Raw genomic sequence first — 144,179 nt, 5'->3', positions numbered from 1 at the left:
TTCTTAAAAAGCCTATCTTTAATGGCTGACATCCTTGATGAAAAAAGTCTGAGATTGTTGGGCCATGTACTCAGAATAGAACAAGACCAGCTTCCACATCAACTGTTATACTCGCAACTATGTGATGGTAAGCGAAATCAAGGATGGCCTAGGCTCCACTATAAAGTTATAGCTAAGAAAAATGTAGAATGGAGGCAGATCAATACATGGCAGATGACTGCATGTAATCGAACTGGTTGGAGATCTGCTATCATACATAAGCCACACTTATAGACAGTCTTAGCCTCTTCGATATCGTCGATACATTTTATTTTTGGGTGTGTCTTCCTGGGCTTGAGCACATTGATGACAGTCTTTGCACATACATGGTAAACTCTTAGTTACTATAAACTCTCCCCTTTAGTTATTTTATTTTCAAATAATACTGGGATAGTGCATCCATCTATTCACAACGATTCCTAGTTTGTTCCGGCCACAAACTCCTGACCATACATGTATTCTGGTTTCATGGTGGGTTGTTCTTTCTGTTATAGCGATCAGCTCGTGTTGAGTTATGCAATAGTTTCAGTTTCTTAGAAAATGGTAGTAAAAATAGGCCACACTTTTTAACTTGTGATAGCATAGCCTCGGAATTGGTTTGAAATAATCCAAGCGCGCATATTGGTTTGTGCAGTAGCATTTTTGTAAAAACCAAAGACCCTTTTATACCCTTTATCCAATATGAGAGGCGTATTTTTGGGAAATGGATTGTTCGATGGATGAACCATTTCAAATAGGTCTCACATGAATCTTCAATAACACGGTAGTTACAGATACTGAGATGAGCACAAACATCGTCGTCGATAATTAGAGATTTTAGAAAAAAAATTCCTGGAGAGCACTGACCAGGATGGTATGCTTTTATGACCCGTTTTTTTAGTTTCAACTGTGAGGACTTTTATTAGCATTTTTTAGTAATATACATTTAAACAGATCAGCACATACAATTGAGTGAGTTCAACCAATGGGGAGGAAGCTCATATGGTCTTGTTAGCTTATTTGACTTCATCTACAATATATGGATGTTAATTCATCTGCTTCCACTCTATTGATACTTAGATGAATTGCTAAGCTTGTTAGGTTTGGGCTGATTATTATCAATGGGGCCTTACAAAACTGCAATATGTCCATATTTTTATCATCGTCAGCATCACAATGACATGAATTGTCTTGGCCAAGCAACTGGTGGAGCAGTCTTTTTCTGGATCGCCATCTGTGACTAGCTCTTACTACTTCAAGCGTTGTCAAGTTTGAATAAGTCCAGTTTGCAATAAGGTTGTCTTTAACTTTCTCAGACTCCCAAAGATTTCATGGTTTTCTGGATCAAATGTTGAATCAATATTTCTTTGCAAATCTGTCACCATGAGTTTAGAAGTTTCATTTTAAATGCTTACCTTGTTGGATTTGAGTGCAATTAGCCTCATGAATTCTTGCAGTGCCCTTTCTTCCCATTGTGTCATAAATAAGCTGAGACGAGCAATTTGTATTAACTTTTGCAACTTAGATATGAACGACTATAAGCCATATCATTGTCAGTATTTTACATTTTTGCAGTTGGTATGCATCTTCTTTGGTATTTGCTCTCTTCGCTCGCTATACGTAGTATCCAATAAGCTATTGATGGTATCCTTTCTCAGGTTCACGTCAAGTCTGAAAATAGCTCATCTCTCCTCTATCTGTTGGTGGTTGCAATGTTCTCAAGTTCTTAACAGAAAATAGAAAGTTCACAAGGTAAAGCGTTTATCGCTAGCCCTCAAGTGTTTTGGCTTAGGAGGCTTATAGGCAGCTCTACTTTGTCTTTCATTATGTTGGCTAGTATGCTTGCCAGTCTTGTGGACTGTGAGAGATCGTCATAAATAGTCAGTATGATTATCATGTGAACTGGTACAGCGACCGACTAGTGTAGCAATAACACGCTTACCCTTGAATTTGATGCCCCAGATTGGATTCTCGTGCGAGGCAATTTTCTTTCTAACGTTCTTAGTGTGGCTTCGTACGGGTACGGACACGGGTCTTATTATAGTGAATATTTGTTTGAATGAATTTTCTCGCCAATCATTTATTATTTCATTAGCGCTGGTCTTAGGTGTCCTCACCATGATTCCTAGTGTTTATAGTTGCTACAGATGATATTTTGGAATTTAAACTCTCACTCTCATCTCAAATATCTTACTGCTGACACTGATATAGGCGAATTGTGGGTAATGGTTAGTGTGACCTAGTCAGAGAGAGTGAGGGTACATATAATTGTTCAAGTTCTACCTTTATTTAATCAGGATAAAAGAAATACAAAGAATATGATGGCTGTAACCAAGTAGTAACTTCTAACTATGAATGAACATACTTTGACATCATATTCCATAAATCATATGAATTATATAATATACCATAATACCTCTAATTGAATGCAACTTCTGTTTGAACGCCATATCTATTTGACCCACACCCCGAGAGAAGGGTTAAAAAATAGAGCACCACTCTCTAATTGAACGTCACCTCTATTTGACTGCCACTTTGACATTATTTGATCTTTACAAGCCCATAATATCAATTGGTCAGTAGAAAAGTGTCCACATAGTTGTATTAGTAATGAATCGTTAACATCAATTACAATTAATTCTCTCGTCCAATTCCAAAGCTTTTCGTTGGTTTTTTGTGTAAACTTTGAAAGCAACACCATAGAAATAATTAATCACTGTCCCAGGCTAATAGTAGTTCCTTGTTTAACGTGGTCTTGATACTTTAAAGTACATGTATATAAAAACAGCTTGTATTTACAATGATGGATAAACGACTAGTTTCAGAGGGAAGGTTGCGTTTTGCGAACAAAACTTTAACGCATTGCATTTGTGCTAAATGCAACGCGTAAAAGTTTTGCTCAGCCAAAAAGTTGTTTGAATGCTAATATCAACTAGTTCAGCAATGCAAAAGAAGAGTTGAGGCCAGAAGATATTGTGGAAGGTGTTGGACAATTAGAAGAAGCTCGTTCCATCAAAAGCAACAATCAAAAAGCAGCTATCCATGCAAACGATGCAAATATTTTTGTTTAAAAATGTAAATTTTTGCTTCTACATGTAATACAAGTATGATTCGCTTATGTTACTTGTTTATGAATATATATATTTGTAGCATTTGATCGATTATCATTATATAACTTATAAATTGGCAGATTTATAGCATATTATTTGATAGCAAACTTGCGGTTATCTTAACACGACCTACAATGTATTGACGCTCATAATTCCTCTTCTTCTATTGCACATAAAAAGCTATTTTTGGCTGCGAATTGTAGCAAACATATCAACGAGTGCAATGAGCTTTTATTCAGCATTGTTAAACATAGATGTAAAATAAAAAAGTGCCTTCAAATTTGGAATGAAATGAAAAATTGAAAGCTCTAACAAATTGTAAAGCAAGGCACAGGCTATAATATCATCACAAATTAATTGCAAGCAATAAATAACAACTGGTAGAGATATTTCTCGGCTTCCCAATGCATATTTTATTTAGAGATCTTTGACAAGTTAGAGGTAAGTTAGCAAATTTATTGCATCCAAAAAGTTTAACATCGCTCCACCGGAAGAAGAGGGCAAAATATAGGCGACATTAAATTCGCCCTTAAAAGGCTAAGTTTATCTTCCAAAAATTCTGATGAGCCATTTGAAAAATATAACGCCAGCCTCTATTTGAACACCACCTCCAATTGACCGCCACTAGAGAGGAAGGGTTGAGAAATAGAGCGCCATGGCCTTCAATTAAAGATTTGACGGTATCTTTAATATGTATAATAAAGAAAAAATAGATAAGTCTCCCTTTTCTCAAGTAACTGTTTGAAATGACTCACAGGTTAGTAAATCTGAATGAAGCTGATCTATTCAGCGTCTCATGGAACAAATTTTTTTTCTCAGAATGTATTTTCATAACCTGCATGCGGAAAAAGGGTAAAACCAAACCACTTACCTATTAGTTCCGTCACAGCTTTCATGTTCACATGACTTCACCTTAATCACATAGCTCTAGTCTACACTTGCGCTAAAATCTTTAGATGTTATGATGAACGCATTGAAGAGTTATCTAATTAATTTGGTATTGCAGTGATTTGTTATAAAACTGCAAGTTTTTCCTTTTTCTCTTGGATATGTGAAGTTGCTAGTTGAAATTTTCTTGTAGCGCCATGCATCACAAAAATGTCTTGCTGCTCTATTTTAGCCTGCGTAGTTTCAACTGAAGAATGGTATATGATTGGTTACAGCACTAGCCTTCCTTACTCAGTTGTGAATGGCTGATAAGCAGAGCTATTCTAAAAGAGTCAGTCTACAGATATTAACATTCACTTAGAGCAATGATACAATCCTTTGGATGAACTGGGCTTTACGAGTTGCAGCTCTGCTTAGCTGAGATTTTAATAGCATTGTCTTTTTCATATTTGGTGGCTCAACTAAAGAGGCACATTCTACTGTTCTGCACCAAATACCGTATTATCTCCACCTTAGGTCGCACCGTATCATAGGGTGCATTCTCAATTCCATAGTCTATTTCTGTACTTAACCATATTATAAAACACATTTTAAAACAAATAAACAACAACAAAGGAAAACTGAGTTTTGTCAACATTATTGGATAAAGTAATTAATTAACTCTTTTTTCACAAAACCCTGAAAGTTTTTGTTTTCGATATCCGCATTAGACAGTGGAGCTATTTTACTATCCAACATTCCAGGTTCCTCTTCATCATTGTCTTAGTCGGCCTCACCTACCAGTTGCAGTTCAACAATGATGTCGACTTTCCTAGAAGCTCTAACAGTAGAGGCTGAGTTTATCTTAGCCCATTGGTCCAAATCCCCCCATACGTGGCTGCATAACTTGCCCGGCGCTGCTCTCGGTTAACACTGGGCCTCAGAAGTGCGTATGTCATTTTACCGATGCAATTTTGAGGGTTTCTTAAACAAGTAAATAGCAATTACTGCTTTATAATTATCAGGAGTTTTTGCTGTTTTAGCAAAAAATGTCTGTGAAGCAGTGACTGTAGATCACTTAGCAACGACACACAATAGAGTTTAGAACTCAGTCCACACCATATTAAAAAATGTACAGTCAATTTTTTTCGAAAACTTTAGGCTTTTAATTGCGCCTTGCGGCTTGAAAAATATGGGGATTAGCTTATGAAATGCGAAGTTCAGGATGGGTGCACATCTAAGTGAAGTATGTCAGCAATGAAGCTCACCTTTTTATTTTTTGCTCTACCTAAGCAATTCAACCATATGTTAGTGCAGAAGGTGAGCGCATGCTCGTTTTCAACATAAATATGCTGTTTCGTATTTGTTTGTGCTGCCAATCAAAATTCATCATCTCATACAGGAATATTCACTTCAAACAGCATACTTGATACCATAGTTGATGGTCTTAAATGCTCACTACTGTAATAGTATGATTGATGTGAAAAGTACTTCATCGTGTCTCAAAAGGAAGAGTATACTATTACAGACTAAGTTGTATGCAAATGTACATCTGTCTCAACACGTCTTTTTATCTGAAATAGTTGTCCTCCCTTTTTTGTTTGCACATGTACATCTGTCTAAACACCTATTTTCATCTGAAGTAATTGTCTTCCCTTTTTGCAGCACCTTCACCCATAACTTATGGACATGGTAACAGGAGATTAAGTTTTGCACCACAAACTCAGTGTGGCTACATATTTCCTATCTTCTTTTTGGTCAAAAGCAGTTGGGGAACTCAAGTAATGCTAATATTTCCATGTACTGTAATTATATGTGTTGTGTAAGATTCTAATACCATTTTCATGTACTGTAGAAACCATTTTGTAACTTTATAGAGGAAGAATGGAGCGGCCTAGTCGGAATACTGATGCGAGACTTGTTTCTGTTGGTCGTGTTTATTGGGCAGCACACCTTCATGGCTTGTCGATATTGGAAATCTCTTCTTGCCGGCATTGGATTACACGTGATTGAACGTGCTGTGTATGTCATCTGCACGTCTCTGGCTCTTCAGGTAGTAATACGGTAAATTCTTTATCCATGCATGGCTTCGGATTTAGAAGTGTTCATTTTTCGTTTCTTATTAGTACACAGGTTCTCTGGTTTTGATATTGTTAGTAAGTGATAGGCTGTTGCAAACTATCTCTAGAGCATCTGCGTTAAAATAAACCAATTGAGATAGATTGATGACTGGTATTGTCTTGAAGAGGTTATTTACTCTGCCGCTTTTCAACACGGTTGTCATTTCAAATTGACGATTTGGCTATGCATTACTTTAAGGTCATGATTGACAACTGGATGGCTACACATTCTACTCAACTTTGGTGGATTGATATCGAAGGATGGAATACACTCTGGCTGCTCTTTACTGTTGTGCATGTGATTGGCTGGACCCTTATTTTGGGCTCAGTTCTGCTTATGGACGTCTGCGAACTTGTCGGTGTCAAACAGGTTTGTTAATTCAGAACCTCTTGTCAGCTGTTCCATTTTGAATCTATTCAGGCTACATTTAATTAATACTAGCTACAATTTGCTCACTTTTAAGTAACATATAGTTGACTATAGGCCACTATATATAATGTAAGTAATTGTGAATTGCTTATCTATGAATATGAACGGGTTTAAGGCATTGTTTACACTGCTCATGTCATGCTCATTTGTTAAAGCCATAGAGTTACCCGAGCTCTATGAGCATTATGAGTTTGCTTTTTAACATTTACTCGCATGTAATGAGGATTATTATCACAGGTTTCTCTGTTAATTATTGAGTTAACACTTTCCTTCATATTAGTTTTTGATAATTGACTTGTAACGACTCTCTAATAGTCTGTAACAATGGTTGTCATACCCAGGCTCTATTTTCTTAAAAACTACTGTCTTTTTTCAAGTCTACAATAATTTTGATACAATTGGATGTGTTCAAGTAAATCTATTTTTATATACATGTATCTATATATCAAAATTGCAGGTTACTTTTTGCGACCTTTTGTGAAGTTCGCGTAGTTGCAGGGGTAATAATCCCTCAGCCCGCACATCGATATTAGCGTGGAACTGTAGTATTGGGAAGTCGATCTCTCTATGTTATGGTGTAGACAACTCCGACTTTTAATGTTGTACATTCAATGATAATAACGTTATTTGGAATGCATGACTTAGGTTTACTACTCGGTTTTGGGACTAGCGTCACCCATTTCAATGAAGTCTTCAGGACTTCAGAGGCTCTACACAGACATGAGGCATCCCGGTTCAGTGTCTCTGACTCTCATGCTGCTCGCCCATCCTCATATGACAGCAAGTCGTGCCCTGCTCTTTTTTGTCATGCTACTCTACTGTCTGTGCAGGTCAGTGGCTTAGCCTTACTTTTGCATAGTCTGTGGTGTTGTACTTTGTGCAAATTGGTAACATTCTATTGCATTTTGCATAAAGCGATATGTCCCAAAATATTGCATCAATCGGTCTTTTTTAAAGCAGGAATGTGAAGTGACATACGAGACAACTTCGAACTTTCATGAATTTTGATATTTATGCATATTCAAGCTTTTGAATTGATCACAAGAAGAAATTTTTGTGAAAACAAATGTATTTTTCCTGTAAACTACCTTAACAAAGTGTCAGTTCGGAATAAATAGTATTACATGCAAATCGTGAAATGGCAAAGCATTTTTGCTACAACAAAATAATTCCAACTACAAAAGCATCTTCATTCTTATCCCTTCATTTGATAAGTTTTTAAAATGCTTGTTTAGCAATTATTTAAAGTTTAAGCAATTAACGCCATGTTTGGCAAAGCGAGAATTTATTTTCTATGTTCCTAAAAAAATCATCAGTTGCATGTTTATGTCGAAAAGTTGTTGCGTGATCAGAAATTAAGATGATCACATTTGGCCAGCTAAACTCATTTCCACATTTTTGAACTAGTTTTCGGTAATGGCTGTGAGTGGATAATGCCTACGGTAGTGTACTGCAATATACAGTGGACAGTAGACACTACTATAACCTAAACCTCCCCTTTCACATAAATTCCACTTTACGTAAATAATTTATGTAAAGTTTTCAAATTTTTTGTTTCGTATTATGTAAGAAATTCCATATAACGAAAAGCGTCGAGTCAATGCAAGTTGTCAAATTTGATTTGAATAACAAGAGTCACTTACACTCTAGTTAGCCTTAAAAGTATCATTTCCTTTCTTGTCGCACTTAGAGAGAGAATGATGTATGGGAGTATCTCTACTAAATATACTAGTACCCTGGCAGTCTAGTGTGCCATGAGAGATCTCTATTATATATACTAGTACCCTGGCAGTCTAGTGTGCCATGAGAGATATCTATTACATATACTAGTACCCTGACAGTCTAGTGTGCCATGAGAGATATCTATTATATATACTAGTACCCTGGCAGTCTAGTGTGCCATGAGAGATCTCTATTATATATACTAGTACTCTGGCAGTCTAGTGTGCCATGAGAGATCTCTGTTATATATACTAGTATTCTGGCAGTCTAGTGTGCCATGAGAGATCTCTATTATATATACAGTCAAACATGGATAACTCGTCCACGGATAGCGCGAACACATGGTTAATTCGAACATTTCCTTTGGTCCGTTCCCACGTAATGATAAATTGCTATAGATAACTCGAACTCAACACTGTTAATTCGAACTGTTTTTTTGCCCAACGGCTACCGAAACGGTTGTTATCGCTTTAGAAAATCACTTTATTCAAAGCCATAGAGGTAAACTTCATCTTTTCGTAATTCATAAGCGTCGTTATTACCACCATCGGCAAAATATTTTTGTCAACGACTTTTCTAAAAGTTTGGTGAAATTTGATTTATACTGCGATACGATGAATAGCACGGGCTAGCCGGGTCACGCGCGCAAGTATTTTCCCCACGCACATACAAAACAAAAATCGCATGTTGTTTTGTATGTGCGTGGCGAAAATCTTTGAGCGCGTGACCCGGCTAGCCCGTGATGAATAGTTTTCCGACGTTGATTCCGTGTTGAATCAACGTCGGATTGTTGAATGTTTAAAACGTCTTAAAAAATGTTGTAATTAAACGTATACGTTGTCTGAGCTACAAAAAACTATTCATCGTTTGACCTAAACACAGAATACGTGTGTACATTCAATAAGTATCTATTAAAAAAGCGTGAGTGATATAGAATGTACCGTAAAACCTCGTAAAACTTCTAATTGAACTGCCTCGGAGTGTTGCTCTTAACGAATCCCAGGTAAAGTAAGGTAATCTGCATAAACTTCAAGAAAAAACGGCAAAATTGATCGTGGGTAAAACCCCAAAAGAAAAAAATGTCTTTTCTTTTGAGCATTTCAACAACGATCAAGTTTTGCCAATGTCAATCTGAAAAACGTCCTGGCAATAACATCACCTCAAACAACAAACCAATCTCAAGTGATAGAAAAATCTATACTTTTTCATGAAAACGTTTTAAACTTTACATTAGAAGCATTTAATTTGAAACAAGCCATTTGTGCTTTTGATTTATATTATAGTTTGTATATGTACATGTATCTACTAATAAATAAGTAAATATATGGACTTGTGACAGTGCTCTGATAACTTGAACGCTCTGATAATTCGAACACTTTTGCTCGGTCCCTTGAAGTTCGAGTTATCCATGTTTGACTGTACTAGTATTCTGGCAGTCTAGTGTGCCATGAGAGATCTCTGTTATATATACTAGTACCCTGGCAGTCTAGTGTGCCATGAGAGATCTCTGTTATATATACTAGTACTCTGGCAGTCTAGTGTGTCATGATAGATCTCTATTATATATACTAGTACCCTGGCAGTCTAGTGTGTCACGAGAGATCTCTATTATATATACTAGTACCCTGGTAGTCTAGTGTGTCATGAGAGATCTCTGTTATATATACTAGTACTTTGGCAGTCTAGTGTGTCATAATAGATCTCTATTATATATACTAGTACTCTGGCAGTCGAGTGTGTCATGAGGTATCTCTATTATATATACTAGTACTCTGGCAGTCTAGTGTGTCATGAGATATCTCTGTTATATATACTAGTACTCTGGCAGTCTAGTGTGTCATGAGATATCTCTATTATATATACTAGTACCCTGGCAGTCTAGTGTGTTCATGAGAGCTTTCTATTATATATACTAGTACCCTGGCAGTCTAGTGTGTCATGAGAGATCTCTGTTATATATACTAGTACTCTGGCAGTCTAGTGTGTCATGAGATATCTCTATTATATACAGATAAAGCACAGAGAATAAGTAGCTGCGCAAATATTCAGAAATAGCTAAGGGCAGTCGATTGGTGCAGCTGTTAGTGACGGTCTACCAATATGAATTTTAGGAGTTGAAGTCTCATTGAAAGCAGTCGTTTATCTTCACTTCTAACTCTGGCTTCAGGGAGACATACACCGCTCTTATTACAATAGATATATTTTTGTTTTATGTTATTTTAGACGTATACAATATTTGTTCCTTGTTTTCCTTACAGCATAGACATTCCTACATAGAAAAAAAGTGAAAAAATCCATTTAAAGTAACATTGAAGGTGTGCGCTCCCGTTAACCTAATGTAAAATTAGCGCAATCATGACGCTAAGTCTGATGAAGGCGATCAGCAAAAATAGGAACGTTGTCGATACAAACAGCAATACCACAGTTACAGTCATTAAATTAAAAAGTAAAGTTTGGTTTTCTTTTTTTGAAAGGCCAAAGGAGTGTGTTTGGGAAGATCTTAAAACATTTTGGGCAATTTACACATGTTTTACACTTTATATAACGTTAAAATCCCTATAAGGTAAATGTTCTCGGCACAAATTATTTATTTTTCGTACAAATCTCTCTTATATGTATTATATTAGAATGGAGTTATTTAACCTTGTAATTTAACCATGCACGTGGAGGCAACTGCTATATTAAAATTTTGAACAATTCGCTTTGTTTGAAGTTGTTATCTATTTTTCGGCACTTATCCTATCTGATTGATAACAGTTTTCTCTCAAAGTTTTTTGTTGTTTTTTCAGAGCCAGTTTCCTTAGGCTTTTTCTTACTTATCAGTGTCATTTCTCTCGTATCGCATAGCTTGCTATTCTTGATTTGATGTCAGGTGTTACATGTCTTCTCTTTAACCACACCTCATCTTTCCTTCTAGCATCAAATTGTCTTCAGCTATGACTCATCGGCTTATCTCTTTTCATGCCAACTTAATGCATTTTATACTTTGGCCTCCCTCACATTTGCTTGTGCACATTTGCCAATGACCTTCAACTAATGTACAGGCCAGACATCAAATATATGTAACTGATATCACAGCATACCTACCCTGGCTGTCATTTGACAACAATAAGACCTACCCTGTTACACAAGTTCATAACAAACTTTTCAAAACTTATTGAAACAAAATTTGGAGTGGCAGCTGCTGAGACTGAAGAGCAAAAGATGGGATAGGAACTCACACTTGACTAAGGACGATTAGAGCTCTTTTTATAAATTAATCTGCCATCTGGTCATACATTGCTCCTTGTTTTTGCTCGCTGCAGCTGTTCCACTCCCATAGCTGCCTCGCTGCAGCATTCCTATTTCTACCCTCTGCATATTTTAGCAAAGTTGGCAGCGCCTCAAACTAAATGTCACTATTTTGACTTTCACTTACTCATAATTGAAAAATTAGATTTTGTAGCCAATGAAGTCAGAGCTTTGTAGCAGTTGCCAGATGCTCAGCGGTTATATGTTTTTTCATAGCACAATCTCACAATTTTCTTCTTCCTAATATCAAGATTTGATTTCGAAAACTAATCATGAATTTGTCAGCTTCTCATAATCACCCAAGGTCAGTGTGTCATCGAAAAATGACAGCGTGTCAGACGTATATAATACTCCCAGTGTAGCAACTGAGAAAGTATTTAGGCTTATCAGAAAATGGTTGCGTATGATGGGAATCTGGTATCTTATCTTGAATATAACTAAGCCATATCTTCCTGTATCTTATGGCACCATGCACGGCTAATTATAGTCTTTCAGGAAAACAGCTTGTGTTGCTTCAGCGAAATGCAAACAGCCCCTACATGGTGCACAATGTGCTAAGCTGGATAAGGTTTCACCGCTATCTAATCTCAGAGACCTCAATTGTTTTACGGAGCTAGTCTCTCCTTATTATCTTCTGGCGCCATGATCTGTCCTGAGAGCTTTGTTCAGGGCACTAGAGTGCCATTGTGTAACACTAAGGCAACTGCCGGGACTGTTATTTTTAATAGCATAATTCCTATGTGTTGCTATGTGTAGGCAGCAAAGTGTAGGTTGCTGCCATCAATAGTAGGAAAATGTCAGAAGCTCAGGATTTGATGGTGTTGGCTAGGCATGATGTTTGTCTTTGCAACTTTTTGGCATTGTTATAGAAAATAACTCTTGTATGCACTTGCATACATTTGCTATTCATGTTTGGGTTTGCTGACTCTATCGGTGTAAAACATCAGGGATTTCTTGTTAGCGTTTTAGCGCGAAGTGAGCACATTTGGCATGACGAAAAATTACTGCTTTAAACACACATGAGGCAAGTTACCAGGGAGTTTGACCTATATCCATCGGTAACCAATATGAAGTGGTCGGCCTGCGCTCGCGGGTAATGGAGCAGTTTCTTTTGCTTTTTGCTTTAACCCATGTTTTAAAAAGTGAACACAAAAGGTATGAAATACAAAACTAAATGAACGATTAAAAAATTCATTTATAAAATATAATAAAATGAATTGTGATTTTTTTTTTTGAATTTTATTGAATTTTCAATATTGCAGTAAAGCAAAACTAGCAATTTACCATTGTCCAACTTTGAACTTCCTTGTCCATCGTTCAGGGTTCCACAAACTGTCCAGTTGTTAAATTTTGCCCAAGCTGTTTTGTAGTCAAATTTAATTATACTATAAAAACCTGTCTCTTCCTTACCATTTTGATAAACCTTTTAATATAAATTTTTTGTAGTTACTGCGAAGTCGTTCAGGTTTTTTCCTAGACTAACCATAATATATCGGACAGTCAACTCATAACTTATCGGCTGCAATGGTGCATCAGACATTCGACCGTAATTGACTTTTCTTGATTTCTGAATTGACATTACTGAAACATGTGTGAAGCTGATAATGGGATGATGCAATGTTTCATAAATTAATTGTTCCATTCATTTTATTTGACAGAGAACAACACCTCTGCAGCAAAACCAAAGCTTGTCATTGCTCTCTTCAGGTACTATAGATGATTTATTGTTAACATTTTTGAAGAGAGCGTTTTTAGTCACTATTCAATTGTTGTTTTGCGAATCTTTGAGTCACAAAAAGTAACGTACAGTATCCTACTCGAAGAGTTCAATTTACATATCTACTCCTCCCGCATTCTTTGTCTCCAATTTTCTAGTTTAATTCAGTCGCATGATATTTCAATTATCTTTCAGCCAGTATTGACCAATCATTTGAAAGATTCTGAGATGGTGTCACTATGAGGAAATACTTTAATTGCTAACACGTTGGCCAGATTGTTGCCTTTGCTATTTCATTATGGCTGCCCTACAGAAGTGTCCATAGGGTCTCTCTGCATGCTAGAATGAAAACAATCACTTGCTGCGGGTTAAGGTATACTGATTTTGTACACGAATGACGAATTGTCATCTGTTTTCACTCAGATGTGTTGTAAGACATGACACTCTCAAGCAGGTTTTTATGTAGTAATTCATATCTGCTCTACCACTAAAAATGGTGCAGAATTCTTCTGTTTCGTATTTTCCTTGTGTTTACATTTTGATAATCATGGACATTTATGGAGTATTCTAGATAAATTTTTATTGCTATGCTATTGCGGTCATCCATTTTACTTATCACAAAATTAAAGAATAACAAATATTTACCAATATTGAATAGAAAATGATCACATTAGGAGACTTACACTAGTGGATACAACCCACCAATTTGTGATGCTCGCTGTTATGCTTTGAGAATTTTATGATGTTTTTGTATTTATGACAGCTTTAGCAGTATATAATTTTTCTGGACTTCATTGTAGAAACATCATTAAAAAAATATATCTGGACACTGACTTAGAGACAGTGTAATCGGGAATGTTTAAGTTGAGACATTTGAAATGCTATAAATATAAGGATGATGCTATGCGAGGCAGATCTATAATTGAGTGAAGGCCCATTAAAATTTGGTCTGAAAAGATAGGTTTATTACATGCCCCCCCCCCCCTGTTCTGAACTAAGATAATGCTTCAGACAGATCAGAGGGTTGAGGAACAAATTTACCAGCTGGATGACAATTATAGTTGAGATTCAGATATGCGATTGTTCGTTTTGAAATTATATGTTATAGCGTATTGCTAGGTTATAAATATGTGACCTTAGCGAAGGATGACATGAAGTTATTTTTATTCGAGTTTATTTTGACTCACAGCGTGACCATTTACGTATGTTGCGATAGGTCATATGATAGGTCATATGATAGGTCATATGATAGGTCATATGATAGGTCATATGATAGGGTATTATTATAAGAATGAGATGAAAATTACATTGAATTATCTTTTGTAAGAAATCATTTAATGGAATAGCGAAGACCTCCAACTGAAGTTGTATGTGTCAGCCTCCAGTACTTGCGGCTATACCGTAATTGCGAGCATCGTTCTTCACCTTTAGTAAGCCGCTCTTATTGAAGTCAGTTTGTATGCTTGGAACTTGGTTTATGTATAGGTGTTGTTCTATTGATTATGGAATAAAACATTCATTTAAGGTTGTATAAAGCTTAGTCAAAATAATATGTGAGATAAATACAGCATGAGGATACATGTATTACAGTCTTGCTTATACAGTTTTAACACCAATTTAATCTAGACGTTTAAATATATGGTGTTTAGGAGATATATGTATATATGGTAGGCCTACATAAAAAAATGATGAAGTATTACGAAACACTGCGAAAGAGTAATTAATTCTATCAAAAATATCAATATATTTGTTTTGCAAATTTATCTCTGTCGACTTTCTGTGAACCAGAGCTAAAATATTCTTATTGTGTGTCTAAAAGCATTCTTTTTGTTTCCTAGCAATGTTGAGCCCTTGTATCAAGATGCAGCTTCACATACGCAACAATTGCTCCTAACTTCTGGTGACAACTTGGAAAAACATGCCTAGTATCATTGTTGATCAACAAAAGTTAGCTGAAAGGTTTGCTCTTCAGGGATTCTACAAAAACCAATTGATTGATATTCTGATTAAAACATAATTCAGTACTCAATTAGCTTGTGAACTGTTTCTTTCCCAAAAATATCCAGTTAAGTTGAAAAATATACTATATATTATATTATAGTAATCATTAACTATATCTGTAATACAAGTATATGATATACATTGAGCCACAGACAATATTTACTATAATAAGAGCCGTGTCTGTCTGTTTGTCCGAAGCCACGGTTGGAGGTTGGAAAAAGATTGCATCGTGTGGAATTCGAACCCGGGACTCTACCACCCGCGTCAATCATTCGCCTTCGTGCATTGTAAAATGATTGTGCTTATACTGTACTTATTCTCTGCGCTTTATTGTGCTTATACTGTACTTATTCTCTGTGCTTCATATTATTGTGCTTATACTGTACTTATTCTCTGCGCTTTATTGTGCTTATACTGTACTTATTCTCTGCGCTTTATTGTGCTTATACTGTACTTATTCTCTGCGCTTTATTTGTACACCTGATGATATCTCATGGCACTTGAGACCGCCAGGGTACAAGTATTATTAGTAACAATAGTACTTCAACAAGTTGAAAAGTAAAGTTATCGGTTTGTAGCAACACAAATAGCAATGCAATTCTTTAATCAACCGTAAAAACATTAGAATTTGTAGTTCTCAAAATTTAAAAAGTTGGCTATTTAGCTGTTGTAAAAAGGTTCATCAGAATAACGCTTGGTTTTTGGTAGTTGCAAGCAATATTTTCATCAGCTAATCTATATATAAATCTCAATGTTTGTGACTTACTTAAAAGCTAGTAATTTAAGCTAGTCTAAATGTTTATTACAGCAAGAGCGATGTCAGAAGCCAGCTTAATAAATGTTACATTATACGCAATGCAATGATCGAGTCGGCTAGTATATTCCCAAGCGTGCGTATTTTAACCGATGTAATGATTAGGTGCACTATTGTTAATAGCTACAGCCAGTTGGACGCATAGTCTAATTGGTTGGCTCGCCTCTCTGCAGACCTGCATGTTCCAAGTTCAAATCCTCTGCGAAATGGATTTTTCGTAACTAAACCTTATTCGCTATAACTGGACAAACAAATGACAGATGACAGACAAAAACTTAGTTTTATATATATATAGATAATATTATTATTATGTCTTGGTTTCAAATAGTCTCCACCTGGTTGTATAGGTAGTTTTATAAGCATAATATTATTTGATGACATATTAGACTAATTTGATCATAAGTTTGAATTTCTCACATAGCATTATGTTGCAGGATCTATTGTTTACAGCAGCTTTACTATATAGTTTGACTAAATAGGCTCCTTTTTAAGTGCGAACATATCTGTAATGTTAGAATATACCTAATTATTTTCTTATCAATGTTTAACATAATAATTGGCTTCATAATCCCATTGCCAAGAATAATAAATGGAATAAGATGGTAGGGTAAATATAGCTCTTCAGACAGCTCATGCTCGTCGCTAGTATAATTCGAGCCTAGCTTCATAGCCACAGTATCTCGGAATTATTCCTTAATTATTTGTTTTTCACGATATCAGTGACGTGTTATAGATACCGATATTTGGTTAATTAAATTCTCTGCAAATACTCTGGATAAGATAGATAGAGTTACAAATGTTTCAGACAGCATACCTGGTTGTGTAAGCCAGAGTTTTATGGTTGTGTCGATTTGTAGTAATGTACACATTTGGGTAGCAAGCTGACAACAGGAACCTAACTGAGGTAAAAGTCAGTAGAGTGGAAATAACCTAACCGAAAAAAACTTGTCTGTGCCAAATTCAGAGTCATTTCGCAATCGTTTGTCCTTATTGCTTTAGGCAGTTTAGTCTGTTGAAATTGCCAGATATAATAGTTGATTGTTGAAATTGCTTATTCCTATTTCTATTTATTCTTCAAGTGCATTCGCTGTAATGTCGGTGAACATTGCCACTTTTGCCTCTCATATTCTACCAATAGGAATATGACCCAGCTGCAGATTTCAGAGCCGATCATTCTTGCGGAGTTATCTGTTCGCTTAGTCTGCCTCATTTACTTCGATAGTAATAATTATAAAGATGATGTAGTACAAATAACCGCACCTTTCCTTTGTACAGTCAAAAACATTTTCTCCGATAGTTGCCTTAGCATGCAAATTTTTCAGCGCATGGTGTGTACTACAATCTAATACTTGGTTTGACACCCGAAGTAATTTCATCTCCCGCATGTGTTCTATAACTCTCAAGTCATCTCAAAGTATGCAGTTTCATAAGCAAAACTCTGGTAAAGCTAAATTTAAATCGTAAAAATAGTAAATTATTTAATGATATATTAGGCTAGTTAATTTAACTTCAGCTAGAGTAGGCTAGTAAATTAAAGTAAGTTGGACTGCTATCTCTATCACCACCTCTAACTTCATCCAGTCTAAATTAGAGTTAGTTGGACTGCTATCTCTATCACCACCTCTAACTTCACCCAGCCTCAATCAGAGTTAGTTGGACTGCTATCTCTATCACCACCTCTAACTTCATTCAGTCTAAATTAGAGTAAGTTTGACTGCTATCTCTATCACCACCTCTAACTTCACCCAGTCTAAATTAGAGTAAGTTTGACTGCTATCTCTATCACGTTCTCCATGGTAAAGTAAGAATGGGAACCTCATTTTATTGATTATCACTTCATTAATTTTGGTTTTATATCTAACTTGTTTGAAATTCAGTTTTTTTACATGTTTTGTTGGATACATTTGTTATCATACATTTGTGGGATACACATGTTGTTTCAAAATACCTGTAGTATTTATTAAGGAATTATCGTATATCTTTGACCGGTTGAACGGTGGAATTATTGTCATGATATTTGCTCCAAAATGTGCCAACTTTAGCATACAAAGTAGATCTCAGAACTCATTGTTTTACATCTGCTAAAGGTTTGACTATAGGTGTATCATAGGAAGATCTTATCTTGTTCCACTTGTTTTCATCCTGTTACATGTCTTCTAGAAATATGAAGTTATTGTCTTCTGGTTTTTAATGCAGTTGACAACATCAGCAACATCGAAAACATTTGCATATCACTAATCACTAAATTCAGGTAAAACGTCCATTCTAAAAATAGATCGACACAATTATTACACATAATCATTACAAGCTGTTGCAGAGGTGTGCGAACTAAACTAGACCTTTTTAGTCGAATTTAAAATTCTCATTTGCAATGTTGTTGTTCATTGTGAATTTAGTTAACAGCCATAAATTATATCGTATTAAACTTGCATTGGTTCTCGGCGTCACCCGAAGTGTGGATGTAGTTACAACCATATATTCAAATCATATATTGCAATCACGTATTGCAATGACATTACTTACACGCTGAAATTTGAAAAATTATAGCTAATTATTCTCACAAAAATTGAAAGTCATTGAAACATAACCACACAAATATCACTCAATGATATTAATTGAGGATTGTGCTGTCACAAAAGTATTTCTTTCATTTGTGATGAGATGTATATTTCCATGTAGCATGTATTAGCATGTACATTTCCATTGTGAATACATTACATTTGCTGTGAAAGCAGAGTAGTCGGTACACCGCTTTCACAGCAACAATCCATAAACATGTTCATTGAGTTTCTCATCAAATAGAACGTGGAGCATTTATTTGAAAATTTTGCATGCTAAGATTGTCAATAGAGTCCGGAATTGCTTGAAGTAGGCGGCTTTTTCACACGAAATAAGCCATAGATAACGTGTGGAGCTCTGGCAGTCTGCTCTTATCACTCCTCCTTGTGAGAATTGTTTAATATCTTAGAATTTATAGTAAAGACTATTCTACCACTTTTAAAGGCGCAGTTGGTAGAATGTCAGTCTACCAAGCTGAATGGTGTGTGTTCGAGACCCATGCAAAGCAATCTTTTATGATGCACTCTAATTACTGCCTATATCATTTCTTCAGTGTGATGCTTTCAAGATTACAAGATCAGAGTTTTATAATATGGTAGATCAATCCACGTTTTGTCCTGATCTCAAATATGTAAACCAAACAACTGTAAGATTGTGTTTCTGAATAATTACTTAGGCTAGATTCTGAACATTGCATTTGTAATGGTTGAAGATATCACTCTATACAGATACATCACACTACATACATTTCTATTCGCTGATTTCGAGTCGTGCGGTTGGAACAACTATTTGAACAGACTTTGGGCATCCCTGAAAAGGGCCAATTGAGGTACTATGAAGGTAAACTCTTGGTTAATATTTGGTTGGCCAGCTTCTGTTCTTGAGAACGGCTGACACCTTCCGGGCATGCTCGCAAGGAGTTACTTTATCTCTGCGGTTATTTAAGTGAGGCCAAGTGGCAATAAAAGTGGTGATGAGTGCTGTTTAGTTTTTGGCTTGCTTCTGCTTATTTGTCGACCCACTCTATGCCAAAGCTTCTCAATTAGGTTCAGGTATGAGTTCTGAGTTGGCCACTCAAGCATTGTGATGTTGTGATCAGCAACAAATTTCTTCACTTTGGTAGCATGATGGCAAGGTGTGTATTCAAACCATAGATATATATACCTAGATTGGCCAATAATTGCTATTCCCATCGGTTGCCTTGTCAGACCTAAATGGCACGACGTAACGTCACTGTATTGTACCTCATGCTTGACTGCACTGCTGTTTACAATGAATCTAATGGGAAGAAGGTAACAAAATTACATTTATTTTCACATAAAAACCTTCTTGGATACATAATCCAGTAAACTAAAGCAATTCTGTGATAATATCTGATAACCACCATAGATTAAAACTATAAAAGCTATGAATTGTTGCACACTAATCATGAGCCATTATGGCTTTATTTGCAACCCTCTCTTATCCCCATTCTCTCTTTTCCCCTTCTCCAAAGAATAAGTTAGAAGGGGAAAAGAGAGAAGGGGAATGGAGAGGGGGGGCAAATAGCCAACCCACCCAAAGAGCCAGACCCTGGCTAGGTAAAAGACTAATATCATGTTGAACTAAACATTACTAAGTACAGTAATACTTCAACTTACGAGTGCTCCATTGTACGAGAAACTTGAGATGCGAGCCAGCTTTTATGCAAGTTTCAGTGCTAACATACGAGCCATGTTTGAGATACGAGCACATGAGTCAGTTGCCAAGTATGCCGAAGGTGTTTTATGAGAACGGCATCACTCTGTATTTTTCAACTACTCAGGTTTATACTTTGGTAGTGCGTCTTTGTGCGCGATTTTCAGTGCAGAATTACACTGTATGTGAATTAAAAGTACTCTGCGTTGACTGAAAGTTTGCCAGTAAAATTAAAGATGGTGCAAAAAAAATCAAATGATAACAGTTGATATTAAACAGAAAATTATTGAAAAATATGCGAAATGTGTATGCGTGATTGAGCTAGCTCAGCAATATGACAGAAATACATCCACAATTATCAAACAGAAGGATTATATTCAGGGCATTTAGTTCGCAAAAGGACTAACCATAGTTTCTAAACGGCGCAGCGATCTTCACAACCGCTGATGGAGAGACTGTTCAGGCATTTAATTGGATAAAAGATAAACAATTTTCCGGTGACAGCGTAACTGAAACGATGCTACGTGAAAAGGCCGGTGCTATCTATCAAAACTATAACAATAGACATTCAGGCAAGTTGGCTAGTGGTCGTGCATGAATCCTTTGTGACGACACCTGTGTTCGTCCTAATCGCAACATGTTGAAAGGGCGACAAAGGCGAACGTATTTAGATAGATTTATTTTAAGACGGCCGGCTAGTCGTGAAAGCGAAACAAAGGAAAAATTAGCTAACCAGCGAGAAACTTTAAACTACGAACGCCGAAGAAACTTTAATTACGTCAAGTTAAAAATGAAAGTTTGCTTTTAGGTTTGCTTCTGAGTTTGTCTTTTAAGACATTAATAAAATTCAAATTTATTAAAGACAACTGTTGTAATGAAGGATAACTTATATCTCCCTCCCTCGCAAATGCTAGCATTAGCTGCTATTGTATGTATTGTGGAGGACCGGGACATGCCTGTGTACTAATTACTGCACTCACATATATATCCGCACTGTCGTTTAACCGAACCTCTCGAACTTCCCTTATTGCATGCTTGAACTGCCTTTTATTATTATATAACTGTATCACTGAACTGCCCTTGTATTACTGAACTGCCCTTTTATTATATAACTGAACTGCCCTTGTATTACTGAACTGCCTTTTTATTATATAACTGAACTGCCCTTGTATTACTGAACTGCCTTTTTGTTACATAACCATCATGTTGTATCTGGCAATTCCTTTGTGCTATAAATAGATCAGTAGGCGGAGTTAAACGATAGGCGCTGGCTATATAAGCCAGCGCGGTAGGCAGGCAGAGGTGTGCTTGATTTCACTCATACTTGTGCATACTTGTATTAAAGATATCGATAATAAACTGCTATATACTCATACGAACTGCTTCTATTGACGCCTGCCTGGTTGGCTCACCGATTGTATAAGCAGACTCAGTGCAACCAACAGACGGAACTGCCAGGGTGACTCTAAGAAGGCTAGGAGGCGATCCACGGCCTTGTCTAGACTCGATCAGGTGTGCCATGGCACTAGAGATCCAGTCTTAAGACCAGCCATTAGTGGATCCAGACTAGCCTGGGATAGAGATCTAGAGGCAGGCCGGGGGTTTGGTTTCAGAGCAAGCCTGACTACTAGATTCTTGTCTTGGACTGACTTGACCGCCACCGGCAGGTCAATCAGGCCTCGGACAAGGTCAGCCAGTAGCCCAGGTTGCGACTCCCTTGTTAGGACGTAAAGCTGACTCAGCTACCGGAGTCAGATCCTTTACACTGGTGGCAGCAGTGGGATTTGCTTAACCCACAACAGGACGACTAACAGGGACTAAAAAGACGACGCAGGTATGACCAGACGGACTCGCAGCGCGGAAAGACCGGAAGCTCTCCGAACGGAGGGACTAGGAGGTCTAGAGCGACTGACAGGTGTCTTGGAAAGACTGCTCGTCAACCAGAGAACACAGGGACCCCCTGCACCAAGAGAAACATTCAGAGCCCCAGAATATGACGGGAATAGCGATGTAGAGGCCTTCATCAGACAGTTCAACGATGTAGCCGTTGCAAATGACTGGGGGCCAGGGTCCGCGCTGTTACACATCCGAGAGAGACTGCGAGGGCAGGCTAAGGACTGTGGACACGGGCAGACCATACACGGCGTATTTAACAACCTCCGGGCCAGGTTTGGACTGACACCCAAGGAAGCCAGAGCCAAACTGCAGGGCCTAAAAAAGGACCAGCAAGCAACGCTATTTGAGCACGCCACCCAAATAGAGAAGCTGACCGACATCGCGTTTGGGGAAATGTCAGATCGCCTAAAAGAGGAGATGGCCGTAGACACGTTCTGTAGTACGCTGGGCAATGTGTATTTGCAGCGACATCTGCTAGCGGTGCCTACTCCTACGTTGGAGGCAGCCGTGAGAGCAGGGAACGAGTACTTACAGGTTCGACCTAGTATGGCGTCTCACCAAGCCCAACCCTTCAGGTCGGACGTCAGGGCAGTCCAGCCAGACGAGACAGGACAGGGCGAGGGAGAACAGGGCCCCGAAGAGCCGATTGTGGTGGCTAGGACTACCCCGAATACCCTCGAGCTGCTGTTGACCTCGGTGACGGACCTAGCCAAAGAAGTGGCCAAGTTAAAATTGTATATCCATCGACCGCAGTCTATTACAGAAAGCGGGACGAAGAAAAAGGAAATGGCGAGATGCTGGGGGTGCAACCAGGAAGGCCACCAGAGGAGAAGTTGTCCGCGGAGGCAGGCAAATCAGAGGACATCCTATAGGCAGGACCAGGGAAACGCCTACGGCCCGCAGCAGTAGGTCTACCTGCTGGCTGCACAAGGGCACCCGGACACGAAAAACACAGACAACGTAACAATACAAGTCAAAGGGAATCTGGAGTTGATCCGGAGGGTTGGCAGCATCCGACTAAAACGGCGGCACCAGTCAAGAGACCCCCGGTAGAAACGATTCCCGTCTACAACCCATACCAAAGTCTATGGGAACTGGATGAGGAGGAAGAGGGACGCGAGGCGAGCCCCCGGGACTCACCGCGGGCGGCCAAACAGGCGCAGCGGCAGTACCTCCACCAGATCCAGAGACTGGACGAAAAACGAAGAGTTTATGGACGTACCAGAGAACTAGAAAGGCCAGGGCGGAAGGGAGGTCCCACTAGGGCCGAGCACCCCGAGCGATCTGGACAGCAAGGGTCGGGACAGAGAGCAGATTCAGGGGTAACTGAAGCTCTCGAAAGACCAACGCTGTACAGATCAGGAAGAAGGGAGCTTGCGACCCAGATGGAACCCCGCCGTAAGCCTAGACAGGTTAGGTCAGAGAGAGATGGCCCCACCGGCGCTGATCCGTTCAGGAGATCCGTATCAACCGGATCGGGATGGAACGAGGACCCAGCAATGGCGGAGCATCTCCAGAGACCGGAGTACCATAGACCCAGAGACGAAAAGGGCTGGGATGAAGCCGAACCCCCGAGACGGGGGCCGACCCGAGGCGGCCATCTCCAAGGAGGGAATCTAGGCCAACCCACGAGTCCGGTGTCGGGTCCGACAGGCCGGTACGGGGAGAGCACAAGGCCAGCTACTCCCGAGGAAAGCCTGGAGGACCAGCTCGAAAAGAGTCCACCACCGGATAGGCCTAAGGGACGTCCGAGGAGGAAAAAATCGGAAGAGATGCTCGATACCGCCACAACGGGGGAAGGGTTGCCAAGAGTTGGAGCTCTGGAAAAACCCCATAGGTCGAGCTACTTCCTACCGGGGAAGGTAGAGAGGCAAGACCTCCTGTTCCTCATAGACACCGGCTGCAACACTAACCTACTCTCCAAAAAGGTGTTCGACAGAATGCCGGAGCGAGTGAGGGTGCAGTTAGAAGAGAATGACCGGTATGGACTCATGGCAGATGGTAGCAAGCTCCAGTTTTATGGACTGATAAGGCTAACTGGAAGGATCAGGGACGTGGCTATAGAGGAGAACTTTCTCGTAAGCCAGATCAGCGAAGACGCTATTCTGGGTATGCCTTTCCTGATCTCCCACAAGTGTCAGATTGAATTCGGCCGACCCGTCATTTCCCTAGGGAATAGGCAACTTACTTGCACCGACAAATACGGGAGGATTATGGTGTCCAACGTTCACGCCTGGAAGAAAGTTACTATCCCTCCCTTGTCAGAGGTAAGAGTGACGGGGAAGATCTCCGCCAGAAATTACGTGCCGATGGGCTTGATAGAGGGCTCTGATCCACATCTACCCGTGGCATGCAGCCTGAACAGGCCTGGAGAGGGTGGTGATGTCACCATACGATGCCTGAACCCCGGACGTCAACCGATAGAGTTGGGCGCCGGACACGTCATTGGCTCATACACGGCTGTGGAAGAAGAGGACATACAGACGGATCTCTGGTCTGGGCCGGAACACGGGAGCCTCGACGAATCAGGAGTGGGGTGTGCCACTGTAAGGACGGGGGAAGCCGTTCCGGGTCACCTGGTTGAGCTATATCAGCAGGCCCTCCCAGGATGCCGGCACGAAGGAGAGAAGCAGAGCCTGGCCCATCTTCTGACCAGGTACCAGGACGTGTTTAGCAAGTATGATGGCGACGTAGGAAGGACCGACCGAATCGCCCACAGCATACCCCTGATGGAGGGTGCCAGGCCGGTCAGACAACCCCCCCACCGGTTGGGACCTCTCAAGGAGGCAGAAGCGGACAGACAAGTACAGGAACTACTGGAAAAGGGTTTGATCGAGCCTGCCAATGGGGCGTGGAGTTCCCCAGTCGTCATGGTAAAGAAGAAGGATGGCGGATGGAGATTTTGTATTGATTATCGACAGCTGAATGCGGTCACCCAACAGGATGCGTACCCCATCCCTAGGATTGATGAAAGCCTGGACGCCCTGGCAGGAAGCCGATTTTTTAGTACGTTGGATCTGACCAGTGGATACTGGCAAGTACCGCTAGATCCGGACGCTCAAGAGAAATCCGCCTTTGCCACGAGAAGCGGGTTGTGGAAGTGGAGGGTGCTGCCCTTCGGATTGACGTCAGCACCCGCCACCTTCCAAAGACTGATGGAGTCTGTACTTAACGGGCTCCATTGGAAAACCCTCTTGCTATACTTGGATGATATCATCGTAATTGCTCCAGACTTCGAGACCCATTTGGCCCGTTTGGGAGAGGTCTTCCAGAGACTCGCCGCCGCGCAGCTGAAACTGAAGCCCTCTAAATGTGAGCTCCTCCAAAGGAAAGTGAGGTACCTTGGCCATGTGGTGAGCCCGGAGGGAGTGTCCACGGACCCGGAAAAGGTAAAGGCAGTGGCCGAATGGCAGACCCCTCAAAATATAAAGGAACTGCAGGCCTTCCTGGGGACCACGGGGTACTACCGACAGTACCTGCGAGATTACGCCACTATTGCCAAGCCACTCACAATCTTGACTAGCAAAGGGAAGCCTTGGAGGTGGGGAGCAGAAGAGCAGCAGGCATTCGAGACCCTCCGACAAGGCCTGATCTCGGCACCGGTGCTGGGGTACCCCAACCCAAAGAGTCAATATACTCTGGACACCGATGCCAGTAATGTGGGAGTGGGGGCCGTCCTGTCCCAGAACCAGGGGGGCAGGGAGACCGTAGTGGCATACTACAGCAAGACCCTCAGCCCAGCCGAACAAAATTACTGTGTGACGCGCCGAGAGCTCCTGGCAGTAGTAAAAGCCGTCAAGCACTTCCGGCCCTACCTGTATGGTCAACAGTTTGTGCTCCGCACGGATCATGCCTCCCTGAGATGGCTGTGTAGGAGGAGGGAGCCGTCGGCTCAAGTAGCTCGGTGGCTGGAGATTTTGTCAGAATTCTCGTACCTACTGGAACACCGAGCAGGGGTCAAGCACGGGAATGCCGACGGCCTGAGTCGACAGGTCTGCCCAAACGACTGTCGACAGTGTATCCGAATAGAAGAGCGAGACGGGGGCCCTAGCAAACAGGCATTGCTGGAAGGAGAGTCCGACACCGTGGCCGCAATTAAACTACCAGGAGACCGAAATTTTCGACAGCTGGTACAGAGCCAAATGGAAGGGACACAAGCTGTGGCCAGGATGTACTGGGCAGTAAAAAATGATCAGGAGCTACCAGAGGAGGAGCTGACTCTAGGGAGTAACGAGCTCCGGGTCCTACACAAGAGACGGGAGGCTCTGAGGTTATCCCCAAACGGCGTCCTGGAGGTCAGACTAACGACGGACGGCCACCCCAGATGGTGTACCCTATGTCCTCGGGCGGACCGGAGCCGGGTAATGTGGGACACGCACAGGCTTGCCCACGCGGGGGTTCACAAGACGGTAAAAAGGTTACTACTCAATTGGTATTGGCCGGGACTGAATGCCGACGTGAGACGACTCGTCAAGACGTGTGAGATCTGTCAAGTGGCAAAAACCGGCGGGAATCACGCAACTAGGAGCAGACACCGATTGTACGCCGGGCGACCATGGCAGAAGCTAGCGGTCGACCTGGTGGGACCAATGCCAGTGACTAACCGAGGGAACAAGTGGATCCTAGTGATTAGCGACCATTTCTCCAGATGGCAGGATGCAATAGCGATCCCGGAGGCAACTGCCCCGGTGGTAGCCACAACCCTGGACGAAAGGGTGTTCTGTTACTTTGGCCTACCCGAAGAATTACACTCCGACCAAGGGGCTCAATTTGAGTCTAAACTCATGGGAGAATTATGTAGTCTATGGAACGTAGACAAAACACGGACTACGCCATACCACCCCCAGGGGAATGGCATTGTAGAAAGAAACAATCGGAGCTTGGGAGATTCCTTGAGAGCCTTGCTCCTGCGCCGTGGGCCTACAGAGTGGGACTTGTTGCTGCCACAGATAATGAGGGCTTTCCGGGGCACCCCCCACTCCGCCACGGGAGAAACCGCGAATTACATGATGATGGGCAGGGAACTGCGATTGCCAGACCAGCTCTCAGACCCCGTTACAGTCACTGGCCAGGCGGTACAGCCCTACGTACTGGAATTGGCCAGCCGGCTGGAGGAAACGTATGAAATTCTCCGAGACCGCCAAATGAAGATCCGGGTGGAGGATGACGAAGAGCCCCCATCGTTTGGGACCGGTGACTTGGTGCTGCTGGTCAACAAGAGACGTAGACGTGGAGAAAACCCCAAGTTACAGCCCAAATATGTGGGACCCTATACAGTCACTAGGTGTAATCCCAACCATACGTACCAAGTAGAGAGACAAGGACAAATCTCAGTACAGAACGAAGAGAGATTAAAACCATACTACGCGTGTCCAGAGGCCGATGGGCGGGCCCCGGCCACTAAGGAACCCTCCAGGAGGCCAAACATGAGGGGTGCCACTGGACGAAGAGAGAGGAGGCTGGAAGAGTTAGGGGAGATACTGCCCGCAGTAGAGTACACTGGAAGGGAGCCTCCCCCGTTAACACGGCAGGAGAGGATGGAACCTCCCCCGGATATGGACAGTGACACGTTCAGGAGACGACTTCTGGAGGTCCTGGCCAGAGAAAGAGAGTCTGCCTCGGGCAGTCACGATCCCAACGGAGGGGTTAGGGAGGCAACAGAGCAAACCGGTATAACCAACGCGGAACCAGAGGAACCAAGTCTCGGGCCCTGTTCCGAAACCCCGGTGGAGCCCCCCGGACAAGAGTTGACGGAAGGAGAGACAGATAATACCACAGTCGACGAGGCCTCCGACTCCGGGGTCACCGAACAAAGGGATCCGCCCCAACCCGAAGTTTCTACACCAGCACCAGCTGAAGAAGAGGTGCGAATAAACACAGAACCCAGGAGAACAGAAAATGGTATGGGAGAAAGACGAGACGGGAGACCACGGCGAATGGCGGGCCCTCCTATCAGATACGGCGAGACTGTGTGCCACCAAATCGACCCTGAAGAAGAAGGACCGGAAGCCAGAGAAAGACAGGCCGAACTCAGGGAACGGTATCAGTCTACCAAAGCTATGGTGGAACAACTGGAGACCTTGATAGAGAGGGAAGGTCTGAGGACGAACTTAGAACTGATGTCTCAATATACAATTCTAAAAGAGTCGGTTGCCGAACTAGAAGAAATGATGGCCGCAAGCCGCCACGGAGGAGGGCAACCAGATACAGTCATACCTGGCCGAAATATCCCGGGAAAGGGGACAGAGACGGAGGCAGACGAAGAAAACCAAACAGGAGAAGAACCATCCGGCAATGAAGGCCTTCGACAGCCGACTCCGAACGATAGAACAATTCAGGAACGAGAGCACGGTAGGACCGGAAAGCGGCCATCTTATGAAACTGAGACAGCCTCCAGTCACTTCAACCGTTGCGCACTAACGAAGAACCAGCTCTCTCCACAAACCTATATCACGAATATGAGACCAACTCCAGATGAAACCAACGCCATCGGGGATCCAGAACTGCAGGTATTATTAACAGAATTGGACGAGATCTTGGAAGGAACTGAGATAACGGCAGGAAACCAAGACGTCGATCAGGTAAAACTACCTGGGAATAATATAACCAAGGAAAATATCGCACCCATTGCCTATAAGGGAGCGAGGCCAGTAGAACCGGCGATAACCACTACCAGGATGGTGCAAATGATAGGGAACAGGGCGCCCCAGGACAAAGCCAAGCCAAAACAGGCCAGGCAAACTTCTGAGGGCCAGAGTTCCCAAGTCAGGAGCAGAGGTAAACCACTCCAGGGTGGCCCTCCGCTAGAGACTAGCCAGAGGCACCGACTGAATACTCAACCGCGACCAGGACCAATACCGACGTTATATCCGGATGGCCGAGGAATGCCGGGTAGAAGCTCAGAGGTTGAGAACACAAGCGCGGCGTTTCCACTGAGTTCACTTAATTGTTCACCCCTGGCCGAACAATTGGGGGGGAGAGTGTGGAGGACCGGGACATGCCTGTGTACTAATTACTGCACTCACATATATATCCGCACTGTCGTTTAACCGAACCTCTCGAACTTCCCTTATTGCATGCTTGAACTGCCTTTTATTATTATATAACTGTATCACTGAACTGCCCTTGTATTACTGAACTGCCCTTTTATTATATAACTGAACTGCCCTTGTATTACTGAACTGCCTTTTTATTATATAACTGAACTGCCCTTGTATTACTGAACTGCCTTTTTGTTACATAACCATCATGTTGTATCTGGCAATTCCTTTGTGCTATAAATAGATCAGTAGGCGGAGTTAAACGATAGGCGCTGGCTATATAAGCCAGCGCGGTAGGCAGGCAGAGGTGTGCTTGATTTCACTCATACTTGTGCATACTTGTATTAAAGATATCGATAATAAACTGCTATATACTCATACGAACTGCTTCTATTGACGCCTGCCTGGTTGGCTCACCGATTGTATAAGCAGACTCAGTGCAACCAACAGACGGAACTGCCAGGGTGACTCTAAGAAGGCTAGGAGGCGATCCACGGCCTTGTCTAGACTCGATCAGGTGTGCCATGGCACTAGAGATCCAGTCTTAAGACCAGCCATTAGTGGATCCAGACTAGCCTGGGATAGAGATCTAGAGGCAGGCCGGGGGTTTGGTTTCAGAGCAAGCCTGACTACTAGATTCTTGTCTTGGACTGACTTGACCGCCACCGGCAGGTCAATCAGGCCTCGGACAAGGTCAGCCAGTAGCCCAGGTTGCGACTCCCTTGTTAGGACGTAAAGCTGACTCAGCTACCGGAGTCAGATCCTTTACAGTATTTAATTTTACATTTTAAATAATCACATTTCCTTGTATTATTTTTTGATTGTGTCTTTTTGATAGCATGTGGTAAATTATGACAATAACCAACATGTTCTTTCTGTTACAATGTCTTGTTTTGAGTGTTTTATTTGCATTTTCAGAGTATGGAAACCAAGCAATATATAATTAATTGTTCGATATATAAATAAATTGCACCAACATGCGAGTATATTAACATACGAGCTCAGTCTCGGAACGCATTAAGCTCGTAAGTTGAAGTATGACTGTATAAGTTTTTAGCTTTTAAGAGCTTGTAATCACCTTCTCATATATTTCACACCTACAACACAACAGAGTAAGGCATGGTGAATCTTATGATACCAAATAACTGCAATGTGAATTTTGTTGCAGGTTAACCTTTAACTTGCTTATGCATATTGTACAAATAACTTGGTATTGTCCTTTCGTGACTGGCTTCTTAGTGGTGGCAATTAGTGCTAGCCTGGCAAAGTTTTTCACCAATCCAGCACTACTAAGCAACACTCTTGTCGCTTTCTCGCTGTGGTTGCAAACCTCAATCACCACAGTCTAAGACAAAGTCAAGCCACCCTGATTCTTAACTGTAATTAGGGAATTCGTTGCTTGGTTTACATCAACGTTGGTAACATCCACGATGCTAGTGATACAATCATTACACTTCAGCTTTGGTGACCTAGCCAGCTGTAAAATAATCATTCTGTCTCATTTTTGACTTCAGACATACTTGCATACTCATCATATTTAGTCATGTTTAGTTCAGCATATTAGTCTATTTACCTAGCCAAGGTCTGGCTCTTAGAGTGGGTGGACTATTTCCCCTCCCCTCTCCATTCCCCTTCTCTCTTTTCCCCTACTAACTTATTCTTTGGAGAAGGGGAAAAGAGAGAATGGGGATAAGAGAGGGTTGCAAATAAAGCCATGATGGCCCATGATTTGTGTGCAACAATTCATAGCTTTTATAGTTTTAATCTATGGTGGTTATCAGATATTATCACAGAATTGCTTTAGTTTACTGGATTATGTATACAAGAAGGTTTTTATGTGAAAATAAATGTAATTTTGTTACCTTCTTCCCATTAGATTCATTGTAAACAGCAGTGCAGTCAAGCGTGAGGTACAATACAGTGACGTTACGTCGTGCTATTTAGGTCTGACAGGCTTTTTCCCTATTGGCCAATCTAGGTATATATATCTATGATTCAAACAGTCAGGCCTTCATTCCAAGGTCCCTGATGCTTAGTGTCAGATTCTATAGAACTTTAGTGCATTTCTCTGCATTCACCATGATATCACCGATCATGGTGCACACTTTTAACGGGCACACAACCCCCAAATCATTACAGAAGTGGGGCGTTTACTTGTAGACAGTCTTCACCGCGTCTTCTTCGCACATAATTGGTACCAGAGTGACTTTTTATTGTGAATGTTATTAGTGCTAACTATAAATCTTTGTCACTGTTCTGTTATCCATTAAAGATGTTTTCGAGCACATCGGATTCTCCTTTTGCCTGTGCTTCTGTCAGCAATGGTTGTCTAGGAGCTTTGCAACCACACAAACCATTAGCTATTGGCATTCTTACAGTTGATGCAGACAACAACTCCACTTGATTCTTGCCATTCTCCTTTCATTTGTGTGCTGTTTAGCCGGCGGCTTGTCAATGATGCTCTAATCAACTTTCAATCATCTCATTTCCATCTTCCTTCCTTTTACTGACCTAGTGTAGTTATATCATTTACAGTCAAACATGGATAACTCGTCCACGGATAGCTCGAACACATGGTTAATTCGAACATTTTCTTTGGTCCGTTCCCACGTAATGATAAATTGCTATAGATAACTCGAACTCAACACTGTTAATTCGAACTGTTTTTTTGCCCAACGGCTACCGAAACGGTTGTTATCGCTTTAGAAAATCACTTTATTCAAAGCCATAGAGGTAAACTTCATCTTTTCGTAATTCATAAGCGTCGTTATTACCACCATCGGCAAAATATTTTTGTCAACGACTTTTCTAAAAGTTTGGTGAAATTTGATGTATACTGCGATACGATAAATAGCACGGGCTAGCCGGGTCACGCGCGCAAGGATTTTCGCCATGCACATACCAAACAAAAATCGCATGTTGTTTTGTATGTGCCAAGGCGAAAATCCTTGAGTGCGTGACCCGGCTAGCCCGTGATGAATAGTTTTCCGAAGTTGATTCCGTGTTGAATCAACGTCGGAATGTTGAATGTTTAAAACGTCTTAAAAATTGTTGTAATTAAACGTATACGTTGTCTGAGCTACAAAAAACTATTCATCGTTTGACCTAAACACAGAATACATGTGTACATTCAATAAGTATCTATTAAAAAAGCGTGAGTCATATAGAATGTACCGTAAAACCTCGTAAAACTTCTAATTGAACTGCCTCGGAGTGTTGCTCTTAACGAATCCCAGGTAAAGTAAGGTAATCTGCATAAACTTCAAGAAAAAACGGCAAAATTGATCGTGGGTAAAACCCCAAAAGAAAAAAATGTCTTTTCTTTTGAGCATTTCAACAACGATCAAGTTTTGCCAATGTCAATCTGAAAAACGTCCTGGCAATAACATCACCTCAAACAACAAACCAATCTCAAGTGATAGAAAAATCTCTATACTTTTTCATGAAAACGTTTTAAACTTTACATTAGAAGCATTTAATTTGAAACAAGCCATTTGTGCTTTTGATTTATATTATAGTTTGTATATGTACATGTATCTACTAATAAATAAGTAAATATATGGACTTGTGACAGTGCTCTGATAACTTGAACGCTCTGATAATTCGAACACTTTTGCTCGGTCCCTTGAAGTTCGAGTTATCAATGTTTGACTGTATATCATTTGAGAGTTGTACTAACACTAGTCTTTGAGTATTTAACTTCCTTGGCTATTGCAGAGTTCAAATTTCCTTATTTGTTTAGGTGTAGAATGATGAAGCGCTGCTACTCACGGAATCTAGCCATCTAGCAGTGGACTTAACTGATGTAGGAGTGAAAATTATTAGGAGTAGGAAGGCTGCACATTTTATACTAAAACAATCTGTTTGTTAAGACGACGTATAGATTAATGCCTACAAGACTAGATTTTGGAAACAAAGAATTTATATGTATACTAGTTGAATGCCCGACGTTGCACAGATATTTAAAAACAGCTTATAAACAGGGGCAGGCAATGTGGTTGCCATTGGCTAATTTGAATAAGCTAGTATTGCGTATTGTCTAATTTACTAATTAGAGTCATGAGAGCAAGCTTTAGTGACGTATCTATATATATATATATATATATATATATACATGTATATATATATATAAATCATATATATATGTATATAGATTTATTTATATAGATTTATTTATATAGATTTATCTATATACATAGATTTATTTATATATATAGATTTATTTATATATATAGATTTATTTATATAGTTTTATTTATATATATAGATTTATTTATATATATATAGATTTATTTATATATAGCCTATATAGATTTATTTATATATATATATATAGATTTATTTATATAGATTTATTTATATGGGTATTCAGAAACAAGAAATCACCTCATGAAACCTGGTGATATGTAATCCAATCAGTTTTATTACATTTCTTCGATAAACTGCTTATATTCTGGTTTTGGTGCATTCTAAGCATTTCATGGAATATTCTGACGTTTGACAAGATTTTGAATCTAGTGGTTTATACTTCGTTTGTTTACTGGTAACAAAGACGGGACCAACAAGTTATAAATAAGTTTGAAACATTTTTTTAAATGAACAAATCGGTTCCAGTTTATTCTTGCACATGACTGTATTCAAAGTTTGGTTATATTGTCTGTCATGTCACTTTTGCGCCCTCCGATGCCATTCTCATCTAAACATTTATTAAACAGGTTCTTTGGCATTTTAAAATTATTAAAAAGATTCTTTTGTAAGCTCAACTTTCCAAAGTTAACTAGTCAAATTTTTGTTGCACATTTGCGTCAACCAAATATTCAAGCCTTGCGTTATCTGAACAATATTATCCCAACAGTGCAGAATGCATCAGAACTCTTGTTTTGGATTGTCGAAAAGTTTAGCATCAATATGTGTGCATCATTTGACATTGTTAAGTTACATGTAGTTTAAAGTTGCTTTAGCGGAATGTAGATTTGATGAGTTTTAAACCGCTGGTCTACAGCTCCTGCCATTCCACAGTTATAAGATTGCAAAGATTTCCTCTGTTGGTGCGGTGGTTGGCCCTACACGAGACGAGACGAGACGATGTTGCTCATGAGACAGCTTGAACTGTCTTGGATCAAGCAGACATCACTTGGATCACTGACAGAGTGTAATTACGTTACACTCAATGGCTCTGTCCTGGACAAGTATCATATTACTAAAGTTATTGATACTACTGGTTTGTGTTTTGTACACCTTCACATTCTTGCGATAAGAAATGTATAATTATTTATCAATAGTGTTAATGACGTGTGAATATCTTAACTGCGAGACCAACACGATTAGTTAACTATCTTTATTCCATCAAGCTACAAACAAATCCATTAAAGATGAAAGAGTCTTGTTGTAGTATTAAGGTCCGGCCACACGTAACGAATTATTCGTTTAATCTGACCGAATTAACGAATTTCACAGAATTCACAGATTTATTCGGCCGAATATCACAGAATCGTCTGAGCTGTGCATGCCCACCAAATTCGTCAACGAAACACTTTTAATTGGCTTACCAATTTTTTTAGCGAGCACGATTCTAGTAGCTTTGACAAGTGGTATAGTCCAAGACATGTATGACGACACACAATAAAAGTATCACCGCGATATGACCTGATACATACGATGCAACTGCCTATATGCGCTAGAGATAGCGACTGTTTTTGCGACAAAGCTTTTGCTGCATAAAAAGAAATTACTATTATTGAAAAAAAAACAATTTATAGCTTCTAAAACATCTAAAAAAAATACTGGATTCATGATGAGAAGTTCCTGCCATGGTGAACCAACGAGAGAAAACCAACAATAGCGCATATAGGCAGTTGCATCGTATGTATCAAGTCATATCGCGGCGATACTTTTATTGCGTGTCGTCGTACATGTCTTGAACTATACCACTTGTCAAAGCTACTAGAATCGTGCTCGCTAAAAAAATTGGTAAGCCAATTAAAAGCGTTTCGTTGATGAATTCGGTACGCATGCACAGCTCAGACGATTCTGTGATATTCGGCCGAATAAATCTGTGAATTCTGTGAAATTCGTTAATTCGGTCAGATTGAACGAATAATTCGTTACGTGTGGCCGGACCTTTATTGTATTTTCCTGCTGAAGGCTGGTTCACACTGTCTCTGCACGTCAGAATCGTCCTCTCGGCAATTTGAGTCGATTATGTGGACCATAAACCTATGGCGTCGTCGCGGCGATGCGGATACGTCGAGAAATATCGCAGTATCAAACCTGCCCGAAAGTTTGTCGAGCATCCATGACCGCCTGTGCAATGTGCACCACTCGGCCATGATGATTGGCCGTCGTAGATTGCTCGATCTATATTTTCTTCAATGACAGTTGCTGCGAGACTAGTGTTTTATCATTTCTGCAACCGCATTGTATAATAAGAACACTATACCATCGGACTATTCGCTGATGTAAGTGTTGATGGGTATGTGATAGTGCGAACATTGTTATCATAGACGATCACCAAAGTATTGTGTGATTAACATCGATTATAGTGTGAATCAGCCTTGATGGTCTTGGTATCAACTGGTATCAACTAAAAGACTCGTATCAACATTCCAATCTTTCAGTCATGATTACCAATAAACAAGCAATGGTAGCAACAAAGCGAAATAGCCTTGCAACCCAAAGAGCAAACGCATCACACACTTTTCTCACTTGTTTGAGGCACTCGCAGCTTGCCCCTTATATCAGGTATCAGGTGGCTGGGGCCAACAGAAGGTACTCCGCCTACACTCATGCACCCTCAGCATTGCATGGAACATGCACTCGGTTACCTCGAGCATGCGCTTTTCCCAGTGTACAAGTTCCCAAATGGTTGTTCATTAGTTGGTTTTGAACATAGACCTATTAACTATACTAGACTGGGCAATGCAAAGCCATGATGTTTTACATGAATAGCTACATTCTTCCTATAGTTAATAGGTCTATGGTTTTGAATAAGCAGCTGAGTTGAACGCATGACCGGCTTTATTTTGTAATACATACTGAATATGGTCTTTGAGATGCTAACAAAACAATTTGAATGATAAGTATAGTCAAGTGCCCTCAATTACATTAGAGCTCTCTTAAAGCTTTGAAGATGTGTATGAGCATCATTTCATGACCCCTTGACCCCTTCAGATGAGTCAATTATTTTATCTTCATGCCCAGACTTCTCACCTTACCAAAATATTGCAAACAAGCCTTACAGGCTCCCCTTCTATAGGCCAACAACTGGCCTATAGAAGGGAAGCGTTGGTCTGAGGTATTATTTACCATTCCTATGCGTATGGACATGACGAGCAAGCGCCTGCAAAGGTCACCTCACGAGAATGATAGAGTCAGCAGTGAAACTATTCATATCATAAGTGCCATAGGTCGAATGTCAGTCGGTTTCTGCTTAATTTCTGCTTGCGAAGAGACAGTGAAGTAGCGTTACTATTTCAGCAGTTTGTTATTTGTTGCGCAATCGTAAGCCCTCTTAAATATATATGAATTCTTAAATTGTTATAAATTGCTTCGTGGCCAGTCTAACAGGTATTTATGTATTCAAAAAAGAAATGCTTTTTTATATTTTATGAGTAGATTATTTCAATTTTCTTTTACCAACTTTCTGATCCCATCAATTTCTAAAATGCAGCTGCAAGCGAACCCTGGTGGGGAGTGAGTTATTATCGCTTTCAAAGGTGTTCTTTTTTGGCTATACATGAATGATGATGTATAGCAAACCTTTTAAGTAGATTTTTTCAGTATCACTGTGTTTTATACCATTTATTTCATAGCTTTTCATATCCTAAAAACGTTTTAGTTTTTTGCATAAACTTGTCGCAAATAGGCCCTATTCCTTTTTAGTTTGTTTCTGAATTTGGAACCTGTAGAGGATCAAGCATTTTAAATAGTAAAAATATCGTATCATTTTATTGAATATTAAACAAATTACTGCTTCAAACTCCTCAAAAGTTTGTGTTGTAGCTTCCAAACATATTTATAAATTCTATGATGTTTTACATTTTTTTTCATGGAAGTCAAATAGAATACCAAAAACCTGATTATTAAAAACATTTTTACCTTTATGATTAATTTATAATAATGGCTACAATATAAAACTGCCTATCTTTGCTAATAACTTACATAGAAATATAGGTTTATCATAAACAAATTATCAGATATGTAAACCCCACTGCATACTGATTGCAGCCCCTATAACAATATTTAAATGCCTTTTACTAGACAGTACCTTGCTTTGTCACATCATTAGTTCATAAAAATACAAAAAAAATGAACTCAAAAAAAATTCATAGACATTTACTCTGTATGGAAATACAGCATTTTTACCATTTCTTGATTTTCTGGAAAAGGTTTCACGCAAAGCCAAACGATGAAAATACCATTTTTTCTAGTTATTAAATCATGTAAAAATATTATCTAGCCTAAAATTATATTTAGTTTGAGAAAAAACGTGTCTCAGACTATAGAATTCATTTAATATGTTTCTGGGTTTGTTTAAAAAAATGTTTGTGCCTCAAGTTTTTGTCAACTGTAGAACCTTTAGAGAGGGATTTTATACTTTACGAGTGTCAAATGAAGGTCAATTTCAAATGAAGGTAGACGAGGAAAGTTATTAGAGGTTGTTAGAGGTTATTAGAGGTTGTTAGAGGCTTAAGACTGGTTTACGCTATATCGCCGTAACTCTTGAGTTGATGCCACAATACTTCAGTGATCATCAATGATAACCATGTTCACACCATCACAAACCCATCCCGTTTGCATCAGAAAATACTCTGTGACGCACTGTTCCCACTTCTCTTTTTAAATTTTTTTAAATGAATGAAGAAATCTTTTTGTTTTCGGGTGCTGGAATTAAATACTAGTCTCACAGCGACTATCATAAACAGATAGGAATAAATCATGCTATCCTCGAATTACTATCGCCGAAATGGTTCACATTTCAAAGGCGGCCGTCGATGATCGGCGAGGTATCGGGAAAGTTTGACAGCCGCAAGCCTTCCTGGCGCGTCCGCGTTGCTCCATCGATGCGACCGGTTCACGGTTCACATAATCGACGATGAACGCTGAAAGGAAAACGCTGACAAACGGCGATATAGTGTGAACCAGCCTTTTGTTAACAGGAACTACAAGCATCATCAATTTTTAATCATGGTGAAAGATTATGGTGTCTGGGTTGTTGTTCAACAAAGATAAAGACTGTCTTTGCAATTGAAGTAGCTAACTTTACTGATATACCGGTATGTTCAATTACCTAAATACGTCCATCGTGACCTGTGGTGCCGGGTGGTCAAATTTGATTTTTAGTAAAGTTGTGCATGTGCATGTAAAGGTTCAAGATAAATCGAAACAGTTTTAGGAATACAAGGAGAAAGAGTCATACGGTCTTTTAGATCGTCTTTGGGGAAGGGACTCACAACTCCTGAATCATTCCTCTAGCTCTTAGAATGACTCACACTCATGAAGTTGGTTGTATTGTATTGTAATTTTGCTTGAGAGGTCTGGTGCAGGTTTATTCTTGGATCTTTCATTGACTTTTATTTCTCTCGAGTAAAAGGAAGATTTCACTGTCTAAAATTGTGTCTGCATGGTTTTCAGGGGCCTAAAGTTATCGCTATAAAATATCCCCGAGGAGATCCTATAGATTTGGCTTTCAATTTTTTTTTACTTTTGCTTAGTACACTGACCGACATCGCATGCTTGGCTGTGTCAGAGAACAAGCCAGGATCTCATATTTCTCTATTGTCAATTCATAATCCCCTAGTACATCTACTTATCAAGATAAATCACGTAGGCCTACATGTATATATCAGAGTTATATCAGAGTTTGGTTTGCCAACCTAACCCTGTTTTTGGTAATCCCATCAAAATGACAGCAGAGCAGTTGCTACTAATAATCTCATCAGCTGCTGACTTAATTTGAGATGCAATGGATTGATGGCGTCACTAATTCATAACTAGTGCTGTTGGAGTAGACAAACAATTAGCAAATAGCAGATTAGGGTCAGCTGGTGAACAGAAGGAGAAATAAGAACATCTAGTGAAGCTGTTTTAGGCTATGGTTTACCCCTGACAGTTATCGGAGAGTCATTTAGTTGTGCCTTGATGAGTACACAATTGTAATTTGGTTAATATAAATTGGTTTGATTTATCATTGAAAGCCATAGCTTGTCTTGCAACAAAATGTGTATGCTAAATATTTGCATGTGGCTCGCTGGCAGCTCGTCACTATATCATATCAGCAGATCATCAGCATATCAGTGAAAACGGCTTATAAAGGAGAACTCCAAATTAAACAAATGCCTATTATCTAGTCGTCCAACAATATATAGGCCTATGTTTCAACATGTTATCACCTTGTGTACCCTCTGGTTACGCGTATCTGAACTCAATAGCGCCCTCATGTAAAGGATAAGGTGAAACAAAGCAGGCATAATGGACTCGGCAAAACTAGAACGAACTCAGCTTGCTGAGTCATCATAGTAGCTGTATAAGGTGTATCTATTAATAGGCTTTACAGGGTCACTATGCCATATTTTAAAAGATTTTATCAGAAAATATAAATATTTTTATTAATTCAGATTTTCTTTGTTGTTTTAGTTGATCTGACCGCCAGAATGTTTTAAGGTTAAAATTGGCAAAACGTGATCGTGGTTAAAATGCTCAGAAAAAGAAGACTTTTAAAGAAATTTCTTTCTGAGGCTTTTAACCGTAATCAAATTTTGCCAATTATAGTCTTGAAACATCCTGGCAGTCAGATCACGTGAAACAACAAACAAAATTTCAAATGATAGAAAAATATTTATACTTTCTGATTTAATCTTTTAAAGTTTAACTTGAGTAATTATTTAATTCTCAACGAAGGTTTTAGGGTCATTGTTTTGTGCATCACCTTTTGCTATAGCAACTAGATTGGCCAATCATGAATAGTCATTGCTTTTCTCACTGATGTAGAAACACTCTCTACTCTTTGATAATACTATAGCCCGTTTATATAGTTTAAAGTAACTACAAGGTCAAGATCATTCCCTATCACCTTATTCTATAATTTTACAAATGAAAATAACTGGGAAAAACAGACAAGGGCGTTTGTCAACAACAGAGTTAGCCAAAGACATGTGGGGCAATGCAAAATTGATCTGTACAAGCACCAACATGCTAGATTTCTTGTCTATGCTGTCAGAAGTATCAAAGACCTTGGTGCCCGCAATAGCATCAAACATCAGTCTGAAAAGGCTGATGCTGTATAATCTATTTGTTTTAGAAATTTTCATTTTATTCTCATTTACATAAAGGATTTTAGATAAGATTCATTTGTCTGTGCCTAAAAGGGAGTCAGAAGGCTCGGCTATAACACCCAAATGCATCACCGATATTTGGTGTGGCTGCTGAACGACGCGTCGTGCTGACAAATAGATTGATCAATGAGAAGTGGCCAGAATCGTATGAAGACCATTATGTCTTTGCTAGATTTTTCAGTATCGTTATGGCAGTATCACCGAGATATTTGTATTGTAAAGAGCTCATCAATGATTTGTGATAGCAATAGTGTTTGGGCAGCTGTTTCCATTGCTACACTTGACCAAAAGAAAAAAGACGTGGCACGTTAACAACGAAAATGAACTAGTACAAAAATACTCCAGGTTCATAATTTAGACTTTAAATTTAATTAAACCATAGTCAAAAAGGATTTTAATCTATCAAATTTTGAAAACAATTCTATCGAGTGCTCATAAAGAGTTTCAGTTTTTGCTGGCGATATTCATATTTATTACAAGTCAGAATATCTTTGTTTACACGTAACTAGTTGCAAGCGTGAAGCCTTGTTTTTGTTGTTCGAAAGCCAATTTTGGGCATAACTAGCAAATCAATATAATGGAATCAACAAATCAATATAATGGAATCAATAAATCAATATAATGGAATCAACAAATCAATATAATGGAATCAATAAATCAATATAATGGAATCAATAAATCAATATAATGGAATCAATAAATCAATATAATGGTCATTTTAACAAACTATTTCAGCTAATCACAGATGACAGGTTGACAGGTGATAGTTGCCTGGCTCACAGGAGTGTGGCAAAACAAATCTCATCAGTGTATAGCTGTTCGTGTCTTGCCAATTTACCTAATTCTTTGAATGTAAATTGCTTTGGAATTTGTCTATGTTGTGCTGTTGCCTGTCAGTACATGTGATAATTTTACAATAGTTTAATTTTTGTTTCGTTTTCAACATTATCATTATTATTCAAGTAGTAGCAAAGCAGCGCATGCACATATTTATATTTTTAGCTTCATAAAAATATGAAAACAGCCAAAAGAGGACTGAAAGTATATAAGCCTCGATAAAGAATATATTGTCGCATTAAAATATTATTATGTGTTGCTTGCGATTGGTTTTGTATGTAAAAAATCTAGAGATTTTTAATGTTATCATAATGCTATTGATTGGCCACTAATTGCTATAGTCTTTGAAATAACATATTTCACAAAGAATTGAAATTTTGCAAGAACACGTGTCAAAATGAAAGTAGAGACTTGTTTCTAAATTTCAACTAATAATTGTATTAATTTTAATCCTTTGTTATATTACTCTTGCAGAGCATTGCACACAAAAATGACATTATAAGTATATTTCAGCATCTTGAACCGTTGCCTGGCAACAACCAAAACAGTGGGAACTCTTGCAGAATTCTCTTTTACATCCATCTTAAAGCAGTCTGCTTCTTTATACATGCATATCCATCTAGATACATAAATTGCAATGTTTATTTATGTATCTGCCATGTCCATGCTATGTCCAGTTATAGCCATTAAAATCATGCTACAAAAAATCACCTTCGTAGTGGATTTGAACTCGCGACATTCACATCGCAAATCTACAAACAAGCGCGCATAACTACTAGGCTACGCTGTTCGTATCGTTTTCAACCATCTTATTTATTCTTATCGCGCTTGCACACGCTAAATATGTACTTTTTATTATTAATTAGTATTGCATTTTGCATTTGTTTTTACTAGATTATTTTTAAAATCATTTTGTTTACCATTACTCGTTACTCATTACCTATTTTTTTAATTTGTCATTTTCAAATGTGCTGTGTCTGTTTCAAATTTCACGTCGCCATCAATTTTCGGTGCTTCCTAAGGCATTGGCTAAAACTAAAAATTTAAAACTTTTCACGTTTACAATTTTTGTTGTGTTATCTCGAGTAGGAATCACCTCTACATTCTTTCTTCATTCGGTCAGACAAAGTACTCTCGTGCACTTCACTGCTCTATGTCTGTACCAGCTCTACGTCTGTACCAGCTCTACGTCTGTACCAGTATTGAGAGGCACCAGTATCGTCATATTCAAAGTTTCCATGTATAGCTTCTACTGCAACAGTAGCAGCTTTTTTATACACCCACTTCTATGTACTCATTGTTATTATTAATTCTACATATTCATGATTTTTATTTTTTTATTTCAATTCCTATTACTTGTATCAGTATCAAATCACTTTTCATTGTAACCATTGTAATAAAACATACTTTATCTAGCCATTACTCGCTAATTATTTCACATCTAAACACCTTTACAGTTGTTTTAGGTTTTCTCTTAATTTATTTGAACTGCACAAAACATTGTCCTCATAATATGAAGTTTAAAAGTTGTAATGTTAAATATTGTATATGATAAATGAAAATAAATTTGTGAGGGTGTGCTGTCCTCACGCTTATGGGTTCGGCATGAAACAAGGCGTTCACTCTAAGCGTTAAGCAAGGTATTGTATTTGAGTGAGACACAGTGTGTACATGACAATCACATCTAAAGAACTGCTGACATAAAGCTAAAAATGGTCCTTTTCTACAAAAACTGTAACAGCATGATTGACATCAAAGTATAAACTTTGCCAAACACAACTTGGTATATGTGACGCACAACACTAGACAAAATATACATTTAATGTTTTAGACACCGATGGCACGACCAAAGCTCACAGGAAAATATATCATTAAGCAGACCTGTATTCCAGGTTGCATGTTAGATGACTAGTTATGAACATCTGGGGGTTTTGAGGGGGGCGGTGTAAGCCCCCTACCCCAACAGGTTTCTTTCATGTAAGGCCTCGACTGTACTTAGCCGTCGAAAACAAATTCCTAAAAAGTTGGAGCGGAGATAATGATTGTCGTATAAGGCTGGCATATTTAGGTCAACTCCGGTCAAAATTTGATTTGTATTTAACCTATAACAACATTTGCTATTCTAACTTTCAAACTACATATCACCAGAGGAGTGTTTTGTTTAGTTTTAATAAATTAAGAGATAAAATAAAAACAACTGTAAAGGTTTTAAAACTTTCTCAAACAACTGAAACTTTCAAGCTGTTAGCTAGGCACATTGTCAATGGAAAATTCTAGTAAGCTGCTTAATAAGAGAGGCTTCTAATGGCGGTAAGCCATGACTTCCGTCTGCATTGTTGTCCTGCTACAACTATTCTAATAATTGCTATAGCCGGACAATTAATCCTACAAATGGGCAAACTTTAAGAAATATATATATATGGATATATATATACATATATATTTATTTTAATTGGGTAGTCTATAATCATTGTTATAAAAAAGTTTTAAATATGGTACCACAAAAAATAAATGTTATTGGAAGTTGTTAAGTGATTTAGATGTTCTCTCTCGGTAGGTTCAATGTCGATAAGGAAGACCACAGCTATCTGCAGCAGAAGTTGGCCTCTAAAGAGGATGAGCTAAACATGATGATTACGAGCAACTATCAGGATCAGGGGATGTCAGTGCAGCGTGTTTGGAGACACTCTTTTCATGCCTCCAGATAGTTAAGAGTTGTTAAGTATGTTTATATATATGTATCCCTGTATTTTGTCATTACTATAACCCCTCTGATCACGCCTAAAGCCTAAGGTTCAATTTAAAGATCAACAAAACTCGATCATAGTTAAATAATTTCGGAAAGAAAAATACCTGCGATGTGACGTCAATAGTTGCTATTATTGCTATAGTTGATATCGGGTATTGCGTTCAGGTTGCACCGTTACGCGTCTTTATTCTGTCTGTCTCTTTGCTACTATAGACGTCATAATTGCACTTTCACTTGATCTGACCGTTTTAACCGCAAGTTTTGTCAGCTTTAAGAGTGAAACATCCTAGCAGTCAGATTACCTCAATCAAACATCAAAAACAATCACAAATGATAGAAAAATATCAAAATTTTCTGATAAAATCCCCAAAATTTTGTGAAAGTTCATGTTACCACTTCTTTCATATTTATCCCAAGGAGATTTTCAAGGAATATTAAAGGAGTGTCGTGATAGGCCGGCGCGAAGGAGTTTCGTATGGTTGCAGTAAGTAATCTAGATTTAGCATGTAAATTTAGGTGTGTATTTGGTGTCACTATGTTATGCTATAAAATTAACTGGTTTATAAAAACAAATCTCACCAGCACTTATGCTTGCAGTATTCGATCATTTACAGGTAGTATTAGACAACAGTGTTAGCCTAAGCGAGCTTGTGCACTTATACGTGTTTCTGAAAATAGAGGTACCGGTATTTTAGAGGTATTTAGAGGTAATAATAGAGGTATTTAGAGGTAATAATAGAGGTATTTAGAGGTAATAATAGAGGTATTTTATTAGCATGGGCACATAGTTAATAAAATAGAGGTATTTTATTAAAATGGGCACATAGTTAATAAAATAACTGGTATAGTTTAGCCAAATTATTTAGCAATTTTTTTAACCCGAACTTTGGAAACGGACTTGCCAAGTGTCTGCTATCAGGCATAAAACTGAGTCTCACCAATTTTGGATTAAAAGAGGGTAGAAGATTATTTACAAAACTAAGGCTATAACTTAGGGCCAGCGGAGTCTGATGAGAATTGTTGTAGAAGAATAGTCGGTCTCCAACGTGTTGTAATGTGTTTATGTACTGCTGGGTGGGCTCAGAGCTTCTCAAATTATCGGTTTAAAATGAATTTCTATTTTCATCTTAGTACTCAGAGCTCTATACTGGTATGCAAACACATTGTTTTAGCCACTTCAACATAATTGAAAAATTTCACATCAACTGCTCAGAAGTGGCCAGGCCTCAAGCATTGCTACGTTTGTAAGCAGTCAGTCTTTAAAGTGGTAAGATCAGGGTTGTGATCGCAATGTTGTTTTGTGTAAAATATTGTTTATCTATTGTAGACTAACAGAGCTCACCAGTGACTCGCACCAGTGACTCGCTACATACCTGCACCACTGTTAGTACTAGATCTAAAAAATCTGTATAGATTTACAGATCTCGTATCACTGATGACATTTTTTACAAAAGTTTTCTTTGGTATGTTTTTGCTATTCTCAGTAGCATGAAATGTTTTTTTTGTTTTTTTATAATCCCTAAAGGTCAAAAGATTGTGTTGTTCTGACACCATGTTTTGTAAACAATTTATCAGTTTGTGATATGTTATGCATTATTTGTCGTGTTTATACAGGAAACATATATTTATGTGGTGGAAATTCAATTATCAATAAGCCTGAGAATGTGTTTAAGTTATTTTCATCAATATAAAATGTGTATGACAGAAGGATCTGTTAACAACATAAAACCCACAATGGAGGAATAATATTGTCTCTTGCAGCTGTTCTCTGTCCGAGGCCAGTTGATTCACCTCGTTGCTTTTGCAGTTGCCTATTTTCTACTACCGAGATGATGCTTTGCGCAGCCTTCTGTAGCCTGTTGATGCGACTTTGTACTCGCCTTGTCTAGTGAATGGCACCCCTTGTTACAGTCATTTCATTAGCATTATCTTTGTCATTTTATCCTCATTAGTAATGTCTCTGCCTTTTATTCATTTATTGCTTTGAGGATGGTCGTTCTCATGGAATTGCCCAAATTGTATCATTTAGACTCCCTTTTAAAGAATGGCAATAGATACGCAGCCACCATATTACAGCTGTTGAGGTCTACCACTTGTTTGACATGTTCTCAGAAAGCTCCATATAGGATTGTTGTTTTACAAAACTAAGAACACATTTCTGAAAATATCTGTTAAACTATTTATTGTATTCTTTAGCTTGAATTTGCAAATTTGTCATGAGACATGTCGGTGAGCGAGTGGTGTTGATTCCAAGAATAGCTCTACTAAATTCTTTGTACCAGGCAGCCTATTTGAAAACTATTATCCGCATCGGTTACAATGGGCAGCCGTGGTTCAGTGGTTATGGCAGCAACTTGTGATCGGGGTGAAATTTATAAACAATAGACTTCAGCATAAATGACGTTTGGACCGCCTATTGTTAAACCGAAAACAGTCATGTTTTGAGCTTGTTACTGGTGGCAAATGATTTAATTACTTTTCATTCCTTTGGTGTTGTGAAATAAAAAGTGACAGAAAGGATAATATAATTGAAATAATGAAAAGCGGTGTTGATTTTTGTATCAAGTAATACTAAAATGCAATATAGTAAATTAAATGTTTGATCATGTTTACTGATTAATCCACATATTATTATTATATATTATGTTATCATATTATTGATTATCAGTAGTAACAGTGATGTCAGACTTTTTGCCCTACAGCCCATGAGATCGGGTAGCTTGTTGTTAGGATGACAAATGACATTGAAATTGACAACGCCCTGTGATTGGATGCCGAAGTCTATTGTTTATAAATGTCACCATTGATCGGTAGGTTGTTAGCTTGAGTCACACAAGTACCATTAGGGGGTGTTAAGAAGGGCACTAACCAAAATTACTTCTGTGCTACATCAGTACAAAATCAATAAACCCTGCTCAGAAAATGTGCTAAAAGGTAGCTTACTCACAGGGCTATCAGATTATAAACAATTAGTTGTATAAATGAGTTATTTTTTTACTTAGTCTATGATATGGAGCAAAGATAACCAATATGTATCGCATGTGAACATTATTTTTTGTAAGTGAACATGTGAAGGTCACTGGCAGGTTTTCACACATTAGGTATACTCGTAAAAATGAAATTCAAGTCTTGCTTTGGAATTGTCAGTTTTTTGAAATCTGGATAAAGCAAACTGGTAATTCAAGGACCCAATGAATTATGTTGCATAGTTGCCTTTTTTTACGTAAATTAGGAGGTTCTCATCGCATTGTCTGCACACAAGTTTAAACAGGGCAACCAAATGATGTTAAGGTTTCACTAACCGGGTCTATATGAACATTGGACTTTAAAGTCTGATGGAATAAAAAAGAGTTGGTAGTATGCAACATCTATAGATACAACTACTACCTTTACTGTAACAACTATTTTTCTTATAAAAAACATCCTTTTTATTACAAACCAGGGTTGTGCCGCGTTAGTACTGCTTTAGTACTGCGTTAGTACTGCACTGCATGATTGCAGTGCCGTACGTACGTAGTAATTATGCAGCGCATTGCAACTTTCTAATACCTAGAAGATATTTGCTGCTATTGCAACTGCACTCCTACTGCAAGTTGTCCAGTGTGATCTACTACAAATTTACTTCCATGACCCATTATTTCCTGGGTTTCAGTAACCTAAAACCCTGCAATTGATACATACCGCTAGTGCGCATTCGTCAAAACATGAGACTGTGTGCTTACTGTAACCCTACATTAGTATGAAGTTGATACGGTGGATCAACTGACGATGTGGACTTTCCAAGTGCCTGTACTGCAATTTTTCCGTTATTGCGCACTGCTCAAAGTTTTCACCATAATTGACGGTGTTTGAGGATGAAAAACGAAACTGGATTATGTGAACTGCTTCAGTTTTGATTGCCTTCAGTAAATACGACTGACTGATTGCGACTGCCTTCAGTAATACCGACTAAGCTCGGACCGGCTAATCAAACTTGCCCTCTAACTACCATATCATTGCGGAATTATAGGGAGTCAGGAATTATTACCATACCAATAGAATTGGGGTCCCTGTATTGTATTATCATTAACATTATTTATTAAAACCATAATAGATGTTCATTTCAATTACATACAACAAACTCATTGTGATCAATTTGTTTCCTTACTCATACCAAAGTTTGAGCAGCATTCAGATCATTTGATTGTGTTGTGTTCGCATCAAACTCAACTCAAAACTTGTTTGTGTGATGAGTTTCTACGAAAATGTGCTATGCGTGTATGTACAGCGTAATGTTCCTAATGCATTTAGCACTAAAAATGTGTACTAATAACCCTCTCACTGCACCCAGCACTGTAAACTGTGCAGTAGGTTATACCGTCACTGCACCAATACTGCTTACTGCACATTAGAAAGTAGTTGTATCGCATATACACGATATCGCATATAGTATGCAATTCAATTATACTGCATGGCTGTTACATGCTTCCTACTGCACTGATCATGCAACTACATAAATATCCAGGCAAAAAATTGCTGCAACTGTAATGCATTTTTACATCTGGGCATCAGTGAGTACTGATCAATGCGCAGTTAGGATTTTTTGTAATGATCCCAAGTTTGTTACACACTAATAGTAGTAATAATAAGTAGTAATAATAATAGTGCATTCCTTAAAATCGTTTAAGATAAAAGCATTATAGATGAAACACTAAAGAGAATCACACAAGAGGCAATACAAGAGTGTGAAGTCACACATCTACACTACGAGTGCTTCAAAGATGAACTTGCATAGTTTTTTTAAGATTTTATCAAAAAGTATCGGCATTTTTCTATCATTTGCGATTGTTTTTGATGTTTGAAGTGAGCTGATTGACAGGATGTTTCAAGATTACAATCGATAAAACTTGATCGCGATTAAAACGCTCAAATCGATCGAAAGTGCAAATATGACATCTATAATTGCAAAACGACCGACAAAATAGAGACGCACAACGCTTCATCTTGAACGCAATAGCCGATATCAGCTATCGCAACGATAACAACTAGTGATGTCATTTCACACATAATTTTCTTCCGCGCGTTTCAATTGCGATCAAGTTTTATCAATTTTAATCTTGAAACATTCTGGCAATCGGATACCTCAAACATCAAAAACAATCGCAAATGATTGAAAAATCTCCATACATTCCGATAAACCTATGAAAAAATTGTCGTCTTTAACATAGTTTTTTAACGTAGGATGCAAATTGCTAGCAAATATTTAAGTAAAAACTTTAAGTTACTTTGAGCTTTAGGTTTGAAGCAAATACTTTACTTTAGTAAGAAAAGAGCCATTGCAGAAGCCACCATTGCAGGTTGGAAAGAAGTACATGTAATGCATTGTACTGGATTTGAACTCAAGACGCACTACTATCTGCACTAATTGTTTCCTTTACAACACTTTTGAATACTTGTGAACATAGTTGATCGGCACACCTGATGTTTTTAGATGGTGAGATTTTTATATATTTAAACTAGTGATGGCCACACTAGTTTAAATAAAATGTACCTAACTATAATGTATAATGAACAGTATATAAGCGGAGTTAGTTTACACCCCACCTAGTCTAAGTTATAATAGGTTACACAGCTATTTTATTGCCAAATTTACCTCTGAACTTGTGCTTCTCCGAACCTACATTTTCCTTTGCATGCCTCTAAGATAAAGCACAAATAAAAAGTTCTTTTTTATAGATTATTATGTAATCGAATTAGCTTTAATACATATGATTAAGTATTTACTTGTGGGTTTTCATATAAGCTCACATAATTCACTTGTATCGCTAAATAGCTATCTCCATAATTTATTAAGGAATTATTATTGGTTAAATTCTGATGGAATTAGTTGGAGGTCTGTTGAATTTTTAGAGAGCTGAGACTGAGGAAAGCGTGAAAATAGCCCAGCCAACTTACAAGGCATTCATGACGCTGCATCAAAATTTTTGACGCAGTGCCAGCTTGGACTTTAGCCCCAGCTTTTATTGGTCCATATGATATCCAATTATTTTATAGATCTTGTTATCAACACTTTGGCACACATCTTATGCAAATATCGGTTGAAAAGGAGGTATGTAAATGCAACGAAAGGCTTTGCTTATTCAGTTGTTTGCAAGACTGCGGAGTGAGCAGACTACACTTTGCTACTTTCTTGTGACGAATTGTTGCAGTTTCTCATGCCATGGATCTACAGGTAAATATTATGGTCAGCAAGCTAGCACTTTGATAAAAACCAAAAGTACTTCTTAGAACACTTTGACATTCGCAAAGCACTGCAACTGCAGTTTCATAAACTCATCATTTTAATAAATTAAACTGAGAAATAAAGCTTGCATTTTTTTTCATTGCTGACAGGAAGTCTACATGGCGCCAGAAGGCGGTGAAGGTGGATACATCAACCTGTTGAACTATACAGAGTATGTGCCTTTGTATAACGGCTCAGCAAACGTAAATAGGTGTGGCAGGTCGTGGTCAACTGGGTCGGAGTCTGATGACAGCGAGGGCTATGACAATGGCTTATTGCCAAGGCCAACTAGATCAACTGTTAACGACAGCGATGGGGGTCTCTCCATAACAGAAATAGACGAAATGCTCAACTTTATAGGTAAGGTTTATGGGACGATAGCAAGTCCTTGCTAAAGTAATGAGAAATCTTATTAACATATCTGACACCGGCATCAGGCAGCGAGTAATGCTTCACTAAATATAACTTTTGGTGAGTTTATCCTAAACTCTGGTTACACCAGTTGAAAAAGAGCAGCGTGTTTATGTCTATTAGGAAACTGATTGTCTGACAGTCTGATGTTGTAACATCATACAACTGTACAAGTCTGTGTTTACATGTACACCTAGTTTACTGCAAACACCCAACTTTGGGCAAAAATCATCTAGGGCTGACAATGTGTACATGTCAGCTGACAATGTTTACATGTACATCTTTTACAGAAACAGAGCCAGATTTTTCAAGTGCAGAGTGGTTGAACATTCAGCCGGAACCAACTCTAGCAGAACCAGGTACTAATGACACTTTATTTTAGTATTCTGCCAAAATTTTTAATTTTCTCTTTAAAACCTAATGTTCGTTTAATATATAATTAGATTTGACGATCACTGATTAAAAATGCTTGCAGGTGATAGAGTGACATCTGATAGCATGATAAACAGTGGATTGGACAATAGAAATATTGGCGAACACCCTGAAAACAGATTTGAAAGCCGGTCTCCATTGCCACTCAATAATAATGCCTCACCTCTTAACCCTGAACACCACATTTCCTCACCCTCTGAAAATAAAGCCAGTACTCCAAATAAATGCAAAGGAAAGGAACGGAGACGTTAGTGTTCATAATTAACACAAGTCTTTAGGCTATACTATAATTGTTATATTAGTGTATTATGTTACATATAATAGTGCGCTATGTTATAATAGTGTGTTACGATACAGTGTTATCTTATGTTATGATTTACCGTAGTGAAAGAAACAAGTTTGCATGCATGATGAATTCAAGTTGTGTGTAGATTGAGAAACAAGGTGTTTAACTTGTATGTATATGTTGATAGGTTCTGGATCAAAAGAAAAAACAGCGACTCTTCCGAGATTTTTATGCGACATTATTAAGAATGGCGAGTTCAACCCTACTATCATTAAATGGCTTAACAAGGAAGATGGAGTTTTCCTGATTGTAAAACCTAAGGATATCGCCGAACTCTGGGGCAAGTGTAAAGGCAACCCAAAAATGAAGTATCCAAGCATGTCAAGAGGCATCAGGTATGTAAAAACAGGTATTGTTAGACATCACAGCAATTCATTTGCTTGTGACCCTGTCGATTCGTATATGTTATTTAATCAAACATTGTTTGACTGTTTGGTAAATAGCCTGTTACTGCTTCAAAACATAAGCCAGACAAAAAAATCATAGCAGTAATAATGATGTCTAGTTTTTATCTTTGCAATAGATAGTTTCAGCTCATGCGTAAAGCCATACGAGGCACTCCATACCCAGTCATGATTTAAACCAGAGCCCGAGTAGGCCTACTTTATTTACAAATTGGGAGTCGTTCTTTCTTGCGCAGATTTTATTAAAATGTGTAATTCTTTTACACGTTTTTTATTAGTTAGAGATTTGGTAATGAGCGCAAAACACTGCTAAAGCATTGAGTGCTCTACAAATAGGTCAGGGTATAGTGTGCTGGGCCTGCCAAAGGTAAACCAGTTATGCATGGGAACCGTCCACCAATTTGATCGGCCATGATTGAGTCAATAAAACTATTAATGGTTATTGAAATGGGCCAATCACACTCTTTTTAAAAAAAAACATATATTTCAGTTGTAAATCTTTAAGCTTTAAATTTCAAAGATGTGCTGAATAGGTTGGTAAGCTTATAAGCAAGGTTATTAAATTAGCTGTGGGATTTCTAACGTCAAATGCATGTCTCTGCAGTAGACCAAGGCCTGCTGTTGGCTTTATAGTTCTGTCCAGTTTTAATACATACAATGCAAATGTGCCTATACCCACAATTTAGTACCTCCTTAGTGTCTTACGGATGCTTTTATAAGGCTATAGCAAGTCAAGGTAACTTTAGAATTTTTTTAAACTACCTGTAATATGTCACGTGCTTGCCTGCATTCACCAAGTTAAACCAATGATATTTAATCATTTATGATATAATTTTTATAAACATTTGTGATTAAATATTAAATAATATTCAATCACAAATAATTAACGTTTACTTTGTAACCAACTTAGCTAAAGAAAGTATTGTAGGGTTTTGAGAAGTCTACGATGCAGGCAGTGTGCAAAATCAGTTGACGTGATCTTATGCTTTTACTATAATATAATATAATAATTTTTATGCTTTTGCCGTAATACGATATAATAATATGACTGTTTAATCATTCAGGGAACGAAGGAAGTATGGTTACTTTGATCGTGTAGCTCAGGATCCACGGTACCCGAAGAAGCTCACCTACAAGTTTGGTCCGAGGGTGGCTGAATACTTGAGGCAATAAATCCAACCATTTCTTTTGTACCTATTGTTGATCACCCAATGTAAATATTTTTTGACCTAGAAACCTTAGCCAACAAATGTTGGACTGACAGTTTTACTAGGCGCAGGTGTGTCAAGGACAGTTGCCATAGTGTGTTTTACTTTTACTGATATTTTTTAACCGAATTTTCGCTACCCTCGTTGCCGCTCTATGTTAGTCTAGACGAGTTTTTTCTCATCTACTTTTGAGGTTGTAGAACCATCACTAATCTTCAGGTAATTATGGAGATTGCCAGTAGCTTCTATTGAAGCAAACATTTTTATGCATTTCTGTCTCGCTGGTCAGTAAGAATAGCATAAGAGCAATTGCTCAAATATAATCGGTATAATCAGCACTCAGCCTGACTTCGTGTGACACTGACTTATATGGAGAGCTTGATAAATAGCCATTTGACTCTCACTATTGTGTTTGATAATTTCACATCGTCAAGTTCATTTCAATGTCACTCCGTTTATTGACATATCCCGCACGTATCCTGTGTGATAAAAGAGTACATTGACAACGCTCGGAGCCAGTCCAGCAGCCCAGCAAGCTGCAGCAACTGATAAAAAAAGCAAATCTTAATATCAATAGTTGAACACTTGTTTCTAGATGGCAAACCTAAACAGTACGCCTACCAATCGCTGTAGAAGTAGCTTACATGTGCAAACAAGGCAAACATGGCTGCACCAAATAGCTCTTGATACCATGACAGCGATATGTGCATCCCATCCATATTACTGTAGCAGAAGCAACATGCTTGCCAGTAAACATGAAAGCAGTAATCTATATACCACACAGAGTGCCATTGAAGCAACAGTCTGCATATCAACTACGGCATTGCAGCAGTAACATACATACCACCCACAACACCATAGAAACAGTAATGTACACACCACCTACAACACCATAGAAACATTAATGTACATAACACCTACAGCACCATAGAATCAGTAATGTACATACCACCTACAACACCATTTAAAATCCTAAGTCTTTCAGACACATCTACTAAGCACATTCCACCAGGGAATTCCAAGACATTAACTAGAGGGCTGACAATCACAAGTCAGCCTTGCTGGCTGGCTTTCTCTACCTTCCACATTGGTCAGGGCTGGAAAGGAAGATAAATCCCAGTGCCAATGAGAATTGACTTTTTGTCGTGAAACAACTAAGTTGCCTTACAGACTTTTAAAAAGTCAATGTGCTGACACAAAAGTACTCAAATCACAAAAGTGATTAACTACGTACGAAGGCTAATAAGGCCTATATAATTATAGTTCTGTCGATATATAGTTTCATATGTGACGACTTTTGCAAGCATGTTTCATTGCGAACGGACTTCACACCCTAGCACGTGTTCGCCAATAAGTTCATACAGTTGTTTTGCATCTTCTTCAGTGGCCATTTTATTGTGTACAATGGGTCCGTCCAACAGGCATCTTTCAGACACGGGTGTAAAACTCCCACAATTCTTTACGCACTAGCAACATGTTAAATATGTTATTCTTTTCATTGTTGGATCATCTGGTAAGATACATATAAGACATTAACAAATTGGAAAAGCATATGTAAAACTTTTACGCAGCTCAAATTTTCTGTTTTAGCAAAATTCATATTCTTTGTACTATTTGCAATCTATTAATCTGTGACTTTTTGGCTTCTTAACTTTGTGCCTTGAGTTAGTACCGTACTTTTTGGGCTATTAGCCGCTACTTTATTCTGATGTTTTGAGCCATGCGACTTATATAAGGGCGCGGCTATTCTGTGGTTTTTTCTTTTCCTGCTAAGGCGCATCAACCAGAATCTCCGATTAGTGCGCCTCTAGCAGGGAAAGAAAAAACAAAACAATGCCTAACGGTATTGTTCCATTAGGCACTGGGTTAAAAAGCGTCGGTTAATACAGAAAGGTGTCTAACGGCACTGTTCCATTTTAACTAGCAAAGTTGCTGCCGTGTTAAAAATCACCATCCTGAGTTCTGCGGCCTATACAAAGGTGCGGCCTATATATTGTTTTATTATCGTTTTTGAAAATAAAGCAGATGCGCTTATATAAGAGTGCGGTTAATAGTCCGAAAAGTACGGTAATCATTACTGTCAATATCGCCGGGGAACTTGTACAACCGAAAACTCCTTAATATGTAGCTAAAACACCTACTTAATATGTAGCTAATACACCTACTCAATATGTATATAATTTACAAAAGCTCAATTTCGTAAATATCATTGACACTTTGGGTAACAATGTTAATGAAACATCAGTGACAACCAATGAATTAGTCATAAGTACAGCAAACTCACAAATGTAAAATATTATGTTGCTATTACTAGTGTACTTGACATGACAACTAGTAGATGATTACTACTAGCGGCATAAACCTTTTTGTAAAAATTCATGTCCCTTTAGCTAGATTTGTAATAATTCAAAGGTTCCCAAATCACCGGTTAATTTGTATTATAGTTTGTAAACTAGAAACTAAAAGATCGATACAACAAAAAATTTCAGTTTGACAATCATAATCTGCGTTTTGCAATTTTTTAGGCATGTGTTCATATGTAAGGCATGTGTTTATATGTGAGACGTGTGTTCATATGTAAGGCATGTGTTCATATGTGAGGCGTGTGTTCATATGTAAGGTGTGTGTTCATATGAGAGGCATGTGTTCTATGTAAAGCTTGTGTTTATATGTGAGGTGTGTGTTCATATGTAAGGCATGTGTTCATATGTAAGGCATATATTCATATGTAAGGCATGTATTCATATGTAAGGCAAAGGTTTATATGTAAGGCATGTGTTCTATGTAAAACATGTGTTCTTTGTAAAGCATGTTTTCATATGTAAGGCATGTGTTCATATGTGTGGCATGTGTTCATATGTAAGGCATGTGTTCATATGTAAGGCACGTGTTTATATGTAAGGCATGTATTCCTATGTAAGGCATGTATTCATATGTAAGGCATGTATTCATATGTAAGGCATGTGTTTATATGTGAGACGTGTGTTCATATGTAAGGCATGTGTTCATATGTGAGGCGTGTGTTCATATGTAAGGTGTGTGTTCATATGTGAGGCATGTGTTCTATGTAAGGCTTGTGTTTATATGTGAGGTGTGTGTTCATATGTAAGGCATGTGTTCATATGTAAGGCATATATTCATATGTAAGGCATGTATTCATATGTAAAGCACATGTTTATATGTAAGGCATGTGTTCTATGTAAAACATGTGTTCTATGAAAAGCATGTTTTCATATGTAAGGCATGTGTTTATATGTGAGGCATGCGCTCATATGTAAGGCATGTGTTCATATGTAAGGCATGCGTTCAGATGTAAGACATGTGTTCATATGAATCCAGGAATATATTATATGATACAAGAAGAAATGCAACACTTCAAGATTCTACACAGCAGCTGCGAAATGTTAAAACAGTGTCTTAGAAAGGGCTTTTATAAAATAGAAAATTTTAGGATTAACATTTGACAGCTATTACCACGGTTGTACTATTGGATGGTAAACAGCTGCCCTCCAAAAGCACTCAAGTCACACTCAATGGTTGCATCAATTTGAAGCTTGCGTTTTTGTTCATTAATTTTTAACAAATTTTGACAGCTGCTGACAGTAGGGGAAGAGTAGGATAGATGGTCAGAGGATATATAGACTCCCCCCTTATTGTAGGAGTTGTGTTATCTGTTAATGTTTTCCACTGCCATAATCTTTTTAGCCCATCAACAAAGAGCCTGCGGTTGCTATTTTTAACATTTTTCAACATTCATACAAAGAACTGCAAGTGAGGTGCCTATGCTTGCAAACTTTGACTATTTCTGCTAAGTCAATGCTGGTTGGGTGTTCGTAATTATTAAAAAGATGTCATGGATTTTGATTTTATATTAAAATTGAACGTTGAATAAGACAATCAATGCATTAATTAATGAGCCAATCATGAGCCAATCATGCATTAGTAATGCATTTTGACAAACATTTAAAACTGTTTAATCCCAAAAATTATCAAATTACTAATGCTTCGACTAAGATACATGGGCCCCATGCCATGGTAGGAAAGGTGAACCGGGCGGTCCAAGTATCCTACATGAATGCAGATATATACCTGGAAGATTGGGAAGGTGGTCCATCTATCCTATTGTTTTATTATTCTAGATAATCATGCCCCAACTTTACAAAGAGAGAACAGACAGAGAAGCGGTACCCGAGAATGTCATTAGAAAAGCAGTCAGAGAAGTAGTATAGGACATGAAAACTAAACTATAAACTCATCCTAGGGCATCGAACTATGTATCATCAGTACCGGCTCATGTATCCTCTTTGAAAGGATAAATGAGCCACACTTTTAAAACTCATTTTCACCAAATATTTTTGTGCAGGGGTTTAATGCCATTATAGTATTGTACCAAATGCTTTAACTCATGGCGACATGAAATAAGAAAGTTGTTTTGGCATTTTCGGCAAAATATATTCAAAAAACAAATTATTAGCACCTTTGGAGGCCCACGTATCCTACTCCGACCCTATATAGCAACCTGTTTACAATGACGCCAAGTACAATGTACTGAGGAAGTACATATATCCAAAGTTTTATCTTTTGAATTTCACCGATTTATACAACGATGAACAGAATTCTTTTATTCCGCATATTACAACTGCCAGGTTTGAGCAATTTGGTTGCTTCTTGTGAAAAAGCTGCTAAATTTGTAACTTGTTGTTTCCCCGTGGGTTTTAGAATTGGTTTGGCTGTACATGTTTGGGGCAGTTGGCATACATTGGTATATTGCATGCACCCATCCGACGCCCTGTACTTTTAAAATGCATGAAAGTAACTGGAGATAATTGTTTTCAGGCATTGAATGCTCAGCTATCCCATAATGCATTAGGCTATCGTAGATTTGTTACTTGGCTGCTCTCCAGATACATGTGGAGCGTGTTATTTCCCCCAAAAGTTAATGACCTAAAATCTTTCAGTTTGAAAATCCACTTAAAATTTGTACAACCAACTGACCAGCTCAGGTCTCTTCTCATGTGAGCTACATTATTAAAAGGTTCCCAAGCAGCTCACTCAACATCAGTGGAAATTCAATACCGTAGAAGCAAGGTGTCCTGCGGGCAGTATGAGGCACAAGAATGAAGCGTTTATCTACATACATCAACCAACATTAAAAAATCATTGCAGAAACGTAGCAGGCATATTTTAAACACCTCTCAGCCAACAGGAGTTTAAATGCATGTAGATGGTTACCACGCATAACTTGTTTTATTAGTATCAAGTATTGGATTGAATATAAAAAGATTGAAAGCAGTGAATGACCCCAGGGGGTTCACTCTCTTCTATTCATCCCCAAGGGCTAGTCTGAAATGTTATAAAATGCACCCTTTCCACTGACTTACACATTAATAAAAAACTACCCCTTATCACATTATCACCACAGACTAATTACCCCTTTTTGCTCATGACTACCTATTTCCACTGTTTGGAAAGGGGTATTCATGTACCAAGCTAAAAAACATACCCTTTTTTATGAAAGCGCTCTTAAGTATCAGGCCGCAAAAAAAACACCCTTAAAACATGCTTTTTTCGTTGAGCCCTTAGAAATGAAAATTGAGAGTGAACCGATAAATGCGGTCAAAGGATGCTTGCAAATTGTTCCAACTTGCGTACAAGTTTGTCGATTGATATTCCTTCAGTTTCCAGTATTTGTTGATAAAATGCATTTGAAAAGCGACTAGTTTGATTTGCCTTGAAGATATTGATGAGAAGTGTCTATGAAAGGTTTCATGTCTCATTTCTCTTCCGAGTACAAATACTCTTCAACCATCGCAGCACATGATGCTAATACACATAGCTAATTTCTTAGCGAGACACGATTCGTGACTGCACAAATAGTATATAATACAGCAACAGCTGAATTTATGTTTCCTCATTTTCATTTTTAATCTCCATCTGTAATCATTCAAGTTGGAATTTTGCTTTTACATTTTTGGCTAGTATATAGGTATTTAGTAGTATTACCATGATAAAAATATTGTCGATCATTATTAACTATCAGGACAGCTGATTATTTCTTGTCATGCATGATGTACTTTCTTCAAAACTTGCCACAATTCTGTTGAGAAACCTTTATTGGCACGGGAATGGCCAAATGAGCTGTCTGGAGTATGCTGCCGTCGGCGGAACATAGAAAGAATTTGAAAGTTTCTATTTTTAAAATTGCCATGCAAGAGATTTGGAGAAGCAAAGCTTAGAGAGGATCTATGACCATGGGGATATTTCTCACGCTGATAACTCTGTGTTATCATATAGTGACAGCTCGGGAGTTTTAGAATGGTTGCAGACAGATGATGTAGTCATTCAAAATTGTTAAGTGGTAGTCATTTAAAAAATCCCTCCTGTGATGAACCACAATTGAGATGTTCTTTTAATGTCTACAACTGCGGAATGGCCAGTTAGATAATCTAATAGTGCTTGTCCAATAAACTAAACACCTGCATTCCAAGATTGTCCATCTCATATTTCTGAAACGAGTGACAACTGTTTGCCAATGTTGCTCTATTCCTCTTGAGAGTTTCATTGTAAATCTTATTACCACAGGATTAGCAACAATATAACAGCGAGTGAAGCTCATTGCATGCAAAAATTCCAATCGACTATCTTTCATTTCCTCACGAAGTGGACAGAAAGAAGAGGCAGAAAGAAGAGACAAAATGCTATGTATGAAGAGTATTACGGACTTAAATATGTTACGATATCAACTTTAGCTGTACAACAATATGTTACGATAACTTATTTTAACATATGTTATACGACAAAAGAATGAAAACAGCGAATTATAACAAAACCAGCATCAGCACAGTCTTCTGGAAAGTTCTAAATTGCGTGTATAGTTTAGAAAATCTTGAGATGCCAAAATGACATGAAGTTTAATAAAGTAAGACATCAATGGAATCAGAATGGTTGCATCTATGTATCTAGGATGGTTGCATCTATACGCACCTAACATTCAAACATCAATTGTTGTTCCTAGCCTTCAGACAGTTTGAATATAATGCAACTGACAATAGAATATTGAGAATAACTCTACTCTGAGCTTATCATAACAGGAACATAACTGCCAACTCCTACGGACATCAACACGAATGATAAAGCGCTGTTGAAGAATCTATAAAAGTTGCCAGCAAATCTGCAGGATTCATTCAATATCAGAAGTCAAAACTGTGACTCCAGTAGATCACACAGGGTCCTAGAGGCTATCTCTTTTGTAGACCGCACTGTCAACCGGTACATCTAAAAAGCAGGCAGGTTAGAAGTATATAGAAATATAACAGTCAACTTCATGACTAGGTATCTACGATCAGTGAAGTTGTTCATTCACCACACAATGTACTTTTAAAGTATTGCGTAACAAAACTAACAGGTCAAGTTTATAGCAGTGCACTGGTAGACCTGATAGGCACTGATGACACCTACACTGGCCTAAGGGCGGTATTGAGAGTTTTAGAGCTGGCCGTCTTGTTGCAAGGGCCAGGCAGAATTAACACTTTCAAGCCTAACCTTGTATACGCAATCAATTTACCTGATCCAAGACCGTCTTAATAACTTTCAATTGACTAATAGTACTTATGATAGCACATTTCCTTCAGAACTGAATTTCATATTGAAGCTCCAAGCTTGTAGAACTCAATTAAAAAAACAGATATAAAATATAGCAAATGGTTTTTTTAAATGAAAAACACACCACTTCACACCATAGAAGCGGGTGTATAAGTGTTTAGGTAATTGAAAGTTATGTCACTTTGTGAAACAACCGAGGAGTTGGTAACAAATTATTGCGGTGTAAAACTCACCTCCGCTTTACTGTTGGGTTCAAGACGAAGAAGACAGCCAATTTGTTGAAGCCTCGTGTGGATTATGGCTGCAGCAACATAATTATCTGGATTTGGGTCTATGCTTTCAATAGACCCGACACCGAAACCGACTAACTTTTGGTTGATTTCTGCCTTATCAATAGGCTTTGTAGCTTTAAATATTTTTTGGCATTCCTGTTGGTTCCTGTAAGAGCAGACCCAATGAAACCAATCCTAGGGTTTCATCTGTATTAAGCAAATATAATATACGCAAAGCTGTGAGTATTGGGCATATCTATAGGAGTAACTCTATTGTAATCGGGAAGACTTCCGCATGACCATATCTGCAAGCCTTCAAAGCCTTTGACATACTAGATAATACAAACTATTTTCTTACAAGAAATCTGTTACAACCAAAAAATTTTGATAACTCCATTTTACAACAGCTCAGCTGTATAATTTGGTATTTGGTAAAATACAATGTGTAATTAATGCTATTATAATTTTATTATTTCATTAAGATCGTTGCCATAAAATTACAAACTTCTTGTTCTTTTTAAGCAAGCAAAGGAGGACTCAATAATTTTTTTTCAGGGTTTCAGAACTTTGCAAATGTCTTCTCAATTTTAGTGAAAATCAGATTTTGGGCTCTAACTATTTTCATTGAGACAAAAAATTAATCCCAGTCTTCAAAATTTGAATGAGTAATCTAAGTTGTTTTATTGACAGCACATATTTCCCAAATACTTATTAGTGAACATTTTATCTATCAACAACTCCCTTTTCTGGAACACCTACTTGAACAAAATGATCCACTTGGCAATGTGAATATGTCTAAGCCACTTCTATAGCAATTAAAAAGTTTTAGTGGCGGTTGTTGCAAGTGATAAACTCTCTTGTTTATCTGCAGAGTTGCAATGATTCTTGTGATAATAAAACATACTTGTAAACCAGATCTCATCGCATACAGGTAAATACACGTATGTTCATTTATGTTTTAAAGACCTGTAATATAGAGTTATAAAGAGTTATAAAGATATTATCCATATAAAGAGATGCCCATATTTGGTAATTCCAGCAATAAGCACTTGGCAGCAAAGTCGTCGGTGTATAGTATAGATACAGCAGTCAGTGTTACCCAATAGTAAATCTGCCTTTGCTCTCAATACATATACAATAAGGGGTCAGCCGACAGCCTGTGATGTGTCCATGGGGTATCCATCTGACACATGTACAAAATACAAGCAATTGGACCATGGAGGATATGTCTAAGCACAAGGTAAAATCAAAGGGAGACACCAACAATTTGAATAGCTAAGACCCTTTGATACGCTTTCACACGGACAGCCTCAGACCTACTCACTGATTCAACTGCTTCCATCTTTGGAAGAATGTTTGTGAGTCCATAGTCGTGGCCTCAGAGAATTTTGATAGCATGACAGGCAACTTGATGGAGAAATTATGCATGGAACCAGAAAGGATGAATTGTAACTGAAGGACAGGTGCGGTCGAGAACTCCTGAACACATTCAATGTTGATTAGTTGCTGCAACTGTCCATTATTCTCTATTACAGATTCGACTGGTTGAGCCTGTAATTGTATATGCATATGGTTATACATACCTGTTGACACAACTACTGAGTTTCCGTACTACGAATAGATTCACAGTTTCTTCCGCATCTGAGAAACAGTAAAACAGTCCAAACGGATTCTACACTATTTCACTTCGTAAAATTTATGCAAAGGCATTTGCAGTGAGAGTACTACTCGACATCACCGAAACGCTCACTGCTGATGGATTCGAATCGAGAACACCCAGTTAAGATCTCCTACGAAGAGGTGAAAAATTCAGCGCGCGTCATCACACTACCACGCGTGTCATCACACTACCACGAAGGTGTATTCTAATTACTATTGCCAACGATAGGTTGATCATATGACAATGATCAGATAATTAGCTCTTTATTTCCCACTTGATTTCTATACTTCGCATTTGATTCCCACTGCACTGGTGCCGACATCTTTTTATGCTTAACTCTTCCAACATGAAAAAAGTTTTTTTACTAAAAGTGATTGTAGTTTATGCGACCCTTAAAGGAATAACTGTACAGCAAGTAGTAAATACTCATCAGGAACCGTGACTGAGTTAGTGCAACAAATGTACGAAACGTGAATTGAAAAGTTACTGTGACCCGATAGCGAGTTTACTTTAACATTTTCTGTTTTGAGGAATACTTCACTAGTCTGGGAAAAATCGATAAAGTGCGAATTCGAATAGTTGAAAAGATAAAGTGAGAATTCATCGGCAGAGGTCAACTCCGAATCCATTCAAAGCATGGAAACAGTGATTACATGCATGCGGTCTTGGGTCACAGATAGCAGTTACCATTGCATATGGCCTATGCCACGGTTAACAGAAATTACCTATGTATATGCTTCTATGATAAAGTTAGCTACAAATACATACACATGTTCGTATATGCATAATTTACCGTATTCAGAAGCAGTATATTACTTAGCACGCAGCGGCTGACAGCTGAACTCTGACCTGAATTTGGAGGGCGTCTGCCAGATCCCCGGCAGCAGCAACATTCGCATTGAAACCAATAATCTGGAATGTAGTTTTGTTGCCATAGAAGAGCATGAGCCTTCCAAAGTTCCTTTTGTATTCGGATTTAACGCCTATTTGCATCATATCATTTTCAAGCAAAACTCCAGAATTTTTGAAGACAAACCTGCAAAAAAAGGGTAAAAACATCTTGCATAAAGGCTGTGTGTGTCAAAGGTCTGCAAACACCCTATAAAATTCTTATGATAACAGCAGCCGGGCCACACTTTTCAGCGTATCAAAACAAATCTTTGATCAAGTTTGCCGAACAGCATTCTGATTGGCAAACAATATTAACCAATAAGATGCTAAGATGCTGCTTATCAAAGGGCTATTTTTAAAACCTATGGTCAATTTTTCCGGGTAGATTAATGCTTCTGCACGTATGAACACACCGAGCGAGCGAGTATTGTGAATGGAGTGAGTCATAAAGCAGGAAGTTTCAATGAAAACAGTAGGAATAAAATATTGCTCAGCTCATTCTAAGACAAGTTTCCAAGGAAAAGGGAATGTGAGCCTTTCCCCAAACAGGTCCATTGGACCCTGAGTCAATACACTAAACTCTCTAGCGTATTTATTTTTAATCATACTTATTGTAGCCTTCATCCGCGCTGATCGTGTGGATTCCATTTTGTTTGAACGCTTCACCAGCAGCTTGCGTAGCCTCAAACACATCTATAAGCACAGAGCTGGCAGATGGTGGAGTTGGGTTTGTGGCGGGTGTTGACAGGCCGAGCAGGTCAGCCGCTTGTTGCTGAAGTATGCGAGTTCATCAATGTACAAGAAACGCTATGCGTTTAATAATAACAGGCTTATAAATCAGGATGTAAATCAGCACCCAGTACTACCGATATAAGAAAGCTTCCTTTCCTGACCCCATGGAAGAGTATGAAGATGAACAATTTTTACTTCCGTTTCAAAAAAAATAATTAGATCAATACAAATTTTTACTATAATAGGAGATAAATGTTTTAAATGCATCATTAAAATGAAATTAGACTTAATTCAAATTCTAAAGAGTGCATGAAATAAGCAAGTATTCATATAGGCCCTATAATATTCCGCAGGCAATTATTTGCACGTGAGACGTGTATACATATAAACCCATTGCTTGGTATAATAACCATACGCATAACACTGTCAAATATGTTTGAGGAGCTATACGACAGAGCACGAGGGGCCGCAGGAGGGGCTACACCAATTGACAATTATAATTCTCATAATCAATGGCGCAATAGATAAGTGATCAATGTACCATACCATTCAGCAAAGATAGCATTCAGAAACTATACAATCCACAATCAGGGGAGAAGCATAGGAATATCTCCAGTGTTAGAGGTTGTGGATTGCGTAATCCCAGCGCTGATGCTTTTTTTAGTCCTAAATCAATCCAAATGTGATTCGAGGGCTGACAGCTATTGAAAATGTGGTGCCAATTATTCCTGAACTTGCGTGGCACGTTTTAAGCTTTTAATTTCGAATTTAACCGCAGCAGGGGTGAAAAGTCCGTAAACGTGATGTTGTTTCATCATGTATAAAATATCTATGGGTATTTGTCTGATGGGAAATACAGTACCCGCTCCTACAATGGAAATAATCCGTTCCAGGAGCGTTTACGTTATAGGGATTTTACCTTAAGGTCAGGGAAATACATGTAAATTGCCTAATCCGTTCAAAGATCTTTCCAAACCTACCCCTTTGGTCATACAAAAGGAAAAACTTGACTTAAATTTGTGAGCTGTACCGTAACTGCAGTATTATTGGTTTGCATTGATAACCTTTCTCCTTTTTCTCATCAATCTCATTGGTTTTATAGACCATGATTACGGTAATTTTACAATCAGTTGATGGGAGCGCACATCTTCGACGTTTATTTACAACGATTTGCGTATTGTTTCTAAACAGCAAGTCTATTGTGCAAAGTAAAATAATAACAGATATTTCATACGTCTATAATAAAGCAGAACGAAATATTTTTACTATCAAAAAGTGGTACTATCTGTTTGTCATTTATTTGTACTGAGGGGTCAAGGTTAGGATAAAAGAGAACTTTTGCCAATACTCCAACTCGTCATATTCAGATTGATAGACCGACGCTGTAAAACCTCCACCAATTGATCGCTTTTACGTATTTATCAACACTTGTGCAGTTACCTATTCTCTGTTTTGTCTGACCATCTATCACGACAAGCTAGAATGTCATTGAACTTGTATATATAATAGATATAACGATATAAGTGCATCATATTTTCTCTCATAAGTACGGCGAGATAAATTAACATGTAAATTGAATTTGAAAACTTGCTCTACTTGACACACGAAGCAAAAACTTCACATAAATTCTTTACGTTATCTGGAATTCACGTAATATGAGGTATACGTTATTTGTATACGCTATTTTATATATATACAGCGAACTCCGAATTACGCTGTCCCTGCCTTATGGTTTTTCACTTTACAAAGTGGAACGTGATGTTATTTTGGCCCCTCGTTTTGGCATTTTCCCCACTGTACGGCAGGGAAAAATTTTCAGCAAAATTCTCTTCGAATTCAAATTTGAACAGCATCGCAAATTTGAAAAACTTTGAACGCATTTTATAATTACTACTATAGGTTCCTGTGCCCCCAGCCCCATATGACATATTACTACTATAGGTTCCCGTGCCCCCAGCCCCATATGACATATTACTACTATAGGTTCCCGTGCCCCCAGCCCCATATGACATATTCCTACTATAGGTTCCGTGCCCCCAGCCCCATATGACATATTACTACTATAGGTTCCCGTGCCCCCAGCCCCATATGACATATTCCTATTATAGGTTCCCGTGCCCCCAGCCCCATATGACATATTACTACTATAGGTTCCCGTGCCTCCAGCCCCATATGACATATTACTACTATAGGTTCCCGTGCCCCCAGCCCCATATGACATATTACTACTATAGGTTCCCGTGCCCCCAGCCCCATATGACATTTTTGCTTAGAGATTTGATCACCAAAACGAATTTAAATTAATTTCATATGGCGAGAGAGAGGGGGGGGGGAGGGTCCACTTTATCGACTCTTAGTATTTTAGTAACATTTAATTGATTACAAACTCAGTGATATAGCCCTGGAGTGATATAGCCCTGGAGTGATATAGCCCTGGAGTGATATAGCCCTGGAGTGATATAGCCCTGGAGTGATATAGCCCTGGAGTGATATAGCCCTGGAGTGATATAGCCCTGGAGTGATATAGCCCTGGAGTGATATAGCCCTGGAGTGATATAGCCCTGGATTGATATAGCCCTGGAGTGATATAGCCCTGGAGTGATATAGCCCTGGAGTGATATAGCCCTGGAGTGATATAGCCCTGGAGTGATATAGCCCTGGAGTGATATAGCCCTGGAGTGATATAGCCCTGGAGTGATATAGCCCTGGAGTGATATAGCCCTGGAGTGATATAGCCCTGGAGTGATATAGCCCTGGAGTGATATAGCCCAGGAGTGATATAGCCCTGGAGTGATATAGCCCTGGAGTGATATAGCCCTGGAGTGATATAGCCCGAGAGTGATATAGCTCTGAGTGATATAGCTCTGAGTGATATAGCTCTGAGTGATATAGCCCTGAGTGATATAGCCCTGGAGTGATATAGCCTGCTCATGCATTGAAGCCGGCCAATGGTCGATTGTATAGCTCATATACCATGTTTTATCTTTCAACCTCAACTCAAAATTTTAACAATAGTTGTCTGAAATTATTGATGAAAGGCAAATGCTCAGACTAGTTTTCCAAGGGAACAAAACTTCCTATCTTCAAATTTGTAAAAGATAAACTCAATACCAGTGGAAGTGGCGGTGTCTGAAACGTACCAACAAACAAGCACCGGGGTACACTGCGTGTCACGATCAAAATTATGCGATAGTTAGCGGCACCAAAGATGACAACCAATTCGACATATTCAAAGTACCTCTGGACTAGCGAGCACCAACGAGCTACCAATTTAATACTGTAGCATCATAAGGCACGCAATAAACCTGTTTTTCACACATTCCCTTATCGAATATGTAACTTGTGACATCACAACATTTGACCTCAGCCAGAAGGGTAACTAACTGTTACACCAATCCGCTTTGTCTGCTTTCACGTGTCACAGCAATAGACGACAGCGACCTATGGGTAGGGCAACTCGACTCGTATTTTTTGGTATGCACTTTAGGCAATAAATCTTGGCACGATGACATGAACCTTAACTTGTTGGTATGGCATCATGCACTACCTGCCAGTGCTTAATAGATTATGAAAACCAGGTTATATGTGACTCACTTACCTCAGGTGGTTTCTTTTCAGGCTCCGTTGGCAAGGGAACCGCATTCACTTGGGCAGACGGCATTTTAGATGCCTGCGAAGGCCGCACTTCACCTCCATCAATTGCTTCTGGTTTTTTCTTTTTTAATTTGGCTAATATTGACGACTCTCGCTCAGGAAATGGAGGCATTTCTTCTAGCACAGTCGCCTACAGTCATAAGATATGGGTGCATACACAATGAATGTACAGCAGTCATAAGATATGGGTGTATACACAATGAGTGTACAACAGTCATAAGATATGGGTGCATACACAATGAATGTACAACAGTCATAAGATATGGGTGCATACACAATGAATGTACAGCAGTCATAAGATAAGGGTGCATACACAATGAATGTACAGCAGTCATAAGATATGGGTGCATACACAATGAATGTACAGCAGTCATAAGATATGGGTGCATACACAATGAATGTACAGCAGTCATAAGATATGGGTGCATACACAATGAATGTACAGCAGTCATAAGATATGGGTGCATACACAATGAATGTACAACAGTCATAAGATATGGGTGCATACACAATGAATGCACAGCAGTCATAAGATATGGGTGCATACACAATGAATGTACAAGATATGGGTGTATACACAATGAAGGTACAAGATATGGGTGCATACACAATAAATGTACAACAGTCATAAGATATGGGTGCATACACAATGAATGCACAGCAGTCATAAGATATGGGTGTATACACAATGAATGTACAGCAGTCATAAGATATGGGTGCATACACAATGAATGTACAACAGTCATAAGATATGGGTGCATACACAATGAATGTACAAGATATGGGTGTATACACAATGAAGGTACAAGATATGGGTGTATACACAATGAAGGTACAAGATATGGTTGCATACACAATAAATGTACAACAGTCATAAGATATGGGTGCATACACAATGAATGCACAGCAGTCATAAGATATGGGTGTATACACAATGAATGTACAGCAGTCATAAGATATGGGTGCATACACAATGAATGTACAACAGTCATAAGATATGGGTGCATACACAATGAATGTACAAGATATGGGTGTATACACAATGAAGGTACAAGATATGGGTGCATACACAATAAATGTACAACAGTCATAAGATATGGGTGCATACACAATGAATGTACAACAGTCATAAGATATGGGTGCATACACAATGAATGTACAAGATATGGGTGTATACACAATGAAGGTACAAGATATGGGTGCATACACAATAAATGTACAACAGTCATAAGATATGGGTGCATACACAATGAATGTACAACAGTCATAAGATATGGGTGCATACACAATGAATGCACAGCAGTCATAAGATATGGGTGTATACACAATGAATGTACAGCAGTCATAAGATATGGGTGCATACACAATGAATGTACAAGATATGGGTGTATACACAATGAAGGTACAAGATATGGGTGCATACACAATAAATGTACAACAGTCATAAGATATGGGTGCATACACAATGAATGCACAGCAGTCATAAGATATGGGTGTATACACAATGAATGTACAGCAGTCATAAGATATGGGTGCATACACAATGAATGTACAAGATATGGGTGTATACACAATGAAGGTACAAGATATGGGTGCATACACAATAAATGTACAACAGTCATAAGATATGGGTGCATACACAATGAATGTACAACAGTCATAAGATATGGGTGCATACACAATGAATGCACAGCAGTCATAAGATATGGGTGCATACACAATGAATGTACAAGATATGGATGTATACACAATGAAGGTACAAGATATGGGTGCATACACAATAAATGTACAACAGTCATAAGATATGGGTGCATACACAATGAATGTACAACAGTCATAAGATATGGGTGCATACACAATAAATGTACAACAGTCATAAGATATGGGTGCATACACAATGAATGTACAACAATCATAAGATATGGGTGCATACACAATGAATGTACATCAGTCATAAGATATGTGTGTATACACAATGAATGTACAAGATATGGGTGTATACACAATGAATGTACAAGATATGGGTGTATACACAATGAATGTACAAGATATGGGTGTATACACAATGAATGTACAAGATATGGGTGTATACACAATGAATGTACAAGATATGGGTGTATACACAATGAATGTACAAGATATGGGTGTATACACAATGAATGTACAAGATATGGGTGTATACACAATGAATGTACAAGATATGGGTGTATACACAATGAATGTATAAGATATGGGTGTATACACAATGAATGTACAACACACGGAAGAGGATGCTTGCAATTCACAGAATGTTATTAATTAAGGTGAATAAAGCTTGACATACTGTTGAAACGACACAATGACTTCCCATGCAACTTTGAGACCATTCAATGCAGGACAACACTAGTAGTATAGTTATTATGTTCAAGGCTGACCCGAGAACCAATAGGCAACAACACTAGTAGTATAGTTATTATGTTCAAGGCTGACCCGAGAACCAATAGGCAACAACACTAGTAGTATAGTTATTATGTTCAAGGCTGACCCGAGAACCAATTGGCAACAACACTAGTAGTATAGTTATTATGTTCAAGGCTGACCCGAGAACCAATAGGCAACAACACTAGTAGTATAGTTATTATGTTCAAGGCTGACCCGAGAACCAATAGGCAACAACACTAGTAGTATAGTTATTATGTTCAAGGCTGACCCGAGAACCAATTGGCAACAACACTAGTAGTATAGTTATTATGTTCAAGGCTGACCCGAGAACCAATAGGCAACAACACTAGTAGTATAGTTATTATGTTCAAGGCTGACCCGAGAACCAATAGGCAACAACACTAGTAGTATAGTTATTATGTTCAAGGCTGACCCGAGAACCAATAGGCAACAACACTAGTAGTATAGTTATTATGTTCAAGGCTGACCTGAGAACCAATTGGCAACAACACTAGTAGTATAGTTATTATGTTCAAGGCTGACCCGAGAACCAATAGGCAACAACACTAGTAGTATAGTTATTATGTTCAAGGCTGACCCGAGAACCAATTGGCAGTCTAATAGTGATTCTATAAACCAGTAGGATGCTTCAAGTGAGCTGATTGTCAGAGTTTCACGATTTAATTGTTTGGTGGTGATTTTTAATGTAGAGGATTTGAAAATTGTCATCATTTAAAGAGATATCACCCATAGAGATATCACCCATAGAGATATCACCAATTGTATAAACGATATGCTCGTGTAATGGCAATTTATGTCATACATGACGATTTTCAGAGTGAGCGATAGTGGAAATAAAATGTATGGGCCTTCTAGTCTTATAGTACACTCATTCCATGACCTCCCATGCACACAGTATTCATGAAATAGATGTTTCTGATTATCATGAACACCAAACAGTTTCGTTTCAAGTTTAAATATACAAAAAATATAACAAAACTTTACACGTGTTTTTTGCATAATAATATCTCGATATATCATGAATTGTCCATATGTAATATCAAATCGTCTGGTGATTTTAGAAATCGTGAAGCTGTAATTGTAACATATATTCTTGATAAAGGCAGTCTGAAAGGGGGACTTTCCGCAAGCACGTCAAATTAGCAAAATCAATGAGTAAATTAAGGGTATGTGTCAAGGACTGACACAGCTAGGGACTGCCTGCTGTGCATTGCTGCCACTATACTCATTTTTTCCTAAGCCAATACTGCATGTGTGGTACTAATCATAGAGAAAGTATCACCCTTCAAGCAACAAAAAGCAAATGTCCGGTTGAAAAACTATTGGCGAGCGTCGATAATATTTTTGTATGACTCGACTTCTCCACTCCGCCTGGTCGCAGAGCATTCTTGATGCGACAGCCAGGGCAGCTATTTAACAAAACACTCCCATAGATACGGTATTTTCACTCGCTGCATAATACAATAATGTTGACTGAATATAAATACTCGTTTTAAGTCTTTTCAGAGACGACAATGACGGAGCCAGACGCTTTTACCTACATGCATAGATTGAAATATCTCTAATAAGGGATTCATTAGCTAACGAAATTCAAGCGGTTAAAGTCAATATTATGCTAAATTGTTATATGAATTTATTGTAAGAGGTTGTAGCTTAAGATAGAGCCTATCTTAGAGAGCGCGGTTAGTATGACACACTTGAAAAGCGTAATAGATTAACGAGTATCAAGCAGTGCCTACCAGGACATCAGTAGAGGCTACGCTGGTCAGCCTTAAATACTCTATAGAACGTTGCTGTATTTCCACATCAGCATTCTGTGACTGATTGTTTGTAGAAAACACCTGCCATGAAAGAATATAACTGAAGATTGTGTAAACATCATCCATCGACACTATAAATGCTAGATGAAATCACTATATTAGCATTTATTCCTACAAGTAAATGAAAGGTATAAGTCAACAAAACTGACTTTTCTATCAAATGATCAATTAGATATTTAGCGTTTGACTGGGGAGACAGCGCTGGTACCTAAAACTCGTGGAACAAAAGAGATAGATGGCTAAACCTGCCCTTGTATACTATGCTCACTAAACCTACCCTTATATATTATATGTACAGAGCCTGCCCCTTATATATTATATCTACAGAGCCTGCCCCTTATATATTATTTGTACAGAACCTGACCCTTATATATTATACTTACAGAACCTGCCCCTTATATATTATACCTACAGAACCTGCCCCTTATATATTATTTGTACAGAACCTGGCCCTTATATATTATACTTACAGAACCTGCCATTATATATTATACTATAGTTACTGAACTGCGTAGGGTAAGCCTACGCACAACTTCTGATAGCACAAGATTTGGCGGTCTTAAAAGCATTGTCAATAGTAAAATAAGCACTTCACAGCAAGTATTTATGGGTAACTGTAAGATATACCGATGTTACAAGAAGGGTGTTGATGGCTAACATGGATGCAACTAGGTATGCAGGCATAAAATGATCGTGTACAGACCAACAACTAGCTACAAAAACAGGCACAAAATGGACATGCACAAGCATGACATGACACTGAGGCAATGTCACAGATATGCAGAAAAACATGAGCACATAACTCCCAAAACTGTGTGTATTTGTTAGGCAGATATTTAGGAATTACATAAAGGAATGTAATTGGTGTACATTGCTACAAGCAAACAATGTTCAAATATATGTACACTACGGTTACATACAAACCTCCTGAATTTGGGACTTAATTTCAGGGAAGAGGTTTGCAAACTTGACATAAGTGGAGAGGAGGAGACCCCTGGTGGCCGCACTGCACAAGTGGAATTTAGAGTGCAGCAGCTCCAATTGTACTGAGGGACTATAATAACAAAATAGAGGCCTATAATCACACCGATAGTTATTGAGAAGCTAATATCTATTCATCAGAGGCAAGGCATACGAGTTTATTAATGCTGACTATAACAATGTGTCAAAGGAGCCGTGATTGAAAGCGTTTAGCAGACCCAAATTTTCCTTCTAGTCAGGTGTCACAAATCAAACCACTTTAATGCCCAATTAGCTGCAAAATAAACAACATCCAGCATGTTCGTCGCACTCATTCTGAGAAATCTCTAATTACGCATTAAGATGCAATAAAGCTGCTTCCGTTTCATACATAAAATTATACCGATCACACTCGATGATCGTAAACCAGTTCGCTATTCCAAAAAAATATAGATAAAAAACTTGTTTTTCAATGGTCAATGCCTCTGTCAGATTATTACAATATATAAAAACCTGATGAGCCGGTGTGGTTTTAAACTCCGGATAACTGAGCAAGCCAAAGTGTAATATTAATCTGCTAATCTGCGCATGAACGTAACAAATGTATGTTCAACAAATAGCCTGGAGGAATGTAAGAATCGCTTTCAAAGATTTCAATGCACTAAATAGATTTGTTAAACCAATAATTAGTGAGCAACAAAAAAACTGACGGAATAGCTAAATATAATAGTGCCTGGTGAATGAACATACTCACTGCTAGTTATTATCTACCTGACATGTCACCTACTCTCCTAATTTCGCACCCAGCAGTGACTAAGGCATTACTGGGTGCATTCAACAATGAGGACACTGGTACCTCGTAGCTAATGTATCACGGTTTGCTTTTACAAAAACCAAACGGCAAGATGCACGCTATCGACCATATTTTCATCTTTTCTAGCCAATGACTCGCTCTTGTATAAAGATGAACAGAAATGATAATAGAGGCTACATTACTACTAACCAAACATATCCAAGAATGCAAAGTCGAGTGTCATACAAATGAACTTGTAAAAGAGTGAGTAACATGAAAGTTGCCTCGTCATTGTGAGAGGAGGGAGGGCAGAGATCTTATTTTATCAGACGTCGTTTAATAGAAAGAACTACGAATTATTGTAAGTAGCGTAAACAGCTCATGCACATTTGGCTATATCACTAGATTCAACTAAACCAGGTAGTACCATCTACTCTTGAATGTGGAAGCTTTCAGGAGAGCTATATGAAAACGTATCAGAGCAGAAAATTTCTAGAAGTAATCCTTAAATGAGGCTTTGTATAAGCTGAAGGTCACAGCACTGTTTGTTGATCCGCAAGGCATACTTGTCAAACTGCATGACAAATATTGGTTATTGTCACCGAAGCGTTTGGTTATGCATACCTTTCATGCCTAAAGAAAAAAACCTGCATATTCACTATGCGAGTATGTCACTCTGTATGAGTACTCACCCTCTGAGTGATAAGTGAAATGGTGACGGAAGGCATTGTACACGCTACATTAGCTGAGATTACCACAAAGTTGCTAAGTAAGAGGATGCATGACTTAAACCTTCATAAACACAGTCGACTCACCTAGATCTTGGGTCACCAGCAATGAGGTTACCAAATTCTCCTAAAATATAGCCTCCAACCTTGACCATATTCTCGTGGCACGCGGGCGCCTGGAGTGCCTGCAACAATCATGAGCGAATTATGAGATTAGCAGAGTGGGCAGCAACAATGCTACAAGTGTTAAGTAAAGTGTATTTCAAAATATATTCAAGATTTCTGGCTGTCCAGCAAAGGAAATTGTGAAAGGTTTAACTAAAATGCGTAGCGATACAAATATCTTCTCTACCCTTCAAAACACTCATTATTGAATAGAGAAACAACAATACTATAGTCAAAACTTGGTTTCAAATACAGTTGACTTTAATAGCAGGGTATCGGTCAACAAGAGCAAAAGTGGGTCACAGCACACTGGTAACTGTTCAAGTGATTTTCAGACAAGAGGAACGATAATAAACACAGATAAAGACTGAACTTCAACTTAAAGATATGCTATAACTGTTAGAACAAGAGCTAAATTATATAGCGTATGATTAGAAAACCATTAGAATATGTTGCCACCTATGCACAACATTTCCAACTTCTTTGAGCATTTGAATTTGTTTACTTTTTCAGTTCAAATCATATTGACAAGATGATCATCCAAACGAGCAGTATTGGTGCGTAAGCGCAGCCAAGCGAAGTGTATGAAAAGTCGGTAGGTTGTTTTTGTTTCATGATATGCGTGTCTCAGCCACTGCTGGACTCTTGTGATTTTAGCCATAAGACAAGCTGCATGATTTCTATAAAACAATAGGCTACTTGCTCGCTACAATATGCAAGTGTTTGTGGAATGTTCAGAAACTTATCCATACATTGGAGTACACAACTCCCCAAAAGCAAAGCCACACTATTTTTTGAGTAAAATAAAAATTTACTCAGAAATTGCATGATGTCATATGTTTACACTAAATCTCGTAGACTTAACTTAGCCCCGACAAGGATCAGTGATCTGTGCATACCTCGAAGACAGTTTTTGCCGCATAGCCTTGCACATCATCTCTGTTAATGACAATCTGTATGACTCTATACCAGACCTCTTCACTCACAAAGTCGCCGGCTATCCTGATGAGGTTAAGTATTATGTCTACGTACCATGTATAATCGACTGCGTACTTTTCTGCAAGTATCGCCACCTTGAGCACCTGCAGAAATCAACTAGCCGTGCGAGTGAACATAGACTCAGGGAGGTGGTTAGTGACTAAGCCGACAGCAATTTCTTCAACAAGCCATGAATACCATTGACAAGATTTCCTTATATCTCTGTAGTGCCTTTATTATAGAGATTAGATATACCAGTCTAGGTATGGCAGTTGCTGCATTCACCAGTAAAAATGACAATAGTCAGGTGAAGCAGAGCTACTTACTATGGATTGTCTTCTAAAGTACTCAGATGCGAACATTGAATAGGCAGACGAATGATACGATAATATAACGCCTATCCAACCCAGTAACAGCTCAAGCTAATCTATTTACCTGAACAATCTACAGGAGACCCTCCTACTACAGGAGACCCTCCTACTACAGGAGACCCCCTACTACAGGAAACCCCCCTACTACAGGAAACCCCCCTACTACAGGAGACCCCCCTACTACAGGAGACCCCCTACTACAGGAGACCCCCTACCACAGGAGACCCCCTACCACAGGAGACCCCCCTACTACAGGAGACCCCCTACTACAGGAGACCCCCCTACTACAGGAGACCCCCCTACTACAGGAGACCCCCCTACTACAGGAGACCCCCTACCACAGGAGACTCCCTACAGCAGAAATTATCTGTTTCGAGAAAGTTTATGTTGTAGGGATTTTACGCTGAACATGCAGTCAAATACATATAAATTGCCTAATCCGTTCCAAGATCTTTTCAAACTCAACCCTTCGCCCTTCAAAAAGTAAAAAACTAGACTTAACTTCTTAATTTAATGACTGTACAGCAACTGTGGTATTATTAGTTTGTATCGACAACTTTGCATTATTTATCAATTTCACTTGGGTAGGGTAACATAATAACGACAATTTTATGGTAAGGAGAGTGTCAATCAGTGGGAGTGCCTTCTATGTCAAGTTAAATCGATTATTTTTTTAGTGAGCAAAGTCCATGCTGCAAAAAATAAAAATAATGTATTTATATCCCAAATTGAGTAAAAAAATTGCTATAGTAAGAGCGGTATCTGTCTGTCCATCCGTTTGTCCTAAGACAGGGTTAGAGGTCAGGATAAAAAATTGCCATTAACGAGACTCCGACTAGGGATATTCAGCTTGGTAGACCAACACTCTAACACCTGCACCAACCGACTGTCTGGTGTTTCTGAATTATTGTGCACATACTTATTCTCTGCGCATTATCGACACACCTGACTACCTCTTATTCCACACACTAGACTGCCAGAGTACTAGTATATATAATAGAGATCTCTCATGGCACACTAGACTGCCAGGGTACTAGTATATATAATAGAGACCTCTCATGGCACACTAGACTGCCAGAGTACTAGTATATATAATAAAGATCTCTCATGACACACTAGACTGCCAGAGTACTAGTATATATAATAGATATCTCTCATGACACACTAGACTGCCAGGGTACTAGTATATATAATAGAGATCTCTCATGACATACTAGACTGCCAGAGTACTAGTATATATAATAGAGATGTCTCATGACACACTAGACTGTCAGAGTACTAGTATATATAATAGAGATCTCTCATGGCACACTAGACTGCCAGAGTACTAGTATATATAATAGAGATATCTCATGACACACTAGACTGCCAGAGTACTAGTATATATAATAGAGATCTATCATGCCACACTAGACTGCCAGAGTACTAGTATATATAATAGAGATATCTCTCATGACACACTAGACTGCTAGAGTACTAGTACATATAATAGATACCTCTCATGACACACTAGACTGCTAGAGTACTAGTATATATAATAGATATCTCTCATGGCACACTAGACTGCCAGGGTACTAGTATATATAATAGAGATCTCTCATGACACACTAGACTGCAAGGGTACTAATATATATAATAGAGATCTATCATGCCACACTAGACTGTCAGGGTACTAGTATATATAATAGATATCTCTCATGGCACACTAGACTGCCAGGGTACTAGTATATATAATAGAGATCTCTCATGGCACACTAGACTGCCAGGGTACTAGTATATATAATAGAGATATCTCTCATGAAACACTAGACTGCCAGGGTAATAGTATATATAATAGAGATCTCTCATGGCACACTAGACTGCCAGAGTACTAGTATATATAATAGAGATCTATCATGCCACACTAGACTGTCAGGGTACTAGTATATATAATAGATATCTCTCATGGCACACTAGACTGCCAGAGTACTAGTATATATAATAGAGATCTCTCATGGCACACTAGACTGCCAGAGTACTAGTATATATAATAGAGATCTATCATGCCACACTAGACTGTCAGGGTACTACTATATATAATAAAGATCTCTCATGGCACACTAGACTACCAGGGTACTAGTATATATAATAGAGATCTCTCATGGCACACTAGACTGCCAGAGTACTAGTATATATAATAGAGATCTATCATGCCACACTAGACTGTCAGGGTACTAGTATATATAATAGATATCTCTCATGGCACACTAGACTGCCAGAGTACTAGTATATATAATAGAGATCTCTCATGGCACACTAGATTGCCAGAGTACTAGTATATATAATAGAGATCTATCATGCCACACTAGACTGTCAGGGTACTAGTATATATAATAGATATCTCTCATGGCACACTAGACTGCCAGAGTACTAGTATATATAATAGAGATCTCTCATGGCACACTAGACTGCCAGGGTACTAGTATATATAATAGAGATATCTCTCATGAAACACTAGACTGCCAGGGTACTAGTATATATAATAGAGATCTCTCATGGCACACTAGACTGCCAGAGTACTAGTATATATAATAGAGATCTATCATGCCACACTAGACTGTCAGGGTACTAGTATATATAATAGATATCTCTCATGGCACACTAGACTGCCAGAGTACTAGTATATATAATAGAGATCTCTCATGGCACACTAGACTGCCAGAGTACTAGTATATATAATAGAGATCTATCATGCCACACTAGACTGTCAGGGTACTACTATATATAATAAAGATCTCTCATGGCACACTAGACTACCAGGGTACTAGTATATATAATAGAGATCTCTCATGGCACACTAGACTGCCAGAGTACTAGTATATATAATAGAGATCTATCATGACACACTAGACTACCAGGGTACTAGTATATATAATAGAGATCTCTCATGGCACACTAGACTGCCAGAGTACTAGTATATATAATAGAGATCTCTCATGGCACACTAGACTGCCAGAGTACTAGTATATATAATAGAGATCTATCATGCCACACTAGACTGTCAGGGTACTAGTATATATAATAGAGATCTCTCATGACACACTAGACTGCCAGGGTACTAGTATATATAATAGAGATCTCTCATGGCACGCTAGACTGCCAGGGTACTAGTATATATAATAGAGATCTCTCATGGCACACTAGACTGCCAGGGTACTAGTATATATAATAGAGATACCTCTCATGGCACACTAGACTGCCAGAGTACTAGTATATATAATAGATATCTCTCATGGCACACTAGACTGCCAGGGTACTAGTATATATAATAGAGATCTCTCATGGCACACTAGACTGCCAGAGTACTAGTATATATAATAGAGAGCTCTCATGGCACACTAGACTGCCAGGGTACTAGTATATATAATAGAGATCTCTCATGACACACTAGACTGCCAGGGTACTAGTATATATAATAGAGATCTCTCATGACACACTAGACTATCAGAGTACTAGTATATATAATAGAGAGCTCTCATGAACACACTAGACTGCCAGGGTACTAGTATGTATAATAGAGATACTCCTAGAGGACGTTTTTCTTCCGAGTGTGGCAAGATTAGACGAACAAGATGTACATCATTTTCTCTCTCAAGTGTAGTAGGAGAGGAAATGATATTTCAATACTAATTACGTGACTCTCGTTATTCAAGCCAAAGTTGAGAACTTCCACAGACTTGACTCTTGACGTTATATGGAATGTCTTAAGTAATACGAAGCAAAACTTTACATAAATTCCTTATGTTAAGTAGAATTTGCGTAAAAGGTTTACGTTATATGAGCCGTTATAAGAGTGTCTACTGTATATTGGCTTATTAACGAGTCAATAACCGAAAACTGTCTCTTCCTAGAACCTCTTGATACCAATGTCAATATTTGGAGCTATTTTAATAAACAAAGTAATTCATCCTGTTAGCCGAGTTTAGCAAAAAGAGATAGCGCTCACGCAGTAGGTAGTTTCTTTGATAACAGAAACGATCAAATCAAGCATTGATTAGTACGTACACAAACTCAGTACAATTCTACAGACATAAATTGACTGATTAGAGCAGGTCAAACTACCAGAACTGAGAGTAATAGATAGAAAGTTGGGCCCACCATTTCTTCTCTAATGGAGTAGTCTGCCGTCTCCAAGTAACTGAGCATTTCTCCAACAATCTCCTCGGCGTTAGTTCTATCACACATGGCATAAAGAAGATCCACAGCCCGTTGTCGTACACTCACATCCCTCTCAGTCTAAGCATAAGCAAATCGGTGTGGAGAGAAAAATACACGACAAAGGCAAAATTATGATATCCAATAAAGCGCCCGGAACCAATAGACTTAGTGAATGAATTTCAACCAGAAATTTATTAAATGCAATAAACATTGTGTTGTATTTATTTTTTAGCACTTTTTGTAAGAGTAAATGTTCACTGAAAAATATAGAGAGTGTAATAGCTAATAACAGCGTGAAGTGACATTGAAATAGCACTATAACACACCAGTAGTATTAATAGTGGACACAAAACAACAATGCAATGCACCAGTAACGTTAACAAAAAGTGTTCAGCACCAGCAAATGGCGTGAATGAACACTACATTTTCACTTCCTGTTAACTACCGACTGACCTTGAGCGCAAGAATAACAGTTTCAAGGTGCTTCTTCACAGCCTCATGAGAGAATTCGGAGGTAGCCAGCAGACACATGCTTTCCAATGCTAAATATCTACAACATGTATACTATTGCACAACATTGTAAAGTCACAAAAAAAGTTTGCTACCTAAAATAAAGACTAAGGACAATAATAAAGAGGCTGATGAGAACTTGCATCATAGCAGTTGAAAATGATGGTAGGATGAGAGCGGGAAATTTAGGACATGTTAAAAACTTCAACTCTGCCAATCCATTTCATACACTGATGTCATCCATGTCCTGAACTTATCATAAAACGCTTTAAAATAGCAGGAATTTAACTGGGAAGACAACCCCGAAACACCAACTTACTTGATTAAGTTTAATTTTTTTGTAAAACAAACTTCAAAATTTAGACTAGAATTACTTATGTAAAACAATTTGGCTTTGTAATAAATTTTACAATGCTTTGTATTAAAAATATATCTGACAGTACCATTATTGACTAGCAATATTATTGAATAGCACCAAAAACCTACTTATTTGAATTCGCAGAGTTGACAAATCTGCAGGATGATCTAATTATAAGTTTTTGGTGCAAGAACTTAATACAATGTACACTGCATGAAGGATGGAGTAGAAATAAGAAACTACAAAAGGTACCCGTAATGATGGGAGGACTAATTGGCTGAGACAAGAAGCTACAAGTCTTCCAACAACTGGTGCAAGTTCCTCACTAGTATGATGATTATCAACTTAATAAAATACGTTCATCAAACCTGAGTACTTCCTACTTTCCAGGGTTTATACATCTCAATGTTTGACAAAAAATATTTTTAAGTAAAAGCTTCAAACAAATTCATCAATTTATGATGGAACTGTGCACATACAATTGCATGACATGACAGTAATTTTTCACTGTATCAATTGCTTAGAGGTTAGCGAACAGTATTTTAAAATTATATCTGCATGTATTTACATCAATATAATCAAAATAATTTATTTTTTTAGAAATAATTTTCATGTACAAAGAACCAAAAAACCAGTTTTATAGGCAAAAACGCGCATGCAAGCTCCAAGCTGCTTGGTAAGGTGGTCATTTTTTCGGCAAAGCATAGACTATGATATACGATGTCATTGCCAAAGATTAGCCAATGTGTGAAAACGAGCCAAAAGGACTTCAGTTGGCAGCAACTCTAACTCGTTTAGGGCAGTCTACATGTTTTGGTTACCCGACAGGGCAGATAATTATTACGCAAGACCGAAGCAGATTCTACAAATACTGAAAAAGTCCATGAAGGATTTATAGGTGCTACATTAAGTTGAGTGGTCGTTATAGGATTACACCAATCAGCTTGTGCTTACATCATGTGTAGTGTGCTCACAAGAAATTCTTCCTGCACACAAACAGGAAATTGAAAAAATTATTGGCAACGTTAGCTACCCGTGGAAGTCACTGGTTTAAAGCCTATTAATGCATACTATGCTTTCATGAATAAGGATTTTGAATGGACAGTATTTAGACAATCTTGTTGAGAAATTAAGTTGAAAGTTAATCTTGTTGAGTGATTTAGGTAAAATGATATAACGTGGCTATTGGCTATCATGGCTATTTATATTAGTGGCTATTTAGCAAAGATCCCAAATCTTTCTGTCCAGTTTAACGACTTGAAAATATTGATAAATGGGTATTTAGTAAAAATTATACAGAAATATTATTGTAACCTCAAGCTGTAACGTTATCTACTACTGTTGATACAATAAAATTTTGTGCAGTAACTTAACCTTTAATGTGGCTGTCAGTGCGAACCTATTAATATAAGTATAATTCTGGCATTTTTCAATTTTTTCATTGCAATCTGCGACAAGCATTCAATGCACTGCATAGAATTTTCTGCTATTTTACTATCGAATTCACAGGCTGAAAAATTGATGCCATATTTTATTTTAAATAAACCGGATGTACCCTGATGTACCCTGATGTACCCTATGTGCCCTATGTACCCTGATGTACCCTATGTACCCTGATGTACCCTATGTGCCCTATGTACCCTGATGTACCCTATGTACCCTGATGTACCCTAGGTACCCTATGTACCCTGATGTACCCTATGTACCCTGATGTACCCTGATGTACCCTATGTACCCTGATGTACCCTATGTACCCTGATGTACCCTGTGTACCCTGTGTACCCTGATGTACCCTGATGTACCCTGATGTACCCTGATGTACCCTGATGTACCCTATGTACCCTGATGTATATTGTTTCATTTTCTCTAAAACTTGTAGCTCCTATAAATCATGAAAGTAAATAAATGCATGACATGAATGAGATAGCTCGAGGTTAAATGCATAGACTGTTGAGATAAAAGGAAGGGCTTATAACGCATACAATATTGATTACGAAAGTGGCCAGCACTCATTTACTGGGTTTCTATGCTTTGAATGGATTCATTCTTCCACTCCGAATCATACAAACGGCAAAATCTGAAAAGATTCGACGCCATTTTGCTTTGCAATATTTGTGCGAATACATTCGGAGTGAGACTACTAAACTCGCAGTGAGTGTACTATTCGATGTCAGAAACACTCACTGTGAATGAACTGGAATCGATAATACCCAGTTAAGCTCTCAGCAGCGGAGGTAAAAAACACATCACACTACCACGCTGGTATATTATAACTACTATTGCCAATGATAGGCTGCTCATACGAAAATGATGAGATAATTACCTTTTTATTTAGTTTATTACCTTATTCACTAAATAACTGAACCTACTGATTGTAGAGATTTCCACTGAACTGGTGCAAGCCTTTTCCTAGGCAAAACTCTCCTAGCATAAAACAATTTTTTTTTACTAAAAGCGATTGCCGTTCATGCAACCTTTAAAGAAATAATTTTATAGCAAATAGCAAATTTTGTGGCTGCTTTGTAATATGGAGGGATATTAATATTATTAATAAAAAAATTCCCATCAGTTATTCTGGCTGAGTTAGTGCAACAAACATGTGACACATGAAATGAAAAGTTACTGTGACCCGATAATGAGTCTACTTCAACAACTTCTGTGTTGAGGAGTACATCGCTAGTCTTTGAAAAATCGATAAAGTGCAACTCTGAATCACTGAAACGGTGAAGTGCGAATGCATCGGCAGAAGTCAACTCCGAATCCACTTGACGAATGGAAACCCAGTGTTTGAGTGAAGATCTCTGGCTAAGGGTATAATTAAATTGTTTAAATCGAATTAAAACTGAACAGCTGACTAAAAATATAGTATTATGAAAATAGCATTGCTAGAAGTGGTTGTGAGAAGTACTATACACATGGATTATACAACAAAAAGCAGTTTTATAACAAAAGTGTCTATATAATTTGATTAGCCAAAAGGTTTGTAACCGCACAAATATTTCACAAGCATGGACAAGATTGAATGAAAATATCAAATACAAAAATATATGTACATGTACATATGTGAATTGATAGTGTTAAAGTATTTCAAGAGAAATCTACTTTTAGTTATAAGTTCTACTTTTATTAAGTTGTCAGAGAGCGATCGCTTTCACTGTTACAGGTAATAGTCAGCTTGTAACATTTGTAACAATAACTGAGTAAATAATTGGCTTGCAAATCAAGTTAGTGAAGTCGCAAAAAACATTCAATTATTTTTTGGGTTTACAAGCTAACAACTGGCTTCCTTCAACTATATTAGGTGTATTTGAATTTATATGAATGGCAGGATGATATATAAATCAACCTTACCTAAGGTTGGTCTCTCTGTGCTGCAGAAACTGGCCGAGCTGATTACAAGCTCTGACCAGGAGGTTTGGATCACTGTCCATATGTATAATCAAATAGATGGCTTCAAAGAGTACAGCATTCTTTGCATTGGAGTGTTGTACCTTTTTTGACTTAGGCGGCTCCTGTAAATATGGTCAAAAGTAAAACTGACATCTACCTTACAGCCAATGAGAAAGCTAATGCATTTTTACAGAGTTCATCTATTGGTCAGATCTGTAGATTAAGTGTAGAAGCTACACAGGATAGTGCAGCCAGCTGACAACACTAAGTGCTAATACAGTGAAACAAAATGAACAGTGGTTGACAACTCCTGTTTGACAAGTGAAAACAACTCTCTATTTTGTAGTTGAAGATTTTTTTAGTACACTAAATGGTTTTTGTATACAACAACAAAACTTCTTGCATAAACTTAAGCTGTCATTAAAACGTTTGACAGAACAGCGTGAGAGATATTCATGATGATAAACAACCTGGGCTTTGTTGAGTATTGTCTCAAGACAGTCTGTGAGTCGAGTGCGTATGGTAGGATCTTCTGGCGGTGGGTAGTTTTGCAGTAGACGCAGCAACTTGACTGAGAGCCAAGGAGCTGGCACAAAGTAGTATGTGTAATCCTGTAGATCCGTGTAGGAAGATGTGACAATCTGGAAAACAATTGGTGTAAAGAGATATCTGCAAATGCAACAATAGCTACTAGCTCGTCAACCACAGTCAACACTCGTCTGTCATCTCACTATCAGTTGAAAACCTGTTGCATTTTATCTGCCAGTTCATAATGCACAAACACCCACCAGTCAGTCTCTGATCCTCAGACTACCATAGCCAATCAAAAACATCAACAGCCATATTTAATATCACTCACTACACAGCACAAGCCTTAAAAGCTTGCTGAAATTTAACTAGCTTGTATGAAGAACCATAGGGTGCTGGAAAACTTGTGGCTGGTAGATTTTCGAAAGACAATTGTGGGAAATATTTGTGCATCAAATTACTGCTAAGTAACTGCTTGAGTAAACATGCTAACTAGAAAATGTAGTTAACAGTGGATATTTATCTATGGAAGTACTTATCTAACTAAATCCGACAAGTGCGGATTTATCTATGTAGGTAGTAAAAATTGAATAATATGACAGACAAAAAACTAATGCTTACCCGACTCAGCCTGCTAACAGCGAGCTGCACGCAGCCTTTATATTCGTCTGGCTGCTTCCTAACGAGTGTCTCGATGAGACTGACAGCGGCAGTAACGACACCCATGTGCTGATCGTTGAGCAGGTGCACGACTCTCGAGGCCCACTCACCCATGTGTATGAGGTCAGGTGAGGTGCGGATGAGCTTGAGAAGGGTGAGCGCGGCACTCTGCTTGACAGCATCAATCGTATCGCTGAAAGGAGCAGCAAATCTAGATGGAAATGATGCTCAGGGCACATCTACCAAATAACGGTTTAGGCTACTGATTCATAACTTAGGCAGCTCATTCATTAGCCTGTCTTGACAATCTGTTGTTTTTGCGGAGTTGATCCCCCGTTGAGCGGGCGAGCAACACAACAGCTTCTCACAAGACGTACTGAACCTGATGCATCAGCTGCACTTATTGGAAGTTGTTCTCTTCCGTCTATGCAGCTTAGTTGTGATGTTATGGCGGTCGCTCCATTGGTAATCATAACGGATTTCACGCAAAATTTATGTAGAAAAAAATAAGATTACAACGTTGAACCAAAGACCAGTCTCTGTGATAAACTTTAGTAGAACTTAAGAATAAAACAAATTGAAAATAAAATCCATAAGAACAAATAAAACTGACTGATACAAAAATAGAAATAAAACTGACTGAGCACACAAATAACAACATGTTTAGTCGCTGTTGTTGCCTACGTTCTCAAGTTTTACTAAAGTTAACCGCAGAGACTGGTCGCTGGTTAAACGTTGTAATTTTATTCTTTCTACATAAATTTTTGCGTTCAAAATTCGTTATGATTCCGATATTCTTTATGATTACCAATGGAGCGACCGACATAACATCGCAGCCAAGCCGCATAGACGGAAGAGAATAACTCCCTTTAAGTGCAGCAGATGCATCAGGTGCAGTACGTCTTGTGACAAGCTGTTGTGTTGCTCGCCCAATCGACGGGGGAACAACTCCGCAAAAACAATAGTTGGTCAAGACAGGCTACTCATTCATGCATTTTTATTGAGCGCATTCATAAATCTCTCGTTGATGCAATAGTAAAGAAAGGTGGTAGATGTAACAGAGACATGGTCAAGGAAGAGAGTGCTAATTGATGCTTCTCCTTGCTTACATGTGATCAATAGAATAGCAATTTTGTTGTCTGAAAGAATTGCCAACTCTCCAAGAGGGTGTGAGTCATTATTGATGTAATTTTACGTTAGAGCAGCTGGGAACAGAGAGCGCTTACAAGCAGGTCTATGAGCATCTGGAGAAACATGCTAAAGCTACTAAAATACTCAATAAAATAATCAATGAATGAATAGAATACAAATAGAGCGAATAGAATACTAGGGCAAGAATGCATAGTGAGGGCACAGAGCAGACTGCATACACGCCTAATGTTCCTGGCCATTAGCTTGATGGCCACACTGACAAATAATAAATAGTCATTCAAATGAGAAATACCAGCAGTGGATTGATGGAGAAAAAAACATTATCTATACACAAGGCCAGTTTGCTAACTGCCTCCAAATGTGGTGAAAAATGAGGAGAGTCACTCTGAGGAAAGTTATCAAACCAAATAGGTGCACAAGAATGAAGAACGTCTAGGTAAACTTACCCTGACACAAGAATTTTGGGTATCTCATTGCCAAGGCCCTCCGCCATCTCGCGGCTACCAATGTTAGCAACGCACTGAAGGGAGAGGCAGACGTGCACAGGGTTTCGTGCGCCCAGGTCATTTTTGATCGCCTGAATGACCAGCTTCATTAATTCGTTATTTGCTCCAACCAGAACTGATATGAATAGATACCCCTGAAAGAGGAAAGCAACCAGAATAATAACTAGATACCCAACTTTAAACATGAGAACTATCATAGTAAGTAGATACACATGATCGGAGTCTCAAAATGCTCTCTGATGATTCCATTCTATCAAAACTAGAAAGGCGACAGCTTTTAATTACCATTTTGTTTGATAGCAATACTGTGACACATTAATTAAACGCGATCAGTAGTACAGTGGAGCAGCTACATCCGACAGTAATTCATTCTGTAAGGCGTTGCGTAGGTAGAAACCAATCTTACCATATATACCGTAAAACCTCTAATTGAATGCCAACTCTCTTTGAATGCCACTATGGGAGAATGATTAGAAAATCGAGCACCACCCTTTAATTGAACGCCACTTCTATTTGAACGCCACTTCTATTTGAACGCCACTTCTATTTGACCACTTCTATTTGACCACTTCTATTTGACATTCCTAATCTTCAGGAATCCATAATAGCGAGTGATCAATAGAAAAGTATTCACAGAACCATACTAATAATGACTCGATTACACCAATAACAATTAATTCGTTCACTGTTACTGTTCATATTGAAGACCATTTCCAACTCCAAGTCTTGAGGTTTTTCGTTAGAAACTGATTGCAACACCACAGCAATAATTAGTAATTGTATAGGGTTAAAATAGTTCCTTTTTCAATGTGGTCTTAATACTTCCATGTATATGGGAAAAGTTTTCGTTATTACGATAGAAAATGTTCTACTTCATACTTTGAAGGTAACATTTTGAGATTACACACAGTTTCTCTTTATTCGCACTAGAAGTTTCTATTTCAAGTGGCAGCGCGTGAAAAGTTTTGCTCTGCTAAAAAAAATTGTTTGGACCTTAATATCGACTAGCTCAGCTGTGCACAAGAAGAGTTGCGGTCAGAAGACACTGTGCAAGGTATTGAACAGCCAGAAGTATTCTTCATCATCCAGAAGAATGCGAAACGGTTTAAAACAAAGGCAACAATCAGAACCCAACTGGCCGAGTAAATTGATGCTAATATTTTTGGTTTAAAATTGTTAATTGTTGTTTTAAAATGTTAATTTTAGTTGCTGCATGTATTATAATTATGGTTTTTTATGTCACTTGTTCTTGAATATATATTTGTAGCATTTGATAGATGATTACTACTCTAAAACTTATAGAATTTGCATATTTTTAGCTTATTATTTGATAGCATGATTGTGGTAATCTAAACTCAGCTTACAATGAATCAATGCTCGTAACTACTGTTCTATTGCACATAAAAAGCCAGTTTTGGCTGCGAACTGTAACAAACATACCGATGAGTGCAATGAGCTTTTATGCAACCTTGTTAAATATAGTTATAAAATGAAAATTTATCTTCAATTTTAAATTGAAATAAACTGAGAAGCTCCAACAAATGGCAACGCAGGTCATAAGCTCATCATTGGTTAATTGCAAGCAATAGATATCAACTGGTAGAGACATGTATCAGTTCCCTCGTGCATATTTAAACAATCTACGACAAGTTGGAGGTAAGTTGGCAAATTTCTTGCCTTCGAAAGGGTTACTGTAGCAATGCCCGAAGGAGAGTGCAAGATAGAGGCGACATTCGATTAGCCCATGAAAGGGGTAAATTTATCTTCTCAACAACTTGACAAGGTGTTTGAAAAATATGCCACCCTTTATGTGAACGTCACCTCTAGTAAAGTGCCACTCTACGAAAAGGGTTGAAAAATAGAGAGCCATGGCGTTCAAATAAAGGTTTTACGATATTCCCTAATCTGTCCTAAGCCTCCACAAAACTCAGATATAACATTTGTATAAATTATAAATACATGCAATGGTTAAAACCTGTGACAAATACATGTTAGAATTATATTGCCACATAATTACACGGAGAACAAAGTGACCATAGAGACCAACTAGTAAAAATATGGATGATATGTTTGCTACCTTTAGCCGTCTAGACAAAGTTAAGAAAAGACCACGGGATGTCGGCGGTCAGAAGTGGTAAGTCTTATATTGTTGGCTTAGTTTTGGCTTAGCTTAGCTCAGATGTTTTTAAAAACGTACTTACCATACTTTTCGGACTATTAGCCGCTACTTTTTTTGACGATTTGAGCCATGCGGGTTATATAAGGGTGCGGCTATTTTGTGACTTTTTCTTTCATCGCTAGGGCTCATTAACCAGAATTTTCGATGAGTGCGCCTCTAGCGGTGAAAGAAAATACGAAACAATAGCCTAACGGTACTATTCCGTTAGGCATTAGGTTAAAAAGCGTCAGTAAATACGAAACAGTGCCGTTAGGCACTGTTCCGTTTTAAACAGCAAAGTTGCTGCTGCATTAAAAGCACTGTCCTGAGTTCTGCGGCCTATACAAAAGTGCGGCTTATGTATTCTTTTATTATCGCTTTTTGGAAAATAAAGCAGATGCGGCTTATATAGGGGTGCGGTTTATAGTCCGAAAAGTACGGTAGAAATGTTTTACATCAACACAATCTAAAAAACTGCCATCATATAGAAAACATAAAACTTAAATTGCTAGAAATGAAAGTTGTCCTACCATGTATGCAATATATGATCACTCCAATTTACACAACATACAAATACAGCGCTCGTCGTTTATGGACTTCGCTACAAAAAGAAAATGATTGAGATGCGTTCTTAGTCATATCCACGAGGAGCAAACACTCCAAGGCACAAAACTATCAAGCAGGCCAAAGCAGAAAAGCTTTCCGGCCTTTCGTATCTGAAAAAATCTTTTGATAAGTCGAAGCAGAATTTTTGTCAATAGACGTTTTGTAACTTGAAAATTTTGTATAGATCTAGTATTTCGTGAGAGATTTCGATGTACGCACCTACGTAAGTTTAACTATACACGCACATTGTACGTAGAAGTGCGAGAAACCTCTAAAAAGACAGCAGTTCTACGATTATACACTTTTATGCGTCAACACGGGGTATGCCAAATAAAATAATATAAAAATAAATAAAAACAACCCTACCAAACTCTTTAAAAGAGAATGTATTTTTCCAAATACAACTTACAATTTGTTTCTCTGTGTATTTGTTTGAACTGAGCAAGTTGACTGCCTCCATGTGCCCAAAGTCGATGTCGTGTCCCAGAAGAAAGATGAATAACAATTTGCAGACATATTTCTTTTTTTGGTACCCGTCTAATGTTTTGTCCCCTACAACAGTGCGCATACTAGTCAGTCTACTACTAAGCTCTTAGATTATATCACACGCAAGAATATAATAATGACTCATTCAAGAAGGACCAGCAGTAAAGCATTCTAATTACAATGGATTAACAGCCAGTACTCACTGCAATGTAAATTAAAATCATAGGCAGTGAGCTGGGACAGCTGCAAAGACTCTGATGCTACTGATATAAACTACTCAGTCACAGTTACCGCTATTTAACAAGGCAAAAGGGGGCGTGAGATGCAAATTGTTCTAGTGCGTGTTATTGATATTAGCCTAATCAAATCACATTGCCAGGCGTCATTTTACAACCAGTATGAGGCTTTGGCAAGAATATTACATAGGCAAGCGTTAGTAACAAAATAGTGTCTTCCTCTGATCTATTGACAGTTTGTATTTGATGGGCTAACGATTGCGCAACTGTGCATTTAAAGAAAACAACATTCTGTAAAAATAACTTTTGGGTTGTTCATATTGCTGTTGCTCATAGCCATACAAACAAGTCAAATCTCCACCAAATTATTAAAGCAAACTTCAACATTGTATAAAACCAGTACTACTAGCTATCACAGAAAACTTTCTTCAAATTCAACCATCGCTTTCCTACAGGGAAAACCATACTAATGATCTGTCTCATAAACATACTAATACTAACTGTTTCTTGGTACCACCATACAACACGCTTATAGTAGATAGATAAAAGTGGTTTGTGATAGCTGAGGCAAGGAAATACACATTGTAGGCTATCACCTTCAGAATGGATTAAATGATAAATGACTAACTTTCTCGTAAAACCATAGCTAGCACCTCACCTCTTTTTTTGGCTATGGGAATTATGAATGATATCACATTCATTGAAAAAGTGTATGAAATTATAAACACTACTTTTCCATGGCAAAAGAGTAGAGTACAACTAAGAACTCAACTATACGAGTTTTTGTTATTCTTTAGCATATTTATGCATTTCATTTAAACTAATAAAATCCACTTTACCATTGTGTGTCTGTTAATCCGGGTAAAATTCGGACTAAAATAAGTCCGGGCATTTTTTTGCATAATTTCATCCAAACTTCACACATATATGCTCCGTGCTTTCCGTCAGGTCGCTAAAATATTTGGTTTTAAAACTCCATCTGGTCCCTGAGAACCAGCCACTTAAACACCCACCTACTGGCTGTCTTATTGACAATGAAAGAATTCCTGGGCATCGCTGGGTTTGCTGCTCCCTTAAAACTAATTTACGCGGTGTAACCGAATAAGCTATTTCCGCCTTTTTGTAAAATGACTTAGCATAACAGCGGACTAAACATACACTATTGGCTGATGACTTCTCGTACAGACTAGAATAAATGAAATTAGCCATCACAGGTTAATTTAAAATACTATTGATTTTTTACCTATTAACCATTAGGTCATTAATTAACCAAATTTCATTCAAGACAATTTCTTTAAAGCAATAAATGACTAATTTCTAAGCAACTTAAAACATTTAATTTCGAAGCAACTTAAAACATTTAAAATAAAGGTGAGTGTGTCAAATGAAGAATACAACTATTTGCTCAAGTTAATAGGCTAAAATTTCAGGGCAAGGTTTAAAAGCGAAATTATCTATAATTTAAAAGAGCTGTGTATTCATGTCTTAGTTAAAGTGAAAATACCTTAGCTCTTTTGCTACTATGCTCTTTGCCGAGCCGTATAGTATGGCTGGGCAAAGCATTTTCATGTGGCCACAAGCAGCATGGTGCGGCTTACTAAGCATAGTACAAAACACTTGATTACTTAATTTTTTTAATTAGCCATTTTTAATTAGCCTATAGTATCTGTACATAAACAACAGAAAACAATTATCTGCATGCTTTGAGCCAATAGAAAATATGTTAACAACCCATCCTGAGCGTAGTTTCGCTTTGCAAAAGCTTTATCTTTTGTCACAATTTCTTCTTAGCAATCTACAGCTACGAAGGTTTCACTAATTTTAGATCTAGGAACTTTGGGTGATTTTTATTGAATTATATAGTAGTACTGAGAATGATTATTTTATCTTTAGCAGTAATAATAATGCCTCAAGCTGTAACAATATTGATAAATTATCCGACTCAAACATGCTCATGGTCATAGCGGAAATGGAAAAAGTGTTCGCACTCAATCTGCAGCACCTTTGGCACATTTGTATAGCAGCAGCAGAAATAAAATTTTATGCTGATTAATTTAGGATCACAATATTTTTTGTAGACTATGAGCTATGATAATTTGCCATATACGCGCCGTTGTCAAATATTAGGTTTTACCAAATATGTAATTATGACCCAGTAAAGAAATTTGGAAGTGAAAGAGTTGAAGCCCTAAAACAAACCTGAGCAATATATTTATGCATTTCTTTTGTTCATATACCAACTTTGACAAAAATTAATAACATCAAATATAACATGTGTAGAGTTGTCATACCCTTAAACTTTGACCGAATATTTGCCAACTCCTTGTTTATTCGTTTCACCTCTGCTTCCTTGCTCTTACCTAATAAGTAGCCAAATATGAATATTAGAAATATGAATATCAAAAAATTAAAACAAGTTGGGAAAAGCAACGATTGAGCAACCAATCAGTGCAACATACAATTTCGAATATCCGAGATAAAGACAGCCAGTCCTCGCATTGAGTCTCCCTTGCCGGTCGGCATTGTTCAGCCTATAACAAATAATGCTAGATGTAAGTTTTTGACATATCCAAACATTAGTGAGACATAATTTAAAAAACAACCCTCTTGAGATGCATTGTTGAATACATTTAACATAATTGTAGTGACAATAGGTATGAGACTAAATTTGACAAAACTTAGCTGTAAGCGCGGTGTAAATATTTAATAATTTACGATTTGATGAGCCTTTAGTAAACATTCATAAACCTAGTAGACTAGAGATATGTTGTATCATGGTAAACAATATTAGTCCTGAGTTATATCTGAATATGAGCTAATGCAGACTGTGCATGTACAGCTTTCGTAGATCACACAAAGTTTTTCTTTCATTATCAACTCAAGTAAGACGTGTTGAAATATGATACTGCCTATGGTATTACAGACTAAATGAACAAGTTGAGACAATTTTTGATAACTATGTAGAAGAACATTGTGAGTGGAAATACGACCTTGCAAAATAAAAATGCTAGCTTTCATATGAGCACTAGTTGGGTAATTTAGGTTTGCAACGAACAGTACAATTTCAAAAGTAATCTTGATAAACTCCCAGTGAAATATAAAGAGTTATTGCTGGTTATTTGCATGCTGTATGTTAAAAAATCTAATGAGCAGCTTAGTTATGTCCAACTCTTACAACTTCTCAACTAACATAAGCATTTATTTTTCAAAATTGTTTTTTCTCGCCTATTAGGTTAGAGGTAATAATACATATTCATACAATGATTGTGGCAAAATGCATTTAAAAAGGCTAGCTTTTAGTAAGAGCCATTTAAAAGTAGCATAATGTCAAAACTTTTTACACATACGAGTCAGCAGCAATCTGATTGTATCTTGTGTGATGCATTTTCAATTGTTCTTTGTATAAATCTTAAATAGCGAGGCATCAGACTTACACGTAATTAAATGATAAAATAATATTATTGAATATTAGAGCAAAATTTTACTTTAAAGATGACTAACAAGAAATGAGCAACAAAAAAATCCCAAATCAAAGCCTCTGTGAGTAAGAGCAAATGCAATTAACTTAACTAGAGCAATTAACTTAACATCAAAGCTCTAGAAATTACTGTGTGCTAAAATGAATGTAGACGAAAAGAAACACTAATGAAAGCAAACATCAACAAGACCAAGAATTGACACTAACATTTCAAGCATAACTAAAACGAGTTCTACCAAACTAGCCATTTCGATATTTGCTTCAGCTTCTTTCACATTCAACCGAAATCCCGTGTAGCCCAATGAAAGCTTAATAGGTTTGCAGACTTTTGATGAATGTAACATATTTAACAGACCTGTTTAAATGTCACACCACTATCTTATGAAAGCATTGATAGAAAACAGGTCAAGCAAGTGTAGCCAAGTCAAACATTTTTTGTAACGTCAACAAGTTCACTATAGGGGGTGTCAAGGTTATTTCTAGTCACATTTGTTTTAATGCCCGCTCAAAAATCACTCAATGTATTGCTGATAACTACACCAACAAATACACAATCATATTGTTTCGCATTGAATGCCTTCATTTCGCTAGTTGAAATATTAAAACTTGCATAAGAGCAAAACTAGTATTAAAATTTCTATGTTAAGCGTATCGCGCAAGAGAACGAAAAGCAAGCAGCACATGACAAGTTACTTTTTAATTTTTTGTTACTGCCTGATGTTAAAGCCTGTCCATGTAACTTCGTGTATTTACTCAATACTATTCCTGAACATGTAATACATAAATATTCGACTTGAGGCAAGAAAATTTAACCGGTTGTAAAGATGTACTACCAAGCAAATAATACTGTTGCGGTCGAACATTGGCGCAAAGACTGCACCAAATATGATACATTATATAATTAAATGCAACTTTAAAAGCGCAATGTTAAAAATATGCATTCATTAAATAAGCAAATAAAAAAGAAAGTAGTATAAGAGCAAAGAAGTTCCATAAATCGATTTCCGGCTTTACTGTGAGAGCCAACGTCTATATTTTAATATAGGTTTCTACTTTAAACTTTACAGTTTAATTTTTTTTAATATTTTTTTGTTAATTTAAAAATAGAACTAATTAAAAATTAAACAACTTAACTATAAATAAAATATTACGTTGGTGAGTCTCCATAACAACGCAGAAGCTTTACCAAAGTTGAACCGGATATTGCTTGAAGCCACATTTGTTCTCATTTGGAATGTTCTTGGTTTTACCAAAAATTTGTTCTCTTATTTGCAGATACGTTTTGGTTTTAAATAGCTATAAAATATAAGGTTGGTGTTGTTTATTATTTAAAGTTGCATTGTTTTTATGAACGGTTTAATAGTTAACCCTACCTCCAGACAGAGCATGGAGTTTACAATATGTATTCTTTCAACAGGCAGCCGATGTAACTATAGTTATTTTACTGATAACTTGTCTGTTTATTTGTGGTTCAATTGTTTTTATTTTGCTTTGTAAATTAAAATGATAACCAATCTTTAGGGTTTTAAATATCATCTCATGATGGAGCATTTCCAGATAAAAAAAATACTGGATTTGCCAAATAATTTTATCAGCATGACATAGCTTGCACGCAAAAACGTGCAGTTTTTTTTGCTGCCAGTGGCTTTTTATTAGGACTTGTACTGCTTAGAGTAAAAAGTTGATGTGGTTACCTCAGCTGTTTTTTTCAGTGCTTATGCTCATGCTGGTTGAAACTGTTTCTCTTAGAATGCATGGAAAGCTAGATGATTTTTACAGAAGCTGAAAATACATAACAAGCACTTGGACGTGGAGTTTCAGCTTTGTTAAGTTTCTATTGCAGCTTTTTTTGTATTACATATAATATCTCTAATTTGACTTGAAGCCTTTTGTTAGTGTTCTAATTTCCTTAATTTTTTTGTGTCCAATGTTCAAAAAAGTTATTTTAGATGGTACTCAATGCAAAACTTTTTTGATTGTCCCAGCTTGTTTTCTATTATTGAAAATCTTATCAAAGAATGTTGTCGTTCAAGTTTAAAGTGTTTCATTGGTGTTGTATCTAAAACTGTGCAGTTTTTTGTGTAATTCAGTCATACATATCTTCATATGTGACTGAATTACACTAGTTTGTAGCAACAGTAGATATATCATGGCAATGAGATATTTTTTTAAAGTGTAGGCTTTTAATCGTTGTATTGTCTTCTGTTGAATTCTTTAATGCATTGCCAGTTTAAATGACTGGAATACTCTGCATTGTCAGAAAAATACAGCATTTGCCATAACCAAAACAAGCCACAGCACAGAATTTTGTAAAACAAGTGTGTAAGATACCTGATTGGTCATTAGGTCAGGCACTATACAGATTGAACAAAGTTATTCTTGACAAAGTTTTGCTTGAAACTTTGGATTATAATTGGTGCTCATAAAAAAATGTGTGCTTTCTCAACTAGGACATTGAACATATTTTATCTCTCATATGAACCATCGTATGAACATGCCGACCATCATCTGTAACCATCATATGAACATGCTGACCATCATCTGTAACCATCATATAAACATGCTGACCACGAGTCAGAGAGCGGGCAATTAAAAGTTTGTTTGTTCATCTCCTTTCAGGGTTGATTGTGAGTGGAGCGGAGTTCAACATTCATGATCCTTTTGTTTGTTGCGAGTTTTTCTAAAACCATTCTTTAGTTCTAAGTAGAAAACTTTTTATTTGGTTTGAATTTTAGTAGAAATTGTGCAATGTTAGCAATTGTAAAAACTGCTAACAATCTTGTGCAGAAATCTTTTTTAAAAAAGCAATATTTGCAAGTGCTTATTTTTCATGTTTCCTGAGTTTTTATGAACTTGATTTGCAATCCAAAATATCTGCTAATCTCTATGCAAATTTTTGTTTTTTAATTCCTGTTTTGCCAATGGAAGCCCCTATTCTTCAAAACTATAATTTCTTCATGTCATGGATTTTATTATGTTATAAACATGTTCTTGCTTAAAGTAAAATGTCTGATCAGAGTCTGCTGCTAACATATGATAAGTAGGCTATTCAAAGCATCATGTGACTATTTTTTTAATATTGAATAATATGTGGATTTTAGTTTTAATATATCTATTGCCTTTTCTTTTTTTCTCTATTGGAACTTGTTGAAAGTGTATTCTGACAGCTGATTTATTATTATAGGCAGCTGCGGCATGCCACCCGTCCTTGATAAGAAATCGGATCACTCTGCCGAACCCGGTAAAGGTTTCAAATCTAAGCTTGGTACCTCGAACATTGTCAGTTATGAGGATCTTCTTATTGCGCAATATATCGATGATATCAAGAAAGGTCCAGACATTGGAAATAAATCCGGGTAAGATTGTTGAGACTATAGCTAAAACGTAGACACAGCGATACGAAGACTAAATAGGGATGGCACTGCATTGAGGAGAGAGCTTTCTTTCATAATAGCAAATTCTAAGCCTCTTTCGCTCTTTGCTGACGCTGTTGGCCTGAATATACAATCTAAAGAAGGGATAATCCAATACCTGTGATACGATTGTTTACCTATCATGTTTGAGTTTGATATTTAAATAGCAACAACATATGAACTTCACTCACTATCATTATCTATACTTGTTTTTAGTGCCTTGATGCTTTAATATGCAGGAGTACATTATCTGTATATTAGTAGTTTATAGTTGCTATGTCATGTGATTGTGTAGTTTTACGATAGGGATAAAGCTCTATTAACGCTGAGCTCTATAGACTAGCATTTACAAAGTTTATCACAACTTCTGTATAGTTGATTAGCCCTAGTAGCAGCCAATGTTTGCTCTCTTTAGGCTATTGTCTAACTATTTAAGATCAAAAATACACAACTAATTTTAAATCATAAAGGTTTGATAACAGAATTTTAAGTATTGTATTAAACAACTCTACAATATTATCAAATTAACCTGTTTTGATATTTATTTTGTATACCGAAATAGTCATATGTTCAAACAAGCATTATTATAAGAATACATTATAGTTTTTCAGTTCATTTATAAGCTCAAAAACAACGATAAATACTTGAGGTAATTATATATTTCATTATATGAAACAAATAGATTATGTAAAAATATGTAAAAATGAAAGTTGAAAGAAAATTAATGAGGTACAAATCACCAAAAAGAGATTTCAACTGCTGGTTACTTGGGAAGCTCTATAATGATTAGGTTTGGTGATTAGGTTTATGAGTGGGTCGTAAAATCTTGCAGTGTAACTTACTCCAACTTACACTTTATGTAGTTTAAACTAGCCTCATTTATGCGATTTATTAGTATGCTACGTCTTATTTTCAATTTTATTTCTAGCAACATTTTTGCTTGCCAAGTTGTGATAGTTCAAAAAATTTTTGGCGTCATACATTTGAAATTACATTGTATGCGATATAACATATTTTTTGCAAGTTATTTTTCATATGTCCAAAAACTCACACGTTGAGCTGATCGTTTTAATTTTATTGTAATTCCCTAATTATGTTTGTCCTAATTATGTTTGTCCTAATTATGTTTGTCCTAATTATCTAAAAGAAGATTAGATAGATGAGTTCTACTTTGTAACAAATATTGGCCGTTATGATACGTAATGTCTCACAAAACAACCACTATATAAAGCACAATCATATCATGAGTATAGTTTATTGGTACCCTGAGATGCTTATGATGAGACCCTGAGATGCTTATGATGAGACCCTGAGATGCTTATGATGAGACCCTGAGATGACAATTTTAAGTTTTAGAGTTAATATTTGCACAATATTTTAATAGCATGGCCATTTGTGTAACCATCATCGCTATAACTGTTGATTTCATTTGTGACTGCTGCAGAAGCTCTCCATATCTTGGTAAATACACCACACTGGAGGAAGGACTAACGAAGCGAGGCTTAAAGTCACAGGTGTCCTGGAAAGAGAGACCTTCCTCAGCATATTGCGACACTGGGAAGAGTGTTTTTAGTGGAACGCGTAGAGAGAGTAGATCAAGCTCTGCTTATACAAGGTATTGATTGATTTCACTGCTAACTCTTGCTAATTTTACTAACAATTAAAATGCACCACTCTGATAGTATTTGACGTTAGAATATCTTTATTTTATTTAAAAAAATTTCAAATGCAAGATGCTTTTTTGCACATCAGTCGTACTGCGCTGGATGGCTGTCGATATGTTTTGTTTTCTGTCTAAAAAGGCAGGGAATGCTATGCAATATGTACTGATCTAATGCAGGTCAAGACCTCTAGTGCACTCAGGAGAACATCGAGCCAAACCAAAAATAGATGCGAAATTTATAGCTGACCCTGAGCTGTGGGACCCCGCAACTCCACGAGAAGAGAAGCCCATACGTCGAACACGCAGTGCCCAAGTTCACCCCCACCATCACAGGTAGCCTAGCAGCGGGAGCCTAGCCTGTAGTAGGATGTAATCTCTGCCCCTATTGATTACCATGTCAATACGTATAATATCATATGGTCGTTTTGCTAAATTATGTAACGGAATAATACTCATCACTCACCACCTTAGATATTTGTTGTATTTAATTTATGTACTACTAGCCGAATGCTTGGTGTTGCATGGGTATTAAAAACAGCTTATAAACAGTAGCAGGCAATGTAGTTGTCTGCTACTTGCCATTAGCCTGGCACATTGCCAATGGCTAATTTGAGTAAGCTAGTCAATGGTATCCGTATTGCTAAACCTACTAATAAGAGCCGTGAGAGCAAGCGTTAGTGATGTTGCGCCGTAACGCAGTGCTATGCATATTTTAACCTAGATAACAAATCATATCACCTAATGAATCAATTGCATCTTGCGTAGCTCAACAGTCAGTTAATCGCCTAGAGATTGGGAGGTTTTGAGATCAAATCTTCTGCGATATGGATTCTCCATTGCTAGATACTTATCGCTATAGCTGGACAGACCGAATGACAGATGACTACAAACTTTGGGATTTATATATAGATTGTGATAAAACTTGTTGTTTCACTTTAATTGTTTTTATATACAGACCTCGTTCAGCCAAAGAGTCCTACTCATCTCTCATAGATCATGAGGTCTACATGGCTAAAAGGCCAAAGAAGAAGAAACCTCTCTACAAGAGGCAACCGTATGTCATTAGATGTACCGCATATAAGAATGGCAATAGAGATGTCTTCACACAGATGGCTGCCCCTAACATTAAGCTACTTCTCGAGTCATGCACAAGCAAACTGCAGCTTAATGGAGCAGCTAGAAGAATATTCTTGGAAGATGGCACAGAAATATTTGAAACAAAAGAAATACCTAAAGATGGAGAGATCTATGTGTCAAATGGCGAGGCCTTCAAGAATCCATACAAGCCCTTTATTGGTATGTCTACACGAATGGGTACATGCATTGAACTCACCATATAATTGGTTTGTTGATAGAGTCATTGCTTTCTCTTGAATGTATTGGGTTACATGTTGTTAGAAACTACTAGGATATAATGAAGATTTTAATATTCCTTTTTTATCAATCTCTTTTTACTTTTTCTTTGTTGCGCTCACTTGCAATTAGTATTTTGTAACAGTATGGCTGTGACTTGCTCTTGGCAACCCGTTTCCTTTAGCTCGTATTCTGTAGCTATTACCGTGTAACAAGTACTCCGTAGCTAGTACCCTGTTTACTAGTGTTCGGTTTATGGCATCTAACCATCTGTAATAATGTTAATAGCACCCTGCCACTGACATCTTCACCTTTATACCAACTTTGTCTGCAGAGCGGCACGAGCAGAAAGAGCAGATGCAGTGGACCATGTCTGGCCTCAACCTCCCTGTCCAATCTTCTAAAAAAAAGAAGTTTTATATGACTAAGCGGTTCAAAGAGATGGTGACGGTGACCAAAAGACGAGTCATGGTTTACCTTAATGGTCAACACACTAATTGCCACGAGATAGTCTCCGATCTCAAGTCCATGAATGAGGTATGTGTCATGCTCACTCACCTTCTATAATAGTGCGCTATGTGGGAGTTTTCATGGGTTACATAGTGAAATAATGTATCAGCTTTAACACTCAAATCTGGGCTGGTAACTTATTTCACCTTTAAGTCAAGTCTACACAAGCCTACCTAAGGACACAGTCATTGTTGAGCATTCGTGATGCAATTCTAGCAACCACCCATTGGTATTTGATATGATGGTGTTAAAAGATTTCAGTGTTAACAAAGTCCAACCACCACACTCAACTCAGCTTTTAAACTTTTGTTTTTATTCTTATCATTCATATCTTTGTCTATTATTATCTAGATTTTTATATATATTTAACTGGTTATAAATGTTTTACATGTTTTTTTTCTGTTGATCAACCGAGTTGCTTGAGTGCTCTAGTAACATGTGAAACTATAGGCAGAGTTTTATTCTTATTGTAACACATGTTGTAGTTTCTCTTGGCTGTCACCAACAAGTTGGAGTTGCGAAGCCATGCAAGAATTCTCTATGACTGGAGTGGGTCAGAAATAAAGGCACTTGAGCAAAGTGAGTGCGTGAGATCTTGTTCAAAAACAAGAAAGTTATTTCTGTTTAGAATATTCTAACTGTTGTCATCACATAGTCCTGTCACATAGCAATAACATATAGACATATACTGGTAAAATACGCATATTCTAAACTGATGTTCAACTTAAACAGCTGTATACATATCTATACATGATGACTCTTATTATATATGTTAAAAAATATTGTTGAAATCTCTTGTTAAAAATTGCTCCAATCAATTTTAAAGTTGATGCGCTTATCATTTTTTGCTCGTGTCATAGTCCCAGTCTTAGACTCTTGCCTACAAGAAGCAGGCACACCAGTTCTTGGGCCAGTTTGGGTCTCTTGTGGAGGAGGATTTAGTCCGATCGGAGCTTGCAAGTTTCTCAAGGACATCATTGCCCATCTCAAAAAGATTCTCGCGGAAGCCAAGCATAACAAATCCCAAGTAAGGCTTTTTACTATCTATGACTAAAAAAGTTAAGATTCTTACTAATGCTAGTCTACAAACTTCATCTTCGGTTGTTTCATTAATAAAATGGTAAATACTACATAAAATCGTGTGATTACTCTAGCAGAAAGATTGAGGCATAGAGATTTAGCTGACATTGTTCGTAGTTGTCCACTCTCCAGTAGTTGTCCACTCCAGCTGTCAGAATCTTACCGACTGATGGCAGCTCTCAACCTGTTTCTTTGTAAAGAGACTGGGTGTAATATATGTCCTGCAAAGGTTTGCTTTCTGGTTGAGCATCTGATTTTTATGCTCAGATGAAGTTGGCACGAGAAGAAGAGACCGAGAAGGTTGAGCTCATCACATTGCTGTCGATGAACCCCGAGGAGCTAGATAAGGGTATCACTGCCCTTCAGCAAGATATAGAGGACATGAACAGAACCTTGAAGAAGATGAAAGCGATTCACAAGGATATCAGTGAAGAGGCAAAGATAGAGGAAGTTGGTTGATTCGAATCTTTTGAATCAAATTTTGAATTTTAAATTGAATTGATTCTTTCAAGATTCGATAACGCATGCCCTGTATTACCGAATCTTGAATCGATAACACAAGGCACACTCAATATTGAGTCATTAAGTGTGCCCTGAGTTTATATCAGGATCAGATCACAGATAATGTTCTTTTTTGTAAATTGATGAAAGCGAGTCCTGTTTATGGGTTTTAGTGTTCATATAAAAATATAAAAGTTTTTAATATCGTAAAGCCTTCCTAGCATTTAAAAATTCATCATATTTACGTAGAATTTGACGGATATCTGAGAAAAGCTAATTATGTTGGTACTTTATCTGTCAGGTGATTGCGCCAAGTGAAGGTCAATTCGATCCTATCTTGCATTGCTTACAGGAAACTGGTCACGCCTATCGGATGCAGCACATTAAGGAGATAGACGCAGTTGGTGGGGCTGGTTTGAAGCTGAAAGTATACAACAATGGCAACTATGACAAACCAGCCATTGTGTATTTTAATCCACAACAGGCTTCCAAAGGCATAAAAGACAGCAAATTGGTTTTTGAACGGGTGAGTCTTAACACAGCTGTTTGTTGATTAATAGACGCTTTCCATTGGCTGTCTGAGCAGCTCACAAAACCAGTAAATATATAACAACAAGTTGCTGCCTTTTAATTTATAGTTTGCAAACCTTGAAGACTATTAAGGTTAATAATTATTGTTAGAGTTTATTATTATTAGGGCTACAGCCCTATTAATGCTGAGCTCTATCTAGACTAGCATTTACAAAGTTTATCACAACTCCTGTATAGTTCATTAGCCTGTTATCCTGTAATCCTCATTATCCGTGTATCCTTATTAGTAGCAGCCAACAATTGCTCTCTCTAGACCGTTGTCTAACTATTTAAGATCAGAAATACTCTAATAATTTTACATAGCACATAATTTTAAACAGGATATCAAACAGTGTATGAACTGACTCTGTAATGTTATACAGTTAAACCTTGACGTACAAAGTTGATCCATTTTAATATTGGTTTCCTATGTCAAAATCGTCATATGTTCAAACAAGCATTATTAAACAACACATTTTATTTTTTTCGATTTAAAGACAAAAAAATACATTTTTTTGTGTGTGAGTTTATAACTAAAGCATAGAATTATACCACTTATTGCTTTCTTGTTATGCTATCTTGGATGAAGGGGTATGCAAGCCATACCAGGTTATTGTGTGCAGGACATGTACTTTTGAATAATAGTATGAGTGTATATACATGTATGTACATGCCTAGTAGAAATTCTCAATGTTAATAAAACATGTAAACTTGATAATATTACTATACCATGTGGATGCATAGTATGCATGCGCGGTGTGAGTACATAGTATGCATGCGCAGTGTGAGTACATAGTGCGCATGGGGTGTGAGTGCATAGTTTGCCTGCATGGTATGAGTGCAGAGTATGCATGCGCGATGTGAGTGCAGAGTATGCATGCGGGGTGTGAGTGCAGAGTATGCATGCGCGATGTGAGTGCAGAGTATGCATGCGCGGTGTGAGTGCAGAGTATGCATGTGCAGTGTGAGAGCAATTCAGAAAAGTGTTGTGAAGGTGCATTCATATGAATTACTGCATAAGCGCATAATGTGAATGCATAGTATGACTGTATGATTCGATTTCACGATACGAGTACTTGCAGTGTGAACACATCTGAAGCACCAGATGTAACGACAGTATCCATTTTGTTACAGCTGTTAGACCAATGTGCTAGTCGTCTCGTCGCACCATCTAGTCAGGGCACCAAGTTTGCTCGGCGTCTATTTGATGCTAATGGATGTGAAGTCTCAGATGTTTACAGCTTGAAGACCGAGCAAGAGCTGTTTCTTTCAATGGGAGAAGCATTCAAAGATCCTTACGGTTAGTTATGTAACTATTACTAATACTCAACTCTCACATATGGTGTAGTACTTCACCAATAGAGTAGACTGTGAGCATAGAACTCTACTCATAGAGTAGACTGTGAACATACTACTATACTTATAGAGTAGACTGTGAACATAGTACTCTACTCATAGAGTAGACTATGAACATAGTACTCTACTTATAGAGTAGACTATGAACATAGTACTATACTTATAGAGTAGACTGTGAACATAGTACTCTACACATAGAGTAGACGGTGCACATAGTACTCTACTCATAGAGTAGACGGTGAACATAGTACTCTACTCATAGAGTAGACTGTGAACATAGTACTCTACTCATAGAGTAGACGGTGTACATAGTACTCTACTCATAGAGTAGACAGTGAACATTGTACTCTACTCATAGAGGAGACGGTGAGCATAGTACTTTACTCATAGAGTGGACGGTGAATATAGTACTCTACTCATAGAGTGGGCAGTGAACATAGTACTCTACACATAGAATAGACGGTGAACATAGTACTCTAATCATAAAGTTGACAGTGAACATAGTACTCTAATCATAGAGTAGACAGTGAACATAGTACTCTTCACATAGAGTAGATGGTGAACATAGTACTCTACTCATTTGGTAGACATCAAATTTTGTTTTAAATATTTTAGTGATCTACTCAGTATGTTTAAAACCAGTATGTTTTAAACCAAAAGTCACATACAAGTTTTAATTTAAAACCAAATTCATTTTTGGTATTAATTTTTGACGTAAAATGTCAATAGAAGTTATTCTCCGACTTGATGACCAAGTAATGCAAGTGAGGCTTTCAGTTTGTCATTGTATTTTGTTTTACTAGTTCTATGTATCCAAGCCTACTTCGAGCAAGTACAAGGAGTCGAGATGCAGTATCCTCCAGATGCACCGCAGCGTCAGGCAGCCGTCTTTCACAATAATGCGGCATTTCTGGAAACTGCTAAAACTGAATGGGAAGGATCTATCGGTTTTCCGCCAGATTACAAGTGGACTACTTGCTCTCAGGAAACAGATCCGCTCATCAGAGATGAAATACTTCAGAGCAAGGAGCTGGATTTGAACTCGCACTGGCTCGTTCACAAAGATAAGGCAAGTTTAGTAAACAACGCTTGTCAGGACAATATTAGATGGAATTTCAACCTCATCCAGTAATGGATGCTAAAACTTCTTACCATCACAATGAGTGTTTTTAATTCAAATGGCCGTAGCATATGTGAGAAGGAATGAAGTTGTAACCTAAGATTGTTGTGCACATAGTTCTAGTAGAAAATCATGTGTTGTAGAGAGACCTTGTTCTCTACGCATCTCTAGTCGTGTCCGACAAGAAGAAGAAGGGTTCTAATGAGCTCTGGCCATCAGACGCTCAGAACTGGGTGCTAACCAAGGTAAAGCAATGATAGCATTGATGATTGTCTTCTCTTCACTGCATTTATTAATGAACTGTCTGCAGGGTCTTTACTAAATACATGAAGTTACGTGATCCTGCGATAAGCATATTTCTTATGGGAACATTGTTTGTACTTGGTTGGCAGTGTTGGCGCACACGAGTACTATTAAAGTACATTGCCACAATGGCTGGCTAGGCCGGAACTAGATATTAGGTTTTGCTACAATGGTTTTTTAGCATTAGCTGTTGTTTTCATGTGTCTTTTCTCATCAGTTCATTTTTGGGTTGTATCGATTTTAGTAGGATAACTGTTGCCCAGTAACATAAGTAACGTCTCAATGTCTAATGAGGATTATTTCAATGTCTAGTAAGGATTATCTCAATGCTTAATAAAGATTATATCAATGTCTAGTAAGAATTATCTCAATGTCTTGTAAGGATTATCTCAATGTCTAGTAAGGAGTATCTCAATGTCTAGTAAGGATTATCTCAATGTCTAGTAAGGATTATCTCACTGTCTAGTAAGGATTACCTCACTGTTTAGTAAGGAGTATCTCACTGTTTAGTAAGGATGATCTCAATGTCTAGTAAGGATTAGGCTATCTCACTGTCTAGTAAGGATTATGTCTGTCTAGTAAGGATTATCTCAATGTTTAGTAAAGATTATCTCACTGTCTAGTAAGGATTGTCTTCACTGTATAATAAGGATTATCTCACTGTTTAGTAAGGTTTATTCCACGGTCTAGTAAGGATTATGTCTGTCTAGTAAGGAACTTATCAATATATAGTTATTATAGTATGAATAGTCTCAATGTCTAGTAAAGATCATTTCAATTTCTAGTAAAGATCATCTCAATGTCTAATAAAGATCATCTCAATGTCTAGTAAAGATCGTCTCAATGTCTAGTAAAGATTATCTCACTGTCTAGTAAAGATTATCTCACTGTCTAGTAAAGATTATCTCACTGTCTAGTAAAGATCATCTCAATGTCTAGTAAAGATCATCTCACTGTTTAGTAAAGATCATCTCAATGTCTAGTAAGGATCATCTCAATGTCTAGTAAGGATCATCTCAATGTTTAGTAAAGATCATCTCAATGTCTAGTAAGGATCATCTCAATGTCTAGTAAAGATCATTTCAATTTCTAGTAAAGATCATCTCAATGTCTAATAAAGATCATCTCAATGTCTAATAAAGATCATCTCAATGTCTAGTAAGGATCATCTCAATGTCTAGTAAGGATCATCTCAATGTCTAGTAAAGATCATCTCAATGTCTAGTAAAGATCCTCTCAATGTCTAATAAAGATCATCTCAATGTCTAGTAAGGATCATCTCAATGTCTAGTAAAGATCATCTCAATGTCTAGTAAAGATCCTCTCAATGTCTAATAAAGATCATCTCAATGTCTAGTAAAGATCATCTCACTGTCTAGTAAAGATCATCTCAATGTCTAGTAAAGATCGTCTCAATGTCTAGTAAAGATCATCTCACTGTCTAGTAAAGATCGTCTCAATGTCTAATAAAGATCATCTCACTGTCTAGTAAAGATCATCTCAATGTCTAGTAAAGATCATCTCACTGTCTAGTAAAGATCATCTCAATGTCTAGTAAAGATCATCTCAATGTCTAGTAAAGATCATCTCAATGTCTAGTAAAGATCATCTCAATGTCTAGTAAAGATAATCTCAATGTCTAGTAAGGATCATCTCAATGTCTAGTAAAGATCATCTCAATGTCTAGTAAATATCATCTCAATGTCTAGTAAAGATCATCTCAATGTCTAGTAAAGATCATCTCAATGTCTAGTAAAGATTATCTCAATGTCTAGTAAAGATAATCTCACTGTCTAGTAAAGATCATCTCAATGTCTAGTAAGGATCATCTCACTGTCTAGTAAAGATCATCTCAATGTCTAGTAAAGATCATCTCACTGTCTAGTAAAGATCATCTCACTGTCTAGTAAAGATCATCTCACTGTCTAGTAAAGATCATCTCAATGTCTAATAAAGATCATCTCAATGTCTAGTAAAGATCATCTCAATGTCTAGTAAAGATCATCTCAATGTCTAGTAAAGATCATCTCAATGTCTAGTAAAGATCATCTCAATGTCTAGTAAAGATCATCTCAATGTCTAGTAAAGATCATCTCAATGTCTAATAAAGATCATCTCAATGTCTAGTAAAGATCATCTCAATGTCTAATAAAGATCATCTCAATGTCTAGTAAAGATCATCTCAATGTCTAGTAAAGATCCTCTCACTGTCTAGTAAAGATCATCTCAATGTCTAGTAAAGATTAGAGTAGAAAGCCAAACCTTGTTATGAGCTCTTTCACTGATAGTATATAATGGAGCACATGTTTTTTGCTACGTATCCCGTTAGAACGTAGATAGTATTTACCTTGCTTATGGTAGTGGTTTCTGGTGTTGCGAAAGTCAGCATGTCTGTGTTTTCTAATTTATATACAATTTTTAGGGTGTTTTAAATTTGGTCTACTATTAAGTTGAGGAATTCATATCATAACCTAATTTACAATTTGAAATATACGCACAAAAGCCTGTCATATTAGTTTTTATAAACTTGTATGGTGTGTTGTTTAGGCTGCTGTACCTAGACACAATACCATACAAGTTGGTATATTGTCTAGGTACAGCAACTGCGTAATCAATCACTATCTCATTTCTTTTAATTGACAACAAACTTGAGAAATACAATTTTGTTTTACAATGATATTTAAAAGAAAGTGTTAAGGGCGCACTTTTATTAAAACTAGTATCCTGGCAGTCTGGTCCACCATGAGAGATTGTCATTTGTAATAAATGTCTGCACAATGATTCCAAATCGATTGATTGGTGCAGTTGTTAAAGTGTCAGTCTACCATGCTAAAAGTTGCAAGTTCCAATCCTGTAAAATGCAATCTTTTTTCCCAACATTCAACCGTGGCTTCAGGCGGATAGATACAACTCTTATTGTTGTTAAGACAGGAATTTGTTTGTCATACGTGATCGACGGGATTGGGAGAATGCTGCGTTATTTTGAGACCTATGAGCTATCTAGCAGCAAATTTAGTACATGTATTTGCTGCTGTGCCATGTTGTTGCCTATATATATATTTAGCTGTATATGTATTCATATATATAGCACTGCTACAAAATGACAGGATAATGAATCAGTTGATAGATAAACTAATAGATGGTTAGGGATGTCAATAGATAGACTGTTTCATATTGTCATACCTTTTGACTTTTCACAAAGGCTAAATGTAAAGCTCAGTTGAGAAAGGCCTGATGATGAAATTGTCATGCAAGAAACTCTATTTTCATATCAAGATAAAGCATGTTGAAATGGAATATTGACTAGAATAAAAGCCATGTCTGACCAAAGACACTGATTGAGGCTGAAAAAATATTGTTTCAGGCAAGCTTTGAACTCGCAACACTTAGTTTCACTGCCAGGCATTCTATCACCTGTGCGAATCGACCGCCTTGCCATAATTTGGAATAACTGCGCAGTTAGTTATTACACGACATGCGAGTCTGCCATGTTATACTAGTAATAATAAATCTTTTAAAGCTTTACGAACCCATTACCTAAGCATGCATTTGCAGGCGTCAATTCTGTCATAGTAAGAGAATAGCTTGGTACAAAAGTATTAAAAGGTAACAAGTTTATACTAGGAGCTGTTTTGGTCAAAAGTCTAATTATTACTGTTACATATTTGTGTTTGACAGGCTGGATACATATCGTGTCGTGGGATTCCCCAGATGGTCATGACAGTTCTGGACACCCGAGTAGACTGCAATACTGTTGGTCGAGTATCAACTAGAGTCGCAGGCTATGCTGTAGGCCTGCAGAAAAAACAGGAGGGGAATCCAGCCCAACAGTGGAAGTTTACGAGTGATGGGGCTATTTACTCTGTGGTAATGTCTTCAAGTCAAGCATTCAAACTTGCTGTTTGTGTTTTATTTTATTGAAAGAAGTATATAACAGGGAAGAATAAAAAAAAAGAAGAAGGTGCAATGAGGACACACATGTGCAGTAACATAGCTAGTCATGGCTCTGGGTCCTGGTTAGCAGTTTGTTAATTAAATAGATAAGAAAAAAACACAAAGGCATATTACTTCTACTATTCAGATGTTCGATGTCTATGATCTAGTGTTCGCTCAGTAGTAGTGATGGATAGTAGGCTAGATCATAGCGATCCACTAAAAAGAACAAACAGCTATGATATATAGAGCCTTATAATGCCCCGAGTTTGCAATCCGAGTTGATAAACCGAGTTACATTTACAAACTCGAGTTTGTAAAAATAAGGTGCAATATATTGGTATTACGGTAGCATAACCGTAGATCTGGTTATATTAACCATGGTACACCGACAGGCACCCGTCAGCTAATAGAAACTAAACTATGTATGTATGTACTGTAAAACTAGAACTTATGGCAAATTAGAGTGTCTCGAATTTGCAACCAAAGTTGATAAACTGAGTTATATATACAAACTCGAGTTTGTATTTGTAACCCAGTTTATCAACTCGGGTTGCAAACTCGGGACACTCTAATCCGCCATAATGATACGTTGTACGTATTTATAGCTTTGCATTCATTTCGAAACGCATTAAGTTAGAGGATATGGATTCTCACTAAGTTCTCTGTTTAACATTAAATAGTTTCTGATTGTCAACTTTTTGTGCAGCTATACGAAGCTCAGCAATACTCGGTATGGCCTTTTGGTGTTTCCTTATTTTGTTGTATAATTATTGCTGTTTGCACTCAGTGTGCCTCTTTACCATTTCATTCCACACTATTCTTTGTCTGGCGTTTATTTTTATACTTCAACTTTCGCAGAACCACACTTTGCTATTTCATTGCATATGAACTTCCCTAGAAACCAGTTAAGCAAAGTTTAAAAACTGAATTGGTCACTTCTCAATGCAGATATATGTCATGTAACGGTGTTTTTATGAAAGATGCTAATTGGTCAGTTTGTTTGGTCACGTAGTCTCAATCGGAGTTGATCTTGACATTTCTTGGAGCTAAGCACAGTCAGATGGAGGAGGAAATGGTTGTAAATGAAGTTGAAGGGCTGCCTAGTGGCTTCATTCCTCACTTGGCTGTCTGTGAGAAACTCCCCAGCAAAGATGCCTCACTGCAGAGGTCTGAAACTATCTAGTGAATTACCAAATACACTAAAGCATTCACCCAAACTAACAGATGAATTCTGCTTTTATTTTGAGATTTAATAGAAATACAATCATGTTAATTTCTTTATGTAAGATGAACAATTTATTATATCCCTGACTCAAGCTAAACACTGATAGATGGTAAGGTTCTGATGATTACTTATCTCTTGCTTTTATAAGTTGATGTAAGTTTCAACTTAATAAATTTATGAGTTCACATTAAGTTATTTGTGATTAAAAATGGCCTACAAGCTCGATGATGAACATTGTAGACATACGTATATTATATGTAGATGTAGTTGACTTTGTTACACACGACTCTGACAGCCATTTGGAGGTATATGTCATTTAAAAAATTGTGCAAAAGTAATTAAAATGAAGATGGCGTAATATATAATTTTGTGCTATGCTGTTTTAAATAGTCCGCAATCTACGGCGTCTAATACTTTAGAGCCAGTTTATGCAATAGAAGTTAGAATACGCAGCCGGAGATTCTATAATATAAAGTATCTATCATAGAACTTGAATAGATGTCAGCAACTATATTATGACTAAGGTTTATTATTTTCAATACTTTGAAGGTTTGCCATGAAACAAGAAAGGTTTGATAACTTGGGTCAGTGGAAACTCAATGACCGCGAGGTTGTCACAAATCCTGAGTACAACAAGCTTGCTTATTCGTGGCCAGTAACATCTGACAACAGCTGGAACGAAGAATTTGATTGGCCGATGGAATTTTATTTCATCGCTAAATCTCCTCCTCTTAAGAAGTCCAAGAAAGAATCATCTGGCCGTAAGTTCTCATAGTCTCAGTAAGTCTTGTCTCTGCATATGATATGTAGTCATGGTAACATCGCAACTTCTGAGTGTTTCTACTTGCAGATACTCCACTAAGGCTAGTTGTAATGAAGAATGGAGAGACCGATTCCAGACATGGTTGTTATGTCGTTGGACCTGACTTAACTAACGTAAGAAAAGTTGTTTCAGGCTGTTGTAAATAATATAAATAATTATATTATGGATAAAAACATAATTTAATTGTTTGACTAATGCATCGTCATTTTAATTTTGTTGTATCCTTGGCTCACTCTTTTTGAGAGGTCATGGAAACAAGCTATACTTTGTTTTCTATATTCGTTAGATGGTTCGAGACTTAGGCAAGCAGACAGGTAAGAAGCCCGGCCATCAGCACCACCATGGGTCTCCTAGTCAGAAGCAGTCAGCTGTTAGCAAGCCTAATGGTTGGACTGCGGACCCTGATCAAGATGATTCTGTCAGCGATTTTCCCCTGCACTGTGATGACTTGACCTTCCGCGAACTTGAGTTCCGACTTGTGAGTGGATGGGAATAACTTTGCAGTAAATAGTAACATGTACTGGTTGTCTAGTGACATGTCTAGTAACAACCAGTAACATGTACTGGTTGTCTAGTAGAATGAAGGCAGGAGTACCGAGTCAGAGGTCTGACAATGTCGAGCTTGGTCAAGGCTAGTTTATGATCAAGTTTTTAACTTAAGCCGTTTCTGGTTTCTCTTGCTCTGGTCTATTTATCAAGCACTAACGCTGGCCTGATGAGATCTACTTTTTTTCTTGCACGAACATGACTTTTGCAGACTCAGCATTTGATATTTTTTAATCATGATTCTTTACTCTATCTAAATTCTAAAGAAACCTCAGAAGACCTTCATTATTCAGGACGGCCAATCAAATTGTGTAAAAGTCTCAGTCATACTTTAGCAATTATGATGAATAAAACTATGGCAGGAGGTCTGACATTTCATCAGCTGTGACAGATTTCTCAATTATCTATATCAACAGCAACACTGGCTATATATTCCAAATGCTTTACCAGTTATATATGTTTATATATATATCAACAGACATGCTAGCTATATATACTAACAGCCATACTAGCTATATATTTTAACAACTACGTTAGCTATATATTACAAAAGCTATACTAGCTATATATTCCAAGAGCTATACTATCCATATATTCTAAGAGCTATACCAGCTATATATTTTAACAACTACATTAGCTATACATTACAAAAGCTATACTAGCTATATATTTCAAGAGCTATACTATCCATATATTCCAAGATGTATACTAGCTATATATTTTAGCAGCTATACTAGCTATATGTTTCAACAGCCATAATACCTATACTACAATGAATCTTCAATTTCTAGTTCCTAGAAAGATGTACTGGAGCCCTCAATCTGCCGTTTGCAGCGAGACGACTATTTGATGCCCAAGGCAGAGAGCATCACACGCTAAAGGACCTCAACCGGAATGAGCTTGTCTATGCAACTTGTGGAGAGACCTGGATTGACCCGAAGATAAGCAAAGCTGAATCACAGCGAAGGCTCCTTCTTACTAACCTCTCTACAGACATTGCGCAAATTAGACAGTTCTGTGCACTTCGAGACACTGAAGGTGCTTTCACTCTAATAGATTATAAGGTGTTAGCAGTGCTCCAAAAAATAGTAAGCCAGGAATTCTCATTTTGAGACATTGAAAATTTTTGTTGATAATAAATTTACACATTACATCAAATACTAAGAGTTTGTCGTAGAATGTTCTATAAATCTTTTGAAATCAAATATTTATATTTTGCCATATTAATCTCATCATTAAGTTATTGCCTTTACCAGACATTTTAAAAATAAATTTAAATAAAATCGGATTCAAATGTTAAGTTTCAATCAAGACATCAGAGATAACCTTTGACTTTTTATAAATCAAAGACTTTTACTGTATGTACAGTATCTTTGCAGCAGCTACAAATTGTAAGTGGTTTTACTAATACAACACTTCATTATACTTTTGCAAAAAATAATTAAAATACTTATAGTTTTTGATTAATTGAAATGTCAAATGAGTGTCTGATCAAAAATTTTTAATTCATGATGCTTCTGGTAAATGCGACAAACAAATTTATTTTTGAATCCTTTCCCAAACACTCGCATTGTAATGTTCTCCGTTTTAAATGTGGCCAGGACAAAACATTTTCACATTACATCTAAAATTTTATAGTTAGTGAAGGAATCGGTAGTAAAGACCATTCTAATTTTTGATTTTAATGACTTTGAATTGGCTGCAGGATATGTGTGTGAAATAGAGGGAGCAGCTGTTCCAGGTGCGAAGCTCATTCTCAACCATTGTCCTGAGATGCAGGAAAAAATTGAAACTGAAGCAGCAGAGAAAGAAGCAATGGAGAGGGAGGCAGCGCATGCTATGATAGAGAGTGATCTTCTACAAGACAACACGTAGGTTTGCTATCATCAATGTTCCTGTAGCTGCTGTAGCAACTGTAGGGTGGATAAAAGAAGTGAATGTATGTAGGCGTGTAGGTATGTAGGTGTGTAGCTATGTAGGTGTGTAGGTGTGTAAGTATGTAGGTATGTAGGTGTGTAGGTGTGTAGGTATGTAGGTGTGTAGGTGTGTAGGTATGCAGGTATGTAGGTGTGTAGGTGTGTAGGTATGTAGGTGTGTAGGTGTTTAGGTATGTAGGTATGTAGGTGTGTAGGTATGTAGGTGTGTAGGTATGTAGGTGTGTAGGTATGTAGGTGTGTAGGTATGTAGGTGTGTAGGTGTGTAGGTATGCAGGTATGTAGGTGTGTAGGTATGTAGGTGTGTAGGTGTTTAGGTATGTAGGTATGTAGGTGTGTAGGTATGTAGGTGTGTAGGTATGTAGGTGTGTAGGTATGTAGGTGGGTAGGTATGTAGGTGTGTAGGTATGTAGGTGTGTAGGTGTGTAGGTATGTAGGTGTGTAAGTATGTAAGTATGTAGGTATGTAGGTGTGTAGGTGTGTAGGTATGTAGGTGTGTAGGTATGTAGGTGTGTAGGTGTGTAGGTATGTAGGTGTGTAGGTATGTAGGTGTGTAAGTGTGTAGGTGTGTAGGTGTAGCTGTTGGAAAAGGAGTTAAAGCTCAGAGAAATGTTGGAGTTTTTAAAACGAGTTTGAAGAGTTTTTCCGGTCTAAGAAAAACTTGAATTTTCACAACAAATTATATTGTTCTAGAACTGCCCATGAGAGATCTCACCAGAGGATGGATGAAAAGGGAGATAAACTAAAGTGGCCGTGGGAAAGGCTGGCTAATGATGAGCTTTCAGACATACAAGAGTCGCCAAGGAGGGACTCTTCACCGCAAAGGTTAGCAAGTATTCCACTTTGATGATTACTAGCAGTTGCTGAGGGCTAACATATACAATTGCGATATGATTAAAAACAAACACTGTGTTCTTTATTTTATTGTTTATTTATCATTGCGTTTGCTAAATGAAATCTTCTATGATAATTACAAGGTTTAAATTAGTCATGTCATTCTCTCTAATCATATGCGAAGCAGGTCAAGGTCTGGTGCGAAGCTTCTGAGAAATGTGCAGAAGTTCAAGTATGATGACGGGTACATCCACTGCCAGGCAGACCAGAGTCTGGTACTCGCTCTCACCTCCAATGCCGAGGGTCAACAACTAGAAGTGACCTTGGCAAAAAGGAAGGCTGATGACCTCTCTCAGCTGTGGATAGTCAAGCCTAATGGGTCAGTATTTCTGGTAGTTTAAGTAGCATTTGGTGACTACTTCATTGTCTGTCTGATGCTTTAAAATGAGTGTAACTGAAATTTAAAGATCATTCGATGAGAAACGGAAAATATGTAAAACCTGGTTTACATTAATGGCTGTTCACAAGCAAAACTGACAGTGATCTGTCGGAATATGTATGTGAACATTGACATTAAAGATGCAAACAGAAATGGTTGACTCGGTCAAACTCTTCTGCCCCCATTTGTTCGGAGTAAACCGCGTCAGTCTGTAGGCGGAGTTAAAAGTTGCCCAATATTGCTCATCACAGTGTGGAGGTGAAGTTAAAAATGTCCAATGGGAACAGTGACAGTGTGTAGGCGGAGTTACAAAATTTCCAATGTGAACTGTGACAGTATAGCGGCGGAGTTACCAAGTGTCCAATGTGAACAGTGACAGTGTGTAGGAGGAGTCACCAAGTGTCCAATGTGAACAGTGACAGTGTGTAGGCAGAGTTACCAAGTGTCCAATGTGAACTGTGACAGTATGTAGGCGGAGTTACAAAGTGTCCAGTGTAAACGAGGCTGCATAAGGGCGAACTAGGACTTGCTGGTTTGGCTTAAGCAGCTTGTTTGCTATGCTAATGTAACTGTAGCTGCCCTGCTTTCACAGGTACATACACACTCGCTCCCAACGAGACATGGTCCTAACGGCAGCAATGCCAACCAATAGTCGGCGTGATGAAGAAGGCTTGACACTGAACTATGTTGGCTGTCAAGTTATGGTTCAGAAGAAAAAGTCATCTCAATTTGGTTCGGCTAATCAAAAGTGGAACATGGATTCAGAGAGTGGATATGTGTTTGCATTTCATACCAACCATCTTGATGTGGGTATGTTGTCAGCCTGCTGATATGGGTAGCATAACTACTGTGAGTCAGTACTGTGAGTCAGTGCTGTGACTCAGTACTATGACTCAGTACTGTGAGTCATCGCTGTGACTCAGTACTATGACGCAGTACTGTGTGTCAGTATGTGCAGGAGATAAATGGTGCTCTTGGATTTGTGTAGAGGGACGCAATTTGGTACAGATGAGGCATTCAAATTTCAACCCTCTGAGTTTTATGAAATAACAATAGTTTCTGTCTTGGTTGGGGAACACGACGACTGAAATGGGTCTGTTGACAGTGAACAACCTCATGCATAGAGTACATCATCTAAAGCCTCAGTCTAAATCCTTATAAGTATTTTAATGTTGTATCCTACCGTAACAAACACATTTGGTATATGCTTAAAATGTTTTATTGGGTTAAATTGCGCGTCATCAATAGAGTTATTACTACAGTGATCACATATCACTGAATGCAAGGTGTAGAGGATAACTCCAAGTTTATGGACACGCATAGGATTAAACAAAAACTTACTATGAAAAACATTTGTCCAAAAAGGACAGAAATTTTTCACTTTTTGTTAGATTGTGTTGCCATGTGTATTGATATGCGTATGTTTATTGATAAACAAATGCTTAATCGGGTATCCCATTCCACTATAGATATTTTTTAATATTTTGTCATGCCTACCTTTCTATGATACAAAATCTGAAAGCATCCAAAGAATGAAAAATATCATGATTTTGATTGGCATTGTGGAAAAATCAATGAGTCGGTCGATGACTAAGTTATTGGGTTACTGAATGGACAAGTTTGTGAGAAGCTGTGTGGGTAAATCCATAGATGACTGAGTGTGAAGGCAGTACATAATAGAGTAAGTAAGTTAGTAGGTGACAGAGTAGGTAAATCAGTTAGTAACAGAGTGGGTAAGTCAGTATGTCACAGAATGGGTAAGTCAGTATGTGACAGAGTGGGTAAGTCAGTAAGTGACAGAGTGGGTAAGTCGGTAGGTGACAGAATGGGTAAATCGGTAGGTCATAAAGTAGGTGAGTCGGTGGGTGAGGTAGTGGGTAGGTCAGTAAGTGACAGAGTGGGTAGATCAGTAAGTGACAGAGTGGGTAATTTGGTAGGTGATAAAGTGGGTAAGCCATTGGAAGGCTGAATGAGAAAGACTGATTGTACTTACTATTAAATATTTAAGTAACTAGGTGTAATCATAAAACCCAAAATGTTTTGTTGTAGAGGTCTCTGCTGCTAACAAAGCCAATGTCTGCACTTATGCCGTTACAAAAGAAGAATTAGATCAGCCCGTAAGTAGCCAGTCATGACTTGCTGTTCATTATTACTGATATACTGTAATCTACTACACTGAGCCTGTTGACGACATTTTTATACCATAGCTTGGAGAACATATAACTTTTAGCTGAAATTCTTCCCTGACTTATCGGGATTGTTCTAGCAGAAACACCCATCTTAAACAGTTCGCAAAGACTGGCTATTCTCAATATAAAAAGACACTGTATGTCAAGGATAAGGCATTCGAATTACATTATTTAGTTTTTATTGATGATTTTTTCTCCATCCTTGCATGACCTTAAATGATTGGCTCGTTTCAGGGCTACGTCGTAAGTCTTTCTAGCAAGCACACTATAAAGCAAGCAGAAGTAGTCGTGTGCACATCTTGTGCTCGGGCTATGAGAGGAAAGTTCAAGCTAACAAGAATTCCAGAGAGTTATGATTTTTCCTGTGCCGTGGGAAACGGTAAGTCACAGGGTTGTTGTGTTCAGCACTTTTAGTCATTCTTGATCGCGTTTTAACTCAATTAAGTTTTGTCGATTTTAATCTTAAAACATCCTGGCAGTCAAATCACCTCAAACAAAAACAATCACGAATGATAGAAAAATTTCAATACTTTATGATGAAATCTTCTACAATTTTAAGTGAGTTCATCTTTAAGGAAAAATAAGCCATTTGAACTTGTGATTATAGAATCAATATGTTAGAAGTAAGTGTGGCACATAAAACTGACTGTCTTTTGTCCACCTACAAACTGTATTCTTGATGCTTCTCTAATATTTATAGCCAAGCACAAAGCTCTGAAGCAGATTGGAAGTTTCCAGTGTTTGAATGGAAAGGTCGACTTGTCCACTTTCGAGGCTATAAATACTTTGGATGAGTGGGAGACAAAGTATAACAAGTAGGTTGTTCATTGAAAACACCTACATATGTTTAGATTCTTAGGCTACCGATATGCATATGTAAGCTGTATTACTGACACTTACATGTACATAAAGATGTAAGTCGCCGACATGAACAGTCGGCGTATTTCTCTTATAACCTGTTGTAGAATGTGTGTCATTGTCTCCCCACACATCTACATATATGCACTGTATATCTCAAGTCATGATATATAAACAGGCTGTGCTTGCAATTCACAGTTCGTGTTGGGTATCTCTACTCTAGTCACAGAGTAGAGATACCCAACACCAACTGTGAATTGCGAGCACAGCCTGTTTATATATCATGACTTGAGATATACAGTGCTTATGTGTAGATGTGTGGGGAGACAATGACACACATTCTATTACAAGTTATGAGAGAAATATACAAATGTAGCATACGTTTTGTTACAGGCTATATGAGGAATATAGTGTGTGTTCTATTGCTAAAGAAATATCAGCAAGCAACACACCCCAGTCAGTGAAGATCTATGCGTATAAGAATGGGGAGCACAGGCAGAAGGAGGGTCAGCTTATTGTTGGCTCAAGCATCATAGGGGTAAGCAACTCTCACTTGATGAATATAAAAGTTGAAGTTGTTTCCCCTCAGTAACATTGGCATACTATCTCTGGTTACTAGTTAAAGACACTGCCAAACATCAAATTACTAGGAAACAAACAAACATTTACCAAAATCATGCATGGCAACTATCATTGAACTATAGCAAATGTGTACAACACAAAGAGAAATCAGGCGACATGTTTAATTAAGTGTTTGCGACATATACTTTGTTTACAAATACAAATGCTTCAATGCAGAATATTGAAGCCTGGCCTGTTTGATTTAATGTTGCATTGATAGGAGTCACTCCTATCAGGAGTGTTATCTGTTTCTAAAGAGCTCATTGTTAAGCAAGCCTATATAAAATTATGGAGGCGCAAAATTATAGAGCTGTTGAAAGTTTTGCTTGTATATTTTCATATACAAGTATATAGTCATGCGTTTAGACCATTTGCTTTACTATGAAAGTAAGGAATTAATAGGAAATGACTTTTGTATAGCTGCTCGACCAGTGCACATACAGGCTCGGTATGACAAGCGCTGCTCGCAGACTTTATACAAGGGATGGTACAATCATTGTGGATGTAGAGGACCTCATAGCTTGGGCTAGCGAACATTACACCGCCAACATCCAGAAGAAAAAACGTAGAGCATCAGCTGACATTGGCGGAACAGCTCCAGAAAGCAGTTTGCAGTCCGAGTCAACTACAGACCTAGTTCAATTCCGTAAGTATTCGTGGAGCCTTTTGTGATCTCGATAGTTTTTAAGCTCCTAGTTTGCCTCAACGACAAGAACAGTATTTGAGCTCCTACTTTATTTTTATGACAAGAACAATACTTAAACAAAGACGCGCCTTCTATGGCAGCTGTTTACATGGATTTTTGTTCTTTTTTGCAGGTAGATTCTTTAAATAGTAAGCTAGCTATGAGAAACTTGCATTGAGTTTAAAATTCTAGATATTCCCTCATTTACTGACTATAATAGTAACGTGTAAGGTTTTAAAGAATGGCATGCATTGCGCTACCATTATTCTGCTAGGTTCTAGTCTATTTTTGATATATGAAAATAAGTGCTGCTCCTATAGCCCACATAGTCAGCCTGCATAACATAACAACCTCATATGTACCCTGCTTAGAATAATCTTCGTATGCCAAAATGTACGACCCTCAACATTGAATTTTCTGAAATTAGTTGGTTAGCTGAAGATTGAAAATGCTGTGCACTTACAGTTAACCCTGCTCTTGAAACTTATTCATTTCAATTGCCTTTGACGAATAAATTTTAGTAAGACAAGACTTAGTAATTAGGAATTTGCTTCTCTTGTTTTTAACTGCACAACTCTCATGTGACACTGAAGGGAATAGACTTGACAGCTCTTGGCTCAACGGGACATGAAATGAGGGCTGACACACTACCGCTTTATAAATGTGTTGTGTTTCTGCGAACACAGGAACAGGAAGCATTTACATGTATCTATGCATGATTTGTTGGCAACTTTGGAGGGCAGTCTCCTGAGAATCAAACTGAGACCCGCAATTCCTCTGTGTACATCGAATCATATTTTGTGACTATTCATGGCTTTTAGCTAGGAAAGGCGCTTTTAAAAGTTGCTGCGGGCGTAGCCAAAGCTCTTTTTTCACTCTCGGGATGCTGTTACGCTACAGGCTGTAAAATTGACAGAAATATGTACCCAATTTTGGAAGCTATTTGAGAACGCTTTGCTCTAATGCGCATCAGCATTGATGGCCAGATAAGTTCAGTCGTGCAGCTGAGAATTATGCATATTACTGTACAATAGACATGTAAAAGGCAATACATGTTGTTATCCTTAAAGGACAGCTGCAAAAAGCTGGGAGCTGTCCGTGAAGGACAGCTCCCGGGCTCTGCACCTCTACTAGCCGCGCTATTGTGCACGTGGGCCCTCATCATTAAATATAGATTGATTTTTCTATTATGTTTTTTTTATTCTTTGATGAAAATACAAACAAACAAACAAAAAATGTTCATTAAAAAATGTTTTAGAGACTATCAGCGTAGAAACGGCTGCTGAAGGAGACAGCTACCAGGCAGTAAATGAAGAGCCCTTCTCAGTAGAATTTGCACTACTAGAAGTAACAACCGGTTGTAACAACCACATCGCTCTCGTACACAACAGTGGAACTGAGGCTGAAATTCTCTATGAGATAATTATTGGCAGGACATCGGAGTCAGCCATAATAATTCATCCGTCCCAGAGTACCACTCGAGACAATGATGAAGTTAGTTTTTTATGCTGTGTGGTATTTTTCACTGCGCTGATTTGCATGATGATCTAATCTAGCTCAATACAACAAGTGTTTTTTATGTTTAATGGTAGCCTTTGGTTCATGTTTTAGGATATGAATGTGAATAAATATCCACCAGTTGAATACTCTGGAGAGCCTGTTGAAAAATACTGGCTCAGCTGGTCCGAGTCAACGGTCAAGGTCGGTCACGGAGAGGTAAAAGGAGAGCAGGAGTTTATGTCAGCCACAGACGCGGAGAACAGGTCTGTCAACTCCATAGTCGTTGCATCACAAGGAGCCGATACCGTCTGGACATTTAAAATACCCGGTATGTTCATTTGTATGCAAATAAATATATTAGCATAACGCATATCATGCATTCTTTTTGCCTGCCACTCGCGGCAATGATTCCTATTATATGCTTAGCTCTTTTTGTCCCTGTCTTCAAATCAATAAGTATTTTATAAACCTATATCAATAAAGTTTGTATGTCTGTTAATACGCGTAACGCATAGCGTAACGCTATGCGTTACGCTATGCGTTTCAACATTTTTTGGCTGATTTCATCCGAGCTTCCCATACATATGTTCCGTGCCTTCCGTCAGGTCGCTAAAATATTTGGTTTTAAAACTCTGACTAATTCCTGTGAACCAGCCACTCGAACACCCACCTGCTAGCAGGGATCGCTAAACATATTATGGAAATGTTTACTTTTCCATATCCATTTCCATAAACATAAATATTTCCATAATTTTATGGAAATGGATATGGAAATTTTATTTTAGAAATATGGAAATGTTATGGAAATGGAAATAATATGGAAATGCATTATGGAAATGTTATGGAAATGGAAAAAATATGGAAATGAATTATGGAAATGTTATGGAAATGGAAATAATATGGAAATAGATTATGGAAATGTTATGGAAATGGAAAAAACTATGGAAATGAATTATGGAAATGTTATGAAAATGGAAATAATATGGAAATAAATTATGGAAATGTTATGGAAATGGAAAAAAATATGGAAATGAATTATGGAAATGGAAATAATATGGAAATGAATTATGGAAATATTATGGAAATGGAAATAATATGGAAATAAATTATGGAAAGGGTATGGAAATGGAAATAATATGGAAATTATGGAAATGAATTATGGAAATTTTATGGAAATGGAAATAATATAGAATTGAATTATGGAAATTGTAACATACACGTAATCCAAGATATAAACAGAGGGGAGTTATATTGTATAGACTAGGCTACATGAATAGACAATGGTAATACACAAACAGCTAACATCAGTGGTATTACAGAAACTATTAAAGGGGTCTGGAAGAAACTAACTCAAATTGTCTCTTGCTCGGCTACATGTATAGACAATGGTAACACACAAACCCAGCTAACATCCGTGGTATTACAGAAACTATTAAAGTGGTCTGGAAGAAATTAACTCAAATTGTCTCTGGACTTGGCTACATGTATGGACAATGGTAACACACAAACCCAGCTAACATCAGTGATATTACAGAAACTATTAAGGGAGTATGAAAGAAACTCTCAAAACATCTCAAATCGTCTCTGGCTTAGTTATAGGCAATGGTAGCATACAGTTTTGATGTTGCCTGGACCCTAAATAAAGTATATTAGCAAGCAAATATCATATTCATATTATGTATAAATTAATCACATATTCGGGAAGAGTTGACGATTGCACACACACACACACGCTCATTTGACATGCAAGCGCGCACACATACGTACACACCAGGGATCGCTAAACATATTATGGAAATGTTTACTTTTCCATTTCCATAAACATAAATATTTCCATAATTTTTATTGAAATGGATATGGAAATTTTATTTTAGAAATATGGAAATGTTATGGAAATGGAAAAAATATAGAAATGAATTATGGAAATGTTATGGAAATGGAAAAAATATGGAAATGAATTATGGAAATGTTATGGAAATGGAAATAATATGGAAAGGAATTATGGAAATATTATGGAAATGGAAATAATATGGAAATAAATTATGGTAATGTTATGGAAATGGAAATAATATGGAAATGAATTATGGAAATGTTATAGAAATGGAAATAATATGGATATAAATTATGGAAATGTTATGGAAATGGAAATAATATGGAAATAAATTATGGAAATGTTATGGAAATGGAAATCATATGGAAATGAATTATGGAAATGTTATGGAAATGGAAATAATATGGAAATAGATTATGGAAATGTTATGGAAATGGAAATAATATGAAAATGAATTATGGAAATGTTATGGAAATGGAAATTGTGACAAACACGTAATCCCTGCCTGCTAGCATTCTGTTTGAAAATGAAAGAAGTCCTGGGCTTTGCCAGGTTTACTGTTGGTTGAGTTTATATTGTATTTGCAGGTTTTAACAAACTCGGATAGAAAGGGTAGAGCAAAGCAAAAGGTCGCTCCAACGCTGCGCTCATTGTCTTTTATTTATTATTGTCTTTTCATTGTCTAGTTATTGTTAGGAAATGACCTCATTTGGAACTGCTTTAATTGAATTACTGAATAATCACTGAATAAGTGAAATGTTGGTGTTAAACTTATTTCAACCAGAGGTATTGTTAACTTTAATAACTTTCATTAAGTGAGGAAAAGTGGACAAAATGGCTGAATGAGAGAAAAACTAGTAGCCTGGTGAGCCTCATCCTTCATTAGCGGACAGACTTGTTTTTGTCTGGTCAAACCGTGTGAGCAGTCATTTATTAGATAGTGTACTTTTAATTATTAATATTTTTACATCACGACTTGAAGATTTTATCAACCAAAGTTCAAGAAATTTTGGCGGAGCAAATTATTTTTTATGCCAATTAACCTTTTTAACAACCTTGTTAGGGCTCAAAATATTTGGTCTCATTCGAGTCCAAGACTCTGATAGGCTATTGGTCAGTGAGAAATTTCGACATTACAAGATAATGCCTATAGGGTTGCACGCTTGGCTAACAAAGTTGTATAATCTGGCAATTATATACTCTGCTATTGGTTAAATATATTTCCTTGTTATTACACAAACAAGACCCTGAGAAAAACGTCTCCAGTTTACATCTTGTGATAAAAATCAGCTTTCATGTTGGATGACTCATTCAAGTTCTCAAGGTCGCAATGAGAACCATGTCTTTTGCTCTTCAAGCCCTTTATATAATAAACAAAAATTTTTGTTTTACGATTTTGATCTATGCAAATGAGTTGCTCATGAAATTAGATGAGTGATGAACATCAAGAAAAAAAAAGTTTTATGCTGTGTTCAAAAACACACATAAAACATTTGAAACATTTATAACATTTAACTTTGTGTTAAAACGAACTACAGTTTCTTTTACTTTTAAAAGCTATGTAACAAAACTTCACTTACTACATTATCTTTTACAGGTAAAAAACTGTAGCTTAGTTTAACACAAAGTTGAATATTACGTAAAAGTTATAAAATTTATCTAGTATAACTTTTACAATAAAAAAGTCATACACACATGTATATACATACATACCTACCACTCTTTAATTATCTCCTAAACTATCCTGTTCTTGGAGGTTGTCATAATTGCGTTGTTTTTTTCTGATTATGAGTTGGATAAAACCAGCAAGTAGTAACAATTCATATAGCGGACAACTCTAAGTCTATAACATTGTCAATTATTTTTCTATATAACAGGATTTATATAAAACTTTTGTAAAAGACAACATTATTAAGGAATTTTTAACAAAATTCTCATTTGTCATAATCCTATTGTCCACAAAGAGAGGTATTCCTACCCACCCAACTCATAACAAAAGAGCTGTCTTTTAGTCACCAAACTCAACTACTTTTGTCTTTAAAGTCAATTACTTTTTTTGCATGTCTGACTTGGTGACGCACAATAATACCAATGTTTTTTCTTAATGTATGTTACGGTACGTTATTGATTTCCTCAAGTTTATTTTAAAGATTTTGAGAAGCAAAAAATATCGTCCTCTGTCAACCTTGAGAACTTGGATGAGTCATCTAACAGCAAAGCAGATTTTTATCACCAGGTTTAAGCTAGAGAAATCTCTCACCTGGTCTTGTTTATGTAATAACACGGAAATATATTTAACCAATAGCAGAGTATATAATTGCCTGATTATACAACTCTGTTGGCCAAGCGTGCAACCCTACAGGCATATCGTGCGCTGCCAAAATTCTCACTGACCAATATAGCCTATCAGAGTGTCTCTGACTCGAACTCTGCCAAATATTTTGAAAATTTAGTCTGACTGGGTTATTAAAAGGTTAACTGGCATAAATTCAAAACGATTTTGACTATGTGCGAAGGTCACCTTTTTTTTAGCAATTCTAGATGCCACGCTACTTATGGTGAATTAAAACTGTTACTCTTCCACTGCTGATGTAATAACATGACTTTGTATTGCAGTTAATTACACAGGCTCAGTGCCTAACAGCCAAGGAACTGGTCCGACGGAGATTAACAAGCTCATGACCAAGGTCGAACTGAACGACGATAATGACGAGGACACAGGAAGCAAAATAGACGATTTATCGGAGCACACAGCAGGTCAGTCAGCTCTCCGTCAGATCACAACCGATGGAGCAAATACAGTGTTTTGTTCTGGTTTACTCAGTAGACCACAATTATCAGGTAGCCTGCTGAAGGTATTGAGGGAGGTTGGAGAAAGGTATCTAACCAACTGTCTCAAGGATTCACAAGCTCTACAGAGCTGTCACGACTGACAACCAAACTACGTACTTTTGCTGTCCCAGAAGTAGGGTGATGATATATTTGTTCCACACCTGTTAGCTCAAGTCACGGATCCGATCTCTGTTGCCTGTTTATGCATTAATCAAATATTCACGTAAGACACCCCAAGGCAATAACTTGACTCCGCTCTGTCAATTAGCATTATGGTCACATCCATCTAATAGGTAAAATCGAACATGATTTTCTTATATTTCTTGATGACGTTATGATATCATTGCAATTATGTGCTGAAAGCCAGACAAAAGAAGGGTGAACGTACAGGCTGCTTAGAATAAAGTGAATCGGTGTGAACATTATGCCGTTACAGGCGCAAAAACAAGAATGAGTTGATAAAGGACAATGACGTAGAACAACTCCTACCTGCCGTGGTGTCGGAGCGTCATTATCATAGTCGCATGGCTCTCTGGAGCAGTTGAACCTACTACTTGTGGCTTATCATTGGCACGTGCAGTCGCTAAGCATGTCCTTACGCGATGCTATATCGAAAGAGAAGGGTGTCATGCGCGACCTTAGCTTTAAGATCAATAGATGGTTGACTTTTATTAATCTCTTGTCACCTCAACTGGCTGAGTTCTTTAATTAGACACGAAGCATGCCATAGCAATATTACAATAGTGAGAAAACTCAGCATTTTAGATTAAATTCGTAAGGTTAGAAAGGAGACTGTGTTATAGCATCATACATGGAATAGCAGAAAATATTGGAAAAACTTTATCTATTCTATATTATTATTATTATCTATTCTATGTTATTATACCTCGTATCGTTGCTTCTTCATTTTAATCATACATTATTTTAGTATTTTATAATTTTTACAGGTGATATTATTTTTATTACGCGTGTTCCCTGCTATGATTACATCATTCAGGTGCAAATCATGTCATCATATTCTCAAGGGATGCTACAAACTTTGATAAAACTGTTTCTGTGATGAAGCAGCCGCTAAATTTAAGAATGTTTTGTGATTAAAAGGAAATACGTACATATTTATGTTGGTAAAACAGAGTACGTGCATCAAAAGGATCTGCTACCAGATGGCATTTTTAAATTGAAAGAAGTTATACAACAATGGATGCAACGATGAGTTATTTATGAAGCTAAATAACAAGGAACTAATGAGGAGAATTGTTTAGCTAAATATAGTGTAGCTTTTCAGAAATGTGATCATTAAAAATCTTTTTTACGATTATTTTGACCAAGTACGAATTATGTATCTTCTGTCAACCGCATTACCTCTGCAGTCTTTCTATGATATGTCCTAATCTTGGAATCGTTGACTAGTTATTTTATCGAACTCCGTAGCCTGTGGACTCGCGGTAGTCATTACCGTAGTTAATTTGTACTGAGAAACCGCATTGCAAGTATATAATTAAGAAAGATGGAAACTTTTTGTGTAGCGTATGACAAAACCATATAATTATGAGCTAAAGACTAGAGTGATGCCAAACTGGTGCTCAGTTGAAATTTAACCTACTTCAACTAGCACTAAATAAATGTAAATAAATAAAGAAATTAAGGGATAATAATAATAATAGTCTGCTGCTATTTTTATAGTATTAAGTTTGTTACTAAGTTTATCAATAATTTAGTAGGCAGCATATAATAGGCATGCTTATCAAAATTAATCTCAAATACTCATTGTTATTAGTAATGTTTTTTGTGATAATGTTTTGACGTTTTCCACCTATTTTTTTTGTTTGGTAATAATTTAATAAGTTGTTCATAGTTTTATGCTTTATAACGGTTAGTTTGGTTTCATGCGGTGGAATAAATTAGCGAAACGGAACCCATGAGTTAGAATAGGAAGCTATACTTTTGCCAGAGCTGTGAGACCTTTAGCTTTCCTATAAATTACCACACATCTTTTATAAAATTGAATATTTGAGATGAATTTGTTCAGCAAGCTTGCCAACAGCATCTTCACCTTTCACTCTCTTCCTGTTACAACAAGGTCTCATCGTATGAAGTTTTACTTTGATACAGATATGAAAATGCATGGGCAGAATCCTGTCTATTTTATTGTTCCTTAAAGTTAAGAGAGAGTTGGATTTTCTCCACTCCATTATTTTTGCATCAAGTGTTCAGCCCCAAATAGACATTCCTATGGTACTGTAAATCTTAACTGCACCTCTCCGATCACAAACAAATAAGTATTGAGGCATATTAATTTTTTACTTGATAAGCTGGCTTGTATATATCAGTCTCTAAGAGGTGCTCTTTTTGCAGTACTATATAGTAATGGATTTTATCATAAGGAACTGAACCCTTCCAATGATAGACAATCACATGACGGATTACGCACGAGGATAGAGTAATTATTTTTCAGTGAGATTCTAATAGATAAGCCCATTTACATGTACGTAAAATCCTTCATGGCACCAAAACCTTTAAAATTGTCTGCTCATGCTAATGAATAGTGTTTCGGTTAAAATCAAAGATTAGTTTGGTTTTTTGCGGTGGAATAAATCAGCTAAAAGGAACCCATGAGCTGGAATAGGAAGCTATACTTTTGCTAGAGTTGTGAAATCTATAGCTTTACTGTACATTTTTTAATCTCTGTATGTTTTTCATATAATTACCAGTAGATATTTCATATTTTAGCTGCGCTGGCTGCAAAAGTTGATTAAGTTAATGTATCACTGATAAGTGACACTGAATATCACCCTCTGTGTTTGCATGGCTGACATTAATATCACCTTCAGATTGCGTAAGGTGTGCACCTCTTTGATAAACCTATAGTCTAATGTGATATAAGTAAAGAAGGATGTACCAGCTTCCTGATGGGTCAGTAACAGATTATTTTAGCTCAACATAAATCTATAGCTACCATATTTGAGTTATTTGCACCTAGACTTTTACATTATCCCATTCAATGACCATTGCGTGTCAATTTAAACTTTGTTTTTTTATAAATTTTTATGTCAAGTCGTCTCAACCTGGTTGACGACTTTATCATATGCATACATGCATACTGACATCTGTTTTATCTGTTAGCTTTAGTAGTAAACTGCTGATCGCGATTCTGGATCTGCTTCGATGAGTAAATATGTATCCTTTTGGTACTGCTAGGTAACGGTAAAAGAGTTTCGAGACCAAAGACAGCGGTAGCGACCAAAGTAGAACCACCCCCACCGATTGAAGTCATTTTGCGTTACCCTATTGAGGTTTGGGCCTCATCTGGAGAAAAATTCGTCAAGCCAGAAAAGGTTGCTGCTGACCAGAAGGAGATGCAACACTACAGAAAACTCATCTCAGAAATCAACTTCTCTCTACAAAAAGAGAAGCATAAGCTACGACAACTTCAAGGTAAAAACTTCTTTTTAACTTCAAGGTATAAAAATAGATAAACACTGATATTCAATTTGGTCTGCAAACTTCTAAAAACATTTACAATAGATTCGGTTGGTCGTCTGAAACATTTAGTAAGTTAATGTTTCTGCAGGACGAAGACTGACTGGACAGCAAGCTGGCCACTATGAATCAACAGGAAGTTCCGTGAATCCAGTGGTGAAAAGGAACCATTGGCAGGAGCTAACTTACGGAGAGACTGTTGCTCACAATGAAGTGCATCAACTAGAGGTACTCTCTTTATCAAATATTTAATGCTTTCGGCTTCCTTTTGGAGATAGACCTTTTGATAATCTTGGAATAACATGCCTGATGCATATGAACACAAAATTTACAAGTTATTTTTATCCCTGCTAGATTGTGCAAACAGTTTTGAAACCATCAAGCCATATCAAAAGCTTTAGTATATAAATAACTTCCACTCTTTTATGAAAAAAATGATTGGTGAACCTTTGGTGAGAGTTGACTAATCTGTTATGCATTTTAGACTCAGCATCTGGCTGTGCAGACCAGACAGAAATCGGCTGGTGTCCGACCTGTTGCCAATAGACTTTACACTCAGCCAACTATGGTAGGTTGACCCATCTCTTGTTGTTTTCACTGACAGCAAAAAACTGGAAGATCTAGTTGATAGTAAAGAGATGTATCTAGTCGGCTTTAGGTGTACAAATTATACTGTTGGTTAATTTGTCATTCCAAATCCTTGCTGTCAAAAGCTTAAAAGATTGTTTGTGCTTTTGTACGAGGCGTCTAGGTTAGCAGTGGTGGTGACGTGTTACAAGACACAATCACAATACATTTGTTAGATCTGCTAGTCAGATATATACTGCAGAAACGAGTTCTAGCCTTTGTAAATGGGGAGCCAGTATCGAGAGCACAGTACATATGGGGAGACAACCTTGATCAGATCTTGCAAAATGCTACCACTAGGCTGAACTTGAGGAAAGCTGCCAAGGCCATCTTTAGCTTGTCAGGCCAGCAGGTGTGTATGGTGCTTACTAGTTTGATTACAAACAACTGAGGAGTTACCTGGTCATCGCATAACATGTTTCATACACACGCTTAACTTGATGATAGTATCTTTTGGGGCTGTCTGACTGACTAGTTTTAAACTTCTCTTTTTAAAGTGGGGATGAACTATGTGTCGGCTGTCAACTCATTTGTTGCTAAATATTTATTGCATGAATAACAAGCGATACTGTCAGGCTAAGCAAATTTTTTTATTGCCAATTCATCTATTCATTGATTTTACTGGATGACATGACATATCTTTATTCTCTATATAAAGTCCATACATAGCTTTTTGTAGAGCATCGGGGGTTTAATTTTTATTACATGAGTTATATAAAATACATTCATTTCCTAGTCTAACTACTTATCACTCACAGTGCTTTCTTTTTCTTTATCCAATCTCTGTTAATTTTATCTAGATAAAGTTTGAAGATCTAGAGAAGGATCAAATTATTTGTGTGTCTACTGGAGGAGCATATCAGCGCCCTCGGGATATGCAACAAGAAGTGGAAATTCGTGCTAATTGGACTAGGGCTAGAAAGGAGCTTGGTCCCGATGCCACGAATATTACAGTACAAGCCCATCTCCACCCAGATATTGATGTAAGTGAACTTGTTTCGTTGAAAATAAAATTTAGCAAAATACCATGATTTATTGATCACCATTGATTTATTGATCACCATTGATTTATTGATCGCTAGCAGTTAGTGTAGCACCTGAAAACATTTACACGTCTGGACAACCATTATCATCATCAGCTGTCAACAGCAAGCCTTAGCCTAAATTTCTTGTGTTAGACAGCGCTGTTCAAGCTTGCTTGACTTGGTTATGTTAACGGAAAGTCTTATTTTTTAGGTTGATCCATTTGGGCCACCCAGCCTGGCTTCTCAAGCAAACCGAAGAGCATCCAAGTAGGTTTAAAACGTAGAGAAACACAAACAAGCAAGGATGACTCACTGTCGTAGTTATGTTACGTACCAATCAATGTTTAGGGAACTTTCTATTCTTTTCTGTTATCGCTTTACCTTTTTGTACTCTTATAGGGTCAACTTGCTATGCATATTTTACCAGTAAATTTACTTCTGTGTATTCATATTTTTTCATGTAGACACATTCCGTCCTAATTTAAAACTTTTTCTATGCCGTTCACACAAGAATTTTATGCAGTTAAATGTTATTGTAGTACCTTACTGTAATAAAAAATACCTTTCATAAGCATCACAGATTTGATTGAGTTTGTGCACTAACACTTTGGTGACAAACGAGTAAAAATAACCACCTCTTTTTCCTTTATGGCTGTCTTTAATATCCAGACTGACAAATAAAACGATGCAAGTGCCTGGTTTACAACTGCGTATAAGAAGTAACACCTTTCACGCATGTATTAATCAACAAATGTCTAATACGTATGAAGAACTTAATTGTGTATAGTCAACTTTGGTCCAGAAGAGACAATTGTAATAGCATAACACAAACACAAAAGAAGTAATAAAAAGAATCAAGGGTAATAAAGGAGCTGCCAACGGAGGGAAATACAGATGCTTTACTCAGGGAGTGAGTCTCTTTGGGTCACGAGGGAACATCGATGTCTTTCTGATATTGTCTAGACCAAGATAGAGCATGACAACCCGTTCCAGCCCTGAATTAAACAGCAGTTATTTAATTAACTTAATTATAAAAAGGTAACTAGATCAACAAGATGTTAATAAACAAAAGCTTGGAGTTTTCTGCTCTATGCAATGATGATGATGTGCGATCCATTAGCATAATGACTGACGAACGCCCGGCCATCAATCACAGACCGAACTTAATTATATGATTGTTAAATAGAAACTCACCAATACCACCTCCAGCATGAGGGGGACAGCCATATCTGAACGAATCGATATACGCCTTAATCTTCTCTATGTCTAAAAAACATACGAATGAATTAAAAATTTTTTAACTAAATTATAGAGCAGTACAGAAGTTTATCACTGGCAAACCTGTAGCTTACCAATCTCATGGACCTTGGCTTGTTTGGTGAGAAACTCTGGGTCGTGGATCCTCTGAGCCCCTGATAAGATCTCTTCACCTCTCATGAACATGTCATAAGAATTGCCAACCTCGGGATTGTTAGGGTCAGGCATAGTGTAGAAAGGTCGAAAGTTGATGGGAAATTTGTCCAAAATGTAGAAGTCTGTGTCATACTACAACACAATATTTAACTGATGATACCGATGATATAGAAGCTGGTCAGTTCGAATGAGCTAAAGCATGCAAGGAATAGCTCGGCACACAATCGCTCACCTTTCTTTCTCCACTGCACCTGTAAGTGTATAGTTGTGCTCCAGTTTACATGTATTTCAAGTGACTTTTAGTTTACACCAGCCATTCTCCTCATACGCCACTCAACTACTTGTGTCTGTGACTCAGTGTGTCTCTCTTACCTACCTTGGCCTTCACAAGTCTGCCAAGAAGCTTCTCATTTGGAGTACTCATGTCCTCATCATCAGCAATATCAACTCCAGCTTCTCGCAGCATCTTCATTCCCTCAGCGAATTCCAGTCTCAACCTGCAACCGATTCAGCACATCTATAGACCTACTGCTCCTTTGTAATGATGAGCGAGAGAAGTGAATCGAATAACTTACAAGTTCCCATCATGCCGAATGCAGCAGCAAATGAAATAATTAATATCAATTGGAAATAAAATTGCTGTTTATCTTCAATGGGGAACACTGATAATGCTATTATGGCGAATTGAGCATAGCAATAGCATTTATGTGAATTTCACAACAAAACATGAGAACCTCTTCCAGTTATGAATGATAAAGAATATTAGTGAGTTGAGACGGGTATACAAAGAAAAGCATTGAATGAATTCGAGTAGCATAGCTGATATGACAGTTAGACAATGAATGCATGGGCAGCATTACATGATGTTTTTACTAGCTGCTCACCCATTGACTTACGATTTTTAACATTTTTGTTACAAAAACCTACAACATTTCATAACAAAAGATTGCGTTTTGAAATGAAAAATATTTTTTAAATATGAATAAATTAAAATAATAAACAAAACCAAATCTTTACATATAATAACTTTATATATAGCATTAAAACAGAAATGGTTAACTAGCAATATCAAAGACAAAAACTTTGACCTTCGGCACTTCTCAGCTGTAATGACAATGCTTACCAGCTCATGCCCAGTTTTTGCAATGAGGATCAACTTCTACCCTTATAAAGAACCAGTACTCAAAGTTGGTTCTCCCTTCTGTTATCTATATTTACACATTGTAAAAAGGAAACATAGCAATACAACGAGAAACGCTGAATGTGGAGAAAACCATTCAGATACTAACGGAGGATCAAGAAACTTGAATGGCTCAGCTGGATATTGCTTGTTAATAGTAGCGATTTCCGTCTGAAAGTTGTCTCTCAGACCTTTGAACATGTTCACAAACATAGCGCCAATCATGTCAACAGCTTCATGATAGTGAAACTTGAAAGCCATCTCCATGTCAAGGCCAACGAACTCCGTCAAATGCCGGTGAGTATTCGAGTCTTCTGCTCGAAATACTGAAAACAGCAACAACTTAATGTTAGCAGAACAATTTTTGGTTTTCTTCTACAACATACAATCCAAACAATCAATAATTCGAGACAAAAATAATTACATAACAAGGGCAGCAAGCTTGAGCTAAAAAGATGATCAAGCCATAATTACATCTGAAGAAATTTCTGCAATATTCGTACTAACACAACCATAAGAAAGCTAAGAAGACGACGGACTGACCTGCGCCAACAGTAAAGACTCTTCCAAAGTCTGCAGCTATCGCCATCTGTTTGTACAACTGAGGAGACTGGGCAAGATAAGCGTTGGATTTGAAGTATGAAACGGTGAACACATTGGCACCGCCCTCAGATGCAGCTAAAACAACAGCCAACATGCTCAAAGAACTCACAAAAAGAAGAAGTAATAAGCAGAGAATCAAGAATATATAAGCACCAAAATGCAGACTCACCAGAGATCATTTTGGGTGTGTTAATCTCGACAAAGTCCTGAGAAGTAAGAAACTCTCTAAAGAGTCTCATTATGCCGGCCTCAACTCGATAGATCGCCTGGTTAGTGGATGTTCTCAAGTCTAAAACTCTGTTATCAAGTTTGATGTCAGCACCAACAGTTGCCAGCCCCTATGATAGTGATAGAAAGCTATGTGTCCAGTATTTGCAGCCTGGTTTATATACAGATAACAGGAAGGAAAGAAAATGCGTTAATACTGAAGAATAGCTACACATCGCAACTACCATAAAATTGATGGCAAAACATATGCATACATACATCTTCAGAGTCCTGTCTTCCAGCATCCTCAATCTGAAGAGGAAGTCTTGGCTCAGCTACACTCGCTATCCAAACCTATGGAAAACCAAGAGGCTAGTGCTTAATACCAAAAACACCGAGATGTTGAGATTCATAGCACAAACATCCGTGATTGAAAAAATGCTGAAGAATACAATGCGTGTTTTACTGAAACAAGCATTCAAATACTGAACGCGCATTAAGTAGAAGTTCATGAGGATGTCACCCCTTACCTGTTTCACATGTAACTCCACATCCTGCTGGGTGCAACTCTCTACCTTATTTGGAGTCGCCTGTATGCTCGCAAACACGTCAATTATGGACTCTTTGCTAATTCTACCAACACAAAGATCAACCTATAAGAGAACCTACAAGTATCACAGAGTTCAAAGATTTGATAGAAGCATCTACAAAAATATAGTGTAATTTGGTAAAAGTTCTTGATATGGGCCAACACAGAAATACTAGATGAACTTAATTTAAAAATTAAGTTTTAGTTATTAACTAAATTAGACTTACGCAGCAATAAACTTTATCATCTGCTTGCTCATAGTTTCGCTGACTGCTGCCACTGCTTGTACAGTGAACTGCTGTTGCCTCAACACAAAGAAACATTGCTTGCCTGCAGTAGGAAGTTTAGTACTGACTTACATCATAGCAAAATAACATGTGATCTGTTACAGCCAAATCAGCCACAACTAGGCACTTACATATCTTGAGTTGTTAGGTCTATTAAATACAGAGTCTTATTAAAGTTAAGTTAAATAAGGTCTATTATTACGGAAGTACATATATATGCTGATTAAAATGATATAATATTTTGCTTTCTAGCTGGAAATTGTCAATGTTAAGTAGAAAATTAAACCTCAGTACAAAAATCCGTTTAGAAAAAACTGGTAAAGTTAGCGCTAATAATTGTTATACATTTCACAGATTTGAGTATTTGGCGACACAAATATTTGAATCAAGCCCCATTTTAGTGGACTTGAATTTGTTTTGGACAAACTTGAGAGTGAGTTGAAATTTGATTTGAAAAAAGTATTCTGATAAAGTAAGTCATTAATTTATTATTAAGTTATAATTGTTTCCATGTGCCTTTGTTAATGTTTAATTTATTGGTTATACAATGGAAGTAACATCTAGATCATCTACTTAGTCCTATGATTGTGAAATTATTAATGAAAACGGTTGAAGTGGTATGCTTGCTATAAAGCAACCAGCCCAGTGCTCTCTGGCTGTATTCTGTCAACAACATTTTTCAAGTAGAAGATACTCAATACACACAATATCCTAATTACAAAATCGCGAACAGGAACCATAGGAAGGCTGGTACATTTAATTAGTTGCTGACCTTAATTTTCATTAATTTTGATATCTTCATTTTTAATACGAAAGCAATTTTGTCATAACTTTAATGTATAGCATAAACCTCTCTATCTACATACTTATAAGCCTTTGATCATCCTGTAATCTTGCTAGGAACCGTTGCACATAAGAAATAATATAGGGGTTATTAAAGGGCTTCATAAAACAATGGTTTGTTTGGTACTCAAAAATTTGACATTTAGCCAAGGAGACCAACACTCTATTACCAACGATAATGGACCCCGAAAAAGCACGAAAGCAGTGTAACAGTTGGCATTGAAAATCTATGCTTGCGCTGTGGATTATCTGGTTGAAAATGAATGAAATCGTGGGCAACACTGGGCTCACCGCTAGTACATATATACATAAAATATATAGATTTATATATATAAATCTATGTTTGTGTGTCTGTGATTCTGTGAATCGGTGTACCGAGCTATAGCTATTAAAATCTTAGAATGAAAAGCTCGCTTCGTGCTGGATTTGAACTCACAGAGATAGCAACCACAAGTTTCTAATCATGCATTTAACGACTGAGCTACACAGTCATCAATAAAGCAAGCAGACATCTTACTCTAAAGAGAGGGATTGCATAGAGAAAGAGAGAGTCATTAGAATTCTATTGCTCTTATCATATACTGTATACCCTTTTTTCGATCGCGCACGCTAAATGACGTATTAATTGATACATTGTGCCCACGGGTTACGATGCCCGTTATAAAATATTTTTCGCCTGACTATGAAACGCGATACTTTTTGATCCTCACCATACTAGGGTGAATTTGTTTTACGCCATACGATATCAACAATAATTTCTTCCGAAATTAAAGTTTGGCGATTGTTGTACTGATTACGACGAAATAACAAAAATGTCAATGTGCTATTTTGCCACTCGCTATCTCAGTTTAGCAGTATCCGTTATGGTAAAGACGGATTCGCAAACAGATAAGTGACAAAATTTTAGTTAAAAATTTACTAAAATACATAAAAAACTTCCTCCAAGGAAGTGTTTAGTAAGCTAAATTCATTTGAGTCAAATTCAGCGAATATGTTACATGTCTGTCTCAAAGGCAAGAACTCTGCAGGTATTACATTGTAATGTTACACTGTCCTGCAGACCACACCTACAAAATGCACTAAAGTTATTGTAGATAACTGTAGTTACTAAGGTTAACATATTGTTTTGTTGCTATTTTTTATTGATGATGATTTTTACCAGGAGGTGATTGCATTAGATAATTTCTATGGGTTTCTATACTGCTTTATATGATATTTTTGCCTTATGATGACAACACTGAAACAAACTAAAATCATATAATTGTATACCAAATAATTTCTCATTGTAATCGTAGCAAAACAGACCATACTTAGCCATTACTTGCTAATGATTTCACATTTACAAACACCTCCACAATTTTATTTTCTCTCCTAATTTATTTCAACAAACCACTTTTATCATGATATGATATTTAAAAATTACAGTTGTTTGAAAACCTTTACAGTTGTTATATTTTTTCTCTCAATTCATTGGAATTGCACAAAAACACTTTTTTCATGATATGAAGTTTAAAAGGTCGAATAGTAAATGTTGCATTTGCTAAATAAAACAAATTTTCTGTCCAAAGAATTTTTATTACCCGGCACCGCCAGACATTCGGCTAGTATACCATAAATCTCAGTGTGTCCAGTTATAGCGATAAAGGTTTATGAATGAAACATCTGGTAGCATCTACTAGCTCAAGCGGCTACATTGCTATACAAAGGATTAATTGTGGTTATACTTATTACATCGGTTAAAATACTCAAATAAAATACTATTGGTTGCGCATAACGTAATGATTATTAAGCTGGTTTCAAACATGGCATGGCAATTTAGCAATTACAAAAAGGTAGAAAGCTGAGAATTCAAATGGTGCTGTTTATTTTTTTGTCAAACACTTCAGAATGAGTTTTAACTCATGATAAAATTTTGTTACGATTTGATCAAGAAAAAGGATCCGATTATTAAGATATGTGAGTGTATTACAACTGAAATGACATATTTGTAACAAAATTCGAACAGCAACTCAGAATACCTAACAATATTTTGATGAGCATTGACTATTATGATCAACCAGAACTGAAACCATAACTGCCACGTACAACATTTATCAGTTTTTCGAGGTAAACCAGACACGCTGATTCCAATTTTGTACCCAAAATAAAGATTGATTTACTAACTTTCAAAACCATGAAGACTTTTTTAAAGCGTTTCAATATCCGTCTCGAAAACAACACAATCGGCAGAACAAGCTCCGCCTATAAATATGTGACGTAGCCTAGCTTTTTAGGAACAGAAGGTAAGGATGTTTAGTCCGATTTAGAATGATAAAGATGATTGGTGTCTTAAAACACATTATTATCTAAATTCAGACTGTAAAATAATCTCATTCTTTTATCAAAGGTAGATAAACTATTTACGATTGCTCATAGCTTGTTACAGGATGCTTAATAGGATGAACGCCGAAAAAGGTGAGTTCAAAAAAGCGGCATTTTATCACAAGCTGATGTTGCTATCGCGCTTTTTTGAGCTTATTTTTAAATTTGCAATGTTAAATAACTTATCTACCTTTCAGAAAAGACTGAGATTATTTTGAAGGCTGAATTTAAATAATAATGGGTTTTAAGACACCCATCTCTATCATTCTAAATCAGAATAAACATTCCCAATTTCCGTTCCTAAAAAGCTTGCGTATGTCACGTTGCGTACGTTTTGTTTTCGAGACCGATATTAAAACACTGTAAAAAAGCCTTCATTACTCTGAAAGTTAGTGGACCAACCCTTATTTTGAGTTCAAAATCGGAATCAGCGTGTCTAAGAAAAGCGGTTTAAGAAATGGCCAACTGAAGTAATGAACTACCAAGCTAAATGTATGTGTAATAAGCAACATGCTAAATAAAGTTGAAGTGAATTTGAGAAGTTAGGACTGATTAGTTTTGCAAAAATATGCTTCATACAACACAATTTGACTGTTTAAAATAATTTCTACTCAAATTGTGTTAATTGTTATTACCAAGCACCCCAGACTTCAAAACTTCCCTTTTTAAATAAAGATGCATCCTGTTATTTTTCTATTTCTTTGTGCAAGAATTCCCGGCAGGTTCAACGAACCTAGATAATGCCGCCAATGAATAAACATACAGTGTATTTTTAATAATAATACTTTACAATTTTTATATATGTGTCATGATCACAGAAACCATGGTCAAGTCGGGATTATAAGATTTAGAGTTATCCGCATTAACAGAAGGAGAAAATTCTCACAGTATCTAGCATTATCGCTCACCATCAACTCACTGGGCGAGTTCCTGCACAGATTGGTGCCACTCGGCCTGATATTGCGCAACATATTGCTTAGAGCGTTTCAGCCTTTATGGTTGGTTAGGTTGGAACTTGTAATATATCGTATCAATAGAAAAGCTAATTTCAATTTTGAGATGAGATCCATGATTTATTTTGTATCCATGATACATGATTTTATTTATAAAAGGTATTATTAGTTCATCCCTATCATCTAATACCACCTTTGGCTCTGCTGGTATGAAGTCGTCCTCGAATCCACAGATCACTATTAGCTCGAGATAAATCAAGAGTGCGAATATCAATAAGCTCTCTGTCACATTTTTCTGCAGATTGCATCAGCCCATAAGAGCCATAGCTGCCTTTTGAAACATCTGCCAGCTCAGTGGCTTCTCCTGCCTAAAAATTAATATTTGTTGCATAAATCTAAGTTTCTCAGGTTTGAATATTGAAAGGTGCAAAGCTGTAAAAAATGATCATTAATACCTACTAACAACGTAATAATTCATTCTTACTTGGCCAACTATAAAGTGAGACAATGTATCTGAGCTCACATTCAATAGGGCTCAACATAATATACATGTATATTGGTGTGAATTACCCCAGCTTCGGAAGCTTGTTCTGATTTCCTTTGTGCCTTTTTTGCTGCCTTTTCAGCTTCTTTTTTGGCTTTTTTCAAAGCATTCTTAGACGGTTCCGTGGAGCTACAAAACATTTTGCTTTTCTAAATCTCCCTCTGTACATCTATACAGTAGCATCACAATCAAGTTAGAACATTAAAAACATCAACAAAAACAAAATATTCTCGTATAGTTTTACCTTCAAAACATTTAATTTACAGTATAAGTTATTAGATTTGGTCACAAAATTAGCATAATATAGCAACCTGTTTTCTTTGTCTTCCATCAAGAATATTATATTTTACTCCGTCTGTCTGCAAAAATTCAAACAAGTTCATTTACGTTATGTAATGGTTTGTTATAGGTTCGCCAGAAAATGAGTTAAAAGTCAACTTCAACATAATTGAACATTAGCTACTACGCCTTACACTTTAAAACAATATATTCCACATTGTAGTTAATTGATGGTGTTATATTCAGTATAAAGTCACAAAACGACGTAGGCTAATAGGAATTGTACAAATACGTAATACTACATATAGCTATCGAGTGCCCGTCAATAACTATTATAACGAAAAGTGTGCGAATATGCAGACCTATACGGCATAAACAGTGAAAGTAAAAGCTACAAACCAAATTAGATAGACATGTACAACTATGAAATAGAACAAACAAAGAAACGTGATGGCGTGAAAAGTATTTACACCAACAATAAGCAAGACACCTATTAACTGTTTTACTTTAAGGAACATCTAGTTTAATAGGAGATATGTTGCACCACAAACCTGACATACGATGAATGAATGAAGAAACTCGTCGGAAGTATGTGTAAGCGTGTAATTGATCATATGCGTTTGAAAATCGATGGTTTCACAACTTTGTGATACGTAATACTTCGCTCAAGTTTCCTGTTGTGCAGACGCCCTTCGGTACTGCTAGAACTGTTCCTAATTTATAACACAATGCGACGATAAGTACAGTGTAGGTTTGTTCGTCATTTCTGTTTTAATTGCATTTTTACAGTAATAATACATAATAATGTTAGTAGTTTAATACATAACATTGATTAATGTGATCGAATAAACATAATAAACAGCTTATACTGTACATGATATCTAGAAATTACTCTCTCTTACAGAAAATATCTCTATGAGCATCAGACTGTCATTAAAACATTGTAATGGCTTGCTGCCACTCATTCAATTATGATCAAAATTGAGCAGTCATTTTCTGGGCAAGCTTTTTATTTTGAAAGCTTACTATTCAAGTGTTTTTCTTGAAAGTTGAGCACAAACTGAAGCCACGGCGTATATGCGGTGTGCGGTATATTGGATACAAAGGCAAATGCGCTTGATTTTTACAAGAATCGTGTTGACTATTAATTGTATGGCTCAATTGGAAAAAATCTCAATATGTAACGATAAAGAGAGTGTCCATTGTAACAACAATCCAGATTGTACGATCAAATATGCAGTATCCAAAGGTTTTTAAAAAAACTACATATAATATGCTATAAACCACACTCTAGGATAACAGAAAGACATATAGTCAAACATTTACGTACAAAGATAATTTGCTTTGAGATCTGTTTGATACGTTAAAGCCGTCATATGTTGGAATGAATATTCCTATCAGAATACTGTTTAATTTGTTTTACAACTAAAAAACATATACTAACTAATTAATAAATACTGCAGATAATTTCATGTAATATTAAGACAGATGTTTTATATAGAACTATGAAAAAATATAATGTAAAAACTAAAGGAAAAAACTAAATTAATAAAACAGTGATCAATGAAAAGAGGTTTTTATTGTTCCTGTGCTTTAGCAATACTTGAACAAAAATGTAGGTTTGGCAGTTTGTAGGCTTGGAGGTAGAGGTAGTGACAAAAACTTTGGCATGGTGCAACTCAAATTACCTTAGCATACCTATTTTCATCTTTTTTCTTAGACATTCTTTTTGATTTTCATGAACCTGAGTTATAAACCTTGTGATCCTTTTCTAAACTTCAGGCGTTAGATGTAAAAAATTACTTTTGGTGTAAAGTCCCTTTTTGCTTGGAACAGCATGTTGTGACATTTTAATGTTCGAAGGTACAACTGTTTATTATAACAAACCTTACAGTTCGCTTTATATATATTTATAAAGGTGATGTGAATTTTTATTTTTACTAGGAAAAACAAACATAGTACTAGCGGTCATTTTTATCAACACTGTCACATCTTTTTGGTTTCGTTTTTAAACATATTATCTTTGTTTCACTTGTTCTAAAACTTCGTAACCATGAAGATTTGAAGCCTAGCTAATGTAGAGCATTATGATCAATATAAGTGTGAGAAGACTTTTTAGCCATATATACATTTTCTACAGAATTGAAATTTTTGTCCAAGCTTTCTAACAAGTTCTCTCTGCTGATCACGATGTGAAATGGTGTCATCTTGAAAGCTTGGTTGGGTTGATTAAAACAAGTGATCGCCTTTGTTTGGACTGATATGTGATAGTGTTTAGAGCAGGGTTTAAACCCGGTTTAAACCAACTGAAAAAAACAGTTTTTATGGTTTTCTCGGTTTTTCATCATTTGTTGTGAAAAACATAATATTTTAAGCTCCTAGTGGGTCATGTGCGGTATAAATGCAATTATATGTAATTATCAGCTGTGGAAGTTTATTTAGGACACGGTAGTAAATTGATGGCAGAGCTCAAGTTGAAGCTACATGAAATCCTAGCACAACAATGAATTAGTGAATTTCATTTTCAATTGCTTTTATCAAGTGATATAATGATCACTTTAATGATGAAATATAAAAACCATGTGAAATATACTAATCCAATCATCGTCTCTAATAATGAATGAATACTTTCTCAAGTCTGGCCAGTGAGAAAGGATTTCTTACAATTAGAAATTAAAACAATAAAATCCTTTTGGGCAAAAGCTTCAAGTTTGCAAACTAATATTTCATTTATTGGGCACAAGCCAAAGTAGTTGGATTGTTAGAATTCAGTTTATTAAGTTTTTTTTGTGTTTTGAAAAGTTAAAGTTGTGCCTCAAATTTTCAACATGCCTCGCAAATAGTATTCCGTTTGATAGTTTTTCACTCGAACTGCAAAAGGCAAAGGTTTCAAGGCAAAATGTAATAGGTGTTCTATAGTAATGTGAGGTCACGCACATAGGCTTAAAGCTCAGGTAGCAAAATGTCAAGCTGAAAACACCAATTTAGACAGTGATGCTAGTATTCAGGTGATAGAAGTTGAGTCATCTGCCACTGCTCCAAACACTAGCAATGCATCTGCATTATGCTCTGCTCTACGCTACCACGCG

At 37.4% G+C, this 144,179-nt stretch overlaps 5 protein-coding genes across 5 annotated transcripts in view; 3 read left to right on the top strand and 2 right to left on the bottom strand.

Annotated features, from left to right (window-relative positions):
- LOC137409141 (nurim homolog) overlaps positions 1-45,892 on the top strand; it is a 51,611-nt gene extending 5,719 nt beyond the window's left edge. Inside the window, exons 2-6 of the mRNA XM_068095542.1 lie at positions 5,873-6,048; positions 6,315-6,485; positions 7,191-7,375; positions 43,990-44,154; positions 45,509-45,892. Coding sequence (XP_067951643.1) covers positions 5,873-6,048; positions 6,315-6,485; positions 7,191-7,375; positions 43,990-44,140 — 683 coding nt within the window. The 3' untranslated portion in view covers positions 44,141-44,154; positions 45,509-45,892. The remainder of the gene's footprint in view (positions 1-5,872; positions 6,049-6,314; positions 6,486-7,190; positions 7,376-43,989; positions 44,155-45,508) is intronic.
- A 4,360-nt stretch (positions 45,893-50,252) lies between these two features.
- On the top strand, positions 50,253-53,582 carry LOC137406222 (ETS-related transcription factor Elf-4-like). Its single transcript, XM_068092761.1, has 6 exons — positions 50,253-50,392; positions 50,554-50,803; positions 51,145-51,213; positions 51,330-51,533; positions 51,760-51,967; positions 53,101-53,582. Exons 1-6 carry the CDS (start codon positions 50,381-50,383, stop codon positions 53,207-53,209), a joined length of 852 nt encoding a protein of 283 aa, XP_067948862.1. The 5' UTR covers positions 50,253-50,380; the 3' UTR covers positions 53,210-53,582.
- Positions 53,583-59,928: 6,346 nt separating this feature from the next.
- Positions 59,929-93,625, bottom strand: LOC137410561 (AP-2 complex subunit alpha-2-like). Its single transcript, XM_068095998.1, has 19 exons — positions 93,559-93,625; positions 93,391-93,459; positions 90,787-90,929; positions 87,554-87,747; positions 85,917-86,148; positions 85,238-85,408; positions 84,729-84,889; positions 80,963-81,059; positions 80,450-80,587; positions 75,863-76,045; positions 74,886-74,983; positions 73,242-73,371; positions 72,237-72,338; positions 68,000-68,185; positions 64,278-64,441; positions 63,628-63,814; positions 62,443-62,669; positions 61,080-61,284; positions 59,929-60,519 (listed from the first exon to the last, which is right to left on the bottom strand). The coding sequence occupies exons 1-19, from the start codon at positions 93,620-93,622 to the stop codon at positions 60,442-60,444; spliced, it is 2,829 nt and encodes a 942-aa protein (XP_067952099.1). The 5' UTR covers positions 93,623-93,625; the 3' UTR covers positions 59,929-60,441.
- Positions 93,626-100,651: 7,026 nt separating this feature from the next.
- LOC137385876 (doublecortin domain-containing protein 1-like) lies at positions 100,652-132,415 on the top strand. Its single transcript, XM_068072457.1, has 33 exons — positions 100,652-100,949; positions 101,341-101,543; positions 102,002-102,095; positions 102,377-102,543; positions 102,864-103,046; positions 103,450-103,623; positions 104,802-104,967; positions 105,827-106,092; positions 106,287-106,388; positions 110,125-110,313; positions 111,395-111,549; positions 112,157-112,368; positions 112,458-112,543; positions 112,717-112,908; positions 113,768-114,014; positions 114,682-114,847; positions 115,604-115,735; positions 115,932-116,123; positions 116,776-116,993; positions 118,233-118,300; positions 118,607-118,751; positions 119,073-119,187; positions 119,624-119,768; positions 120,272-120,497; positions 121,795-122,030; positions 122,148-122,364; positions 126,484-126,624; positions 129,913-130,134; positions 130,271-130,407; positions 130,664-130,747; positions 131,009-131,158; positions 131,607-131,789; positions 132,043-132,415. The coding sequence occupies exons 1-33, from the start codon at positions 100,661-100,663 to the stop codon at positions 132,100-132,102; spliced, it is 5,562 nt and encodes a 1,853-aa protein (XP_067928558.1). The 5' UTR covers positions 100,652-100,660; the 3' UTR covers positions 132,103-132,415.
- A 136-nt stretch (positions 132,416-132,551) lies between these two features.
- On the bottom strand, positions 132,552-141,673 carry LOC137385877 (aspartate--tRNA ligase, cytoplasmic-like). The gene is made up of 14 exons (XM_068072458.1): positions 141,642-141,673; positions 141,123-141,170; positions 140,838-140,940; positions 140,461-140,635; positions 136,051-136,153; positions 135,765-135,867; positions 135,514-135,588; positions 135,197-135,365; positions 134,968-135,102; positions 134,534-134,750; positions 133,621-133,741; positions 133,184-133,376; positions 133,026-133,097; positions 132,552-132,826 (listed from the first exon to the last, which is right to left on the bottom strand). Exons 2-14 carry the CDS (start codon positions 141,140-141,142, stop codon positions 132,735-132,737), a joined length of 1,578 nt encoding a protein of 525 aa, XP_067928559.1. The 5' UTR covers positions 141,143-141,170; positions 141,642-141,673; the 3' UTR covers positions 132,552-132,734.
- Between the last annotated feature and the right edge of the window lie 2,506 nt (positions 141,674-144,179).

The sequence above is a fragment of the Watersipora subatra genome, chromosome 1, assembly GCF_963576615.1.
Source record: "Watersipora subatra chromosome 1, tzWatSuba1.1, whole genome shotgun sequence".
Lineage (NCBI taxonomy): Eukaryota > Metazoa > Bryozoa > Gymnolaemata > Cheilostomatida > Watersiporidae > Watersipora > Watersipora subatra.
The sequence above is the reverse complement of the archived record's forward strand: the minus strand, read 5'-3'. Positions and strand labels throughout refer to the sequence as shown.

Bases quoted from the DNA above. Each gene is read 5' to 3' on its own strand.
- LOC137385876 (XM_068072457.1), top strand. From the start codon at position 100,661: ATGGCTAAAAGGCCAAAGAAGAAGAAACCTCTCTACAAGAGGCAACCG. The intron at 112,909-113,767 runs GTGAGTGGATGG...TTCAATTTCTAG, and splicing joins GCGAACTTGAGTTCCGACTT to TTCCTAGAAAGATGTACTGG. The intron at 116,994-118,232 runs GTATGTTGTCAG...GTTTTGTTGTAG, and splicing joins TACCAACCATCTTGATGTGG to AGGTCTCTGCTGCTAACAAA.
- LOC137385877 (XM_068072458.1), bottom strand. From the start codon at position 141,142: ATGGAAGACAAAGAAAACAG. The intron at 140,941-141,122 runs GTTGCTATATTA...AATGTTTTGTAG, and splicing joins ATGGAAGACAAAGAAAACAG to CTCCACGGAACCGTCTAAGA. The intron at 133,377-133,620 runs GTAGGTAAGAGA...ATTGTGTTGTAG, and splicing joins GCAGACTTGTGAAGGCCAAG to TATGACACAGACTTCTACAT.
- LOC137406222 (XM_068092761.1), top strand. The intron at 51,214-51,329 runs GTACTAATGACA...AAATGCTTGCAG, and splicing joins ACCAACTCTAGCAGAACCAG to GTGATAGAGTGACATCTGAT. The intron at 51,534-51,759 runs GTTAGTGTTCAT...ATATGTTGATAG, and splicing joins CAAAGGAAAGGAACGGAGAC to GTTCTGGATCAAAAGAAAAA.
- LOC137410561 (XM_068095998.1), bottom strand. From the start codon at position 93,622: ATGCCGACCGGCAAGGGAGACTCAATGCGAGGACTGGCTGTCTTTATC. The intron at 63,815-64,277 runs GTATGATTAAAA...CTTTTTTTGCAG, and splicing joins GCGGATGAAGGCTACAATAA to GTTTGTCTTCAAAAATTCTG. The intron at 60,520-61,079 runs GTGAGTTTTACA...CCTGCTTTTTAG, and splicing joins AACCCAACAGTAAAGCGGAG to ATGTACCGGTTGACAGTGCG.